This window comes from Acanthochromis polyacanthus, chromosome 23 (assembly GCF_021347895.1).
Source record: "Acanthochromis polyacanthus isolate Apoly-LR-REF ecotype Palm Island chromosome 23, KAUST_Apoly_ChrSc, whole genome shotgun sequence".
NCBI classification, from domain to species: domain Eukaryota; kingdom Metazoa; phylum Chordata; class Actinopteri; family Pomacentridae; genus Acanthochromis; species Acanthochromis polyacanthus.
The window spans coordinates 2,087,343-2,209,238 of NC_067135.1; the positions used below are offsets into that span (position 1 = coordinate 2,087,343).

Here is a 121,896-nt window from a genome sequence, read left to right on the forward strand (position 1 = left end):
CTCCTCATCCTCCAATGACTCCCTTCTTCATCCAGACCTTTCCTCCAACAGCTCTGACTTTACTTTAGACCTGTTTTGTATCATCACCAGACCAGGTTCCATCATCTTCACCTCATATTTCATCACCTACATCCTCCTCCTCCTCCCTCTCTTCATCTTCATCATCTACCATGGTCTCCAACAATGGAGACTAAATGTCTCCACCTCCTCAGCAGCAACCATGAGTCACTCTGACAGCTTCACCTACAACATGGTCACCATGGAGATGATTGGAGTCTTTGGGTCTGTCCTCTTGATCTGTGGTATCTACAGAGATGATTACAAGCTATTTATTGTGGGGTTTTTTCCTTTTTCTTTCACCTGGTACGGTGAGACTTTCTTCCACGTCCTGACCTGTGTGGAGCGCTACCTGGCTGTGGTTCATCCCATCACCTACCTGAGCCTGAGAAAAGAGAGAGGGATCAGAATCAGGAACATCAGCATCGCCTGTGTCTGGCTGCTTTGCTTTGTGTTGATGGGTTTGGGGATTCTGGGAAACTTACTCACCATTTTGAATCTCTGCCTGTTGGTATTTTCTTTATCCGTCGTCTCCTTCTGCAGCGTTTCTGTTCTCTGTGTTCTGATTGGTCCAGGTCCAGGGGAACAGGGTGGGGGCAGGAAGAGGGTTGACCAATCAAAGCTGAGGGCGTTCTACACTATTATGGTCATACTGGGAGTGCTGGTGTTCAGACTGACTGGTAATCTGGTTTGGACTGTGTTTGGCATGTTGGAAAGTGGTCCTGATTGTGTGTTACTGTCAGTTGGTGTCTGGTTTAATCTGCCCTGCAGTCTGGTGTTACCTCTGCTGTTTCTGCACAGAGCAGGAAAATTAGTGTGTTGGAAGAAAAACATCCAGTGATTGTGAGAGCAAATTTTTCAACATTAAAATCCCTGACTCCTTGAGAAAAGAAAAATAGAATTATTTGCATGATGAATAAGATGATTAAAATATTAAAGGCAAAGGCAAATTTATTTATATAACACATTTCAACAACGAGGCGATTCAAAGTGCTTTACAAAGACATTAAGACAGAAGATGACAACAATTATTAAAAGAAAAACTAAAGAAAACATGTATGAAATCATAAAAAATAGGTCAGAACAGTAAAAAGATCAACAACAGAAGTCAGAAAACAAGGGCTGTCATAAAATAAGAGTTAAGATAACTGTTAAAAGTAACTGTCATCAAATAAGATTTAAAATAACTCAAAATACTTTGATTAAAAGCAGCTGAGAGCAGGTATGTCTTCAGAATGGATTTAAATGTGCTGAGAGTTTCAGCTGATCTACAGTTTTCTGGGAGTTTGTTCCATATATATGGGACATAGAAGCTGAATGCAGCTTCTCCGTGTTTGGTTTTTACTATAGGAACTACTAGAAGACCTGATCCAGATGACCTGAGTGGTCATTTGCTTTGTAGACCAGCAGCAGGACTTTAAAATCTACCCTCTGAGTGACAGGAAGCCAGTGTAAGGACTTTAAAACTGGAGTGATATGATCTGTTTTCTTGGTTTTAGTGAGGACTCGGTCAGCAGAGTTTTGAATCTGCTGCAGTTGTTTGAGTGTTTTTTTAGGTAGACCTGTAAAGTTACTGTTACAGTAATCAAGCCGACTGAAAATAAATGCATGGACGAGCTTTTCCAGGTCCTGCTGAGACATCAGCCCTTTAATTCTTGAGATATTTTTAAGTGATAGTAAGCTGACTTTGTAACTACTTTAATGTGTTTTCCAAAACTGAGTTCTGAGTCCATCACCACACCCAGATTTCTGGCCTGGTCTGCAGTTTTTAACTGTAGAGACTGAAGCTCTAGGCTCACCTTTAATCGCCCTTCCTTGGCTCCAAAAACCATTACCTCAGTTTTGTCTTTATTTAACTGAAGAAAGTTTTGACACAGCCACTCATTTATCTGCTCAATACACTTTCCCAGCACCTGTATAGAGCCATGGTCTCCTGCGGACATTGTAATGTAGATCTGCGTGTCATCTGCATAGCTATGGTAATTTACATTATTGTTTTCAATAATCTGAGCCAGTGGGAGCATATAGATGTTAAACAGAAGAGGCCCCAGAATGGAACCTTGGGGAACTCCACATGTAATTACTGTCTGCTCAGACATAAAGTTACCTATAGACACAAAGTAATTCCTTTCCTTTAGGTAAGATTTGAACCAGTTGAGTACTGTGCTGGATAGTCCCACCCAGTTCTCCAGTCGGTTAAGTAGTATATCGTGGTCGACTGTGTCAAACGCAGCACTCAGATCCAGCAGGACTAGGACTGACATCCTGCCTCTGTCTGTATTTAAGCGGATGTTATTAATTACCTTAATAAGAGCCGTCTCAGTGCTGTGGCACTGTCGAAAACCTGACTGAAAAACACTGAAGCTGTTACTTTTTATTAGATAATTGTTTAGCTGTTGAAAAACTGCTTTTTCAATTATCTTACTTTAAAATGGGACATTAGAGATTGGTCTGTAGCTATTCATTTGCAACTTGTCGAGGTTGCTCTTTTTTAAAAGTGGCTTAATCACAGCAGTTTTAAATCCTGAGGAAAAACAGCTCACATAAGAGACAAGTTCACAATCCATAAAAGATCCACCAGCAGCACTTGGGAGACTTTTTTGAGAAATCTCAACAATTAATAGATAAATTCTACTTTGTTTGATTTTTCTCCTTGTTTAACCACTTGGAGGCAGAATGATTCAACCTGAACCATGCAACCAATGATCTGCAAAGACAAAATTAAGCTCAACAAGACTTAGAACTTGGACAGAGCTGACAGCGACAGTCCTGTCAATCATAAGGGAATCATTTTATTTCATGTTCTTATAGAATTGATCAGATTCACAACAAAACTTCATGCTTTGTGTCCACAACCAATCTTCAGTCTGGTTTGTTTGTTCATCTCCAACCCTCTGCTCCACACATGTACAATACAGTCTGATTGATCTCTTTATCTTTCTTTTTTACTGTTATGGTGGTGTAAAGTTCTATAAATCATAATTCAGAGGATAAAGAAATGATTCTGAAATGATTATTTACTCATGCTATTTTCTCTGTAATTTCATCTGTTTCATTAGACCGGTGTGCAGTGAAGGGATGAACATATCAGAAGGTGTTGAGGTAAATGTGATGATTCGGTTCAATTTAAGTCAGTTTTGAGTGCTGAAGTTGTCATTTAGTGGAATGAAGTTTCAGGATTTCTACCTTCCTACAGCCTGTGGAGAATGTGACTGACTGTGGAGTTCTAGCCACTCCTTATTTAAGATGACTTCTCTTTGTAACAAACCATTTATCTAATGAAGGTTGAAGCCTAAACATCATTGATAAATTTATTTTTTAAAGACGCTGCCTGGAAGTCTGTCTCAAACTGTATAAAGCTCTTATGTTGCTTCTGTTTCTCTGAATAATCCTGATTAAACATCTATGAAACCTGGTTTATTTTATTTCCATGAAGTTGAGTGTTTTATAGAAAACATTCGTCTGCACACGGCTCAACACAGCAGCAGAACTTTCCACTGCACTGCTTGTTTAATGAAGTTTGATCAGTTTAAATAGAGTTTGGGAGTTGCTGTCCAACAACAGGATGGAGCTCTACGTGGTGGATTGAGTGAACTGTGTTTTCAGCTCAACGCTATCAATCAGCATGATGGACATAAACAGTTAAAGAAAGACTTTACATGCAGATAAAGGAGAACAATCAAAGAATGAAACAGGGACACAAGAAAACAAGAAAACCATGACCTAGATGTGCTCATGTGATGTAACAGGTGTTGATTTGTGAAGCTATTCTTTGTTTGACAGTCACTTTGTCATTGTTGGTGTAAATCAAACATATTGAACTTAAAGAGACAGACAGAGGTGGAGTGTTGCTGTAATATACAGTCAGTACAGTAGATCTGGATCAGATACTCAGAGTCCACCAGGAGAGATACAGAGGGAGGAAGCTCAGAAACAAACACTCACAAGGTTGGTGTTCATTTCATGGATTTAGTCCTAAAAAGAGGCTGTGACTGGTGCAGTGCTTTCCTCTCCTCTGGGTCTGGGCTCTCTCTGCTTGGTGCTCGTTAGTGCAGACTGGCAGCAGCTGCTTCTCATCCAGTAATCAGCAGATCAAGTGCAGGTGGGTGTTGTCTGATCTGACACACAGATCCTCCGTTAAACCTGAGGCCAGTCTTCATCCTGTGCCGGTCCGTGCGGCATGGCTCAGTGGGTAGAGTGGCCGTCTTGTAACTGGAAGGTTGCCGGTTTGATCCTCGGCCCGTCGTGCTCATGTTGAGGTGTCCCTGAGCAAGACACCAAACCCCTAATTGCTCCTGATGGGGTGTGGTTAGCACCTTGCATGGCAGCTCCCGCCATCAGTGTGTGAATGGGTGAATGTGACATATCATCATGTAAAGCGCTTTGGATAAAAGCGCTATATAAATACAACCATTTATCTTTCGACTCGGCTTTGGCCACAGCCCTTAAAGATTTGAAGCTAAAATTCAACTTGAAAGATAAACAAAGGACGGCACTGAAGTGTTTCATTGAGAAGAAAGACGTATTTGGACTTATGCCGACGGGATATGGCAAATCCTTAATATACCAGTTGGCTCCGCTGGTTGGGAAGCTAATGGGACTTAGCCACAATCCGCCGACGCTCTAGGAACTACGTCAGCCTATTCGTTGCACTGATTGGTTGTATACCTACCCAATTGCTGCAGAGGGATTTGATAGACAACCTTTTAGCCCGCCTCCCTCCCTGTCGAGTGGCCCTAGACCCTTGTGTCTTCAGAAACATGGGTCTAGCGCGGCTAGGCTACAACACTGAATGACTGAAAGGAAAAACCTCAATGTTTGAACACCTACAGAGTTGATACTGTATTTTATAAACTCAGTCTCCTTCCAAAAATGTCCAACATTGTGTCTGTAAAACACTAAAAGTACCTCTTTAATTCTTTCTAGCCAGTTAATTTTGTCAGACAAGTTATGAAGAAATCAGACCTAAAGATGCATTAAATGATGAAGCAAAATACTGTAAACACAATATTCAGTAAATCACTTTTCTAAGATCTTCACACATTCACCAAATACCAGTAGTTCCACTCTACAACTCTGTTCTGGTCTTCACCACCTCCTGAGAAAACGTTTGGTCCTCTTGCTGCTAAATGTTGCACTGCTGTGTGTTATTTAAATCAGTCACTGGTTTTGACGTAAACACAGGCTTCTCCAGACTCTCATCAGTATTAGTTTTTGGATGCAGTCTCCACTGAAACATGTCCTAATGTCAGGAGACGATGGAATATTTATAGTTCACAAGAAAGTTTGATCACAGAATAAAACCTAGAACACAAGTGTGACCCTGGATCATCTGTTCAGGAGACTACAGATGTTACTGTAAAGATCTAATCCCTTTTGTCTTCTTCTCTCCCAGATGTCAGTAAACTACTAGATGAATGTATAGATAAATGTGGGTTTTGCAGGCTGGACAAGATTTATATATATATAGTCCAACCAGCTTCTCTTTTCACACAAACTTCTTGAACTGTCTCGACTCCAGCGCTGCCCAGTCTGCTGCTGCTGCATTCAACACACCACAGTCCTCCTCTTCATCCCTCTCTGCATCCTCATCCTCCATTTGAGACCCCAATGATGGATGGATTAGAACAGGTCGAGGCCTTTATTTGAATTATTTTTCAGCAGGGATGTTTGATGAGTGGCCAGAAAGAGGGATTTTTTTTAGACCTGAACTATGCTAAATTAAGAATATACAAGCAATAATTGTTTGTGTTAAGCATCATTAAATTGCAGTCACAGGTGTGATTAAAACAACACCCACAAAGCACACAGTAAATGATTTGAATACACAAACTTTGTCTGCATGTCATGAAGATTCATTCTCTCTGTGTGTTGGAGTCATAGTTTGTTTCTGCAGTTCTATATTATTTCAAGTTTGACACTCAGTCTGTCATTGTCACAGTGTTTTATTAATGCAAATGGAATATATTTGAATTAATCTGACAGAGAGGTGGAGTAGGACTTCAATATACAGTCAGTACAGCAGATCTGGATCAAACCTTCAGAGTCCACCGAGGAGAGACACAGAGGGAGGAAGCTCAGAAACAAACACTCACAAGGTTGGTGTTCTTTCAGTTACCTGATATCATTTCAAATCATCCATAGTGTGAGTGTTGTGCAGTTATTATTGATTATATACACTGTTGTTGGTAATAATCAGTCAACCCTGAACAGTTAGTTGTTCTGCATTTGCTGACATTTCACTTAAAACTTACTCTCTCATGCAAGTGAAACTCTTTTTCACAGATAAAGAATATTAGTTTGTAGTAAGAGCAAAATTCAGTGAGCAGGCAGGCTGGGTTTGCATCAATAAAACCACTTGATGTACAAGAAAGGTTGTTTTGTTAGAGGGAAAGCTGAAGAACCCAGGCACAGACGAATCAAGGAAAGGGTTTTATTTAACAAGATGAGAACTACAACATAAAAAGGGAAGCTGGATTGTGGGGGAAGCCAAGATCAAAGAAAATTAAGAACAAAACGGGAGGAAAAACTAAATCAAAACCTGCTTAGAACTAACTCAACAAGTCGATGGCTAAACAACCACTAAACCCAAAGGCGAACATTACAACAAAGTAAGGCATGCCAAACTAAGTGGGCTGGCTCAACGGGGCACTGACTAAACGGGGAGGCAGGCTTTGGGAATACAGAGTCCAAAAGTGACAAAGGCAGACAGGAAATAAAAAACAGGAACTGGAGGGAATCCAGGGGGAGAGCTGAGTCCATGAGGAACTGAAGGAGAATGGAGGTAAGGAGGGCTTGGTGGAAAAGCAGAATCCATGAAGAAATCAGAGTCTATGGTCCAGCAGGCAGTGAGTGAAAGAACCAGAGCTTAAATAGCTGGAGGTGATTTAGAGAACAGGTGAGTGGAATGAATTAATGACTGCAGCTGATGTACATCACTGCAATCAGCAAAGTGCAGGCAGGTGAATGAGACAAGAAGCAGAGGGAGAGACCATCCATCCATCCATCCATCCATCCATCCATCCTCTATACACCACTTTATCCTCACTAGGGTCATGGGGGGTGCTGGAGTCTATCCCAGCTGACTCGGGTGAAGGCAGGGGACACCCAGGACAGGTCACCAGTCTGTCACAGGGCTACATATACAGACACACAATCACACTCACATTCACACCTACGGACAATTTAGAGTAACCAATTAACCTCAGCATGTTTTTGGACTGTGGGAGGAAGCCGGAGTTCCCGGAGAAAACCCACGCATGCACAGGGAGAACATGCAAACTCCATGTAGAAAGACCGGGGATCTTCTTGCTGCAAGGCGAAAGTGCTAACCACTACTCCACTGTGCAGCCCAGGTAGAGACCAACAGATGCAAACAGAAGGACAGGACGAGAAAGATGCAAGAGAAACAGATGACAAAGACAAGAGGAAGAATCACGTAGGAAAGAGGAAGGAGAAGACTAGGGGCTGAAGCATGGATCATAACATGCTTTTGTTGTTTCAGAAAACCCCATCATCCCAGAAAACCTTGGTTCTACACTCACCCAACTCACTGTCTCAAAGATGATCAGGATATTTTTGTAATTGGGCTTTACAGACAATCCAAAACTAAAAAAAAAAAAAAGTTTACTGAATAAACACTCAGATAAATCAAAAGAACAGCTAAAAGAGCAGGTCCATTTTGTTCATGGAAACAAAGCTAAACGCATGTTGTTGATTTAAACCATTTGATTGTCCTGTCTTTTCCTCATCCAGATGTGTGTAAACTCTTCTTCATCCTCCAATGACTTCCTTCTTCATCCAAAACCTTCCTCCAACAACTACTTTTACTTTGACATGGAGTGTCTCGTCTCCAGACCAGGCTCCTTCATCTTCACCTCATACTTGATCACCAGCATCCTCCTCCTCCTCCCTCTCTGCATCTTCATCATCTACCATGGTCTCCAACAATGGAGACGAAATGGCTCCACCTCCTCAGCAGCAACCATGAGTCACTCTGACAGCTTCACCTACAACATGGTCACCATGGAGATGATTGGAGTCTTTGGATCTGTCCTCTGCTGTTGTGGTATCTACAGAGAGGATTTTAAGTTAATCAATGCGACGTACTTCCTGAGGTCTTTCAGTTGGTACGGTGAGACTTTCTTCCACGTCCTGACCTGTGTGGAGCGCTACCTGGCTGTGGTTCATCCCATCACCTACCTGAGCCTGAGAAAAGAGAGAGGGATCAGAATCAGGAACATCAGCATCGCCTGTGTCTGGCTGCTTTGTTTTGCAGGGACGAGTCTGTTGATGTTCATTGACGTCTTCATTGTTGTAAATTTCAACATCTTGATATTATCTTTATCAGTCGTCTCCTTCTGCAGCGTTTCTGTTCTCTGTGTTCTGATTGGTCCAGGTCCAGGGGAACAGGGTGGGGGCAGGAAGAGGGTTGACCAATCAAAGCTGAGGGCATTCTACACCATTACGATCATACTGGGAGTGCTGGTGTTGAGGTTTACTTGGAATCTGATTTGGGGTGTATTCTATGTATTGGGAAGAATTGAATGTGTGCTTAGAACGACTGGTTTCTGGTTTAATCTTCCCAGTGCTCTGGTGTTACCTCTGCTGTTTCTACACAGAACAGGAAAACTGGTCTGTTGGAAGAACAAGATTTAGTGAGGAAAAAGGCTGAATTTAAAACAATGACAGCAACCACAGATTGGGACTTTCCAAAAACTCAATAACAAGCTGACACAGACTCACATAATACTGTCATTTACAGATTTGAGAGTCTAGCAATAAAGTTTCCTTAAAAAAATATTTATTTAACCATCCTCATGTTGGTGTTCACCTTCTCAAAAAATTCAGTGTCTTTCAAAGCTAAATGCTGGACTTTCTTCACCAGCCTGTTGCTAAGTTTGTGTGTCAGCTGTCTGCTGAGGCTTCACATGAAGATGATTAGAGCTCTGAGGCTGAACCAAGCAGGAAATGAGCTGATCAGAAAAGGTAAACGAGGCTTTAAACACGGACAGAGACAATCATTTATCATTGCAGAGGGAGTGGTTTTATCCAGTGCTCATCTACAGCTGATCACATTTACAGATGGCAGCACAGTTCTACATCATCCGTAGGTCTGAATGTGAGTGTTCGTGGTTGGATGTGTCTCTGTATCCCTGTGATGGACTGTTACCTGTCCAGGTGAACTCTGCCTTCACCCTCAGTCAGCTAGGATAGACTTCAGCCCCACTGCGACTCCAGAGAGGATGAAGCGGTGTTTAGATGATGGATGGTTAGCTTTACAGAAGGACTTCCTGTGTTGTGTTCAGGTCCAACTCTCCACTCCACACATTCATCTGGAGACATAAAATACACTTTGATCCATGATGTTGCTTTGATTTCTCTGTTTTAAGAATTTAGAAACTTCAGATTTGATGGAAGTTAAATATTGACTCCAGTTTATACTAAATTCTTTATTGTGGTTGCTGTTGTCCTGAGTTTCCATGATTTTAGCTTCTGTTTAATTTATATTAATGAGAATCTGTCACATAGAAAATTTCTAAATGTTTGTTTATTCTGTGAAACTGAAATCATTGTGATTCTGCTGCTCTGAACTCATTTAATTCCACACTTCAGTCATATATCAAACAATGCTCCTTTATATTCATGTGGTTTTACTGTTTGCTTTTCATTAACATTTACACAGTTGATTCATATTTTTCTGTTTTACTGACACTCTGTAAACACATCAGCCTTCGGTTTTATCATTTTGTAATCCTTCTTATGTTTCATTGTAGTTTGGTAAAAGAGAAGTTGTTTCAGTGCTTTTTCTGTTTAAATAAAATAAATAATTCTAAATGAATAAGTGAAACAGTGAACGCTGTGAATTCTACACACAACCTCTTTCAGTCATCAGACTGCTGAACTGTTGTGATCCAACACTGTAGAAGTTGTTGCTCCGTCTTCATAAACATCATTCTTGATGTCTCTTTGAATCTGATGTAGAAATAATGCTCCTCAAGTCACATTCAGAGTTGTAATTTAAAGCACACTGGATGATAGGCGGCTGTGATCAGGTGGTGGAGTGGATCATCCAATGATCAAAGGGTCGGCGGTTCAATTCCCGCTCTTGCCTCGTCATGTGCTGTTGTGTCCTTGGGCAAGACGCTTAACCCTCCTTGCCTCCAGTGCTCTTCACTGGTGTATGAATGCGTGTGAATGTTGGTGGTGGTTGCGGATTGGCAGCCACGCTTCTGTCCGCCCCAGAGTGAGAATGTGTGAGCGTATGGGTGAATGGAAGCAATTGTTGTATAAGCGCTTTGAGTACTCTGATGAGTAGTAAAGTGCTATATAAGAGCAAGTCCATTCATGATAAAACGTGAAGCAAACAGAGAAAGAACAAACAGAACGTGGTGAAGCTCTGTTAAAGTCAGAGGCTGACGTTAATCACCATCAGCTTCAGTTTTCACAGAAACTCAGATTTTGAAACACTCGTCTATCTGTTTTTCAGAGTAGATTGTGCAATCAGTGCACTTTCCATGATGTTGTTTTAGGAGAGCAACCACTGTAACAGGAAGTAATGCTACTGCGGCTTGTTCTGTCAGCCCTCCTCCTCCTCCTCCTCCTCCTCCTCCTCTGCCCACCTGGCATCCCTCTCCCTTTTCCATCTCTCCCTCTCTCTCTCTCCCTCTCTCTCTCTCCCTCTCTCTCCCTCCCTCTGGAGCGGCTGTCTTCACTCGGCGATCAGTGTCTCCCCAGACTCCGGCCAGCTGTGCGTCATCTACTGAATACCACCTCCGCCATAAAGGACCGGTCGCTCCAGCCTTCCCCTGCCAGATCGTAAACTCTGCTCACACAGTCAGTTTTCCCTCTCGCCTCTTTGAACTCTTACAAGTATATTTAGTGTTACTAATCCCTGCCTGTCTTCTCATTGCCAAGTACAACCCAGCTGCCCAGACCCCCCCGCCTCGCCTGGTTCCCCCGTGCCTCACTCTGGATCCCCTCCTCAGTCCCCCACCTGAGACACCGAACCCTCCTGCCCCCTCGTTGTCCCCGAACCACCTGCGCCTGGCTTCCCCTCTTCTGGAACCGAGCCTCCCGCCCGCTCGCCGCCGCCGAACGTCCCCCCGCTCCCTGCAGCCACACTTCTGTCCTCCCGGGGCACCGACCGACCGCCGATCCCTGGCTCCGCCTCGCCTCCCGACCTCTTCTCACCTCCCCTTCCACCGCCCCCTGATCCCCCCCTTCGCTCCTCTCCTACCTCCCCTCATTAAACCGGTCACATCCTGCCTCTGCCTCAGCTGTGTGTTCTCTGCTCGGGTTCAACTAGACGGTCTCTAACATGTTCTACATCTTTGGATCACTGTCTCAGAGTCAGAAGTTTTTGTTCATGTTTTCTGGTCATTCTTTTCCATGTGAAGCCTGCAGACATGCAGATGGACTCAGAAAGTTCTGGTCTTCATAACTATGTTCACACAATCAGACTAATTAGAAATTAAAGGTAGAATTTAGTTCAGTTCCAGTGTTTAACTTTATTTGTTTACCACGTTTGATACAAATGAAATACAACAGAAAATGCTTCACAGAACAAAAGGAGTTAAAGGAAATTAAAACAATACCACAATGAAATATGATATAAATGAATGAGTCAAACAGGAAGTGAGTGCTACAGAAACTGTGCACACAATCAAGTTCTCTGTAAATTATAATTAATACAATCAAAGCAAAAGTAATAAACATATCATGTAAATACAGTAAATCACAGCATAATCTACATGTCTATATGTACTACTACTATACATTTATATTGACATTAACTGTGTGTGATGGTTTATATGTGGTGCTTGTGTATTTTATTACTCTATCACTATTCCATATATATGAATATCAGCTTCTTGCTTTGGTTTTAATGGAACTTTGTGATTGACTGACAGCTGGATGTGGTCACAGAGAGCTGGGTGAGTTCAGAGCAGAGGTTTTCTGGGATGATGCTGTTGAACCCTGAGCTGAGCTACAACAACAGCTTCATTGAATTTGTCCCTGTGGAGCCTGGAGGCAGCAACAGAAAAATGATCAGGTTTTTGGTGTCTGAAGTGGTTGAATTGGTGTAAATCCAGCCTGTATGATCACTGAATTCTGCTCTGACTACAAACTAACTTTCTTCCTCTGTGAAAGAGAATTTGACTTGGTTGGGTTTGTCAACTTGTTGTTGAGTTATTCTGCCTGTAGGTGGAGACAAACACAAAGAATGAAGTCAAATGAGGTTTCCTTAGCCTGGCTGCGCTAGACCCAGGTCTGAAGAAGCAAGGGTCTAGGAACTCTCGACAGGGAGTTCCTACTTCTTGAATTTTGGAATCATTCAGCGGAAATGAAAGGAAGTGCGTGAAAGGCTGCTTCTTCGACAAAGGTTGTCTTTCAAATCACTCTGCAGCAATTGGGTAGGTATACAACCAATCAGCGCAACAAATAGGCTGACATAGTTCCTAGAGTGCCGGAAATCAGAGGATGCGGTAGTTCGGTGAAGCCTTATTTATACAGTCAATGGGTGAAGCTCAAGTATATTACAGACATGTTAATAGAAAGATTATTCAGAGTCGGTGCTAATGGAGCTCAACGACTGTTATCAACCCTGGCAGAGAATTAAATTCGTTGCCGTGGGTTGTCTAGCACGGCTAGGCTAGTTGTTTCCGGTTGTTTCTGTCAGATTCGTCGCGCCTCTATCGTCACTTAGTTGCGTCCGCCTTCTGACTCGACACTTCATGGTGATTTGTCGGCCAGTTTTAGGAGCATCAAACCTCGAGGCTTACCGAAGGTAACTAGACCCACCCTGGCAGAGAATTTAATTCGTTGCCGTGGGTTGTCTAGCGCGGCTAGACTGAGGTTTCCTCCCACTTTGTCATCTATATTTTATTTCTCTTTTCTCTTTCCTCATGGAGGGAAATCTCTAATTTTGTCTCACCAAATGTTGTGTTATTAAATAATGTATTTTTTTTCTTTTGAAGTTTAACCTTTTTTCTCAATGAATGTTTCTCTTCCAACACACTGATTTTCCTGCTCTGAGTAAAAACAGCAGAGGTAACACCAGAGCACTGGGCAGATTCAGCCAGTAGCCAATATAAATTGTCACACAATCAGGACCTCCATCCAACACTATCAGTGCTGTCAACACCACATTCCATGAAAACCTCAACACCAGCACTCCCAGTATGACCATAATGGTGTAGAATGCCCTCAGCTTTGATTGGTCAACCCTCTTCCTGCCCCCACCCTGTTGCCCTGGACCTGGACCAATCAGAACACAGAGAACAGAAACGCTGCAGAAGGAGATGATGCCTAAAGACGATATCAAGAGACAGAAATTCACCATGAATAAAATGCTGCCGTTCACTTGCAAACCCATCATTACAACAGAAAGCAGCCAGACACAGGCGATGCTGATGTTTCTGATTCTGATCCCTCTCTCTTTTCTCAGGCTCAGGTAGGTGATGGGATGAACCACAGCCAGGTAGCGCTCCACACAGGTCAGGACGTGGAAGAAAGTCTCTCCAAAGAAGTTGAAAGACACAAGAAAGACTCCCACCACAAATATCTTTGTATTATGACTGCAGACACCACAAATCGCAACAACAGACCCAAAGACTCCAATCATCTCCATGGTGACCATGTTGTAGGTGAAGCTGTCAGAGTGACTCATGGTTGCTGCTGAGGAGGTGGAGCCATTTAGTCTCCATTGTTGGAGACCATGGTAGATGATGAAGATGCAGAGAGGGAGGAGGAGGAGGGTATAAGCGGTACGATATGCGACGTAGATGAAGGAGCTTGGTGTGGTGAAAATACAATTGATGTCATTGAGGATGTCTGAGTTGACAAATGACAGATTTCCATGAGGAAGGGAGTCATTGGAGGCTGAGGAGGAGTTTACCAACATGTCTGAAAGAGAAGAACATCACAGTCAATCAGATAAAATCTTTCTGTGAAAGAAGGGGATCCTCTGTGTTGCTGTTCTTGACTCAAACTATTGATTCCTGAGTTGACATTTTTGTTATTATTGTTTTTGCTTTGCTCTCAGATATTCAATTAAAGAAAAACAAACTAAAACCTTCATATATTTTTTAATGAAAGGTGATTTATGAACCAGACTGTGCATTCCAGCTTTCTTAAACTACCCAGTTTAGTACAAATCTACATCAAATGTGTTTGCAAACACTGAGGTTTTTCTGTGTATTTCAGCCGTCCACAATGCTGATCCTTAATGAATCATTATTAGTGTCAGTAATTTCCCTTTTCTTTAAAGACAGTCATTCTATATTATATATTTTCATTCTCATGTTCATTGACAATCATTTTTTCCTCTCATGGAATTCAACACAGTTTAAACAGACAACTTACTAACTAGCAATTCTAACATTTTACCAACATCTTTACCATACATCTGTCATGGCCCCTCCCTCTCCTGTCTGCACTTCTGGCCAGCATTCAGCCCCAGCTGATTACAAGCGGCTGAGGAGTAGCACAGCTGCTCCCAGTTAGTAATCAGCTGCAGATAAACCCTGGCTGTGTCCGAAATCGCATACTAACATACTACATTCTCAATGAGTATATACTGTATACTACGTACTATAAGTATGATTAGAATGCCGACCGTTCACACTGTAGTATACTACTCCGTTTCCCATAATGCATTTCAAACCTCCGACGACAAAAACCGGAAGTACGGCTATCAAATATCTCGGCTGAATGCCGGCTTCAGGTCGATTTTACGCAAACAAACAGTCGCATAATTAATGTGGCAATTTCAAGCCGGCACTCCTCATGCAGTTATTAGCCAGATTATGTGAATCATTTCAGTTGTAGCTGCAGGCTACTGGAGGTAGCTGCTACTTGTTCTGTATGCAAAGCGAGCTGCTGCAACTAGCTGCTAGCATTCAGTAGCACGTTGTGAGGCGTCTGACAAATTTAAAACGTTGGTCAGAAAACGCCTATTTCTCAAATCTGTGGGGTGATTAGGATGACTACTAACCACATAAAATAAAATAAAAATCGCCGCGGTCCGGCCACAGATCCCACGGAGGCTTCCATTTCGGTGGGTAGCTCGCAAAGCATTATGGGGCGGTTGAGTATGACTAGTGTGGTCACTGCGCATACTTAAAAATTTTCCGGATATAGTATACATCCGGGTATTTCTCGCGTACTCAATCTGTTCATACTATCCAGTGTGAACGCACTACATACTTATTTTGACGTCACATTTAGTATGAGTAGTACGTTAGTATGCGATTTCGGACACAGCCCCTGACTCTGCCAACGACTCGCTGCTGGGTCGTTGCCTGCGGTTCTTTACCAGGAAGACACACCAGTCTGCTCCGCTCCGCTCCGCCTTCTCTCTCATCCTGGAAACCCTCGCCTGCTTTGTCTTCCCCTCCGCTCTGCACTCCCCCCGGTCTGCTCTAGTTCTGCCCCTCCCTCCCTGCCACAGCTCCGCCAACGGCTCTCATCAGCTCCGTCCCCGCCTCGTCTCCCCACCCCCCTGGACTTAAGACGTGAGTCATCCCTTCCCGTTTAGTTTAGTCAGCCCCCACCACGGCCGTTTGGTCCGTCGCCCTCAGTTCAGTTAATCCCCCCTTTCTGTTCATTTCCCGTGCCTCCCATATGGAGAGCCCTCTGTTTATTTGACATATTAAAGTCCTTTGTTCAGTACCTGTCTGTCTGTTGTGCCTGCTTTGGGTTTTAACACCGCGCCCATAACAACATCACATTAGACACTGAATATTTTCTCATTTCATTGATCCAACAGCAAACAGAATTCTAATGGTGTCCTGACAAAGATTTGTGTATTCAGATCAAGCAGTCATTAACTCTGTGCTCTGTGAGTGTTTCTGTGTTCATGGTTGTGTTGTTTCAGTCACACCTGTGACTGTGGTTTGCTGAAATATGCTGCTTTACAGGAACTATCACACTATTAATAATAGCAGATTTAAACGAAGGAAAATCAAAGTTGTTGTGCAGAGAAATCTTCAAATCAAACCTTTCAAACTTGTTGCTGGTTTTAAAGTCCCTCTATGTAAACGTCTTATTTAGTGTATGGCTTCATGTAAATGGGTCACATCATGTCTGTTTGACAGAATAACCAGCATTGAATAGTGTTAGAAAGCAGACTGATTACATTTAAGAAAACAGAAAAAACCCATCCACACTGACTGCACTGCTTGTTCATTGAGCTTTCCAAATACTGGTCTGATGATGACATTAAAATATGAAAAGAACACCAACCTTGTGAGTGTTTGTTTGTGAGCTTCCTCCCTCTGGGTGTCTCCTCTGTGGATTGTGAGTGTTTGATCCAAAGCTACTGTACAGACTGTATATGACAGAACCACTCCACCTCTGTCTGTCTGCATAGGTCCAATTCAAATAGCTTTCATTTGCATTTGAAACTCATTGACTCGCTGACAAATGATTAGCAACTTGATGAATCACCACGCGTAACACGATATGAACACATGAAGACACGCACAGAACTTGTCAGGACATTCAGAACTCCTCCTCATCAATAATATTAGTGTCAGGTTAAACTATCACTTCTGACAACTATAACTCTAAGTTTTTCTATCAGGGAAGCATTGAAATGCGTCTTGTCACAAAAAGAAAACAATCATGTATCTTGGTTCTTTTATCAATTCATTATAATTCTTCTAGAAATAAGACAAAACCCACTGGGTCTAAAATCTACATACAGCCATTCTAACACTTGGTCATTAACATCCACGAGCTTCTAGTCGTATCTCTGACAGAACTGATACAGTTCAACTCGATTTGTCGTCTTTCTGACTCAGATTTGTTTCTTCATCACAGTCCACAGGTTCTTGATGGGGTCTAAGTCAGGACTTTGGACAGACCAGTCTTAAATCTTCATTACAGCCTGATTGGACCATTTCTTTACCATCATTCATGAGTGTTTTGGGTCATTGTCTTGTTGGAACACCAAACTGTTCAACACCCAACCTTCTAACTAAACATTTTAGTTCAGTCTTGAAGAATGTTGAGGCAAATTTTCTTCTTCATTTTTCCATTTCCTTGTCTAAAGCATCAGTTCCACTGGCACCAAACAGCCCAGAGCATGATGCTGCCACCACCATGCTGGATGGTAGGTTTGGTGTTCTTGGGGTCAAAGGCCTCACCTTCTCTCCTCCAAACATATTTCTGCTCAATGTAGCCACAAAGCTCAGTTATTGTTCCATCTCCATAGACCTTTCCTCCAGACGACCTTCTATTACTCTGCCCAAGAACGTGGTGGAATGAATTCATTCTGTCTGTCTGTGTGTCTGTCTGTCTGTCTGTTAGCAACATTAGTCAACAACGGAATAATGGATTTGGATTAACTTTTCAGGGAAGTTCAGAAATGACACAAGGACCAAGTGATTAGATTTTTGCAGTGATGCAGCTTTTAGTCTGGATCCACGGATTTGTTAAATATTTCTGTATTGTGAGATGGCAGCACAAAGTCACTGTAACCATGACAACCAGTGAACACTCCATCAGCTGTCTGCTGATGATCACATGACTGCTATTCTACTACAAATCCACCACTGAGGACTTATCAGGACTTATTGGTCTCAGATCATACAAGGAACAACTGATTAAACTGTGGGGGTGTTTCTGAGTCCCATCAGTTCCTGTCGCCTGCTACATATTTAGATCACATGATCCGGTATCCGTACATCACGTACACATGCAGAACACACCTGTACTCACTGCAAGGTCATTTTTATTCAGATTTCATCTATCTGAAATGATACAAAGACTGAGCAGCCTTGGTGGAGTTCTGTGCTCTCTGAGTGTTTTTCTTGTTGATCCATGTGATCAGCAGCAAACTGCAGTCGAGCTTTAAGATGCCATTTCTACAGCAAGAACGTTCTTCTTTCATGGGAGCCTCTTCATGTGTTTCAATGATTCCATCATACAGAGTCACTGGAAACTCAGTACTGCCATGATGGATGCTGTCTGTACAAGTGGATGTAAGCTTTTATTTGTCTGTTCATATAAAACTCATTCTTACTCATTATTAGTTTTTATCATCTCTGTTTCATAATTGTTCCAGATTATATGAAATCATGATCTGACTGAAGAAACTGAAATGATTCTAATTCTTTAATTACATGTGAAGTTAATTCACCATCTTTAGTATGATCTCTGCTGTTTATGATTATTTACATGACAGTCCAACAACATAACCAAACCACACGTCTTCTTTTCTCAGTCATCATTTATCTGCAGGCTCATATTTGAATGAAACAACAAGAACAGCCGCTGAGCTCAGTCATTTTATTTGTTTTGAATACACAGCAGTCTCTGATTATATAAAAGTCATTTGAATTCTGATAAATGTTCATTTTAATAAACAGATCATGAACCGCTGACGTATTGTTGAACAAGACTCTGAGCTCTGGTCCTGGACAAAACATGTAAACCCTCCATCTGTTACACAATCACACAAACTGATGTTGTAAAGTTGTGTAAATGTGGATCAGATGTCAGTTTCCAACAGTGTGTGACTCTGTAATGCAGCAGGAGGAAGGTCAGAAAGAAACACTGCTGACAAGGTGGGTGTCCTTTAAATCTGTCATCATGTTTACTTCATGTTGCTTGGAGCTGAAAATGAATGATTTTATTGATTAAAATGAGAAGATGTTTGTAAGAACATGTGACTGTCAGAGCTGTAAAATGTTTGGAACATTAGACATTTATTGCCATTTATTTCTCTGTCATTGTGTTTGGTGTATTTCCTTTTAAACAGCAGAGGTTCAGTCCTTCCTCCACATCAGTCATGGAGTAACTTGTGTGTAAAGAGTGTCAGTATTTCAGCTTCCTAGTGAGAAATCTGACAGATAACTGCAGAAAGAAAATAAACTGACAGAATGTAACTGGTTTATCAAAAGAAATAGTTTGTGTCATGAGCAAATGGTGGAAACTCAACTTTTACTTTAGTCCATGTCAGTGTTGGAAGAAGGATTTAGATCATTCACTGAACTAAAACTATCAATTAAACAGAGTGAAAATACTCAAGAACTCCTGCATTCAAAATCCTACAAGAGTACAAATTCATTATAATTTTAAAAAACTGAAGTCAAAGGACTCATTCATATAACTGCCCACTTCAAAATAAGACAAATTACTTCATTAGAATAATTGTCTCAACCAATTTCATTTACTTTGTTCTATTTTGCACTCAAGTCCAGTAGTTGAGTAAATTAGTTAAAATCCCATAAATAATGAAAAAGACGTTTGTTCACTGAACCCTAGTTTTTAGTATGTGCTGAGGCAGAACTGCAGGGAGTCTGTTAGGATCAGAATAAATCTTTTCAAATGAGAATAATTCAATAGCTGTAATTCTTTCTACTCATAATGATCATTATATGAAACAAAATCTATCTAAATTCTGTTTTTGATGCTGGATGGGGGGTGTGATGCTCTGAGTGACTCAGTCTGAACTAAAGTTACAGCTGATGTTAGGAAAATGTTCTCCTGGTTCTCTCCTTTTCCAGGGAGGTCAGAGCCTCATTCAACAATACGTCAGCGGTTAATGATGTGTTCATTAAGGTGAACATTTGTCATAATTAAAATGACTTTTATTTAACTAGTGACAGGTGTGTATTCAAATCAAATAAAGTGATTGAGTCCAGAGCGGCTGTTCTTGTTGTTTCATTCAAATATGAGCCTGCAGATAAATGATCACTGAGAAAAGAAGACGTGTGGTTTGGTTATGATGTCCGACTGTCATGTAAATAATCATTAACAGCAGAGGTAGTACATTGAGATGGCAGACGTGTTTTATTTCTGTTTGTATTTCTCTTTTATGTTCAATTGAACAAGTTCAATCATAAAATCTGGAAACACTTCACAACAACATTAAAGCTGCAAACAGGGTGACAGAGAGCAGCACAGAAACATAAATAAAGAGCAGAGGATGAGAGAACAATGTCACCTAGAAGAAAGAAAACATCCATGCAGGCAGAGAAAAGGAGGAAGGACAGATCCAGAGGTGATCCATGGTCAGACTGCAGTGGATAAACTGTCCATCATGGCAGCAGTTGTGTTTTAACGGAGCGTTCCTGCAGTTTATCATTTGCCAGTTTTGACAATCAGTTGGTCATTGTCCCAGTGTGTTTTTAGGGTTTTTTAGTTTTTAACACAAATGAAACATATTTGAATTGAACGTACGGATACAGAGAGGTGGAGTGGGGCTGATGAACAGTCAGTTCAGTAGATTTGGATCAAACAGAGTCAGACACAGAGGGAGGAAACTCAGAAACAAACACTCACAATGTTGGTGCTCTGATGAACTAATGATGGTTTTTATTTTGAACCCATTTGATTGTCATGTGTTTTCTCTTCCAGATGTCAGTGAACTTCTCCTCCTCCTCCAATGACTCCCTTCTTCATCCAAACATTTCCTCCAACAACCTCATCTCTCCATCGATGAGGTGTTACGTCACCACACCAGGCTCCTTCATCTACATCACATATCGTGTCACCTACATCCTCCTCCTCCTCCCTCTCTGCATCTTCATCATCTACCATGGTCTCCAACAATGGAGACTAAATGGCTCCACCTCCTCAGCAGCAACCATGAGTCACTCTGACAGCTTCACCTACAACATGGTCACCATGGAGATGATTGGTGTCTTTGGGTCTGTCCTCATGATTTCTGGTATCTACGGTGATCATGTAAAGAAGTTTCTGGTGGCGTACTTTCTTCTGTCTGTCACCTGGTTTGGTGAGATATTCTTCCACGTCCTGACCTGTGTGGAGCGCTACCTGGCTGTGGTTCATCCCATCACCTACCTGAGCCTGAGAAAAGAGAGAGGGATCAGAATCAGGAACATCAGCATCGCCTGTGTCTGGTTGCTGTGCTTTGTTCAGTCAAGTCTGTTGGTGATCGATGACGTCTTCATTGCTGTTAATTTCTTTTTCTTGATATTATCAGTCACAGTCGTCTCCTTCTGCAGCGTTTCTGTTCTCTGTGTTCTGATTGGTCCAGGTCCAGGGGAACAGGGTGGGGGCAGGAAGAGGGTTGACCAATCAAAGCAGAGGGCGTTCTACACCATTATGGTCATACTGGGAGTACTGGTGGTGAGGTTTATGTGGAATCTGGTTTGGGCTGTGCTGAATGTGGCAGAAAGAGTTACTGACTGTGTGATAATTACCAGTGGTGTCTGGTCTAATCTGCCCAGTGCTCTGGTGTTACCTCTGCTGTTTCTACTCAGAGCAGGAAAATTAATGTGTTGGAAGAAAAACATCCAGTGAGGGCAGGACGTAAGTAGGGAAACACAAACACTTTCTTCCACTGTAAAAGCAGTAGAACAGCTCTCTGTTTGTTTAAACTCAGTTCACAGTGATGAAAGAACAACATGTTAGTGTGAGCTTCCTAAATGATGATAAAGGACAGATTCCATGCAGCAGCTGGTTGTCTGAATTTTATAACAAATGCTCCAAGCATCACCTCTTTTCCAAACGTTTTGATCCCAAATTGTACAAGATCAACGTTGTCAAACAAGAATGTGATTATTTTAAAATCTCTTCAGACATTCTTCATTTCATGGGACTTTTCTTCCAGTAAAACTCTGAGATTATAATTTTACACCTAAAAAAATCAGCCTCATCAAATCAGTGTGAGGCTGATGCAGAGCAGACTGCATTAAATTGATTTCTTTTAATCCAACAAGAAACTAAAACTTAAACATTTGACTTAGAATTCCTCTGTTGTTCTCAGTCCACATGATTTTAGCTCGTGTTCAATTTATTTTACATGACAAAAACTTTCTAATCTGTCATTTGGAGAAAGTTAAAATGTTATTTATTCTTTGAAACTGAAATCACTGATTCTGCTCCTCTATACCTCAGTCATACATCAAACAATGCTCCTTTACATTCATGCCATTTTACTGTTTGTTTTTATTAACATTTAAATGATTGATTCATGTTTTTCTGTTTCTGACATTCTGTAGCACATCGGCCTGCAGTTTTAAGTTCATTATGTAATCCTTCGTGTTTCATTGTACTTTTTTAAAGTTATGTCATTGCTTTTGTTGCTTAAATAAAACAAATAGTTCTAAATGAATCACTGATATAATGAAGCTGCTGTCATCCTACAAATTCTACACAGAACCTCTTTCTGTTGTGATCACCGCTGTAGAGGTTGCTGCTCTGTCTTCATAAACAACATTCCTGAGGTCTCTTTCAATCTGATGGAAATATAATAAAAAAGAATCTTCATCAAGTCACAATAAAAGTTGTAATTTAATGCACAATGGATGATAAAATGTGGAGCAAACAGAATGTTAATGAACGGTGTTTGGTGAAGGTCTCTCCAGTTAAAGTTTCTCTGTCGTTGATCAGAGTTTCATTGGATCAGATTTTGTGGCTCCAAATCAGCGTCTCATGAGGATCAGCTGCACCTCTCCTCCCTCACTGGTCCAGAAATTAGTTTGGTGCAAGAAACCATCAAACAGGTGCAGAAAAAGAAAACAAAGCATTGTTCAAGAATGTTCCTTCTCTGCTTGAACCTTGGAAACAGACACAGAGTCTTCCAAAGACGGAGGGACAAACATTTTTCTAGGAGAGGAGTTTTGTTTTTTCCAACTTTGTGTGGTCCTTGAATGCATCCCAGCGTGTTTCTCTCATCTTCAGGCCTGTGAGGCCCAGACAAACACAACAAGGAGTGTTTGTTTCACCTCTTCAGCTGACCTGCTCCATCTTCACGAGAAACTTTCAAAGTCACTCCTAAAGGTCAGTAAAAGTCTGTGAATGAGTCCGTTTGCAGCCAGAGTCAGATGAAGGTCCGTGTGAATGCAGTCTGATGGCTGTCAGGTGTGCTGGACGTTGCTGAACTTGTTCATGGTGACATGTTGAAGTTCTCTGCTTCTGTCTGGAAACACAAATGTTTAATCATGGAGGCTCCTGTTTTTATTCCTGAAGGTTCCACAGAAATGAAGAGAGTAAAGTTGTAGTGTTTGTTCAGCTCAGGTGTCGCCTACACACTGTTAGCTCACAGTCAGACCTCATCTGCTGCTCTAAACATCATTTGAAAGGATTTCAACCAAACAAAGTACAAATGATGCTTTAAAATGATCCTGGAGTGCTCTCATGTCCAGCACGTGTTTTCTTTGCTGATATTTAGCCTCATTAATTCATTTTACATCAATGTTTGCAGTTTTTTCTAATGCTTCCATGTGACTCAGTGGTTTCATATCAATGCTGAATCCTTTTAGTGTCATGGATCAATAAGATGCACTTTTTATGTTCTATTTTCCACATGTTTCTGCTTTTCTAGGAATGTTTTGGATTTGTTCTCATCCTTTTTCTAATGCTTCATGTCATGCGATCCAGTGGTTTTCAATCAGTCTGAGTTGTTGTTTTAGTAGACTGAATACATCAGACAGTTTTTCCTGTTTTAGTGCTGCTTCTATTGGATCTGAATCTGTCTGTATCCAAACTGTTTTCTTTCCAACAGCCTTCATGTCCTGTGATCCAGTGACTCTAAATCATTCTCTTTATATTGTATATTAGAGCTCATTCTGTGACAGAAATCCAGACAACAGAGAGATCAAATAAGATGACTACACTTTGTGTTTGGAAGTGGTTGTTGTGATGATTTAGTTCCAACAGATCTCACTGTCATTGGAATGAAGCTCCACCTGTGACTATCAAACTTCACTCCAACTGACTCTGTTCTTTTCTGTTTTCCTGCAGGTAGATCTACCAACAGTAAGAACCATTTTTATTTCATTTCTCTTGGTTTTTCTCGGCTGCCGTGCCGATCTCTCTCCAATCATCTCCATCTGAATCTAACAGCCTGTTTTCTTCTTGTATTTTTACGTGTTTCTCTCCGCCTCCTTTATCTTTGTCTTTCCAACATGGCCGCCATGCCATGATTGTCTAATTCCATCTCTGATTGTGTTTAATCGTGTGTTGGGTTTTTGTTTGGCCGCCGTGCTGATCTCCATCCTCCCATTCATCACGGTCTGTCTCTGTCCCAGTGTTCAGTCTCTTCTTGTCTTTCCAACATGGCCGCCGTGCCATGACTCTCTTACTTTCCTTCTGACTTTCTGTTGAATCTTGTTGCTGATCCATCGTCACATCAGATCCATTTTGGTGCAGAAACGTGTTCATCTAAATGTGGTTCTATCAGTCTTTCTCTCCGTGCATCTTTCCAACATGAATGCCTGAATATCTCAAAGCGGTGTTGGTCTGTCTGTCAAACACAGCTGCTGCTCTGTTTCTGTTTTAATGTTCAAACGTTCATCTAAAGGTGAGAGCTTGTTCATTCTTCAGGTGTTTGGTTTTTGCTGCTGTGCTGATCGTTCTCTATCCAACATGGCTGCTCTGCTACGACGCTCGCCTTCTCTGTTTCTCTGTCTGCTCATATCCAGATTTCTCTTCCAGTCAGACTCTTGTATATTGAAGGTTCATTGTCTTTGTTACTGTAGCGATGAGGCCTGATGCAGAGGCTGCAGGATTTGGACCGAAGTGGTTCAGATCAAAACAATACAACCAAGAGTCAGAAAGAGATCATGTTTCAGTGGTTTTAATAGTTATTTCATCATCTAAACATTTTATTTCTGCTGTTAATGGTTATTTGCATGACAGTCCAACAAGCCCTGCCTGAAATAAAATCTGCAGGCTCATATTTGAGTGAAATAACAAAGACTTTCATTTCATTTGAATACTAACCAGTCACTGGTTATATAAAAGTCATTTGAATTCTGTAAAATGATCACCTCAATGGGCAGATCCTTAACTGCTGACGTATTGCTGAACGAGACTCTGATCTCCCTGGAAAAGGAGAGAACCAGGAGAACATTTACCTACAGAAACAAGACGACATGGTCATCAATATCCCCCGCCACATGTGATGTCTGAGTCTATATCCAAAATAGTGATCAAGGGCCATAACTCTGTTAAATATTGTCGCACGGGTCTCATTTTCGAACTTGATCAAGGTGTCCATGGTGTGAAGCTACGCACTAAATTTCATAATCCTAGCTGTAATAGTTTCTGAGAAAAGCTGTCCCCTTCATCTCGGATGGACGGACGCCAAACCTATATCCCCCTTTTCCACTTCATGGAGGCGGGGGATAATAAACCGTATAGAAATTATGATAAAGTGTGAATTGACTAAATATGCAGGAAAAAAGAAACACAGCCCTCCTTCCACCTATTACATAATCACACAAACTGATGTTGTAAAGTTGTGCAAATGTGGATCAGATGTCAGTTTCCAACAGTGTGTGACTCTGTAACGCAGCAGGAGGAAGGTCAGAAAGAAACACTGCTGACAAGGTGGGTGTCCTTTAAATCTGTCATCATGTTTACTTCATGTTGTTTGTTTGGAGCTGTTGTTTTGAGAACTATTAGAATCATTCTACAAGTCTGTGCCTGACGGGACCTTATTATATAGCTAGGTATTGACTTTATGTTAATGTGTTGACCTGTCAATATTACTGAACAAAAACTCACAAATTGATACTCTGACTGAAGAGTGTGGCCCTGTTCCACCCAGACTGAAACTACCCCAGATGGTCACTGATCCACCCCATGTTTTACTGTAGGGGCAGACAGTCTGCTTTGGAGCTTCTCCAGGCTTCCTCCTAACCAGTAAGTTGTCTGGAGTGGACATCAACTGAAAACTGGATCCATCCCTGAAGAGAACCTTAGTCCAGTCACCAACAGTCCAGTCTTTGTGATCAGAGCAAAGAGTAACCGGCTTTCCTCTGCCTTTCCTTGATGAAGGGCTTCTTCCTGCCCTGTAGGACTTCAGACCAGCTTCATCAAGTCACTTTCCAACTGTCCTTGTCCAGCAAGTCCCATTTCTCCACAGTGTCCACTCATTTTAAGGTTCCTGGAGGTCTGAGGACGATTCCTGAAGGAACAGACGAGTGACGGTCATCTGGTGGTAGAAAGACGTTTCCTGACCAGCTAGCAGTTTGGTAGAACCATGCTGGGTTTGGTTTTTCTTGGTGTAATGAACGTCTGTCTTGCAGATCTTCAGTGTTTTCTCTACCTGTCTCTCACTCATGATGGCTGTCTTTGTGGCTTCACATAATTCTTTAGTTTTAGGCGTTATGTGAGAAGCTTTAACACGTCAAATAGGACATAAAGTATTTTGGAATCGGCTGCATTTTATGTTGTGTTCGTTGTATTCTTCAGGTGATTTATTTTTAGTGGTACCAGGCATTAGAATGAACAAGAAACTGAAGAAAAGAAGGGTGGTCTGGTAATTGGCTTATGCGCACACATCGATCATTATGGCATGTATTAATACACTGTGTGGCTTTTAATGATGTAAACTGGTTATGTAACATGCAAACACACACACCACTGATATGAACACTGTGGAGGACACAGTTCAGTCCAGACACGCACGGAACAGAAGAGCAGAGAAAGTGAGTAATTTACTGACCCTACAGAAAGACAAATAGATTTTACATATGTTTACTATGTTAAGATTGCAATGTAATGTGCTGCTTACCCTTCATTCATTATTAACTGTCTTTTTTGTAGCTGCATTGTATAAAATGTGCAGGATTCATGTTGGCAGTGACGGATATGATTTACCTGTTAATAACAAAATGGTGTATTTAATCCCTGAAGTATTTTAAATGTAGAAAGAATTAGATTCTTCAAGTTTGAAGTACTAAAGATATAACAATCATATCAAAAGAAGTTTTCAACGACTCCCAGACTGTTTTCAGAACTCTGTGGCAGTAAGGTTGTTCAATGCTTCTTTTTTGTCTCACTAGGACAATTTAATTTACAAAAAAACCCAAAAATCTGAATGAACAAAATTACTGCACAATTACTTATTATACATGATTGTTTTTAATTTTGCAAACTTTGTAAAAGTATCTTCATTTGTGCATAGGAGTGTTTATGTAAATTCTTGTCAAGAAAATTCAATCATATTGACCATGATTTAGTGGCGAAAATCGGAATACAATAACTACCTTATTTTTATCTTATTTCGACCTTGCACTTGCCTGAGATCGAGTTACGTGGTGTATCTGACATGTTGTCGGTATTTTTTTCAGAAAATCAGGCCGTCTGTGACTGGTTTAAATATGTACCTATCTTTGTAATGTTGATTAATGTGAGCGCTAGCATGCTAAAGCACCACTGTGATGATTTGGCTGCTGAACGTCATGTTGGAGTTGTCACTGTTAGCATGCTAGCATTAGCATTTACCTGGACACATCACCTCATAGAAGAATATAGTGACCATTTGGCATAATTTAACCATTTCCACCTGTTCGTTTTGTCTTTTTCTCTCTGTCCCTTCCCTTGTCTACAGTTATGTCATTAAACTCTTACTCCTCCAATGCCTCTCTTCATCATCCTCCCCACTTTTCCTCATTCTTTAAGTTCCTGCAGCGCTGCATGAACTCAACAGTTGGTGTTTTCAACATCACCGCCTTAACCATCGTCTACATCCTCCTCCTTGTCCCTGTCTGCGTCTTCGTCCTCTACCTCGGTCACCAGCAATGGCGGCAGCAGCGTTCAGACACGACGACTCACTCTGACCTCTTCACCTACAACATGGCCGTCTTAGTGCTGCTGAGCGTCTTAGGGTGTGCTGTCTGCTGTTGTGGTGTCCACACCGATTTCGCAGACATGGTGATGATGGGTATCTGTCTTCTCTTCATCAGCTTCTGTGTACAGATGTTCTTTCACATCCTCACCTGTGTGGAGCGCTACCTGGCAGTCGTTCACCCCGTCACCTACCTGGACCTGAAGAAGGCAAACTGGATCAGATTCAGAAACGTCACCATGGTCTTTGTTTGGCTGCTGGGCCTTAACGCGATTGGTTTCATGTCTTCAGAAGAACAGAGATTCTTCACCATTGTCTGTTGTTTGGCACTCATCAACATAACTATCATTTGTTTCTGCAGCGTTTCTGTTCTCTGTGTTCTGATTCGTCCAGGTCCAGGGGAAGGGGGTGGAGACAGGAAGAGGGTTGACCTATCAAAGCTGAGGGCGTTCTACACCATCATGGCCATACTGGGCGTGCTGGTGTTCAGGTTTGGGTGGGATATTTTGATTATTATTTTGAATATTTCAACTCAGCTTGGGGAGGCTGAACAATGTGGTTTGATGATGGCTGATTTCTGGATTTCTCTGCCCAGCTGTCTGGTGTTGCCTTTGTTGTTTCTACGCAGAGCAGGAAAACTACCATGTTATAAGAACAGCAATACCACAGGTCAGTGACTGGATTAGATTCAGCCTCGGTTTCAGACTTTCTGGTGAATGTGACTTTTTCGGACAAAATGATGGTCGCTGTTGACTGTTTATCAGTTGTAGCTCGGTGAGAAAGGCCATATTGTTTTTAATAAAAAAAATGTAAAAGTGTGTGTGTGTGTGTGTGTGTGTGTGTGTCAGGATGTCCGGAAGAGTAAGAATCGATTAGATTTTGGAGGTGATCTGAATCACCGTCTGGATCCAGGAATTTTTTTGGCGGCCATATCTCAATTTTCCTTTGACCTTCAAAAAATTCCTGGATCCAGACGGTGATTCGGATCACCTCCAAAATCTAATCAATTCTTGCTCTTCCGGACATCCTGTAAAAATTGGGTGAAAATCCGTCCATGACTTTTTGAGTTATGCTACAGACGGACTCCGGTGATTACATAACCTCCTGGCGGAGGTAATAAAAAGCATTTGTTGTCGTATTGCAGTTTAAGTCTATAATCCTAATTTTACAAGTATGAACAATAGAAATGTCAAAGTCAGCATCCTGGATGGTGGAACAGCTCTCATTCTGGAACTTCTTGGAACCCTGGAACCATAATGGTGTTTGAGGTAGCCTGAGTAGAGTTGCTGCAGTGTAAAACATTCCCATAGCTGGAGCTGCTAGCACCTTAAACTCAGCATGGCTTCAACAAAGTCTGTAAATATTACGTATTAAATGTGCTACCATACTGAAGCTCAGACAAAAACACTGTTAAATCAGGTTTACACACCTTTTTCTTGTTTGGTTTTAAATTTCAAACAAACCAAGACACAACTGTACATATTAAAGTGTCACGTCTTCATGAAGCCTCATGCACAGCTGTCTGACAGGTGGAGGAATCCAAAGCTTGACAGATCCAGAGCAGATGTTCAGGGCTGAAAGACACTAACTGATCTGAATGCACAGCCAGGTTTGTTGACATGTCATTTAAAACTGCCTGACAAACGATCTCTTTAATGGTCAATTTAAAACGAGTGCTCTCTTTCTAAATATCTTCTCAACTTGTATGTGGTTCTTAGACTTCAGTGATGATTCATAGGACTGTTGATGTCAGAGTTGTATCACTGATAAATGTAGTAGATCCTGTTTATGCTGTTAAACCATGTTCTGTTGTAGAAAATCTTAACATAACTGTATATGTTTACATTTAACACTGTGTGATATTTGTATGCGAAATGTAATCTACCCTCTTAATAAATATCAAACATGGCTAGCCACATTCTGTTTCCTCTTTCATGCTGCTTTCTCCTGAGCCACTGTCGTAACACATGAGGATTTGTCAGATATTTATTTGAATCTGGAGCCCAAAATTGATTAATTGAAGACTTGGTTGATCAGATTAGAGCATGAGTGTCTCATATGGTGACTTTTAAAAAATATCATTCTCATGCTGAATATTCCACTTCTGCCATGCTTTTCCAGACTCGGAGTCGTCCTGTCAGTATTTTGGTACGTCCGCAGACATTCATGGTGACATCTGTAAATGTCATCACCTGAACACCTTTTGATCATTTTCATTCCCATCAAACAATGTGGCACTTTTCATTCCTAACACATTATCCAGTCCATATCAATGCTAATGTCCAGTTTGTTTTTTCCCCGTATTGAAATATGATGTGTTTTCAAAGTGTTCCTTTAATTTTTTGGAGCAGTGTACTTCCCCGTTGGGACTCTGGATTTATGACAGCTCTTGCCAGGTTCACCAAACATGCTGGACTCGATCTGAGCCACACAGATGTTTGTCTGACCAAAGAATGTGCCTCCAGCTGTCATAAGGCTTTGATTTTTCTTGTTTCTCGCTTTCCATTGAGCTGATTGGGTGAGTGCTGGACTGTACATGGCACCATTTCAGAACGACGACAAATGCAGCTCTGACTCGTGCTGTGACTGCAGATCCCCTGAATTTATAGTTGATCACAACTTTTTTTGAAACTTGCGTGTCAGTTATTATAGGTGTTTATTTTGTTGCATTCATTTTCTACTTTAGATCCTGTATTTTCAACACAGCTAGTATTGATTTTTGACTTTTCATTTAATAACGTATTCCTTTGGTAACACATGTGCTAAGTGTGAAGGACTTCCCATCTGGTTTTCAGAGCCAGATTGTGTCGGCAGAGTTCGGGTTAGCAGCTCTGATTACTGCCACTCTGTCTCGTTGTAAACCTCCTGATTACTGCTACGACTGTGTGTCCACTGAGATTTGAACTGATCAGTTGTTTTTTACTTGTGTGTCAGTTCTCACAGGTGTATTTATTTTTGTTGCAGTGCTTTCAATCTTCGACTTTAAATACAGTCTTTGACAAATGTTTGTTTCTGATTCTTCATATTCAAGAAACTATTTAGTTTAACTTGAAAGTAATGTAATTATTGTAGATGAAGAAAAGAACTGAAGTTGTGTTTGAGTGTTTCTGTGCTCATGGTTGTGTATTTTATTGACATCCCTGGCTGTGGTTTGATGGTTCTTTACAGTAACAGTCACTTTATTGTTGGTGTGCTTTATTCTGTTTTAAACACACTCATTCAAAGTTACATAAATAAAAACGGACATTTTTCATTGTTTAATCAGCATTATTAAAGCAGAATCAACATAACAGGTTTTGTGTCTTTCATACATTATACTGGTATTAATTTCAGACAAACCACACATTTAGATACCAGAGAGGACAAAACAAATTAACTGCCATATAATCACTGTGGCTTTTAAACAATTATGAAACTACAAAGCTAAAGAAAGGTTCTGATGATTGTCTTGGTGAAGATTTCCATGTTCCCTTTATGATCACGTTGTCCTGTTGGTGTCAGACTTTTGTGTGTTTTAAGTGAAGACCAAACCAGAGGATGTTCTAAATGGGAAAATTTCAGCAATTTTAATGTGTATGCCACATTTTAAAGATAAGATGTGATGGTCTGTTTGTTGTTCTGCACCCAAGTTTAAAAACAAAGAAGAGAAATCAAACCATGCAGCCTTGATTCTGTTTTTCAGTCATTCATTACCTGGTTGCATGTCATTAATGTGCATAAAGGGTGTATTTCAAACCAAACATGATATATTACGAAACTCAACAAAGAAGCTAAACTTATCAAGACAACATGTGAAAACCAAACTAAAATGATAAAAATAATTGAAGTAAGTGAAACATGAACTTCATTTTCATGAGAGAGCATTCTGGGATTTTCTCACTGGATGTTTTTCTTCCAACACACCAGTTTTCCTGCTCTGTGTAGAAACAGCAGAGGTAACACCAGAGCACTGGGAAGATTCACCCAAAAGCTGAACACCGTTACCATGCATTTACCAGGAATTATCGCTCCATCATTCCAAGCATAGAAGACAGACCACACCAAATCCATAGAAAACCTCAACACCAGCACTCCCAGTATGACCATAATGGTGTAGAATGCCCTCAGCTTTGATTGGTCAACCCTCTTCCTGCCCCCACCCTGTTCCCCTGGACCTGGACGAATCAGAACACAGAGAACAGAAACACTGCAGAAGGAGACGACTGCTAAAAATAATATGAAGAGGTTGACATTAACAATAACGTAGACGTCAGTGAACGTCAACAGACTTGACTGAACAAAGCAAAGCAGCCAGACACAGGCGATGCTGATGTTCCTGATTCTGATCCCTCTCTCTTTTCTCAGGCTCAGGTAGGTGATGGGATGAACCACAGCCAGGTAGCGCTCCACACAGGTCAGGACGTGGAAGAACATCTCACCGTACCAGGATAAATTTGACAGAAATAACCCGACTAATAATATGTTTAAATGATCACTGAAGATACCACAGATCATGAGGACAGACCCAAAGACTCCAATCATCTCCATGGTGACCATGTTGTAGGTGAAGCTGTCAGAGTGACTCATGGTTGCTGCTGAGGAGGTGGAGCCATTTAGTCTCCATTGTTGGAGACCATGGTAGATGATGAAGATGCAGAAAGGGAGGAGGAGGAGGATGTAGGTGATGAAGTATGAGATGAAGATGTAGGAGTTTGGTGTGGTGCTGAGACAGTGTATATACAAAGGGATGCTGTCATGAATGGAGGGAAAGTTTAAATGAAGAAGGGAGTCATTGGAGGATGAGGAGGAGTTTACTGACATCTGGAAGAGAAAAAGACATTCTTCATTATTATTTTTTGCTTATTTCATATATTTCGGACATGTCACAACATCATGAAGGCAACTGAGAAATATACAAAGCCAAACTTTAAACTGAACTCAAAAACAACCAAAACAATTTCAAAACATAACTCAGTGGACTAAATGCATCAATCACATCTGTCTGACTGATCCTTGTATCTGTGCAGGGTTCAACCTCATGAAAAGATTCTACATTGTCCCTATGTGCTCGTTTTCCTCTGTAGAGTGAATATGATAAAAAAATATTCTGTACAATAATAGAGTTTGTGATCACATCAGAACCAGATTTTTATTTCCTATCATGTTGAATTAAATGAACTTCATTCACCACAGAAAACATGAAACATCAGTGAATCCTGCAGAATATTGATCCAGATTAGCTGCAGTTGTGCATCAGAACCACTAGATGTCAGTAAACAACCACATTTCAGTCTGCATCAAAGTCATGGAGACACACCTTGGTCACATGACCTGAAGGTGTTATTGGAACATGAGCTGGAACTTTAATCCAGACTGAGTCCTCACTGAAAGGGATTTAATTCAATTGTATTTATTTACAATGACAACAAAATAAATTCCGTCAGAGCTCCTGCAGTTCATTCAACACAATGCTGCTCAGCTCCTTGTTCAGGTGGAGCAGGTCTGCTTCATTGGTAGGAGATGGAGATGGACACTAATGAATCAGTAATTAAAGTCCAATTAATAGTATATGTAATTCAGAAATGTGCTATTCTGTACAATGTGAATGAGAAAAGAGTATTTAGCAATGTAGGATTACTGCTTTTCCCTCAGTAATGCTTCTGCTACTGCTATGAACTAATTAATAGATTCATTTCCATCACTTCCAAAATATTATCACTGTATATTTTCTTTACTTTGTTTCACTGAAGGACAGATTATTGTTTCTGAGACACCAGCACTCCTCTCTCTGTTCACTATTGTTCACTCCTGGATTCGAGGCAGACTGAAGTCTGACAAATACTTCAGAATAATTCTTTAAATGATTGTTGAAGAATTCACTGTAAGACAGATTTATATTTAAATTATGTCTTTCCTCTGTCAGTAATAGGTCTTTAAATCATCACTAATCAAAAATAAAAACTAATTTCAGCTCCAAACAACATGAAGTAAACATGATGACAGATTTAAAGGACACCCACCTTGTCAGCAGTGTTTCTTTCTGACCTTCCTCCTGCTGCGTTACAGAGTCACACACTGTTGGAAACTGACATCTGATTCACATTTACACAACTTTACAACATCAGTTTGTGTGATTATGTAACAGGTGGAAGGAGGGCTGTGAGGGTTTTACATGTTTAGGTAATTCACACTTTATCATTATTTGATACGGTTCATTTCTTCAGGTAAATGTTCTCCTGGTTCTCTCCTTTTCCAGGGAGGTCAGAGGCTTGTTCAACAATACGTCAGCAGTTAATGATGACGTGTCGATGAAGGTGAACATTTATCAGAATTCAAATGACTTTTACATAATCAGAGACAGGTGTGTATTCAAATCAAATGAAGTGATTGAGTCCAGAGCGGCTGTCTTTGTTGTTTCATTCAAATATGAGCCTGCAGATAAATGATGACTGAGAAAAGAAGACGTGTGGTTTAGTTTTGTTGTTGGACTGTCATGTAAAAGAGGTAGTACATTTAGATGATGAATTAACTTTTAGCACCACTGAAACATATTTTGTTACAGAAAGTTGCAAGTTTTTGTTTGTTTAACAAGTTTAATTGTATCTGGTAACGTTTGAAGGCAACATTAAAGGAGTAAAGAGGAGGAGAAACAGCAGCACAGACAAATACACATGATGACAGCTGCAGATAATCTTTGTGGAGGCTTTCCAACAGAATCCCACCCATCACCACATAGATCTTTCCAGTAGGGTTTCTGCTCTAACCACAGAAACGGCTTCTTCTCTCCTCAGATGCCGGCAACTACAGGCTCATATTTAAATGAAACAACAAGAACAGCCGCTCTGGACTCAATCACTTTATTTGATTTGAATACACACCTGTCTCTGATTATGTAAAAGTCATTTGAATTCTGATAAATGTTCACCTTCATCGACACATCATCATTAAGCGCTGACGTATTGTTGAACAAGGCTCTGACCTCCCTGGAAAAGGAGAGAACCAGGAGAACATTTACCTACAGAAATGAACCGTATCAAATAATGACAAAGTGTGAATTAACTAAACATGTAAAACCCTCACAGCCCTCCTTCCACCTGTTACATAATCACACAAACTGATGTTGTAAAGTTGTGTAAATGTGGATCAGATGTCAGTTTCCAACAGTGTGTGACTCTGTAACGCAGCAGGAGGAAGGTCAGAAAGAAACACTGCTGACAAGGTGGGTGTCCTTTAAATCTGTCATCATGTTTTAGTTAAATCTGGTTGGAATGAACTAAAACAGTTTTGAACCATTCATTGAGACAATATTTTCTGGTTACATGAAATGCTGGTGTTTGAGCTTCAAGCCTCAAGTAGAAATAATCTGTTACAACTAAACTACATGTCCTCTTCTTGGGTTATGTGTATTAATTCATTAATGTGAGCATCATTTAAGTTAGTTATTTCTGTTTGGAGCTGAAAATAATTTAACTGTTGATTGATATCAGAAGAGTGTTCTGAGGAGCTGTGAGTGACAAAGTGGATCTATTACTATAATGTCAGCTAAATTTGTTTTGTATTAAATTCTTCACCAATCATCATTTACTAAATTATTTCTGTTTTAATGAAATGATTCAGTCCTGCATTTAAACCAGAGAACTGTGAGTGAAGAATACAGACAATAAAGAGGAGAGAGAAGAAACAGTGACAATCTGTAACTATATTTTTACTAAATGAAGGTGGATGTAATCTGTTGGTGGAAATTCAGACGTTAATTTGTCCATAACAGTGATAGAAGAAATGTTTGGAACCTTTATGGTCATCAAAGTATTTATATTACAGTTTAAAGTCCAGTTAAATGAAGTTAAACTGCTCATTTTGCTGAATGCTCCTTTTCAGAGTTGTGTGTGATTTACTTGTATTCTGTGTATTTTTCATGAATGTGTGCATCACTTAAATGACATTGCTGGATTAAATTAGTATCATTTCAAATCTGAGTTCCTTCAAGAAAAATCACAAAATAGAACGTATCAGTTAGTTTGTATGTTGAGCAGCTCCAGACTCAGCAGGTCTGTCTCTCATCTCCATCTCCTACCAATGAAGCAGACCTGCTCCACCTGAACAAGGAGCTGAGCAGCATTGTGTTGAATGAACTGCAGGAGCTCTGACGGAATTTATTTTGTTGTCATTGTAAATAAATACAATTGAATTAAATCCCTTTCAGTGAGGACTCAGTCTGGATTAAAGTTCCAGCTCATGTTCCAATAACACCTTCAGGTCATGTGACCAAGGTGTGTCTCCATGACTTTGATGCAGACTGAAATGTGGTTGTTTACTGACATCTAGTGGTTCTGATACACAACTGCAGCTAATCTGGATCAATATTCTGCAGGATTTACTGATGTTTCATGTTTTCTGTGGTGAATGAGGTTCATTTCAATCAACAACATGGTAGGAAGTAAAAATTTGGTTATGATGATTAAAATGGTTTTAAATTACAAGATACATTATTACATGCATCATTTATACTCCACAGTTTTGTCAGGGAGGAGTGTGGAAGTGGAGGAAGAGGTGAAGGATGGTGTAGAGACAACGCAGAATCTTTTCTTGAGTTTGAAACTTGTGGTGGCAACAAAATAGGGACCTTTCTTCTAAAACACAAAGACAGGTGTGACTGATACATTTAATTAATGACTGATTGATGTTACTGTCATGTCTTCTTCTCTTCCAGATGTCACTGAACTCCTCATCATCCTCCAATGACTCCCTTCTTTTTTCAAACATTTCCTCCAACGGCTTTGATGTCTTATTATACATGCATTGTATCGTCACCAGACCAGGCTCCTTCATCTTCATCTCATACTTCATCACCACCATCCTCCTCCTCCTCCCTCTCTACATCTTCATCATCTACCATGGTCTCCAACAATGGAGACTAAATGGCTCCACCTCCTCAGCAGCAACCATGAGTCACTCTGACAGCTTCACCTACAACATGGTCACCATAGAGATGATTGGTGTCTTTGGGTCTGTCCTCATGATTTGTGGTGTCTATAGTGATCATTTAAACATATTTTTGGTGGGATTCAGTTGTGGTTGTTTCACCTGGTTTGGACAGATCTTCTTCCACCTCCTGACCTGTGTGGAGCGCTACCTGGCTGTGGTTCATCCCATCACCTACCTGAGCCTGAGAAAAGAGAGAGGGATCAGAATCAGGAACATCAGCATCGCCTGTGTCTGGCTGCTTTGCATTGTACAGACAAGTCTGTTGACAACTGGTGTAATCTACGTTTCTATGAATTTCTGCCACTTAATATTGTCTTTTACAGTCGTCTCCTTCTGCAGCGTTTCTGTTCTCTGTGTTCTGATTCGTCCAGGTCCAGGGGAACAGGGTGGGGATAAGAAGAGGGTTGACCAATCAAAGCTGAGGGCATTCTACACCATTATGGTCATACTGGGAGTGCTGGTGTTGAGGTTGACTTTTAATCTGGTTTGGGCTGTACTCTACGTGATGAGAAACAGCACTGAGTGTGTGACAATAATAAGTGGTCTCTGGTTTAATCTTCCCAGCAGTCTGGTGTTACCTCTGCTGTTTCTACTCAGAGCAGGAAAATTAGTGTGTTGGAAGAAAAACATCCAGTGAGAATACGTAAAATTAAATCATTTGTTTTGCCACTTTTGCCACTTAGGTAAAGAAAAACAACAAAAATCTGACAGACGCAGAATTCACATTAAAATCTATTTCAAATTTATTCTAAGTAACAAAGTTAGCCAAAAATCACTTCTACATTCTCTTTTTCTGTGTCTTTAAATGCTAGATGTTGGTTTTTGTTTCCCACCTTGTTTGTGTGTCGGCTGTCTGCTGAGGCTTCAGATGAAGCTGATGAAGCTCTGAGGCTGAACCACATGATCTGTAAAGACAAAACAAAGTTAAACAAGACTTAAAACGTGGACGAAGCTGCAGAGTTCAGTCTGATTTGTTTGTTCACCTTCAGCTCTCTGCTCCACACAGACATCTGTACACATAAAATACAGTCTGAACCATCATTTGAGTTTGAATATTGTCTTTGTACTTTTGTTTGTGTCAGTTTCAGCTGCTGCAGGTTCATCTACAAATAGAACCTGACACATTTCACAGGTTTATATATCAGTGGATGCAGTTTGGCTCTTGGTGGGTTTAAACATTCTCTGTATCCTACTTTAACCTTTAATGTCAACAGTTTTGAGGTAAATTTATGATTCTAACTCTATGGAGTGCTTTGTTGTGTAGCTTCCTGTGTGTTCTTGTTGTTTTATAGCGTGTGGGGAATGTGACTGATTGTGGAGCTGTAGCCACTCCCTACTTAAGACCACTTCTCTTTGGAACAAACCATTTACCTGATGGAGATTTGCTTCTGTTTCACTGAATAATCCCGATTAAACTACTGTGAAACACGCTTTGAATGGTTTTATTCCCGTCACATTACATGATTCCATAGAAGACAAGCACACAAGTCAAAGCAGCAGCAGGAATTTCCACTGATTTTTCTGTTCAATGAAGTTTTCATCTATCACCATCTTATTCCAAGATGTTTGCAGCTTTTATTGTTGTGAAGTAATGTATGTTTTAACAGTGATCATGATCCCAATGAGAACATGATTATGTTTTCTGTAAATGGCATCAGTAAATAAATACAGTTAAACAGAAGGACTTGACATGCAGATAAAAGGCAACAAAAACAGCTCTTAAAGAATAAAACAGGCACATTTTCTCATGTCTCAAGTAGAGAGATTCAATGTCAAGAAAACCAAGAGATGGACCTCCAGAGCTGGATCCATGTGGTCCTCAGCCTCAGAGATAAAAATAACTAAGGGTTCTGGTCCACTGCTGTTTTTTAAACACAGTAGTTTTCTGAGGACTTCATAGTTCTGCTGGGAGGCTTCAACACTCACAAGGTCAATGATGGAGAAACCTTGATTGAGTCCAGAGCAGCTGTTCTTGTTGTTTCATTCAAATACGAGCCTGGAGATAAATGATCACTGAGAGAAGAAGACGTGTGGTTTGGTTTCATTTACTGTCATGTAAATACTCATTAACAGCAGAGTTACTATGTTTATTTGATGAATTAACTTTCAAAATCCCTAAAGCATCCTTTCTTTGTGGCAGTTGTTGGTATTTCTTTGTCCAACTTTCAAAGCAAAGACTCAACATCTGAAAGCAATCTGATCGAGCATGAAACAGAGAATAGCACAGGCTGGTAGGAGAGTGATTATAAAATCGGAGGACATACAGTTAGGGCTGGGCGATATGGCCAAAAAATAAAATCGCGATTTTTTTAGTCATCTTGGACAATTACGATTTTAATGGATTTTTGCTGTTTCTTTGCGGTCTGTTTGCTATGGCTAGTGCTAGCCATGCTGCACTCCTCCCATTCTTTAGGATGCCTCTGTCCGAGGTGCTGAAAGAGGTTAGTTGTGCTGCTACTCTTCGTTTTCACAGTACTTTTGCAAACCTTGCACATGACTGTAGTTTGCTCTGTGTCAGTCTTGTCAAAGCCGAACCACTTCCATATAATCGACGTAACATGAGGCCCTTTTCTCGCCACCAACTCTTCGGCTGCTGTTCTGTCCGCCATGACGGGGGTGTGAGTGTTTTGGTGGAAGGAGATGAGAGAAGAAAGAAGAAGGAGATGGAAGCAAATGCCGGTGCACAAGTTGTGAAAGGCAGAAGAAGAATCTGTATTGTTATATATTTAAGCTCGCCTCGATTGTACGATTTGGCAGATTTTCAAATTGTCAGGTTTTAAAAAGGTAAATTAATCGAATTAATTTGATTTATCGCCCAGCCCTACATACAGTCATGGAAAACATTACTAGGCCACCCTCGTTTTCTTCAATTCCTTGTTCATTTTAATGCCTGGTACCACTAAAGGTACATTTATTCGGACAAATATAACGATAACAACAAAAATAGCTCATTGGCGTTTAATTTCAGAGCTGATATCAGACATTTGCCATGATTGTCTTGATAAAAACCAAAATCATTTAACCTCTTACATCAACAGCTATGGTACTGTTCTTCCAAAAACAGCTTTTAGGATTCCATGTTTTCTTTTCTGTCTGTTTTAGTCCCATGATCCACACAGGAGTTTGTACTGATTCAGAACCATTGTTTCTGATGTCTCTTCATGCTCTACACCAGCTTCTGATCACAGCAGCTCATTCCTGTTGCACTCATTCTAACTGATCTGCTTTATTTTTGGGCTTGTGTTTCTCCGTTTAGCGTTTGATGATTTTCCACAGGTTTTCAGTTGGATTTAGATCTGGTGATTGAGCAGCCAAGGCATGGTTCAATGTTCTGGTTCTCCATCCAGGCTTTAACTGACCTGTTGGAAAATCCAGTCATTGGAGGCAGGAAAGAGTTTTCCAGCTGATGGAAGAAGACTGTTTTCTAGAGTCGCCCCAAACATGACCTGGTTCATTGTCCCTGTTCCACCCAGACTGAAACTACCCCAGATGGTCACTGATCCACCCCCATGTTTTCCTGTAGGGGCAGACAGTCTGCTTTGGAGCTTCTCCAGGTTTCCTCCTAACCAGTAAGTTGTCTGGAGTGGACATCAACTGAAAACTGGATTCATCCCTGACGAGAACCTTAGCCCAATTATCAACAGTCCAATCCTTGTGATCCCAGCAGAGAGTAACCGGCTTTCCTCTACCTTTCCTTGATGAAGGGCTTCTTCCTGCCCTGTAGGACTTCAGACCAGCTTCAACAAGTCACTTTCCAGCTGTCCTTGTCCAGCAAGTCCCATTTCTCCATGTCCACTCATTTTTAAGGTTCCTGGAGGTCTGAGGATGATTCCTGAAGGAACAGACGAGTGACGGTCATCTGGTGGTAGAAAGACGTTTCCTGACCAGCTAGCAGTTTGGTAGAACCCTGCTGGGTTTGGTTTTTTTGTTGCTGTAATGAACGTCTGTCTTGCAGATCTTCAGTGTTTTCTCTACCTGTCTCTCACTCATGATGGCTGCCTTTGTGGCTTCACATAATTCTTTAGTTTTAGGCGTTATGTGAGAGCTGACAGCTTCTGAGTTGTTCTGTGGCTTGAATGTCAGCAGGAAACCACTCTAGGTCTTTACATATGACAGTGCTGCTTTTGGTCTCTTATAGACCCTGGGAATACAATTAAGCTTAAGCATGTCGAATGGGACATGGAGTATTATGTTGTCAGCTGCATTTTTGTCGTGTTCATTGTATTCTTCAGGTAGTTTCCCTCGAGTGGCACCAGCCATTAAAATGAACGAGAAATGAAAGAAAACAAGGTTGGACAGCCGCTCTGAGCTTAATCACTTTTTTTTATTTGAATACACACCTGTCTCTCATTTTTTAAAAGTCATTTGAATTCTAACAAATGTTCATTTTAATAAATAGATCATTAACCGCTGAAAAGGGAGAGAACCAGGAGAACATTTGCCTGAAGAAATGAACCGTATAAAACAAATGATAAAGTGTGAATTGATGAAATATGTAAAACCCTCACAGCCCTCCTTCCACCTGCTACATAATCACACAAACTGATGTTGTAAAGTTGTGTAAATGTGGATCAGATGTCAGTTTCCAACAGTGTGTGACTCTGTAACGCAGCAGGAGGAAGGTCAGAAAGAAACACTGCTGACAAGGTGGGTGTCCTTTAAATCTGTCATCACAGGATTTAGTTCATATTGAGAGGATGATTTCAAGAACCTGTTACTGACAAAGGAAATGGATTATTAGAATAGCAGCTACATTTGTTTTAAAATTAAATTCTTTGCTGACAGGGAATCATAAAATATCTCTGTTTACATGAACCACTTCCAACCTCTAGATGTGAACTGTGAGTGCAGAGTGTCGGTGACTGTCAGTTTTCCAAAGACAGAAAGAAAGAGAGAGAAAAGAAAACCGTGAAAATGTCAGAAAATGTTCATTTATTTTGACAAGGAAAGGCAGATGTAGTCTGTGAGTGGTTGAATTTAATCTGTTTGTTAGTCCAAGACAGTGGTGGAAGCAGTATTCACAACCATTACTGAGGTAAAAGTAGTAAAACTACAAAGTAAAATACAATTTTCTCATCTTTATTATGCAGAGTGGCCCATCTCAGAGTCACATTTGTTAATTTAATGTGTTTTATTTCTAGATTTATGAATGTGTGGATCACTGAAAATGACATAACTGAAACAAAATGTGTTTAATTTCACATGGGCTGCTTTGCTTGATGTTAAACAGTACAGTAGAACGTATCAGTGAACAGACTCAGCAGGTCTGTCTCATCTCCATCTCCTACCAATGAAGCAGACCTGCTCCACCTGAACAAGGAGCTGAGCAGCATTGTGTTGAATGAACTGCAGGAGCTCTGACGGAATTTATTTTGTTGTCATTGTAAATAAATACAATTGAATTAAATCCCTTTCAGTGAGGACTCAGTCTGGATTAAAGTTCCAGCTCATGTTCCAATAACACCTTCAGGTCATGTGACCAAGGTGTGTCTCCATGACTTTGATGCAGACTGAAATGTGGTTGTTTACTGACATCTAGTGGTTCTGATGCACAACTGCAGCTAATCTGGATCAATATTCTGCAGGATTCACTGATGTTTCATGTTTTCTGTGGTGAATGAGGTTCATTTAATTCAACAACATGATAGGAGATAAAACTCTGGTTATGATGTGATTAAAATGGTTTTATATTATAGGATATTTGAAGGTTATAACACACATCATGTAAACTCTACAGAGTCAGGATTGTTGAAGGGATGCAATTTTGTCAGTTAGAAGTGTGGAAGTGGAGGATGTCTGTGTAGGTTCTCATTCATCCAGGTCATGGTATCCAAAGTAGTTTAAATCAATCCACTGGACTTTAAGAAAGTTCCTTGAAGACGTTTCACCTCTCATCCAAGAGGCTTCTTCAGTTCTGGTGGTGGTTGGTGTTGCCTCATCTTTTAAACCTCTGTGAGGTGTGTCCAGGGCTATTATTCCAATGACCGATACCAAAACTCATCTGACTACTCAACGATGGTGGTTGTGAGTATCGGTGGGGGTCGTTGAAATGCACAGATGTCACTGAGCCCCCTGTTTGCTGTCAACAGGTGAGTTGAAGGTTTCTGCAGATCTTTGTTATCAAATCAAACACAGATTCTCAGTTTAACATCTCCGTATTTTACTTTGCCAGAGATGTCGAGAATATTTTCACTTTCTGAATCTAAAGTTTGACATAAATTTAGATTTGAATTTGCCGTGGAGGAAACCGCTGTAAATGTGAACATTTCTGGGTTTCAGCATTTCTTAAATGGATTTTTTAGGTTTTTGATTTAGTACTTTTTCCTAGATTTAAGGTGAAAATATAACTCAGAGTTTAACTTTCACAACTTCTCAATCTTAGAAATGAAATCATGTCCAGTTGAAATCTGACATTTGTCCTTATTCCATTGGAACCATGAAGTAAAGACCTCATCTTCTATACTGTTCTCTCTTTGTGTTAAATACAACTTGTATGTCAACGCAGTTAAACAGCCAGCCAAACTCGTTTTTCATGAGCCAGGAAGCAAGCGCCTTGCTCCTTTATTAGCATCTCATGGATGACAGGTGAAAACTTATGAGTGAAACTGCAATGTACAAACAGAGAAGAGAAAAAATGCGTTTTTCGCTAAGTTTTAAAGTTGCCTGGTTAATATAAACTGCTAGCAAAGTGCTATGAACAGTCATTAAACATCAAACTACAGACTAAATGCTATGCTAACATGCTATGTAAATTTGCACACAAGCCTCTGATTTGCTGATGTACTCGTTCGCAAGCTAAAAGACGTGGTAACACAGTCAGAATGTCGACTTTGATTTGGCCACTCCAGAACCTTCATTTAGTTCTTTTTGAGCCACTCAGAGGTGGACTTCTTCTGTACTTTGGGGCTTTCCTTGCTACATCAACCATTTGTGTTGAACTTTAGGTCATGAATTGATGGTGGATGTTCTCCAGAAGGTTTTTCTGATAGAGAGCAGAGTTCATGGCTCCATTAATTATGACAAGTCGTCCAGGTCCTCCAACCATCACTCTACCGCCACCATGTTTCTCTGCTGGGATCATGTTCTTCTAGTGGAACACAGTTTTAGCTTTACACCAGATGGAACAGACCCATGTCTTCCAGAAAGTTCCACCTCTGACTCATCAGTCCACAGGATGTTATTCCAAACTCTTGGGGCTCACACAGATATTTTTAACAAATGCCGGACAAAACTTTGTTTTTTTAAGTCAGTAATGGTTTAATCCTCTCACATGATGCCATTTTCACAAATCTCATCCACACCTGGAGCTTTGAGGAGGAGCTTCTTTACTACCTCTGCAACCTCAACCGTGGATGAAGATTTCCCAGTCTTCAGGTTCAGAATACAGACTGTGACTGTTAACAAGATTATCAATATTGATACCAAATTATTTGGACACTAGTAGATCTGACTGTACCTACAGCTGTATATTCTCTTAAATCAACATGTTGTTGATCTGCATTCTACTGGTTTTAATTATTTTTGCTTTCATTGCTTCTAACTGATAAGTATCACATAGAAGCCTACAAGTCAGTGTGGACACCTTTAAATATGTTTCTCACAGAAATAACAAACTAGAACTCAAAACAAATAGGAGGTGTTTAAGGAAAAGCTGCATAATCTGCAGACCAAAAACTGCAGATCTGATGCTTTTATTTTGAAGGTCTCATCTTATCTAAATATTTTTTTGCGATTGAAACTCAGATGACGGACAGAAGAGCAGCGAGCTGACAGCTGACTGATCTGTGAAGCGACTGTTTGCTGTGAACAGGTGAACTTAAGGTTTCTGTAGTTTCATCATCAGACTTTTTTGCTTAAATTTAAAGTGAAAACATGATTGTGTTTGGAAAGACATCAGTGAGTTAAACAAGGCGTGACTTCATGATGCTCTGTGGAGGGAGGAGAGGACTGAACAGAAGTCCGTAATTGTTGTCTTTGTACATTTTTAACAAAACAAGCAGTGATCCTGTTAGTAAATTCACATTTTAAAGCTGCTTTACGTTATTTATATGCTGCTTTACAGGGGCGGATCTACTGGGGTGGCAACACCAGCTCTGAACGATCTCATTCAAAATATGAATATTTAAAGTTGTTTCGCGGCTGGAAACAGAGAAAGACGAGAGAGGACGAAAAACAAGTGAAACTCTAATGTCCATGTGTCTGTGAATGCACCATTACGGTAAAAAAGAGACGACCCGCCCTGAGGAGGGGCTGTTCTCCTCAGTCAACCTCATTTATTAGAAATGTTGACTGCAGACCCGGAGGCTGCACATCCAGAGCATTTTTAGAGACATCTGCAACCATAGATGACCGCTGAAGGACACAATTTACCATTTAAATGCACAACTTCCGGTTCTAAAGGACGATTTCACTCAAAATGTATTTAGAATTTAAAAGGTTTATTCAAAGAGTATTCCACTTTTATTATCGCACCAGTAAGTTTGTCTACAGAGCTGGAACCTGCACTTTCAGGACCACACCGACTATTCTACATGAAGTACTACTTCATATCCTACCTAAAATTTTAAAGCTTTAATTCATCCAAATAATACTTACTACAATATCATGACTTGGTTGTAAATACTTGCATTTGGACAAACTGTCTAATTATCAAATAAAATCATAATGGAATCATCTGGAATGGCCTTTGTGGTGTCTAGATCTCAAACAGGACCGTCTGATAGGTTGGAAAGAGACGAAGCACAAGGACAACTCTGGAGGCAGAGATAGATAGATAGATAGATAGATAGATAGATAGATAGATAGATAGATAGATAGATAGATAGATAGATAGATACTTTATATATCCCAAGAGAAATTCATGACTTTAGTCAGACTTCAGTTTCACATCAGTGACAAAAGAGATCTCTGTTAAAACAGGACCAGTGTTTGGGAAACAGATCTCAGTGGTCGACACTCCAGGAATCTGAGACAGCGAGGACAGTACAGAGGACATTAAGATCTACTGTCAGGATCTACTGAAGTCCAACAAACCATGTCTGTTCCTGGTGGTTCTCAGCATCTGGAGGTTCCCTCTGGAGGAGCAGAAGGCTGCAGACACAGCTCTGAAGGTGATGTTGGGGTTTAAAAAGAGTTTCCTGCTCTTCACAAATAGAGATCAACTAAAGGGTAGATCACTGACAGATTTCATCTTTGCAGAGAAAGAAGGCAAACTCCCAGATGTAGAGAAGATGTTTTCAGGGACATCTCACCTCTTCAACAATGAGGATGGAGATCAGGAACAAGTCCAGGATCTGCTGCTGAAGACCAGAAACCTTGGAGAGCATCAAGCACTGGACCCAGCAGGTAGACTGTGATGGAGCTCCTCAACACTGATCAGAAACCCCATGACTCTGGGTGACGTCAGCCAGTGACTGAGGCTGCTCATTATTTCTAAATCAGATGGTTGAAGAAACTTGTAAAAGTAAGATCAGGAGAGAGCAGGTTAGAAAGTCAGATTAAAACATGCTGCATTGAAACTAGCAGTGATAATAAACTACATAAAACCTTAAATTACTGTCTACTGACATTTCAGAACCTTAACCTGTTCATCAATGTGTTTTAATCTGCTCTGTCTTCCAGCTGGTTTGGAGGTTCAGAGGAGGATCGTTCCTCTTGGTCTACATGGAGTTGGGAAGAGTTCTTCAGGAAACACCATCCTGGGATGTGAGAAGTTTAAATCAGACTGTAACTTTAACTCAGTCAGTACAGAGTGTGTCTCTGAATCAGAATCAGTGGACGGTCGGCTGATCCAAGTGGTCGACACTCCAGGATTCACTGAGGAAGTTCTGAATCCTGAGCAGCTTTACGAGGAGATCATGAAGACGTTAGTGGAGACCAGTCCAGGACCACATGCCTTTGTTATTGTGGTCAGAATAGGAAACATCTCTGCCGCAGACCAGAGACTGTTAGAGTTAGTGCCCAAACTGTTTGGAGGAGATGCCTCTAAGTACACCATGGTGCTCTTCACTCATGGAGATGAAGTGAGAGGTCGCTCCATGGATGAGCTGATCCAGTCCGACAGCTGTGTGTCTGATCTGGTGTCCATGTGTGATGGGAGGTACTGTGTGTTTGACAACACTCAGAGAGGAAGGAGGCTGCAGGTCAGAGAGCTGCTGAATAAAATAGACCAGATGGTTACAGCTAACGGAGGAGAACACTGCACCTCTGATATGTTCAGGATGGCTGAGACCTTGATCAGAGAGGAAAAGAACCGAGCAGCTCAGTCAGCTGATGGTAACTGTCCAGGTCAGTCAGCTGATGGTAACCGTTCAGGTCAGTCAGGTGGAGTCAGAGGGAAACCAGATAAGAATCCACCGTGGGAAAGAATAATACCCTATGTAGTAGGTTTTGGGGTGGCAGGTGGGGTGGCAGGTTGGGCAGTAGGTGCATCCACAGACAACTTGATAGTTGGATTGTTAGTTGGTGTCCTAGTTGGGGTGGTAGGTGGGGTGGCAGGTGGGGTGATAGGTGGAGTGGTAGGTGGGGTGGCAGGTGGGGTGGCAGGTGGGGTGGCAGGAGTTATGACAGATGGAGTGGTGGTAGGTGGGGTGGTAGGTGGGATGGTAGGTGGGGTAGTGGGAGGGGTGGCAGGTGGAGTGGCAAGTAGGGTGGCAGGTCGGGTGACACGTGAGGTGGTTGGTGGAGTTACAGGTGGGGTGGCTGGTGGTGTGGCAGGTAGGTTGGCAGGTTGGTTTCCAGGTGTGGGGGAAATTTGGGTTAAAGATGGGATAACAGGTGGGGTAACAGGTGGGGTGGTAGGTGAGGTGGTAGGTGGAGTGATAGGTGGAATGGTAGGTGGGTTGGTACTTGTCGGTGAAAGTATAGTTCATGCATACATCACATCAGCTGACAGTAACCGTCCAGATCAGTCAGGTGGAGCCAGAGAGAAACCCGATAAGAATTCACCGTGGGAAAGAATAATACCTTATGTAATAGGTTTTGGGGTGGCAGGTGTGGCGGTAGGTGGGGGGGCCAATATATGGACAGACAACAAGGTAATTGGGATCCTAGTTGGGGCAGTAGTTGGGGTGGCAGTTGGGGTGATAGGTTGGGTGGCAGGTGGGGTGGTAGGTGGGCTAGTAGGTGGGCTGGTAGGTGGGGTTACAGGTGTGGTGGCAGGTTTGGTGGCAGGTTTGGTGGGATTGGGTTTGTTCAGTTTTGGGGTAGGTGGTGTGGTAGGTGGAGTGGTGGGTGGTCTGACAGGTTGGCTTCAAGGTAGGGTGGCAGGTAGGGTGGCACGTGAGGTGGTTGGTGGGATGGCAGGTGGGTTGTCAGGTGGGTGGATAGGTGCAGTGTTCAGTTTCTTGACATTTATGTTTAATTCCTTTGGTGGTGGGGTAAGAGATTATTTAAGACCTGGGGTAAGAGGTGCATTGATGGGTTTGGCTGTGGGTGCGGTGGTAGGTGCAGTGGTAAGTGGGTTGGTACTTGCAGGCGAATATGTTAATGCAGTTTGTAAGAGTAAGTCAAATAGACAGTCTAACATGAACAGCAGAGTTTCAGAAGATGAACAGTTGCCGTTACAGACACGAAGCAGAGAGGAAGGAGGAAGGGGACTTAGTGAGGAACCCTGACATGAACGTGATGTTTTACTGTGACTTTTGCTGGAGTCTGGATGGTCCCTATGACCAGCTCACTGTTCTATTGTCTGATCTTACAGCTGGTCTTCAATATCCTCTGAGTATTTTCCTCCTCACATTCTGCTGCTTTTCTCAATGATGTTTAACTTTCAATCATACTTTTTCATTTTTATTATTTCACTTTTTTCTTTGTGTGTTTGAACTGTATTGTTTAATGGCAGATTTAAATCAAAAGTGCCTTTCAGTTGAATGTGACACTTCAGTGATGATTAATAACTGTTGATGTCAGAATTTTAAATGATTCACTTCCTGTGAACTTGTGAAGTCAGTAACCTGTGAAGTTTCTTCTCATGATGAAAACAGAACTATCATTCCTCCAAATATATGCTGATAGTAAAAATAAAACTTTCTACTCTTTACTTGGGGCTGTTTTGTTGTTATTTCCCTGAATTGTGGTAAAGGTTTGTTGTGTTTGCTCCCCTCATGTGATGATCAGTAGTCTGTCTCTCGTGGAGTTTCATGCTAAACTCCGGTCAGTCAGACACAGAGTGAAGCAGATGAACTTATTTCTCAGATCATCCATTGACTCAGTTCTTCATCATTTTACCTTTTCTGTGTTGAGATGATCCTGTGTGGGGGTTTTCTATGTTCAGGGTTGTTGCAGCTCTTTTGTAGATCAGTTCACCTCACAGAAGATGGTTGGACATGAAGCAGTTCAGAAGAATGAAATCTGTCAGTTTAAATTATGAAATATTCAGATACCTGGTTGTAAAAGTTTAGAATCTTACTCAGTCTGATCTCGGTACATTAAAATTTTCACAGAAAAGTGGGCAGGGCACTCATTCAGACATGGAGTCACCAATGTTTAATATTATGGGATGTATCATTGTCTGAACAGTAAAACTGCAGCAGTTGAATTAAAATTGACTGAAATTTCCGGACATTTTTTTGTAATAAAGTTGAGTTGAGGTTCAGTGGTGAGTTAATAATAAAATCTAATCCTGACATCTAGTGGACACTTTTAATCACTACAAGTTTACACAAATTACAAACGGTCAAAAATGTGAATCAACAACACACAGTGACGATTTAAAGTGTGTTTGATCAGATCTCAGTTTACAGCAGAAATGTTTCTGAGCCTCATCACTTCATCAGAGTGAAATCTGGACCCTCCTCTGTGGACTTCAAGGACCTGGAACTCTGAAAATGTTCATATTAAATACCTTTACTGTAGATAAAGAACCAGCTGATTCTGAGGTCAGAGTGGAGGACTGACTGATTTTAATAGAAAGACCCTTGAAGGTTCCAAAAACTAGTTCAGTTCTTCAAGCTTTAGCTGTCTAGAAAAGACGTCTTCATCATGATTTATTTCTTTCACAACTTCTCAATCTTAGAAATGAAATCATGTCCAGTTGAAATCTGACATTTGTCCTTATTCCATTGGAACCATGAAGTAAAGACCTCATCTTCTATACTGTTCTCTCTTTGTGTTAAATACAACTTGTATGTCAACGCAGTTAAACAGCCAGCCAAACTCGTTTTTCATGAGCCAGGAAGCAAGCGCTTTGCTCCTTTATTAGCATCTCATGGATGACAGGTGAAAACTTATGAGTGAAACTGCAATGTACAAACAGAGAAGAGAAAAAATGCGTTTTTAGCTTAGTTTTAAAGTTGCCTGGTTAATATAAACTGCTAGCAAAGTGCTATGAACAGTCATTAAACATCAAACTACTGACTAAATGCTATGCTAACATGCTATGTAAATTTGCACACAAGCCTCTGATTTGCTGATGTACTCGTTCGCAAGCTAAAAGACGTGGTAACACAGTCAGAATTTCGACTTTGATTTGGCCACTCCAGAACCTTCATTTAGTTCTTTTTGAGCCACTCAGAGGTGGACTTCTTCTGTACTTTGGGGCTTTCCTTGCTACAGCAACCATTTGTGTTGAACTTTAGGTCATGAATTGATGGTGGATGTTCTCCAGAAGGTTTTTCTGATAGAGAGCAGAGTTCATGGCTCCAATAATTATGACAAGTCGTCCAGGTCCTCCAACCATCACTCTACCGCCACCATGTTTCTCTGCTGGGATCATGTTCTTCTAGTGGAACACAGTTTTAGCTTTACACCAGATGGAACAGACCCATGTCTTCCAGAAAGTTCCACCTCTGACTCATCAGTCCACAGGATGTTATTCCAAACTCTTGGGGCTCACACAGATATTTTTAACAAATGCCGGACAAAACTTTGTTTTTTTAAGTCAGTAATGGTTTAATCCTCTCACATGATGCCATTTTCACAAATCTCATCCACACCTGGAGCTTTGAGGAGGAGCTTCTTTACTACCTCTGCAACCTCAACCGTGGATGAAGATTTCCCAGTCTTCAGGTTCAGAATACAGACTGTGACTGTTAACAAGATTATCAATATTGATACCAAATTATTTGGACACTAGTAGATCTGATTGTACCTACAGCTGTATATTCTCTTAAATCAACATGTTGATGATCTGCATTCTACTGGTTTGAATTATTTTTGCTTTCATTGCTTCTAACTGATAAGTATCACATAGAAGCCTACAAGTCAGTGTGGACACCTTTAAATATGTTTCTCACAGAAATAACAAACTAGAACTCAAAACAAATAGGAGGTGTTTAAGGAAAAGCTGCATAATCTGCAGACCAAAAACTGCAGATCTGATGCTTTTATTTTGAAGGTCTCATCTTATCGAGATCGTGTTTTTTTGCGGTTGAAGCTCAGCCTGCGGACAGAAGAGCAGCGAGCTAACGGCTGACTGATCTGTGAAGCGACTGTTTGCTGTGAACAGGTGAGCTTAAGGTTTCTGTAGTTTTTATCATCAGACTTTTTTGCTTAAATTTAAAGTGAAAACATGGCTCTGTGGAGGGAGGAAGAAAACTGATCAGAAGTCTGTAATTGTTGTCTTTGTACATTTAGCCTATATAAAAACAAGCAGTGATCCTGTCAGTAAACTCACATTTTAAAGCTGCTTTACGTTATTAATATGCCGCTTTACAGGGGCGGATGTACTGGGGTGGCAACACCAGCTCTGAACGATCTCATTCAAAAATATGTATATTTGAATTTGTGGCAGGCAGAAAATAGAGAAAGACGAGAGAGGACGAAAAACAAGGGAAACTCTAATGTCCATGTGTCTGTGAATGCACCATGACGGTAAAAAAGAGGCGACCCGCCCTGAGGAGGGGCTGTTCTCCATAGATATATATCCATAGATATATACAAAAACGAGATGTCTCATGAGCGCTGTCAGCCTATGGGGAGCAACGTCGCCACATGGCGGCCATCTTGGGACAGGGCTGCTCGATCACTCATAACATTAAAGTCAATGGAGCATGGATTTTAAAATCACTGCAGATTGCTCAATTTCAACCGATTTTACAACAGCTTGGTTTGTTATAAACGTCAGAGATGTACTTGTTTTACTGCTTACATAAGAATAATTAAAACCATTGAATTCATATAAAAATTATATTAAGTAGATAGGTAATAAATAGCTATACACACACTGATATTATACTGTCAATCTTTAATATTTACAATATTTCAAATAGACAAAATAAATAAATGCTGATGAACAAATAACAAAAAAGTAATGCTAAAATGAAAAAATAATGACATTTGAACAAAAAAATAAATAATGCATGAAGAAAAATAATAACAAGGTTCCCCCTCTTTTCAATAAATCATTTTCCAGGATTTTTGCAGTGTCCCATAACCAGCTGAAGTTACAACAATGGAGTGGGCAATTTTTAAGTTAATCTCGCCTTCTTTAAAAAACAAGATTAAAGGTTGATGACCAATATCTCTAACGAGCTGCACAGTATCATGTTAAGCTTTTGAATTTATTTCTAAATCTCGGGCATGAAAATTGTCTGCCAGCTGTCTTTTTAGTCAAAGGTTATTTAGTGTCTTACTATTCTTAATTTATGGTTTATACTTATATTGTAATCTTCACAATTTTATCCTGCTGGTTTGAGGATTGCGGCGAGGACCTTCCACTTCTCTAAACTTCAGGCTGCCACTGCAAAAAAAATAAAAAATGAACACAGATATCATCTTTTTTCAGCATAAATGGATGTAAATGTAATTTTATTATTTAGCATTGCACTTCTTTATTACTATCAGCTTTCTAATGCACAGATAAAACAAAGCTCAACCAAAATCAATGCACAACAAACAGAGATGTTGTCTTTTCTTTTCATGAACCTGGTGCCTACATTACCCACAATGCATTTCGGCTGCAGGCTAACTAATCCAGGCATAGATGTATACAAACAATAAGTCTAAGGTCTCAATCAAAGTCTCTTAACAAGCAAATAAATACAACCACAACCACAAAGAATGTAATTTCGCCTAAAGATTAGGGTCTCAAAAAACGTTGGTCTCAGGAAAACCTAATAATTGAAAATCAGATTGTGAGTAACACCATCTTCAATGTGAGTAGCCAGGCAGAAAAGACACACAACTATGCCGCATTTTTCAAAACAAAAAGCTGCGATTTCGGAATTGAGCCTGAATCATAGCCACGTTAATAAGGCTTGTAATAAACTAAACCGTTTGTAAATCAATCAAGAATTGAGCGAGTTATCAGTGTTAAAGTGAGGGAATCATCCACCTTACCATTGACTACAGTACAGTGCTCCGGAGCAGTCCCCTGTCCTAAGATGGCCGCCAAGTAACGACTCCGTCTTGAGACATCTAGTGTTTGTATATATCTATGCTGTCCTCAGTCGACCTCATTCATTAGAAATGTTGACTGCAGACCCGGAGGCTGCACATCCAGAGCATTTTTAGAGACATCTGCAACCACAGATGACCGCTGAAGGGCACAATCTATGATTTAAATGCACAACTTACAGTTCTAAAGGACGATTTCACTCAAAATGTATTTAGAATTTAAAAGGTTTATTCAAAGAGTATTCCACTTTTATTATTGCCCCAGTAAGTTTGTCTACAGAGCTGGAACCTGCACTTTCAGGACCACACCGACTATTCTACATGAAGTACTACTTCATATCCTACCTAAAATTTTAAAGCTTTAATTCATCCAAATAATACTTACTACAATATCATGACTTGGTTGTAAATACTTGCATTTGGACAAACTGTCTAATTATCAAATAAAATCATAATGGAATCATCTGGAATGGCCTTTGTGGTGTCTAGATCTCAAACAGGACCGTCTGATAGGTTGGAAAGAGACGAAACATAAGGACAACTCTGGAGGCAGAGATAGATAGATAGATAGATAGATAGATAGATAGATAGATAGATAGATAGATAGATAGATAGATAGATAGATAGATAGATAGATAGATAGATAGATAGATAGATAGATAGATACTTTATATATCCCAAGAGAAATTCATGACTTTAGTCAGACTTCAGTTTCACATCAGTGACAAAAGAGATCTCTGTTAAAACAGGACCAGTGTTTGGGAAACAGATCTCAGTGGTCGACACTCCAGGAATCTGAGACAGCGAGGACAGTACAGAGGACATTAAGATCTACTGTCAGGATCTACTGAAGTCCAACAAACCATGTCTGTTCCTGGTGGTTCTCAGCATCTGGAGGTTCCCTCTGGAGGAGCAGAAGGCTGCAGACACAGCTCTGAAGGTGATGTTGGGGTTTAAAAAGAGTTTCCTGCTCTTCACAAATAGAGATCAACTAAAGGGTAGATCACTGACAGATTTCATCTTTGCAGAGAAAGAAGGAAAACTCCCAGATGTAGAGAAGATGTTTTCAGGGACGTCTCACCTCTTCAACAATGAGGATGGAGATCAGGAACAAGTCCAAGATCTGCTGCTGAAGACCAGAAACCTTGGAGAGCATCAAGCACTGGACCCAGCAGGTAGACTGTGATGGAGCTCCTCAACACTGATCAGAAACCCCATGACTCTGGGTGACGTCAGCCAGTGACTGAGGCTGCTCATTATTTCTAAATCAGATGGTTGAAGAAACTAATGTAGGATTTCTTCATATGTGTTTATAGGGTTTAAATTGTTTTCTCCACCAAATTATGAAATGTACGGTAAATGGGGTTAAGATTAATTTGTGCAGAATTATTAAATAGTCGAACTGGTTTCGGTCGGTGAAATGTCTAAGTTAGGCTAAACATAATAATGCAGCATCTGAAACATCTCTTGCTGCAGACAAGGAAAGTCTCATAAAATGATCAAGTGAATTATTTTAGCTCAATATGACGATGCATAGAGTTTTGGTAGCTGAGATCAATACAAGTTACAGACCAAAATAAACAAAATAAAACTGAACTTTGTTACAAAACATTTATTTCCTAATAGCAAACAAGACAACAACAACTAACTATGATTAATAGCCCCTATCAACTAAGAACACAACAATACACATATAACACAAGACACGAACACAAAACAAACAATGAGCGGAATGTGAATGACAGGGAAGCGAAGGAATAGACCGCAATATTACAGCGCAATATTGGGAGAATAGTACGTTGTAATATTGCGCTCCAGGAGGAAGGAATGTGGAGACCACACCTGAAAGCAGCCATGAAATTTCGGGAAATACCAATTTGAAAGTTTGCCAAATTAATGGTTTTAGGAATTTTGAGAATTGAGGAGAATGCACCAAGTATTCAGTGACTAGGAGGTACTTGCGTGCCCGTGATGATGATGAGGGCAAAGACGATGACGAAGGTGACGATGACGCATGCAGTCCAGTCGGCCTGTGGAAGCGGGTCAGAACAGCAATGGACAGAGTGGAGCCTCAGAGTGATGGATAGCAAGTCGACTTCAAAAGTCAGGAGAACTCAAAGTGGTGCTTTCAGGCATGGTCTTTTAAAACGGATTCTTGCATCTCATATTGGGAGTGGGTGCATCTCCACCAACCTCTGTAGGGGAGGGCTAAAGTCCAGATGTACTTCGCATAAATACATTGGCAGATAATTTTCTAGTGTCTGTAACTCCAAAAATATTATAAGATGAACATGGTTTACCTAATTGCATTATTGACAGACAGGGCATCAGAACAGTACCAGATATGGTTATGTAGATGGCAGACATGTTATGAATTATCATCTTAATACCAATCAAAAGAATTAAAGGTTAAAGTCAAGATGTAATGTAGATTGACCGTTAGGTTGTTAAAGAGTTCATTTGTTCTGTGAAATGAACATATAAAGTACATATAAAGGAACTGAGTCCAGATTTGTGGGATGATTGTCTTTGTTAGTTCTGATGTGAGTCCAGAGTTCCTTTGACAGTGAATGGAACGTCTTTGAAGTGGTTCTCCGGGTTCCTGACCTGATGCTCTGTTTTCCAGCTGGTTTGGAGGTTCAGAGGAGGATGGTTCTTCTTGGTCTACCTGGAGTTGGGAAGAGTTCTTCAGGAAACACCATCCTGGGATGTGAGAAGTTTAAATCAGACTGTAACTTTAACTCAGTCAGTACAGAGTGTGTCTCTGAATCAGAATCAGTGGACGGTCGGCTGATCCAAGTGGTCGACACTCCAGGATTGGCTGAAGAAGTCCTGAATCCTGAGCAGCTTTACGAGGAGATCATGAAGACATTAGTGGAGACCAGTCCAGGACCACATGCCTTTGTTATTGTGGTCAGAATAGGAAACATCTCTGCCGCAGACCAGAGACTGTTAGAGTTAGTGCCCAAACTGTTTGGAGGAGATGCCTCTAAGTACACCATGGTGCTCTTCACTCATGGAGATGAAGTGAGAGGTCGCTCCATGGATGAGCTGATCCAGTCCGACAGCTGTGTGTCTGATCTGGTGTCCATGTGTGATGGGAGGTACTGTGTGTTTGACAACACTCAGAGAGGAAGGAGGCTGCAGGTCAGAGAGCTGCTGAATAAAATAGACCAGATGGTTACAGCTAACGGAGGAGAACACTGCACCTCTGATATGTTCAGGATGGCTGAGACCTTGATCAGAGAGGAAAAGAACCGAGCAGCTCAGTCAGCTGATGGTAACCGAGCAGGTCAGTCAGGTGGAGCCAGAGGGAAACCAGATAAGAATCCACCGTGGGAAAGAATAATACCCTATGTAGTAGGTTTTGGGGTGGCAGGTGGAGTGGCAGGTTGGGCAGTAGGTGCATCCACAGACAACTTGATAGTTGGATTGTTAGTTGGTGTGGTAGTTGGGATGGTAGGTGGGGTGGCAGGTGGGGTGGCAGGTGGGGTGATAGGTGGAGTAATAGGTGGGCTGGTAGGTGGGGTGGCAGGTGGGGTGGCAGGGGTGATGACAGATGGAGTGGTGGTAGGTGGGGTGGTAGGTGGTGTGGCCGGTGGGGTAGTGGGAGGGGTGACAGGTGGAGTGGCAAGTCGGGTGGCAGGTAGGGTGACACGTGAGGTGGTTGGTGGGGTTACAGGTGGGGTGGCTGGTGGTGTGGCAGGTGGGTTGGCAGGTGGGGTGATAGGTGGAGTAATAGGTGGGCTGGTAGGTGGGGTGGCAGGTGGGGTGGCAGGGGTGATGACAGATGGAGTGGTGGTAGGTGGGGTGGTAGGTGGTGTGGCCGGTGGGGTAGTGGGAGGGGTGACAGGTGGAGTGGCAAGTCAGGTGGCAGGTAGGGTGACACGTGAGGTGGTTGGTGGGGTTACAGGTGGGGTGGCTGGTGGTGTGGCAGGTGGGTTGGCAGGTTACTTTACAGGTGTGGGGGAAATTTGGGTTAAAGATGGGATAACAGGTGGGGTAACAGGTGGGGTGGTAGGTGAGGTGGTAGGTGGAATGATAGGTGGAGTGGTAGGTGGGTTGGTACTTGCAGGTGAAAGTATAGTTCATGCATACATCACATCAGTTGATAGTAACCGTCCAGATCAGTCAGGTGGAGCCAGAGAGAAACCCGATAAGAATTCACCGTGGGAAAGAATAATACCTTATGTAATAGGTTTTGAGGTGGCAGGTGTGGCGGTAGGTGGGATGGTCGGTATATTGACAGACGACAAGGTAATTGGGATCCTAGTTGGGGCAGTAGTTGGGGTGGCAGTTGGGGTGCTAGGTCGGGTGGCAGGTGGGGTGATAAGTGGACTAGTAGGTGGGCTGGTAGCTGGGGTTACAGGTGTGGTGACAGCTTCGGTGGGATTAGGGTTGTTCGGTTTTGGGGTAGGTGGTGTGGTAGGTGGAGTGGCGGGTGGTCTGATAGGTTGGCTTCAAGGTAGGGTGGCAGGTAGGGTGGCACGTGAGGTGGTTGGTGGGATGGTAGGCGGGGTGGCAGGTGGGGTGGTAACTTTATACCTAAGTATCTATATCTTTCTGTCTATTTATTTTCTTGAAGGTGGGGTAACAGCTTATGTAGCAGCTGGGGTAGTAGGTGGATTGATTGGTTTGGTTGTGGGTGCGATGGTAGGTGGAGTGGTAAGTGGGTTATTTCTCGCAGGTGAACATGTCGTTTATGCAGTTTGTAAGAGTAAGTCAAATAGACAGTCTAACATGAACAGCAGAGTTTCAGAAGATGAACAGTTGCCGTTACAGACACGAAGCAGAGAGGAAGGAGGAAGGAGACTTAGTGAGGAACCCTGACATGAACGTGATGTTTTACTGTGACTTTTGCTGGAGTCTGGATGGTCTCTATGACCAGCTCACTGTTCTACTGTCTGATCTTACAGCTGGTCTTCAGTATCCTCTGAGTCTTGTCCTCCTTATATTCAGCTGCTTTCCTCAGTGATGTTAAACTTTGAGTCACGTTTTACATTTTTATTGTTGCGTTATTTTCTTTGTGTGTTTGAACAGTATTGTTTAATGGCAGATTTAAGTCAAAAGTCGGGGTGGGAATCTTCAGGCCCATCACGATTCGATTACGATTACGATTCAGGTGCTAGGATTCGATTCTGAAACGATTATCTCCCCCCCCCCAGCTATTACACATTTCTTTTTGTCTCAGTGTGAGACCAGTCACCACTTTGTGTTTTTAAAATAGTAATAATGAGAAACAATTAAATGAATTAATTTCCATTGTCTTTTATTAAATTAATGGAAATGTGTAAACTGAAAAGTTACAACTTCGTTGTAAAGAACAAAAGGTAGCAGCATCCTTGGCTTTTAACATATCTTGAATCACAATTTGTGAAATGTGAAAATATGTCCTTATTAAAAAATGTAAGAAAATATGAACAAAATCTTTAATTTATGTGCAATATAGCATTCAAACAAATAAAAACATTTTACTATGCCAAAACAAAAAACATAATTTTTTAGAAAACGAATAACAGAGAATTCTGTTTTGGTAACAACAAAAGTACTTTCAGACTTCAGAAAAAAAAGACCACGAAAAGGTCAAAAATTTCTAATTATGTACAAGCAGCAGAACAAATGTATTTCAAACTTTTGTAAACAAATAACAGCAGCCTTTAGTTATAAATAAGTCAGGCCTTGACTTCAAACTAAATCCAGAAAACAGAATTCCTTAGGGAAATATAAAAATCACCTTTAAAATAGTCCTCAATGGGCCACAGATACAGGGACTCAAGAAAAAAAAGAAACCTTAAAACAAATGGGCCCCAAAAAATCACATCAGTGCAGTGCAGGACAATGTGCTTAGTTAGGGAGTGTAGTGCAAATTTGCAAGTTCTTGTGCAGGAACAAGAGCTGATCTACATGTTCAGATGCGAGGGTACTGCGCTGGGCAGTGACAGTATCTCCTGCAGTAGAAAATACTCTTTCTGCAGCGATACTGGTACCTGGAATACACAGGTATCTCTTGGCTAGCTTGGAAATGAGAGGAAATGTTGCCTCATTCTTACTCCATCAGCTCAGAGGGTCCTCAGAGAGAGGAAGAGGTGGGGTGCTAGTGCTACAGTACTTGTTCACTTCCTCCTGAGCTCTGGCATAGACAGACATGGGTTGTTGCTGGGCATGAGTATCAGTGAAGCTTGGCCCCAGCAGATTCTCCCGCAGGGAAGACGACAAGGCAATTCTTTTGGGAGCCTTGCTTTGGTGTTCCTCTTCCTCCTCGGTGTTTAGGGGGGCCTCTTCCCTCACAGTATGCACAGGGTTTTCCTCCTCTTCCATCCTCACCACTCGCTGTAGGTAAACACAATGAGAAGGAAATGTAAACAAATAAGCTTCAAATGTTTAAGTCAAAATGACATCAGCTTTACTTCAAATCACATTTTGAACAAAATATTGAATTAAAAATCGTGGATTATCTTATATCTGTTTTACTTTGCCGATTGTGTAATTCAAATAATTAAATGTCTTAACAGCATTTCACAGACAGTAAAATAAGAGAATTACCTCTTGGGAAGCAGCCTCAGCAGTCACTCTGCCATAGGTCTCATCTCTCTCCTCTTCTGAAAGGAAAGGAAGGCTTTTAAACCGAGGATCAAGAGCAGCAGCTGTGCAAAGGGTGTTTCTCTCCTGCTCGCTGGTGTATCTTTTGCGGAGGTCCCCGTGGATGGCCTGCTTTATCTCCCTGATGAGTGATGACTCTCCAATACTGTCCTTTGTCTCATCAAGGAGTTTGGCATGCAAAGGAGCAACCAAAGAAATGGTGGGGTTCTTCTCCTCTGACATGACAGTGGTTGCATCCTTCATGGGCTTTAGGGCCTTGATAAAATCCTCTGCACTGGAGATGTCTGCTTCACTGAGAGTACAAATGTCTGACTCCACTCTTCTCACCTGTGGGGACAGCAGAGTGGCGCATGCAGCAGGCTGTTGCTCCAAAAACCTGCTAACCATCTCATAAGCGCTGTTCCACCTGGTGCTGCAGTCCGTTTTCATCTTGTGATTTGGAAGGCCAAGCAGCTTCTGGTTTTCTTCACGCTGGTGTCTGGCGATGGTGCTGCGGTGGAAAAATGCAGCAACCCGTCTCACTCTCCCCAGTAACCTTGCCACAATGGGCAACTTTAGAGCACGCTGAGAGGCAAGATTTAGAGTGTGGGCATAGCATTTCACATGGACGAAGTGGCCCAGCTGAGCAGCAACAACCATGTTAGAGGCATTGTCTGTTACCAAAACAATGTCTTTACATGTCATTTGCCATTCATCTGCAACACTGTTCAAAAGTTCAGCCATATTTGCACCCGCGTGGCTTTCATTCGTTGCTCTTGTTTGGAGCACATGCGACACTAACCTCCAGTCATCGCTTACAAAGTGCGCAGTTATAGTAACGTATGACTCGGTGGCAACAGATGTCCAAGCATCACATGTACACACGTGGACAAAATTGTTGGTACCCCTCAGTTAAAGAAGGAAAAACCCACAATTCTCACTGAAATCACTTGAAACTCACAAAAGTAACAATAAATAAAAATTTATTGAAAATTAAATAATCAAAAACAGCCATTACTTTTGAATTGTTGATTAACATAATTATTTAAAAAAACAAACTAATGAAACAGGCCTGGACAAAAATGATGGTACCTCTATAAAAGATTGAAAACTATTTGACCAGAGTGACATGATTAACTCAGGTGTGATTTAATTGACATCACAGGTGTTTCCAAACTCATAATCAGTCAGTCTGCCTATTTAAAGGGAGACAAGTAGTCACCCTGCTGTTTGGTGAAAAGGTGTGTACCACACTGAACATGGACAACAGAAAGCGAAGGAGAGAATTGTCCCAGGACATCCGAAAAAAATGATAGACAAACATCTTAAAGGTAAAGGCTATAAGACCATCTCTAAACAGCTTGAAGTTCCTGTGACAACAGTGGCTCATATTATTCAGAAGTTCAAGACCCACGGGACAGTAGCCAACCTCCCTGGACGTGGCCGCAAGAGGAAAATTGATGACAAATTGAAGAGACGGATCGTTGGAATTGTATCCAAAGAGCCCAGAGCAACCTCCAAAGAAATTAAAGGTGAACTCCAAGGCCAAGGTACATCAGTGTCAGATTGCACCATTCGTCGTTGTTTGAGCCAAAGTGGACTTCATGGGAGACGACCAAGGAGGACACCACTGCTGAAAAAAACTCATAAAAAAGCCAGACTGGAATTTGCAAAAATGCATGTTGACAAGCCACAAAGCTTCTGGGAGAATGTCCTTTGGACAGATGAGACCAAACTGGAGCTTTTTGGTAAGGCACATCAACTCTATGTTCATAGACTCAAAAACCAAGCATACGAAGAAAAGAACACTGTCCCTACGGTGAAACATGGAGGAGGCTCAGTAATGTTTTGGGGCTGCTTTGCTGCATCTGGCACAGGGTGTCTTGAAAGTGTGCAAGGTACGATGAAATCTGAAGACTATCAAGGCATTCTGGAGAGAAATGTGCTGCCTAGTGTCAGAAAGCTTGGTCTCAGTCGCAGGTCATGGGTCTTCCAACAGGACAACCATCCAAAACACACAGCCAAAAACACCCAAGAATGGCTGAGAGAAAAGCGTTGGACTATTCTAAAGTGGCCTTCTATGAGCCCAGATCTGAATCCCATTGAACATATGTGGAAGGAGCTGAAACATGCCATTTGGAGAAGACACCCATCAAACCTGAGACAACTGGAGCTGTTTGCTCATGAGGAGTGGGCCAAAATACCTGTTGACAGCTGCAGAACGCTCATTGACAAATACAGAAATCGTTTAATTGCAGTGATTGCCTCAAAAGGTTGTGCAACAAAATATTAAGTTATGGGTACCATCATTTTTGTCCAGCCCTATTTCATTAGTTTGTTTTTTTTAAATAATTATGTTAATCAACAATTCAAAAGTGATGGCTGATTTTGATTATTTAATTTTCAATAAATTTTTATTTATTGTTACTTTTGTGAGTTTCAAGTGATTTCAGTGAGAATTGTGGGTTTTTCCTTCTTTAACTGAGGGGTACCAACAATTTTGTCCACGTGTGTAACTGCTATCCTACCAGCTTTCCCCAGCGAGGACATGACTTCTGTTTTGGTCTCTTTGTAGAGTGTCGGGATGGCCGTGTCAGTGAAGTAGCGTCGGGATGGAAAGTTGTATCTCGGCTCCAACGTGTGCAGTAGTGCTCGGAAGCCCTGGTTCTCCACTACTGAATACGGACGTAAGTCCTTGGCAATAAACGTTGCGATGGACTTTGTGATTCGTTTCGCCTTTTCCGATGAGGGGGGAAGCTTTGTAATTACTTGTTCGATTGTTCTCTGTTTGGTGGAGGCAGAGGTAGCCTCAACAGCAGCCGGGCATCTTCCCTCCTCGTTCGGGTGAAAACGACTGATGTGGCTCCTCATGTTAGTGGTGTTACCAAAGTATTTTATCTTGATGTGACACAGTTTACATATAGCGTGGCTCTTGTCCAGTTCAAGTCCACCCTCAACTTTGTAGAAGCCAAAATTCTTCCACACATTCGCTTTTAATCCGGAAGGCGCAGGGTGGATCTGGCGTTAAGCCATCTTTGTTATGTGCTCCCCGTAAAGTGTACGCCGGGTGACAACGCGCAGCACTACTGAGTTCCGCCTTTTCGTTCCGCCAATGTCACGTTATTTAACATTTAAATAATCGGAATTTGGACGTTTGTGAATCGATTCAGAATTGTCCATGCCTGAATCGAGATGCATCTAAGAATCGATTTTCTCCCCCACCACTAATCAAAAGTGCCTCTCAGTTTAATGTGACACTTTAGTGATGATTAATAACTGTTGATGTCAGACTTTTAAATGTTTCACTTCCTGTGAACTCTGCTGAAGTTTCTTCTCATGATGAAAACAGAACTATCATTCCTCCAAATATATGCTGATGGTAAAAATAAAACTGTCTACTCTTTACTTGGGGCTGTTTTGTTGTTATTTCCCTGAATTGTGGTAAAGGTTTGTTGTGTTTGCTCCCCTCATGTGATGATCAGTAGTCTGTCTCTCGTGGAGTTTCATGGTAAACTCTGGTCAGTCAGACACAGAGTGAAGCAGATGAACTTATTTCTCAGATCATCCATTGACTCAGTTCTTCATCATTTTACCTTTTCTGTGTTGAGATGATCCTGTGTGGGGGTTTTCTATGTTCAGGGTTGTTGCAGCTCTTTTGTAGATCAGTTCATCTCACAGAAGATGGTTGGACATGAAGCAGTTCAGAAGAATGAAATCTGTCAGTTTAAATTATGAAATATTAAGATGCATGGTTGTAAAAGGTTAGAATCTTACTCAGTCCCATCTAGTTAGATTAAGACTTTCACAAACATGGAGCCACCAGTGTTCAGTATTATGGGATGGATCATAGTTTGACCAGTAAAACTGCAGCAGTTTAATTGAAATTTATTGAAATTTCCTGACATATTTATTCGTAATAAAGTTGAGTTGAGGTTCAGTCAGTGGAGAGTTTTGATCACTACAAGTTACACAAACGAAAATCCATCCATCCATCCATTTTCCTCCGCTTATCCGGGGCCGGGTCGCGGAGGCAGCAGGCAAAGCAGGTCGTTCCAGACTTCCCCCCGCCCAGCAACGCTTTCCAGCTCTTCCTGGGGGATCCCGAGGCGTTCCCAGGCCAGATGAGATATGTGGCAGCATCATGATGTGAAGCATGGTGGTGGCAGCATCATGATGTGAAGCACGGTGGTGGCAGCATCATGATGTGATGCATGGTGGTGGCAGCATCATGATGTGAAGCATGGTGGTGGCAGCATCATGATGAAGCACGGTGGTGGCAGCATCATGATGTGAAGCACGGTGGTGGCAGCATCATGATGTGAAGCACGGTGGAGGCAGCATCATGATGTGAAACACGGTGGAGGCAGCATCATGATGTGAAGCACGGTGGTGGTATCATCATGATGTGAAGCACGGTGGAGGCAGCATCATGATGTGAAACACGGTGGAGGCAGCATCATGATGTGAAGCACGGTGGAGGCAGCATCATGATGTGAAGCACGGTGGTGGTATCATCATGATGTGAAGCACGGTGGAGGCAGCATCATGATGTGAAGCACGGTGGTGGCAGCATCATGATGTGAAGCACGGTGGTGGCAGCATCATGATGTGAAGCACGGTGGAGGCAGCATCATGATGTGAAACACGGTGGAGGCAGCATCATGATGTGAAGCACGGTGGTGGTATCATCATGATGTGAAGCACGGTGGAGGCAGCATCATGATGTGAAACACGGTGGAGGCAGCATCATGATGTGAAGCACGGTGGAGGCAGCATCATGATGTGAAGCACGGTGGTGGTATCATCATGATGTGAAGCACGGTGGAGGCAGCATCATGATGTGAAACACGGTGGAGGCAGCATCATGATGTGAAGCACGGTGGAGGCAGCATCATGATGTGAAGCACGGTGGTGGTATCATCATGATGTGAAGCACGGTGGAGGCAGCATCATGATGTGAAGCACGGTGGAGGCAGCATCATGATGTGAAGCACGGTGGAGGCAACATCATGATGTGAAGCACGGTGGAGGCAGCATCATGATGTGAAGCACGGTGGTGGTATCATCATGATGTGAAGCACGGTGGAGGCAACATCATGATGTGAAGCACGGTGGAGGCAACATCATGATGTGAAGCACGGTGGAGGCAGCATCATGATGTGAAGCACGGTGGAGGCAACATCATGATGTGAAGCACGGTGGAGGCAGCATCATGATGTGAAGCATGGTGGAGGCAGCATCATGATGTGAAGCACGGTGGAGGCAACATCATGATGTGAAGCATGGTGGAGGCAACATCATGATGTGAAGCATGGTGGAGGCAGCATCATGATGTGAAGCACGGTGGAGGCAACATCATGATGTGAAGCACGGTGGTGGTATCATCATGATGTGAAGCAAGGTGGAGGCAACATCATGATGTGAAGCACGGTGGAGGCAACATCATGATGTGAAGCACGGTGGAGGCAGCATCATGATGTGAAGCACGGTGGAGGCAACATCATGATGTGAAGCACGGTGGAGGCAGCATCATGATGTGAAGCATGGTGGAGGCAGCATCATGATGTGAAGCACGGTGGAGGCAACATCATGATGTGAAGCATGGTGGAGGCAACATCATGATGTGAAGCACGGTGGAGGCAACATCATGATGTGAAGCACGGTGGAGGCAACATCATGATGTGAAGCACAGTGGAGGCAGCATCATGATGTGAAGCACGGTGGAGGCAACATCATGATGTGAAGCACGGTGGAGGCAACATCATGATGTGAAGCACAGTGGAGGCAGCATCATGATGTGAAGCACGGTGGAGGCAGCAGGAGGTGAATACTGCCATCACTTATTTTGTATTTTAGATTTCTAATGAATTGACATTAATTTGTAGAATTAGTTCATTTTGTGTGAAAGCATATTTGTAAAAACTCATATATACATAATCAAAAAAAGCCAAATTAAACTGACCACGATTCAACGTTGAAAAGCAACAAAGGAGGAAAACTTCCAGACGTTGTGGGTGTGGTTCAGGTGACTGGTGAAGCCAGTGACTGATTTAACCACCAACACACAGCAGTGCAGCATAATGGCTGAAAGGAACTGCTAATATCTTTATTCTCCAGAGTTTGTGTGGACAGTAACAGAGTTATGGACTGCTCGACTGACGGTCCTTCAGTGGACAGAAAACATGTCCAGATCAACGGGCTGCTCATACATTTGGAACAAAACTCCGAGTGTTAAGATCAATGGCATTAACGATAAACTAAAGAGCTACCTGACTGATTTACTATTACACATCTATGTACAATATTCAATAGGCAAGAGCCCAAACGTTAAGTTTTTCTGTGCATTTCCATATGGGGATGTTAGAAAACAAAAAGAGCACTAACCTTCCCCCGTCTGTGGATTCTATAAGACCGTCTCTGTGCTGCAGCTCGGCTCCAGCGCACTGAAGTCAAATAAGATCCATTTGCATTAAATAGACAGGGATTTTAAAATGAAGAATTGCTTCATAAATCAACACAGACGCTGTGAACACTCCTCTACATCCACAGAATCAATGAGCTCCTGCATTTAGTCCTTTATTCTAATACAGTGTCAGTAAATCACTGCAGTATTAATTACAGTTTTTCACAAGAGCTATTTCCTGATGTTGACATTATTTACAATTTTGGCCTGTTTTTGAAATTAATTAATTAAACATATGCATTTTAAAAGTATTATTATTTGACTAGATATTATCTGTAATGAACAAAACATCAAGCATGTGGAAAACAGCAGCTACAAAATGATTTGTAATTTTTCAATCTTTAACTTCGATCATTTTCATTTAAAGTAAAAGCAAATATATGTCAAATAAGATATTTAGAATTTTAATTTTACTTTCAAACATTGGAAAATAACTTACTATTTATTTTAAAAATGCAGATTTCTGATGAGATTTTTTTAAAAATTCAGGTTTTTTACAAATAACATGTAAATTAATACTTTTTTCTCAGATTCTACTGAACATCTTTAATTAATAAAACAGTAAAATTCTATAAAATAGCAATTAAAATGAAATTTATAAAATAATCCTATATATAATTATTTCATTTCATTTTTATTTTAAGAAGCAGCAAATAAAATTTTCAGAAAATATATTTTTAGCTGAGTAATTTTCGCTCAAACTTTGGTTTTACTGTAATAACTGATCTATTTCCAGGGCTGCACATAAGTGGTCTGCCTGCCCACTTGCGCACTGACCGTGGACGAATGCGCTGGGCTTCGAAGGCATTCATACGCTTTTGCGTACTGACGGCTCTGACGCCACCGAAAAAAAGAGCTTTTGCCAAAAGCTCTTTTTTTCGGTGGCTCCGGTGACGACTCTGTCGGATTTTTTTGTGAAAGGGGTGGAGGAACACGAAAATAATTACTTAGCGGGGCCTGCCTCTTTGACATTTTGAGAAGTGCTTTTTCTCTTTTCCTCGTGGTCAGAGCCGTCGGTACGCAAAAAGCGTATGAAAGCCTTTGAAGCCCAACGCATTCGTCTACGTTCAGTGAGTAAGCGCGCATGCGGACCACTTAAGTCATTTAATTTGTGTAAACTTGTAGTGATTAAAACTGTCCACTAGATGTCAGCATTAGACTTTAACATGAACTCACCACTGACTGAAGCTCAACTCAACCTTATTACCAATAAATGTCAGTCTTTTTTTTTTAACTTTATTTACAAAACTGAACAATAACAGTTCACAATTTCATCAGGAACATTGTACGCTCGAGGTAGTATGCATCTCATAGTATAAAACAGACATAAAGAAAGCATAGAAATACATAATACAGTTCACAAAATTAAGAAATAAATAAAGAATATATAAGAGGAATGGAGATCAAATGAAATCAAATTCAACACAAAGCGTTCTTGTCTTCACAGCTTTGGAGTTACTGCAAAGTTTTAAAGTGTCAAGGTAGAATTTTAAATATGCAAGGAAGACAGTCAGGTTGGGTTTTTGTTTTGAAAATTTGCTGGTGTGAACATGGAATTTTGCTAAAAGTACAATAAAGTTGATGACATATGTTTTTTTAATAGGCAAAGTATCATCAAAGCAGCCAAATAAAATAAATTCAATTTTAAATTTGAGTTGAGTATTCATTTTTCTGTTCAACAACAAGTTAAGGTCCTGCCAAAATCCCTGACTAAGGGTACAATCCCAAAACAAATGATTTATAGTTTCCTCTGTGTGGTGACAAAAAGAACAAAGAGGGTCAATGTTGAGTCTGTATTTTGCAATAACAGAGTTAACAGGATAACACCTGTGGAGTATTTTCAGAGAAACTTCCCGCACCTTATTTGAAATACAAAATTTCCTATGTAATAACCATGTTTTTTTGCCAGTCAATATCAACATACAGATTATTCCAGTAAAAAACTGAAGTAGGCTTAGAGATTGTATTTCTTAAAATTAAATCTCTTATACATTTATTGTTTGTTTTACTATTCAGGAAAGGATCTGAGTTCCCTATATATAAATTAGATAGGGTGGTTTCAATGGAGACATCAGAGGTTGAAGAGGATAATAACATTTTAAGACCTGATGGAATAGCATCAAAGATGATTGCAAATTCTCTAGGTGGTATAGGAAAATTATATTCAGATAAGAACTCTTCATAAGAGAACATGTGACCCTTTTATAAATGTCAGTCAGTTTTTCCTGACAGAAAAGTTTTTGTCTCAGAGTTTTGTTCTGTAATGCATCATGGGAAATGAAGGACGTGCCAACTCTGAGCATGATTATTATGGGATGTATCACATTTTCCCTCAACATTATTAGAAAGTTTTTTCACCACAGAGTGAATCATGTCTATCAGATGATCCTGGTGTCTTCTGTGTGTAAAAATGCTCCTTTCATTGTCTAGAACTTGTTCTGACCAACCACCTGATATGAGCCTTAAAGTTTACCCAGAATGCACTGCCTAAAAAGACTAAAACTTCTCCAAAGTGACTGAAGATTTGTCCAAATTGACCCAAAACCTGTCCAAGCTGACTAAACTTTAGTCCAAATTTGTCCAGAAGTATTCAGTTCTTGTCCAAAATAATCTCTAAAATGACTGAAAATGTGTCCAAAATGACTAAAATTTTATCCAAAATGATCAAAAAGTTCTATAAAATGGCTCAAGTGTAGAGGAGTCTTCAATAATATGTACGTATTGGAAAATCATTTTAAGTTTTCCCTCAACCAAATGTGTCCAAAATGACCCAATTCTTGTCTAAAAAGACAAAAGCTTCCCCAAAGTGATTCAAAAATTGTCCAAAATGATACATTTTTAGTATTTTTTGAGAAGCTTCTGTTATGTTTGACAAATTTTGTGTAAATTTTGGACAAATTTGGACTAAAATGTAGTCAGTTTGGACAAATTTGGACTAAAATGTAGTCAGTTTGGACAGGTTTTGGATCATTTTGACACATTTAGTTGAGGGAAAACTTAAAATAATTTTCCAACATGCACATTTTCTTGAAGACTCCTCTTCACTTGAGTCATTTTGTAGAACTTCTTGATCATTTTGGACACATTTTTAGTGATTTTGGACAAGAGCTGAGTCATTGTGGACAAATTTGAGTCATTTCTTGAGAAGTTTTGTCATGTTAGACATTCTTTGAATAATTGTGGACAAATTTGGACTAAAGTTTAGTCAGCTTGGACAGGTTTTGGGTCAATTTGGACAAATCTTCAGTCACTTTGGAGAAGCTTAAGTCTTTTTAGACAGTGCGTTCTGGGTAAACTTTAAGGCTCATGTATTATTTTCCTGTTACATCCCATGAAATGATGCTCAAGGTTAGTTATAGAGAAAATGAACAAAAACCAGATTCAGCATTGAGACTGGGACACCTGGAATGGATGTAGAACTGATCTGGATGCAGTTTTTATCAGAACTCAGATTGAAGATGTCACACTGGAAAAAAAATGCTCCTCTCAAAACAAGGGAAAAAAATTATTTCAAAGAGCTTTTACCTTGAAATAAGTGAAAAAAAATCTGCCAATAGAACAAGTGAAAAATGTCTTGGTAAGATTTCTAGAAATAAGATCTGATATTTAGAATATTGAGATCTTAGCATTAGCTTGGAAAATTTATTTTAAGCTTTATTTTACCAGGATTGTCAAGCTTAGGTGTCTAAACCCTCCTGTTGTCTTCATTTACGGCACCACAAAATAATAGTGTTGCCTTGTCTGAAAAAAATCCAAAAATTCAGCAAAAAAAATCCCCAAATTTATAAACATTTGCAAAATCTTCAGGAAGAAAATTCCTCAAAAATTTTATTCAAAAAAAATCCTCAAATTTGGCAAAAAATAAAATTTTAAAAATCCTAAAAAATATCTGAAGTGACTGCATAGTTATCAGTAAAAGTTCTAATATTTTCTTTAAGAACATTCAGATAAAAATCAACCAAAATCCAGTGACTTTCGCTGGATTTTGGTTGATTTTTATCTGAATGTTCTTAAAGAAACCTTTTTTTTAGCATTTCTTTTATTTCTCAAAAAAATGTTCAGAAATTTCCCAAAAATTTTTGAAAATGTGGAAGTTCTCACTGGGAAAATATGTATTTTTTTCCCACATTTTTAAACTTTAAAACAGGTCAATTTGACCCGCAGGACGACACGAGGGTTAAAACAAGATAGTTTCAAGATTGTTTGACTGAACAAGATATTTAAGATGCGTTGTCTTAAAACAAGTCCTCCATCTACTGAAATGTCTCCTGTTAAGTGAATTTATCTTAAATCAAGTGGGATGAGACATTTAGACTAAAAATAAGACAAACAGACTTGGTAAGATTTGGAGTTTTTGCAGTGGAGGGTCTGTAAGTGTGAAAATATTCACGTTATGGAGGTAAAGCTGCTGCTTGTAGCTTCAGTCTGTTGGGATCATTATTGTCGCTACGAGGCCTTTAAGATTTGCTCTTTTTTTTTTTCTCCACGGTTTCCAGAGAACAGAGCATGAGAATATCCACAGGGGGAGTTTCCTGTTCAGCCCAGCGGTGGGAGGAGTGAGGAGGGAAGGAATGTCCAGGGCTTTGTGCTGCTTATCTCCAGCCTCAGAGAGAGGAGTGACTGCCGGGAAGCAGGAGGAGGTGTGACTCCTCCACGGAATCACCGGATCGATTCACGCATCACAACGCTTGATTGGTCGAGTCTGGGGGATCCTGATTGGAGGATTACCTGTCCCGCAGCTGATCGATTGATCGATTGATTGTGAGGATGAGTGCGGCGGGGGACGTGGTGTGTGAGGGCTGGCTCAGAAAGTCACCTCCAGAGAAGAAGCTGAGGCGATACGTGAGTGTTGTACCGTAAATAAGTCAGAAAGTCAGAATTACAAAGCAGCAAAACCATAAAACGCAGCAATAAAGCAGCAGTTTGACACCTTCTGAGGACCTTTTGTAGGTCACAGGAGTCTTTCATTCAAAGATTTGTTAATTCACTGCAAATCCTGAACTCAAAGTGAAGAAAAATGAAGTTGTCATGTCACGAGTTTCGCTTAAAGTCAGCTAATGGGGAGATTTCAGTTTAAATCACACAAAATATTAAGTCAGTTTCAACACAACTCATTGAAACCGTGTTTGTGTTGGAAAAAAGGTCCTTGTGTAAAATCAAGTTTGAGCTCAACAGAAAGAGTTTGCATCAATTTTTTAGAGTTCAGACAAATTCTAGAAATTCTGTCTGAAAAAAAAAGAACCACATTAAGTTAGTGAATGAATAAAAATCAAAGGGGTTTTAGTTATTTAATGTTTGGCAGCAGAAACACACGTTTTTATGTTGGTTATTTAAAAATATCAGGTTTTTCACGTGATTTAAAAGGAATTAATGTGTCATTTACTTCATGAATGATAAATGCAGGCTTTTAATTTGACATTTTCTATTTTAAATTGTGTATTTGAACTCACAAAATTTAAATCTTAGAAACAAAACCTGCAAATTTCTGTTTAAATCGCACAAAATATGAAGTTAATGCAACATTATGATGTCAACAATTCATGAAAAATAATGTTTAACTTAAAAGCTCTCAGTCAGTAGATGAGATGTTTTCAGTCTTTCAGGTGGGGACTGATCAAACTGAGCTATAGTTTCATTTCTATGTTCATTTCTGCATTTCCTGAGTCAGTCGTTGTGTTTTGTTGCTGATGGGAGGAACACAGTGGGTGCTTTGCTGACCTTCTCACAGACAGAACCCTGAAACCTGCTGCAGTGGAAACTTGGACCCGTCTGCAGTTGTTTTTTGATAAAGTGTGCAGCGGATCGGAGCTCTAAATCCACCCGGAGCTGCTGGGTTTGCAGTGACGAAGCAGCTAAAACACACACAGAGCACATATCTGGGATTCCTGGCTGCTGACTGGAGCTAATCTCATCTCTGCCTCCACACTTTCCTTTTCTTTCCTTCGCCACAGACGACTTTGTTTGTCTCTTTCATTCATGCTCTCCTTCCTCCTCCTCCTCCTCTGTTGTCGTTTTCTGTCCTTTTCCAGAGGAGAAATGTGTTTCTGAGAGTGAAAGTAAAGAGAATAGCTGGGTCAGAACAAACAGAGGAACCACATCTGACAGAAACACTGGAAATGAACAGACTGAAGGTTTTAATTTGCAGGACTTCATTACCCACAATCCCTCTGGACTCCAGGTCCTCCCAGCAGGGAACGTTTCTAAGATGGAACCAAGATAATCTGCTTTTGTTCTTTATTCCTCAGTTAGAAATAAAGTAGGCAAAAGTGCACCGTAAAAAATCATCATTTTCTGTTTTGTTGATTCATAGATAACCAATAAAACAAAGCAAATATCATGTACAAGTCAAAAATCTGTATTTTTGCATAAATGGTAGTTTGTTTTTTAATGTTTATTTGTGAAATACATAATTTTTTAACTGACTTTTTAAATATTTTCTTTTACAGAATATGTTTTTACAGAATCTTTTTTAAAAGTCTTTTTTGCAGAATGTTTTTACAAAATATTTTTTACAAAATATTTTTGCAGAATATTTTTATGGAATGTTTTTTGCAGAAAATCCTTTACAGAATATTTTTAAACAATGTTCTTTGTCGAATGTGTTCATAGAATATTATATTATATTATATATTATATGTATTGTATAAAATATATTATATTATATTATATTATATTATATTATATTATATTATATTATATTATATTATATGCAGAATAGGTTTTATAGAATTTTTTTGTCCAATATTTTTTTGCAAAAAAACTTTTACTGAATATTTTTATAGAATATTTTTCACATAGTGTTTTTGTCCAGTATTTTTTACAGGAAATCTTTAACAGATTTTTTTTTCTGGAGCATTTTTTACAGAATATTTTTCATAGAATATTTTTTGTAGAATGTTTCTCACATAATATTTTTGTAGAATATTTTTATTGAGTATATTTGCAGAATATCTTATCACATAATGTTTTTTACATAGTATTTTTTGTAGAATATTTTATTGCAGAATATTTTTTGCATAGTGTTTATATGTGGATTTTTTCACAGAATATTTATAGAGGATGTTTTTTACTGAACATTTTTATCAAAATACTTTACACAGAATTTTTTTACATAGTGTTTTTTGTAGAATTTTTTTTTACATAGTGTTTTTTGTAGAATATTTTGTTCCACAATGTTTTTTCATGATGTTTTTTAGTCTGCAGTAAAAGAGCTGAAGCTGCCAGTGAGGCTCTTATTGCTGAGACTCTGTGATGGTACACACAACCCAGTGTGTACACAGACACACACTGCTGCACAGCTGTGTGTCCACTGTCAACACAGTGAGGGGTAAACACACACACACACACACACACACACACACACACACAGGGTGTGTTCATGTTTCTGCTGAGCGTTGGGAGAACGTTCCTCCTCCAACATTCCCTGCTCTGCTGAAAGCTGCTGTTATGCAACAAACTAATGAGTGTCAGCTGCTGCTGCTCAGAGGAGAAGAAGGAGAAACAAGAGGAGGAGGAGATGGAGGAGAAAGAAGAAGAGAAGGAGGAGGAGATAGAGGAGGACATGAAGAAGGAGGAGATGGTGATAAAGCAGAAGTTGAAGTAGGAGATGGCGGAAGAAATGAGGACATTAAAGAGGAGATAGAAGTGGAGAAGATTAAGGAGATAGAGGAGATGATGGAAGAGAAGGAGATGAGAAAAAGGATGAGATGGAGGAGGAGATGATGAAGGAGAAGGAGATGGTGGGCGAGATGAAGTAAGAGATAGGGGAGGATGAGATGGAGGGGATGATGGAGAAGATGATGGAGGAGATAAAGGAGGAGATGGAGACAATCATGGAGGAGAAAGAGAAGGATAAGATGGAGGAGATGAAGGAGGAGATAAAGGAGGAGATGGAGACAATCATGGAGGAGAAAGAAGAAAAAGATGGAGGAGATGAAGGAGGAGATAAAGGAGGAGATGGAGACAATCATGGAGGAGAAAGAGAAGGATAAGATGGAGGAGATGAAGAAGGAGGAGCTGATGGCGGAGAAGACGATGAAGGAGATGAAGTAAGAGAGAGATATGAAGTCGGAGATGCAGGAGATGAAGTAAAGTCTACAGTAAAATGCTCATCGCTACCAAAACCTTTCTGATTTCTACAGTATTAATTTAAACGGTTAATTACACACGTGGACAAAATTGTTGGTACCCCTCAGTTAAAGAAGGAAAAACCCACAATTCTCACTGAAATCACTTGAAACTCACAAAAATAACAATAAATAAAAATTTATTGAAAATTAAATAATCAAAATCAGCCATCACTTTTGAATTGTTGATTAACATAATTATTTAAAAAAACAAACTAATGAAATAGGGCTGGACAAAAATGATGGTACCCATAACTTAATATTTTGTTGCACAACCTTTTGAGGCAATCACTGCAATTAAACGATTTCTGTATTTGTCAATGAGCGTTCTGCAGCCGTCAACAGGTATTTTGGCCCACTCCTCATGAGCAAACAGCTCCAGTTGTCTCAGGTTTGATGGGTGTCTTCTCCAAATGGCATGTTTCAGCTCCTTCCACATATGTTCAATGGGATTCAGATCTGGGCTCATAGAAGGCCACTTTAGAATAGTCCAACGCTTTTCTCTCAGCCATTCTTGGGTGTTTTTGGCTGTGTGTTTTGGATCGTCGTCCTGTTGGAAGACCCATGACCTGCGACTGAGACCAAGCTTTCTGACACAAGGCAGCACATTTCTCTCCAGAATGCCTTGATAGTCTTCAGATTTCATCGTACCTTGCACACTTTCAAGACACCCTGTGCCAGATGCAGCAAAGCAGCCCCAAAACATTACTGAGCCTCCTCCATGTTTCACCGTAGGGACAGTGTTCTTTTCTTCGTATGCTTGGTTTTTGAGTCTATGAACATAGAGTTGATGTGCCTTACCAAAAAGCTCCAGTTTGGTCTCATCTGTCCAAAGGACATTCTCCCAGAAGCTTTGTGGCTTGTCAACATGCATTTTTGCAAATTCCAGTCTGGCTTTTTTATGAGTTTTTTTCAGCAGTGGTGTCCTCCTTGGTCGTCTCCCATGAAGTCCACTTTGGCTCAAACAACGACGAATGGTGCGATCTGACACTGATGTACCTTGGCCTTGGAGTTCACCTTTAATTTCTTTGGAGGTTGCTCTGGGCTCTTTGGATACAATTCCAACGATCCGTCTCTTCAATTTGTCATCAATTTTCCTCTTGCGGCCACGTCCAGGGAGGTTGGCTACTGTCCCGTGGGTCTTGAACTTCTGAATAATATGAGCCACTGTTGTCACAGGAACTTCAAGCTGTTTAGAGATGGTCTTACAGCCTTTACCTTAAAGATGTTTGTCTATAATTTTTTTTCGGATGTCCTGGGACAATTCTCTCCTTCGCTTTCTGTTGTCCATGTTCAGTGTGGTACACACCTTTTCACCAAACAGCAGGGTGACTACTTGTCTCCCTTTAAATAGGCAGACTGACTGATTATGAGTTTGGAAACACCTGTGATGTCAATTAAATGACACACCTGAGTTAATCATGTCACTCTGGTCAAATAGTTTTCAATCTTTTATAGAGGTACCATCATTTTTGTCCAGCCCTATTTCATTAGTTTGTTTTTTTAAATAATTATGTTAATCAACAATTCAAAAGTGATGGCTGTTTTTGATTATTTAATTTTCAATAAAATTTTATTTATTGTTACTTTTGTGAGTTTCAAGTGATTTCAGTGAGAATTGTGGGTTTTTCCTTCTTTAACTGAGGGGTACCAACAATTTTGTCCACGTGTGTATTATGATCAGTTTATTTGCATTCAGCTGTAGAACTCACAGAAAGCTAAGAGTTCTCACCACAACACAAGTTTTGCGGGTGACAATAAACCAGAAATACATCTCCATATAATTTAATATAAAGTCTCGCTTCTGTCTAATGGATATGTACGAGTAAATACACCGTTTGTTTCTACAGTGAATGTGTTTTAAGGTCGTGTGTCTGCAGTCTGAAGCACAAGATGCCACGAGAAGATGAGGGAAAGCAGAAGAGCAGCTGAGGAACAGCAGGAAGGTGGTTGTTGTTCAGGTCTGCTGGTAGGAAACCCTATTTTAGATCCATTGTGGCTCCGTCCTGCCGAGGTCAGAGGTCAAGGAGGAAACAACGGCGGGAGAGAAGCATGAAAACAGGTTGTCTTTAGTACTGCTGGGCTGCTCGGAGAGGAAAAGACACAAAATGAGCATTTACTGTGGAAACATCAGAGCAGCTAAACGTGGTGGAATGAACTTAGTTTGTCTTCAGATGTTTAATGTCCCACAGAGGAAATGAGGCGACATAAAAACTAGAGGAAAGGCAATAAAACCGCCGAGGACATAATAAACACAACACAGGACAATGAAGAACCCATGTAATAATGTTACTGTGGCAGGAAAACACTATTAATAAAGAGTGTAGTGTTTAATTAGAACATCAAAACTGTATGAAATAACTGAATTGTAGCTAACAGTGTGACAGCTCCACTTGCTAATTAGCTAGCTACACCGCAAAAACTCCAAATCTCTCAAGCCTATTTGTCTTATTTTTAGTCAAAATGTCTCATCCCACTTGATTTAAGATAAATTCACTGAACAGGTGACATTTCAGAAAGATGGAGGGTCTTGTTTAAACCTTCCTGTCGTCCTGCTGGTCATGTTAACCCGTTTTAAAGTTTAAAAATGTGGGGGAAAATATTTTCACAGTGAAGACTTCCACATTTTCTAAAATCTTTGGGGACATTTTTTAACATTTTTTGGTGGAAATTAATCAATATTTTAGAAAAATGTTTCTTTAAGAACATTCAGAAAAAAATCAACCAAAATCCAGCGAATTTCGCTGGATTTTGGTTGATTTTTTTCTGAATGTTCTTAAAGAAAATATTAGACGTTTTACTGATATATATGTAATCACTTTAGATTTTTTTGGATGATTTTTATTCATTTTTTGGAAATATTTACAATTTTTATATTTTTTAATTTTTTTTATTTCTTGTCAAATTTGGGGATTTTTGTAAAAAAAAATTTTTTTAGGGGAAAATTCTTACTGAAGATTTTGCAATTTTTTAAATGAATTTGGGGATTTTTAAAAAAAAAATTCAGACAAGGAAACAATACTTTTTGGTGCCGTAAATGAGGACAGCTGGAGGGATAAGACACCTAAGCGTGACAATCCTGATAAAAATACAGCTCAAAATAAGTTTTCCCAGCTAATTTTAAGATCTCAAGATCATATCTTACTTCAAGAAATCTTACCAAGCCATTTTTCACTTGTTCTACTGGCAGATTTTTTCACTTATTTCAAGGCAAAAGTTCCTTGAAATAAGTTCTTTTTTTCTTGTTTTGAGAGGGGCGTTTTTTCCAGTGTAACTGAGGAACATTTGCCTGCTAACATACAATCTGCTTAGAGTGAAGAGCAAAAGTAAAATGATTGCATTTGACACTTGATCAAAACGTTTAATGAGCCGTTCAACATTTAGAAATGAATCCTATCCAGACTAGCCAAACTAGCTGAGTATATAGCGTAAAACATATGATAAACACGTATTTATTACCTCAAATTAAGAATGTCAAATGTCACATTTAGGGTTTTCTTACTGATTTTACTCTTGTAATCTGCACAACAGGTTATGTCTGCATTTATAAAAGGCTTGACAGATCATTTTTATGTATTGTTCAGTTTAGTTCAGACAGGAATTGTGTTAAAAATCTTCTTCTGTGACCTTTTCTTTCCCCTTTGGATTGCGCTGACTACTAAGATTCCTTGTGTTTAAATGTTTCATGCAGAGGAAGGACCTTGGTGGATTATAAATAGCTGGTGAAACTGTTCCTTTAATTAGAAGGCGCAGAGAAATATGTTCTCTGCTGCGTTGGTCCGGCAGCAGTCTGAAGACGACAGAACAAACATCTCAGAGTGGCATTTCCTGAGCAGCTCCTTCCTCGTCCTGTCTGAGTTTGGAGGGAAGGGAAACGGATTTTAATCTCTCCGATCACGACATGCAGAGGTTCTGTTCAGCTGGGACCAGAGCAGATGAATGTCAGAGTGCTGCAAACGCAGTCACAGATTAATGTAGTTATGCACCGCAAAACTCCAAATGTTACCAAGTCTGTTTGTCTTATTTTTAGTCAGAATGTCTCATCCCACTCCATTTAAGATAAATTCACCTAACAAGTGACATTTCAGCAACATAGAGGGACCTGTTTGAAGACCAATTATTTTGTTTTGAGTTGAAGTTTACAAAAAAAATACATATTTTCACAGTGAAACTTCTGATGTCCACATTTTCAACATTTTTGGGAAATTTCTGAACATTTTTTGGTGGAAAACAAAATGTTAAAAATGTTTCTGAACATTCACATAAAAAATTTTTTTTATGTGAATGTTCTTAAAGAAAATATCAGAAGTTTCACTGATAAATATGGAATCACTTTAGATATTTTTTAGATTTTTTTAGAAGATTTTTACTCATTTTAAAAAAATATATATATTTGCAAGAATTTTCTTCCCAAATTTGGGGGATTTTTAAAAATAAAACTTAAGGGAAACTTTTAAAGAATTATTGGAATTTTCTTCCTGAAGTTTTTGCAAATTTTCAGAAATTCGGGGAATTTTTTGCTGATTTTTTGGGGGGATTTTTTCAGACAAACTATTTTTTGGTGCAGGAGGGTTAATACATCTCAAATTAGGAGGTTACATGAAAGCAAAAATCTATTTTTGAGTAAAAAACTATTCTCTTCAGCATGTCTGTCTTATTTTAAAACACCTAAGCCTGACACTCGTGATGAAATACATCTAAAAAATAAGTTTTCCAGCTAATTTTGAGATCTGAAGATTCTAAATGTCACATCTTATTTCTAGAAATCATTCCAAGCCATTTTTTCTCTTGTTCTATTGGCAGATTTTTTTCACTTATTTTAAGGTAAATGTTCCTTGAAATAAGCTTTTTTTCTTGTTGTGAGAGGAGCATTTTTTCCAGTGTGGTGGAAAACTGTCCTTTAAACCGACAGATCCTCAAACAGTTTACTGGTATGAAAGTAGAAGCTGCTTCTTCACACCTTCAGATGATCATGACGTGTCCCTCACACACTCGACCTACACGCTGACAGCACTCACACACGGTGAGTCATGTCTGAGGTATGAGGTGTCCTCGTGGATCGTGGATATTTACCCAGAATGCTCGGCGCAGGATGCTGCAGAACGCTGTCAAACATTCAGCACTTGGCTGCTTGTGTGTCTTTTAACATTCCTGCTCACTGGACTGTAAAACTGAGGACATGAGACAGAAACATCACATGAACAGTAACCCATGTACCCCCCCAGCAGGAAGGCTAAAGTCCACAGCAGCAGCGAAATGGTTTAAACGGCTGAGAGCTGCTCTGTAACGTCTGTCTTCTTAAATGAGTCTGTAACCCCTAAAGTTCTTCTCGTCTCTGTCTCAGGCCTGGAAGAGGCGTTGGTTCGTGCTGCGAAGCGGTCGGCTCAGCGGAGAACCGGACGTCCTGCAGTACTACAAGAACCAGCAGTCCAGGCGGCCAATCAGAACCATCAACCTGAACCTGTGTGAACAGGTGAACCTGCACACAGCTGACTGTCAGACAGCCTCATGGTGTCAGGACTTCATGTTGTCATTTAGCCCTCATGTCGACCTGTTTTAAAGTTTGAAAATGTGGAGAAAAATGTCTATTTTCACAGTTTCTCCCGTTGTTTGCTCCTCTTAAGTAGTTTTGTTCCTAAAGATTTCAGTTATGTCTGTAAATTTATGGAAAACTAATGATATTCTCTGATAAATCTGACCTATTCCACTGATATATGGTGCGGGCTGTTAGACAGGATTGTCCTCATGTTGTCTGTAGATGTGTCTGTAGGAGACTAGATGAAGTCTGATGAACTCCTTCAGGTGGACGCTGGTCTGTCCTTCACCAAGAAGGAGCTGGAGAGCAGCTTTGTGTTCGACCTGAGGACGGAGGAGAGGACCTGGTACCTGGTGGCCGAGTCCGAGGAGGACATGAACCGCTGGGTGACGTCCATCTGCCTGCTCTGTGGCTTCAACCCCACCGACGACGGAACCAGTAGGAACATCTAATCTTCTACCGAGTCTCTGTCTGATTTCAAAGTACATGTTGGAATTCATTTTTCTTCACTGTGGCTCATTTTTCTTCACTATGTCCTCATTTTTCTTCACTGTGGCTCATTTTTCTTCACTATGTCCTCATTTTTCTTCACTGTCGGCTCATTTTTCTTCACTTTGAGCTCATTTTTCTTCACTGTGGCTCATTTTTCTTCACTATGTCCTCATTTTTCTTCACTATGTCCTCATTTTTCTTCATTGTGAGCTCATTTTTCTTCACTGTGGCTCATTTTTCTTCACTATGTCCTCATTTTTCTTCACTATGTCATCATTTTTCTTCACTGTGAGCTCATTTTTCTTCACTATGGCTCGTTTTTCTACACTATGTCCTCATTTTTCTTCACTATGTCCTCATTTTTCTTCACTGTGAGCTCATTTTTCTTCACTGTGGCTCATTTTTCTTCACTATGTCCTCATTTTTCTTCACTGTGGCTCATTTTTCTTCACTATGTCCTCATTTTTCTTCACTGTGGGCTCATTTTTCTTCACTGTGGCTCATTTTTCTTCACTATGTCCTCATTTTTCTTCACTATGTCCTCATTTTTCTTCACTGTGGGCTCATTTTTCTTCACTGTGGCTCATTTTTCTTCACTATGTCCTCATTTTTCTTCACTGTGGCTCATTTTTCTTCACTGTGGCTCATTTTTCTTCACTGTGGCTCATTTTTCTTCACTATGTCCTCATTTTTCTTCACTGTGGCTCATTTTTCTTCACTATGTCCTCATTTTTCTTCACTGTGGCTCATTTTTCTTCAATGTGGCTCATTTTTCTTCAATGTGGCTCATTTTTCTTCACTGTGGCTCATTTTTCTTCACTGTGGCTCATTTTTCTTCACTATGTCCTCATTTTTCTTCACTGTGGCTCATTTTTCTTCAATGTGGCTCATTTTTCTTCACTGTGGCTCATTTTTCTTCACTGTGGCTCATTTTTCTTCAATGTGGCTCATTTTTCTTCACTGTGGCTCATTTTTCTTCAATGTGGCTCATTTTTCTTCAATGTGGCTCATTTTTCTTCACTGTGGCTCATTTCTACGGTAATATAAAGTCCTAGCCACTTATAAATAAAAAAAACTTATACTTAAATCCAAAGTCAGAACAACCATGAAGAAGGAGAGAGAAATCAGAAATGTCTTCTGTCAGTATAACAAGAATGACACAAATCATAAATAACATAAATCAAATGTTAAATATCTGTATAAAGAATGTCTCAACCTGTATAGCCCACAGCTGTTACCAGCACTGGAAAAGATCTCCACATTTTATGCATATTTAAATCTTTACGTGTTTATTTGGTTTCCACTCCGCTCTGTGGAAACACTGCCTGCAGTTCAACCCGAAAACTCTCTGAATTTTCCTCACCTGACTGTTGGTCACATCCGAGTCACTAATAGCTTCATGGTTCTGTCTTTTAGAGCAGAATTTTTAGTTTTTCACAGAATTTGGGTAAAGTTAACGATATATTTTTTAGTGAATTTTTAAATAAGACAAGCGGAAAAACAGATTTTGATGAAATGTTGCAGTTTTGAGTGAAGAATCCTAACATTTCTGGCTGATAAATGATGTCTATTCTGACTGAAGGCCATCTGTCTGAACAGAATTAGAGATTATAAATGATCTTAAACATCAGGAAATGATCAGAATTGAGGAAATTGTGTTTTTCAGGGAGGGATGATGATGGAAGTTCTAATGCAGCAGGACAAACAAACAAGAAGCAAATTAAGTCGGTTAAAGCTCACACTGCTCCTCACAGTATTCAGGTTCATGTTTGTGATTCTGGTTTGGAGGAGGTCGGTCTGTGTTTCGGTTTCGATGCATCATGTTGTGCATTAAATCAGGGAGATGTGTGGGTGAAGCTGAGTCAGTGTGAAATCTGGTAGGAGGAGAGAAGACGGACAGAGACGCTGAAACATTTCATAAAATATCAGTAAATATCCAAACCAGCTTCATCGTCATTTCAACTCTTTTTCCCATCACTTCACAGATGTTTTAAGCTTCCATCATGTGAAAAATATAAGTGATGGATTTCTGTGTTGATGGTAGAAATAAGTGGCCTGATGCACGTTTACTGACATGTTTTTATATTTAGAGTGAATTAAACACACCTGGGGACCATATTTCAGCCTTTATTATAAGATGTGTTTGGGTTTAAATAATTTAAATATGTTAAAAAGCTTAACCGTAAATTCTGCAGTTTGAAGAATATTCAACACTAACTGGACATTTCTGGCTTCATAAATGTAAAATTAGTGGCATAACTACCGTATTAAAATGCTTTAAAATGTGTTAGTGTTGCTAATAAAATGACTTATGTTTAAATAATATCAGAACAATGAAGAGAAGTTGTTTTTTTGTCTTTAAATGGTTCCAGCATTCGTCTGTCTCATCAAAGCCTACATTACCCACAATGCACCTCGTCCTGACTTTACACCCACAGATTTTTATGTAGTTTTAAGCTTGAAGTCTTCACGTCTGGCAGGCTTCATGGAGCTCAGCCTGGAGACCAAACATCATCTTTAAAACGACTTTTTCTGCTTTTCTTCATTTTTAATGATCTAAACGTAAAACACTCGACCAATGAACGCACTTTTCAGTTCCAGACAGACCTCCCACCTCCACCTCCGTCCCGTCCACGACCCCGACCGGTGGCACCGCCTCCATCGCCACGGTAACGGGCTCGGTCCCGCCGCCGTACGACCCGGTGAGCGTGCGACACCTGGAGAACGACGGCAGCTCGGAGGACGATTACCTGTGGTTGTCTCACTGCCAGAGTCACATCAGGTGAACACAGACACACTCACAGATACACACTTTAATCTGAATTTAGATGATTTCACAGACATGAAATGTGGTGAAGACACAGACTGAATAGTTTCCAGCAGATCAGAAGGATTTAATGGATCCAGCAGAGGACACATTTGGGATTGTTCGTTATTGGAAGTGGGAAAAAAAGAGAAAGAAATCCAGCTTTGGTGGTATAGTGTCCCCAGAAAGTTCCTCTAAATGTCTCTATATATATGGATGGATCCATATTTCTGCTAAAATCCAGTCTTTGGTCGATATTTCACCAACTTTTGAGGCTCTAACATCAGTAGAATCTGATGTGTGGAAAGTATGATTCCCATTTTTTGATATTTTGACCAAAAACATGTCCAAAATGACTCGAAATTTGTCTAAAATGACTTGAAACTTGTCCAAAATGAGAACAATGATTAATTGTTGGCTCTTAAAATGGAAAAAAAAGTGCAAAATGTATAACCGAGGTTGGTATTGTTCCCAGAAAGTTCCTGTAAGTCTATAAAAATGGATGGATCCATATTTCTGCTAAAATCCAGTCTTTGGTCGACATTTCACCAACTTTTGAGGCTCTAACATGTGAGGCTGACTTTCCTTAAATGTTTCCACATTAACACAAGCTTGTGGCCGGTGGAGAAAATTGATCGTTAAAGTGACACAAACTGAACAAAAAATCCAAAATTTCTTCTCTGTGCGTGGAGGAAAGTTTGGTCTAAAGCAGCTCTTAATGAAACAATAAGCTCCTGCTGCCTTTCCTGCTCCAGTTTATTCACACTTCGAGTCACAAGTTGCACCCGAAACCTCCTGGACTGATGAGGTCTTTGCAGCAGAGGAGGTTCTATTGTGTTCTGCAGCGTCCCATGAAGTTTTGCAAAGTCAACCCTTGTGGAACCGTGTGGGTGTGATCCCAGATAAAGCAGTAATCCTGCTGCTTCCATCCAGCACGTCTGAACCTGCAGCTAGTTCAGCTCCGAAGCTTTACTTTGGCCTCAACCAGGGTGGAAGAGATGAGTTTACCAGGTTTATACTGTTAACATCTGAAATAACCTGAAAATCTAAACCACACTCAGTGATTTACTGTTCAGTTTGTGGAGTTTTAGAGGCAGATTTCAACATTCTGGAGTCACAAAAAATGCTGTTTGACATAACTTCAGCTTAAACTGTAACTTTAAGAAGTACGACTGAGATTCTGCCTTTTATCTTTTTCTTTGCTGAATTAATGATTGCTGCAAAAACACTTTGGTGTAACTAAGACATGATTTAGATATGGACACCTTCAAACTGACCAAATTATATGTATGAAGACAGCGATAAAACATTTCACTGACTGAGTGTTCTTTTAAGCAAACAGCGTTCCAGTGAAGAATTTTCTTCACTCTCTAAACTCTGCATCCCTCTGTCTGTCCATCCATCCGTCTGTCCATCCATCCGTCTGTCCATCCATCTGTCCGTCCATCTGTCTGTCCATCCATCTGTCTGTTCATCCGTCCATCTGTCCATCTATCCATCCATCCATCTGTCCGTCCATCTATCCATCCGTCCATCTATCCATCCATCCGTCTGTCCATCCATCTGTCTGTTCATCCGTCCATCTGCCATCTATCCATCCATCCATCTATCCATCCATCCATCCATCTATCCATCCATCCATCTGTCCATCCATCCATCTGTCCGTCCATCTGTCCGTCCATCTATCCATCCATCCATCCATCCATCTGTCCATCCGTCCATCTGTCCATCCATCCATCTGTCCATCCATCTGTCCATCCATCCATCTGTCCATCCATCCGTCCATGCTCAGGCCTCCTTTAGGTTCGTCCACGTCTCTGGAGACAGACTACAGCGATGGTCTCTACCCTCCTGCTGCCTCCTCCTCCTCCTCCTCTTCCTCCTCCCCACTCCTCCCCAACAGCCTCCCGCCTCCTCCCCCCTCTGGCTTCAGGACCGCCACCTGGACGGCTGCCGTGGCGACGAGCCCCTTCAGCCAATCCCTGGACGCCGGCATGACGTCCGAGCCCCAGCGACGGGCCAGGCTTCGCTGCCACCCCTCTCCCCACCCCAGGAAGCACTCTCTGGACTTCCACCTGCGACCCGTGGCCATCCCCCTGGGAGACGACGCCACACCTCACCCCTCCCTCACCCCCAGCGGGTACCAGATCCCCCGCCCGGCCTCCACCCCTCAGCCGCCGCCCCCTCGCCGCCCATCTTCCACCCCCAGCGTGGATTCTCTGAGCCCGGCGGAGCTCCACGCCTCCACCCCGGCTCCTCCTCCTCGCCCGCCCAAGCCGCCCGCCATGGCGGCCCAGGGGGAGGGCTCCTCGGCGGGCACGAGGCCGACCACGCTGCCCCGGACCAGCTCGGAGCCGGAGAGGAGGGAGGAGGAGGGCGGAGGATACCTGCCGAGGAGCAACACCATCACCACACCTGGACGCCTGCAGACAGGTGAGCTCAGAGCAGGAAATACAGCCAGTTTAAAAACAGTCACACCCTCCCACCTGACATTACCATAAATAACCTTCTTACATTCAATGAAGCAAAGTTTTACCTTCATACTGTGAATGTTTTCAGAGTTTCAGGTCCTTCAAATACATGGAGGGTCCAGATACACCCTGATGGATTTTTAATGGACTTTTTCCATCATTTCTGAGCCTCAGAACTTCATCAGTGCAGCAGATAGAACCAGGGCATTTAGGAGGAGAAACATCTGAGTTCTGGTAAAAACTGAAACCAGATCAGTTTCAGCTTCAGCATTTTCTCTGGTTTTGGGTCATGTTGGATCATTTTTGAGTTGCTGTAAAGAAGTTTTTGTCTTTTTAGTCAAAAATTGGGTCATTTTTGACAAATTTATTTGAGGGAAAACTGAAATAATTTTCCAAGATGTGCATTTTCTTGAAGACTCCTCTTTACTTGAGTCATTTTAAAGAACTTTTTAATCGTTTTGTATAATTTTTAGTCATGTTAGAGATGTTTTTTGTCATTCTGGACAAGAACTAATTTGTTTTGGATGAAGTTGGAGTCATTTTTTTTAAAACATTTTGTCATGTTAGAGTAATTCTGGAGAATAGATTAGTCAGTTTGAACAGGTTTTGGGTCATTTTGGACAAATTTATTTAGGGAAAACTTCAAATAATTTTCCAATATGTACATTTTGTTGAAGGCTCCTCTTCACTTGAGATTTGATTCATTTTGTAAGTAATGATCCCCAGCAGATGTTGGTGGAGGAAACATCCACCTTCATGTTCCCTGAGCAGCTGACTAATGAACAAACATCAGAAAACGGTTTATTTCTGACCAACCAGAGTGGGATCAGGAGCTGAAGGAACTCTTTGTGCTGCTGGGGGTCAAAGTTCTGGTTTTATTAATGAACTAAAGCCAATCAAAGTGTGGTGGAACCAGGCACAACCTGACCCTGCTGTGGCCACATAATCCCAAAATAAAGCTCCTTAACTGCAGATCTGATCCGAAGTTTCAAACTCTGACAGATTCACTGCATCTGATCTGTTTCCGTTCATTTACTGAGCGCACACAGCTGCACTGGAAAAAACGCCCCTCTCAAAACAAGGGAAAAAAAACTTATTTCAAGGTACTTTTATCTTGAAATAAGTGGAAAAATCTGCTAATAGAACAAGTGAAAAATGGCTTGGTAAAATTTCTAGAAATAAGATGTGATATTTAGAATATTGAGAGCTTAAAATTAGCTGGAAAACTTATTTGAAGCGAAATTTTACCAGGATTGTCAACCTTAGGTGTCTTAAAATAAGCCAGACATGCTAAAAAAAAGTTCACTCAAAAACAGATTTTTGCTTTCATGTAACCTCCTAATTTGAGATGTTTTAACCCTCCTGTTGTCTTCATTTACAGGCACCAAAAAATATTGTTTCCCTGTCTGAAAAAATGAAAAACAAATCCCTCAAATTTCTGAAAATTTGCAAAACCTTCAGGAAAAAAATTCCAATAATTCCTAAAAATTTTATTTAAAAAAAAAAAGTCTCCCAAATTTGGCAAGAAAATTCTTGTCAATATTTTCAAAAAAATGAGTAAAAATCTTCGAAATAATCCTAAAAAATATCTAAGGTGATGACATATATATCAGCAAAACTTCTAAAAGTTTTAAAAAATGTTTCTTTAAGACCATTCACAAAAAAATCAACCAAAATCCAGCGACTTTCGCTGGATTTTGGTTGATTTTTTTTTTTGTGAATGGTCTTAAAGAAACATTTTTTAAAACTTTTCCTTATTTACACCAAAAAATGTTCAAAAATGTATCTCTTTTTTGTTTTTTTGTGTCATTCGTCTGATTTTTGTCATTTTGTGTCTGATTTTTGTTGTTTTTTTGTCTGACTTCTGTCTCGTGTTTTTGTTGTTTCGTTTTCCAGAAATGTTAAAAATGTGGACATCAGAAGTTTCACTGTGAACATAGATTGTTTTTTCACGTTTTCAAACTTTAAGACGGGTCAGTTTGACCCTCAGGAAAGTTTTCTTGTAAAATTCAACTCAAAACAAGATAGAAATGACCGTTTTTAGGTGAATTTATCTGAAATCAAGCGGGATGAGACATTTTGACTAAAAATAAGACGACTGGACTTGGTAGGATTTTGGGTTTTTGCGGTGCGGCAGCAGTTTCACCCTTCAGCTGAGACCACGAACACCCCATTAGTGTCTGCAGACTGATGGTGTTTTGTGTTCCAGGCGGTGATTCCTCCTCTGTTCCTCGCTCTCTGTCCGACAGAGCCAGCATGTTTGAGTTCAGCGAGAGCTTCAGCAGCTACTTTGTGAGTTCACACTCTTAAACGTGAAGAGTAACAAACACAGCATGCTGTTCTGCTTCATCTCTCCGTCATTTCCGGCCCTCAGATCAATAAAGGTATGGTGCCTCTGGGCAGCGTCTGCTCTGAAGACGACGACGTGGACGAAAACTACGTCCCCATGAGCGCCGCCACCACCGAGCCGCCGGTCGCTGCCAGGTCAGGAAAAGTTCTGTTTTCATTGCAGCTGATACTCAGATGGCATTACAGACGTTTAAGATGTGACAACAAACCCAAACAGCATTATAGAAGGGATTTTATTACTGCTGGTATTTATGGGGGGGGGCTGCACAGTGGTCAGTGGTTAGTACTGTCGCCTCACAGCCAGAAGATCAGACAAATCACTTATTTCAAAGAACTTTTACCTTGAAATAAGTGAAAAAATCTGACAATAGAACAAGTGAAAAATGGCTTGGTAAGATTTCTGGAAATAAGATGTGACATTTAGAACATTGAGATCCTAAAATTAGCTGGAAAACTTATTTTAAGCTCTGTTTTACCAGGAGTGTCAAGCTCAGGTGTCTTAAAATAAGCCAGACATGCTAAAAAAAAATGTTTTTCACTCAAGAATAGATTTTTGCTTTCATGTAACCTCCTAATTTGAGACGTATTAACCCTCCTGTTGTCTTCATTTACGGGCACAAAAAATATTGTTTCCTTGTCTGAAAATTTTTTTTAAAAATCAGCCAAAAAAAAATCCCCAGATTTCTGAAAATTTGCAAAAACTTCAGGAAGAAAATCCCAATAATTCCTTAAAAGTTTCCCTTCAAAATTTTATTTTTAAAAAAATCCACCAAATTTGGCATGAAAATTCTTGTAAACATTTTCAAAAAATTAGTGAAAACCTTCCAAAAATGCTAAAAATATCTAAAGTGATTCCATATTTATCAGTAAAACTTCTAATATTTTCTTTAAGAACAATCACATAAAAATCAACCAAAATCCGGTGAAATTCGCTGGATTTTGGTTGATTTTTATGTGAATGTTCTTAAAGAAACATTTTTAACATTTCTTTTTTCCACCATAAAATGTTCAAAAATTTCCCCAAAATGTGGAAAATGTGGACATCAGAAGTTTCACTGTGAAAATACATTTTTTTCTCACATTTTCAAACTTTAAAACGGGTCAATTTGACCCACAGGACAACACGAGGGTTAAACTTATTTGGTGTTTTCGTCCCTCTATGTTGCTTAAATGTCACTCATTATGTGAATTTATCTTAAACCAGTTGGGATGAGACATTTTGACTAAAAATAAGATGATTAGACTTGTTCAGATTTTGAGTTCTTGCAGTGCATACACCTGGAGAATGGAAACAAAGCCGTCTGATAGCGCCGCGTGACGACGTATTCATCCGCTCTGCTCATCAAATAGTTCCACGTAACCAGTTCTGACACAACGATGAAGCGCCGTACGTCTTAACCAGGGGATCCGCTGTAATTATTTCTAGTTAATTCTCGTGATTCTTCGTCTGTTTACTTCAGGTTGCCTCCAGCTCCTCCCTCTGACTCCGCCCACCTCCATGACGGGAACTACGTCCCCATGACGCCCCTCACCCCTCACCTGCCCTCCGCTGCAGGTGACCCGGCCTCTCTGGGCCGACAGGTGCCTCCACCCGCCCACATGGGCTTCAGAAACCCCCCGCTGACCCCTCCACTCCGTAGGAACACCGTGACGGACGCCACGCCGCCGCCGATCCTCCGCAACCTGAAGCCCCAGCGCAGAGGTCGTTATCAGAGAAGCTTTAGGAAGCAGCTCAGAGTCTGTCTAAACTGACCTCTTTCATCAGCAGTCAGTGATTAAATGAGGATTTTTATCCACAGAGGTCATCAATCAGCTTCATGTGTTCAGTTGTTGGGTTTTTTTGTGTCTGCAGGAGTTTGTGTGAACCAGACGGTGGAACGAAGCGACTTTCAGACGACAGCAGAGCCCAAAACAAGAGGTACAGACTGACACCACACAGCACACAGTTTTAGTCTTTTCTAGATCATGGTTGGACACAGTAATCTGTAAAAATAAAAGCAGACCTTCAGTTACATTATTTTAGCCAAATATGTCAGATTATTCACATTAAGCAGCTTTAAAGTCTGTCAGCAGGAGTGGAAGAAAGAGCAGTTTGGGTGAAAATATTTCATCACAAAGTAAAATCCCTCCATCTCTGAGCCAAACAGACGCAGGTTTAGTTATTTTTTTTGACTTTACGTTCACATTTAGGAAGCTGACAAGTAGAAATATTCATTTTAGAAAGAAAACGACACCTGGAAGCATGTCTGATCTGGTTTCTGCAGCATCAGTCCTACTTTGTAAGAAAGGAGGGATTAGTATTTTATTATTAAAATATGGAACAGTTAAATCACATTTAATCTATAAGTTTGTTATAAGGTGAGGACACCATATTTCAGCTGATATGTTCTAAATATACAGTCACTGAAATAAAAACACAAATTTGAGATTTTTTTATTAGTGAGAAAACATCATCTTTCACATATTTATATCAAAAACCTGAATTTACAGGTTATATGTGGAAAAACAGTAGAAGTTCAATGAAATACAGACTTCAGTAGATGGTGATGGTGGAATCCAATCATAAATCACAACAACACGTTTCTGAAGATGCTCCTCAGTGCAGTCAATAATCACAGCAAGAAAACCACCTCCACAGTGAAACCAGAGTAAATCCACGTACCTGCAGGTTTCTGTTCCTCAAATAGTTCCTTCTTCTCCATCCAGGTTCCTGTTAGGTTGAATTATTTATCTGTTCCAGCTGACAGCAGCTTATAGGTGCAATAAATATCAATAAAACATGAAAAATGTTCAACGCTCAGATTTTACTTCCACTGAAGAGCTTTTAGTTTCACACAAAATCAGCCTCACCAGTTTGTTTTCCACCGTGTGTGTCTGTTCTCATAAAACAAGAAACAAGAGCTGAAGTCACATCTGAAGTCTTTTAAGGACATTTTAACTCCATCTGTACCTAAAGCAGTCCTAAAAAATCTGTTAAAAGCTCCCCCTGACCTCCTCACAATCACATGACTTTATCTACAGCTACTTCTTTTAATGAAGCAAAGTTCTACCTTCAGATTATTATTAGTTTTAGAGTTTTATACCCTTAAAGTCCGTAGAGGTGGGTCCAGATTTATCACTGATGAAGGGATGATTTCTACTCAAAATTTGTCCAAAATGACAAAAATATCTCTAAAATGACTAAAAGAATTGTCTGAAATTTCTAAAATACATCTAAAATTATCAAAAAGTTCTATAAAATGACTCAAGAGAAGAGGAGTCTTCAAGAAAATGTACATTTTGGAAAATTATTTTAAGGTTTCATTCAACCAAATTTGTCCAAAACGACCCAACTCTGGTCTAGAAAGACCAAAAACATCTCTGAAGTTACTCAAAAAAGATTAATTAATAATCTGTTCTGCAGCTCAACATAACCTGACAGTAAATGAACTGAAAAAAACCTGATTATTTGGTAAACTCGCTTCATGAAACATTAAAATATCAGAACAAGGTGTGTCTGCTGTTCTTCAAAATACTTCAGAATACTTCAATCCTTCACCCTGAAGACTCACAGATTTAGTTTCTAGATTTTAGGCCCTAAAATGTGAAAAACAAGCAGCTCTTCTGCTTCTTCTTCCCTTTGAACCTTTCTGGACTCTCTGTGGAGGTGATCATGAGAGTAAATGTGTGTTTTCTCCCAGTGAAACCAGCTCCTCTGGACATCAGCCCCGTCACTCAGGACTGGCAGGAAGTCCCGCCCCCTGTTCGCTCACCTGTCACTCGAACCTTCACACGAGAGTAAGTCTGTGGGCATGTTGAGCTTTAACACACAAATGTTCAGGATTTAATGTTTAAACACCGCTGGAGGAGGAAGCAGGAAGAGAAGGAGCTGTTCTGCTGCCACCTGGTGGTCATGGAGGAGAACTGCAGCTCCTAATTCTTATTTATATAAAACATCACTCCTTAACTTTTATTGTCGCTCTGTAAGGAGAAAAAATGTCAGCTTTTTACGTTTTATTCTTCTGGTGGAGATAAACAAGCATTGGATGCCAAAATTTAGCATGATTTGAGTTTGTTTTTGTTCATTTCTGATGCAAAAAGTCCAATTTAAGCTCCTGTTTTTTTCAAAAATGTCACTTTTTCAAGGTTTCAATCCTGTAGTTTAAAGTTTGTAACAATCAAGAAGCTTTAGATGATAGTAATACATAAGTTTAGCTTCATTTTAAATCATTTTTATTCATTTCTGTGCAAAAGTTTCAATTCAGAGCAGCAATTTTCCTCATTTAGGGAACAAAAATGTCACTTTAAGGTTTTAATCTCATAATGTGAAGCTATAAAATCTGAAATATGCACATATTAAGAACATATCTGCACTGTTCTGCTCTTTTATTTGAGTTTTTACTGTGCAGAAAGGCCAATAAAAGGTCAGCAGTAAAGACAAACAAGCTTTAGATGCTAAAGTTTAATCTGATTTTAGATAATTTTTATCAGTTTTTATGCAAATAATGTGATTTATAGAAGCTGTACTTTACAATATTCCTCTTTTAGAGAATAAAAATGTCACTAAGGTTTTAATCTTGTAGTTAGAAGCCTTAGAAATGATCAAATATTAGATTGATTGTTTTTTAGTATTATTGATTTGAGTTTGAGAATTAGACTTTACTATTTGTCATTTAGAAGAACTAAAAACTTCCCAGTATGAAGAGAAAAACTGCCAAAAGACGGCTGTGAAAAGTTCAAAAAGTGACTTAAATCATTGAATTAATCTTCCATGGGTTGATTAACTGATAATCACTGATTTATTGATCGATCGTCTGATCAGGTTCAGAACGTTTGAAGGTTTTACTTGAAGAATAAACGATTTATTCTGATTTATTTGTCCGTCAGTCCGTCCAGCCGTCGGTCGGTCCGTCCCACCTCGGCTCAGAGCTCCTCCCCTTCCTCTGACTCTGACGACCCTGACGACAGCTACGTCGCCATGACGACCTCCAACCTCAGCTTCAGCGCCGGCGAGTCGGTAAAACAACACGCCTTCATTTACCTGCTTCACCTTCATCCACAATTTCTATTCCTTTAATCCTGTCCTTTATTTATGTTTTATTTCTGTTGTTTTCTTTCAGAACAGAATTAGTTCAGCTCAATTTTAGTTTGTTTTCTTTGAGTTTTCACTGGTTTCTGAGCCAAAAAATGCAAATTCTTGCAACTTTATACAGTAATATCTCTTTATAGAGAGAAAAAATGTCATTTTTTCAAGGTTTTAATCTTGTAGTTTAAAGCTATAACAATGAATGAGCTTCATTTGTCAAAGTTTAATAAGATTTTAGTTCATTCTTATTGATTTTAATGCAAAAAATGCAATTTATAGCAGCTTTACACAACAATATCTCATTTTAAAGAGCAAAAATGGCATTTTTAAAAAGTTTTTATCTTGTAGTTTGGATCTATAACAACAAACGAGCTTCATTTATCAAAGTTTATTAAGATTTTAGTTCATTCTTATTGATTTTAATGCAAAAAAAATCAGATTTTCTGGAAGCAAAAATGTCACTTAAAGGTTTTAGTCTTTATTTGAGTCTATTACAATTAGGAATGAATGAATTAGATGTTATAATAATGCTTTAATAATGTTTTAGAACTTTAAAAACACACAAAAACAAACATTTCACCAAAAAAGACAGTTGTGAGGAATAACGTCCTGGAGCCATTTTCATTTTTGTTTGGTAAATATTCATGTAATATCTGTGCAACATTTCTGTCACTGAAATAAGAAATGCTCTTTTATGATGCATTTTTGCTTTGCTTTTTTTTAAAAAAAAAATCTGTTTTGATCCCCAAATTTCTTTCCCTGTGGACCAGAGCATCAAAAGTTTAGAAGATATTAAAGTTCAGCTTTAGTTTACTTTGATTTTTGATGCAAACAAACAATAATAGTCTCAATAATCTTCTAGTTTAAAGCTTTAATAATGATCTAAGCAGTGAATAATCAAGTTAGAATCACATTTAGAGTTTAAGTATTCGATATTTGATTGAATTCAGTTCATTTTCTTTCACCTCTGATGAAAAACGCAGACTGTTGCAGCTTTCTGTTGGAATAATTAATTCTGGGGAGGAACGACGAGGAAACACTTGATGTTGATGTTGTTGATTTGTGATCCGTGAACGATTTTTAATCTTCTCTCCATCTGAACCCTCCAGTCTCTGAGGCTGATGCTGCACCGGGCCTCAGAGGGCGGAGTCAGCAGCCCGTTGCTACGGCGAGCCAGAGGAGACAAACAGGTGGAGTACCTGGACCTGGACCTGCACACGGGCCGCTCAGCACCCAGCAGACAGGTAGCAGCCCAGAACCACAGAGCAGCCCAGAACCACGTTTTACACACTTCTGGAGCTCCAACAATCACCAATATGACAATGATTGGCCACCAGAGGGCGCTATTTTACAAGTTTTATCCACAAACTTGCACAAAATGACGTTAATCATATGAAAAATGATTCAAGCTTGGTAAGAATGACTAAAACCTGTCACAAATGACACAAAAATATCTGAAAATTTACTTCAAATGTGACCTTAATGAGTCAAAATTTGCCCAGAATGATTAAAACCTGTTCAAAATGACACAAAACATGCTGAAATTAATAATAATTGCTCAAAAATTACTCAAAATCTGTTTAAAATGATGTAAAAAACATTCAAAATGACTCCAGACCTCCCAAATTCAACAGACTTCCTCAAAGTTATTCAAATCTGTTCAAAATTACTTGAAATTTGTCCTGAATGACTCAAAGGTAGTACAGTAGTAATAGCAGGAGTAATAATATGAATTCAGAAGTGTGAGGATTCTTTCTGCTTTTCCAGATAAAAACAGTAATTTGTGCTTCTTTTTTTTCCATTTAAATGTTTTCCAGTAGGTTGTTTGTGAGTTCTGAGTGTAAAAACTTGTTTCCCTGTGAGCAGAAACGCTGCACGGCTGAAGGAGGAGTCGGCGGCAGCGACTCCTCTGGAGCCGGCGAGGAGCGTGCACGAGGCGAGCGTGCACGTGTGGACTATGTGGTGGTGGATCCCAAACGGACCAAAGCTCTGAGGAACACCAGGGAGGCCTGGCATGACGGGAGGATGTCCACAGAGAAGGACAAGAGCTAGCACACAGGAAGTAATAGATTACTGCAGACATTACTTCAGACACAGAGTAAGGACACAGGAAGTAATAGATTACTGCTGACATTACTACAGACAGAGCTAGCACACAGGAAGTAATAGATTACTGCTGACATTACTACAGACACAGAGCAAGGACACAGGAAGTAATAGATTACTGCTGATATTACTTCAGACGCAGAGCAAGGACACAGGAAGTAATAGATTACTGCTGACATTACTACAGACAGAGCTAGCACACAGGAAGTAATAGATTACTGCTGATATTACTTCAGACGCAGAGCTAGGACACAGAAAGTAATAGATTACTGCTGACATTACTACAGACACAGAGCAAGGACACAGGAAGTAATAGATTACTGCTGACATTACTACAGACAGAGCAAGGACACAGGAAGTAATAGATTACTGCTGACATTACTACAGACACAGAGCAAGCACACAGGAAGTAATAGATTACTGCTGACATTACTACAGACACAGAGCAAGCACACAGGAAGTAATAGATTACTGCTGACATTACTACAGACACAGAGTAAGGACACAGGAAGTAATAGATTACTGCTGACATTACTACAGACACAGAGCAAGCACACAGGAAGTAATAGATTACTGCTGACATTACTACAGACACAGAGCAAGGACACAGGAAGTAATAGATTACTGCTGACATTACTACAGACACAGAGTAAGGACACAGGAAGTAATAGATTACTGCTGACATTACTACAGACAGAGCAAGGACACAGGAAGTAATAGATTACTGCTGATATTACTACAGACACAGAGTAAGGACACAGGAAGTAATAGATTACTGCTGACATTACTACAGACACAGAGCAAGGACACAGGAAGTAATAGATTACTGCTGACATTACTACAGACACAGAGCAAGGACACAGGAAGTAATAGATTACTGCTGACATTACTACAGACACAGAGCAAGGACACAGGAAGTAATAGATTACTGCTGACATTACTACAGACACAGAGCAAGCACACAGGAAGTAATAGATTACTGCTGACATTACTACAGACACAGAGCAAGGACACAGGAAGTAATAGATTACTGCTGACATTACTACAGACACAGAGCAAGGACACAGGAAGTAATAGATTACTGCTGACATTACTACAGACACAGAGCAAGGACACAGGAAGTAATAGATTACTGCTGACATTACTACAGACACAGAGCAAGCACACAGGAAGTAATAGATTACTGCTGACATTACTACAGACACAGAGTAAGGATACAGGAAGTAATAGATTACTGCTGACATTACTACAGACACAGAGCAAGCACACAGGAAGTAATAGATTACTGCTGACATTACTACAGACACAGAGTAAGGACACAGGAAGTAATAGATTACTGCTGACATTACTACAGACACAGAGTAAGGACACAGGAAGTAATAGATTACTGCTGACATTACTACAGACACAGAGTAAGGATACAGGAAGTAATAGATTACTGCTGACATTACTACAGACAGAGCAAGGACACAGGAAGTAATAGATTACTGCTGACATTACTACAGACAGAGCAAGGACACAGGAAGTAATAGATTACTGCTGACATTACTACAGACACAGAGTAAGGACACAGGAAGTAATAGATTACTGCTGACATTACTACAGACACAGAGCAAGGACACAGGAAGTAATAGATTACTGCTGACATTACTACAGACACAGAGTAAGGATACAGGAAGTAATAGATTACTGCTGACATTACTACAGACACAGAGCAAGGATACAGGAAGTAATAGATTACTGCTGACATTACTACAGACACAGAGCAAGGACACAGGAAGTAATAGATTACTGCTGACATTACTACAGACACAGAGCAAGGACACAGGAAGTAATAGATTACTGCTGACATTACTACAGACACAGAGTAAGGATACAGGAAGTAATAGATTACTGCTGACATTACTACAGACAGAACTAGAATGACGGGTTTCTGAGCTGCTACTGATTTAAAATATTCAATAAAAACATTTTCATTTAGAAAGATAAATATTAAACAAATATAATGATATTTTCTGTTTATGTTCCATGGAAATATTGAGTTAAAGTCATTTAATTATCATAAATATTGAGTTAAAATTATTAAATTAACATAAACATTGAATTAAATTCACAGATATTTAGTTAAAGGTTGATGCTACAGATACGGACCCGTTAAGGTCACTGAAGAGCTGGCGCCGGTTAACTACTATTTGCTGCACATTACAGGCAGTTTATATGAATGACGTTGACGGCGAACATTGTATAATTTAACCAAAAATACACCGTCTCCTCTCACACTTTATTACCAAGCCGGCTCATTAATATTTATGTCAGTCGGATTACCAGCCAATCACAAAGCGCGTTCATCAGCCGACTCATTAATATTCATGTACGTCTCATTAATATTTATGATAAGGGAAAGTGCCGTATCCGTAGGCCACAGGCTACGGGTACGGGTCCGTATCTGTAGACACTACCTTAGTTAAAGTCAGTAAATTCATAAAAGTATTCACTTAAAATAAAAAAATTCACATAAATATTGAGTTAAAGTAATTTAATTATCATAAATATTGAGTTAAAATTATTAAATTAACATAAACATTGAATTAAATTCACAGATATTTAGTTAAAGTCAGTAAATTCATAAAAGTATTCACTTAAAATAAAAAAATTCACATAAATATTGAGTTAAAACAATTAAATTCATAGAGATGTTGAGGTAAATTAATTCAGTTCAAAAGAAATATTCACTTAAAGTAATTACATTTACGGAAATGTTGAGTTAAATTCACAGAACTACTGAGTTAAATCAGTTAAATTCCCACAAATGTTAACTAACTTATTCAAAAATGACACAGATATCAGGTTGAAATAGTTAAATTCACAGGAAATACGGTAAAAACTATCAAAATCATTGATTCTAAGCTTCCCACAAATTTAAAAAACATCCCTTTGAAGTTGTTAAACTGGCATTGTTCTGACAGTTCATTGTTGATCTATTGTTGATTTATTGTTGATTTATTGATCCATTGATCAGTAGCAGCTTCTAAACCCTTCACTTAAACGTGTTGCTGCTGATTTAAACTCAGAGTCTGATGATAAAATCAGACAGAAAAGACTCTCAGATTAAAATAAACATTTATTGTCTTCATTGCGCTGCACAGAAAGAATCAGTCCATGCAGGAAGGATTCGTATGTTTGGAAAACACGTAGAAGTCTAGTTTGACCTCAAGGTTGTGATTCCTGCTGAAACAGAGAAAAGAATCAGGATGAATCTAATCATCAATAAATCACAGAATCATAAGAATTCTCCACACAAATCAGATCTATCCACAGGATGGACGAAATCTGTTCAGTAATGTGATGAAATAAAATAAACAACAAAATAAACACGACACTTCAATCTGATCTCTGCTACTGGGTTTTCATTCTCCCATGAAATAAGAGCAAAGGCGAGACAAAAACGGTGCAAAGAAGAGATGAAAACGGTGCAAAGAAGAGATGAAAACGGTGCAAAGAAGAGACGAAAACGGTGCAAAGACGAGACGGAAACGGTGCAAAGACGAGACGAAAACGGTGCAAAGACGAGACGGAAACGGTGCAAAGACGAGACGGAAACGGTGCAAAGACGAGGTAAAAGTGGTGCAAAGACGAGATGGAAACGGTGCAAAGACGAGATGGAAACGGTGCAAAGACGAGATGGAAACGGTGCAAAGACGAGATGGAAACGGTGCAAAGACGAGATGGAAACGGTGCAAAGACGAGATGAAAACGGTGCAAAGACGAGATGGAAACGGTGCAAAGACGAGATGAAAATGGTGCAAAGATAAGATTAAAAAACGGTGCAAAGATTCCCTCCTCCCTGCATGTTTTCATGCGTCCTCACACCGTCTCACCTGTAGATGCTGTTGTCATGGCGACCAGCTCCAAACAACAACATGCAGTGAAGGTAAACAGAAGAATCATTAAATAAAACCGTTTATTGAGAAGGTGTGTCCAACCGTTGGACCGCTGCTGTAATTACTGAGGTTAAAATTCTTCAGAAGCATGAATGAATGTGACTTTGTTGTGGTGAAGTTCATTCTGGCAGACGACTGATTTCCATCCCTGCAGTCAGAGGAACACACCTGAGCAGTTGTTCCTGCATGTGAGACGTCCATCCTCTGCAGCTGATCTGCTGTCTGACTCACTGATGGCTCCTGAGTGTCCCCCAGTGTTTTTGTTGTTGTTGTTTAGTCACCATGGCAACCAGGTGTGAGGCGGTTCTTATAAATTGACCTGCTTCTCTGAAACTGAACCAATGTGAGGACGACTCTGGAGGAAAGGGCTTCAGTTTGGAGGCTGGTTGGTGAGTTTTACACAGCTTCTGCAGACAGATGTTCAGATTTAAATCCGTCACACACAGACTCATTAACGCTCGATCAGATCCTCCAAACCGCAGAATAAGCAGAGAAATGAACACAAACCAGACCGGCTGGATTCTGTAGTTTTCCTCTTGGCAGGTGATGCGACTGTTTTTCCCCTGAGTGAATCTTCTGCTGCTGGAAACTGAAAGTACCTGCGAAGCTGGAAATTTACATCCTTCGACAGCCGCCTTGTTTCCTCATTCACATGTGAGATCGAAGGCGATAAGGCGAAGCAAACGTCAGAGAGAGATAAGAATCACTGAGCTGTGACGTTAAACACTTGACCCGGAATCATCGGAGCACTGAAAGGTAAAAAGAAATGACACAAAAATGATTAAAAATGTACCTGAAAGGTGTTCAAAGTGAATCAAATGTGTCCTAAATGAGTCAAAATTTGCCCAGAATGATTAAAACTTGTACAAAATGGCACAAAGCAATGTTGAAATGAGGAATAATTTGTCAAAAATTACTCAAAATCTGTCCAGAATGACTCAAAAATGATTGAAAATGGCTAAAATCTGTGCAAAATAGCATCATTAATATTAAAAATTATTTGTGAATTATTCAAATCTGTTCAAAATTACTGGAAATTTGTCCAGAATGACTCAAAAATAGTAAGAAAAACATTATATTTTTAACAGAATTTGCTGAGTATAAATGATTGATTTTGGTAAATTTTAATTCTGACGTGTAAAATAAGTAATCAAACATGAAAAGAAAAATGATTTTAGTTGATATTTCACAGCTGACTGAGCAGAAAAACTCAAATATTGGTAGAAAATACAACAGAGTTCTCCAAGTATGACTAAGAATATATAAATTCTTAAATATTGGCGTTTTTTTTCTTAATTTCAAGCAACAAAAATGGTCTGAATGTAGATAGAAAGCATCTAAAATATCTATGAAAATGAAGTTTTTCCACAAATCCTCATGAATTACTTTTAAATGTTGTGTTTATGATCATGGTTATGCATGTGGGGCGGACTGAGTGAAACACGTGTTCTGTTGCTAGGAAACACATAGCGATGACATCATCTGACAAACCGGTTTCCCGATGAGAGTCGGTGAGAAATCAAACACGACAACTCAAAGAATTAAGACGTCTGAGGGACTCGCTTTGACAGAACGCTGCCGTGAGTTCAACAGGTGGATCAGAGCTCACCTGGACTCCTAACAGCCAATCAGAGGCTCCGACATAAACAGCAGAGCAGCACTTGGTACTTTCCATTGTTGTTTCTCTGACAGCGAGGAGATGATCTGCAGGATTCTGCTGCTGCTCAGCTTCAGCTCCAGCGTCTCTGGTCAGTTTGTTCCTTCATATTTACCAACATTTTCTCCATTCAGCCTAAAATAGACTGTTAGAAACGTGTCTTCATTGTCTGTTTTTATCTTTACTGATGCAGCAACTTTAGTTTATTTCACCTCCTGCTGTCTCGTCTGAAAAAAAGTCCAAAAATTCAGCAAAAAATATTCCCCAAATTTCAGAAAATTTGCAAAATCTTCAGGAAGAAAATTCCGACAATTCCATAAAAGTTTCCCTTCAAAAATTTATTTTAAAAATCCCCCAAATTTGCCATGAACATTCTTGTAAATATTTTCAAATAATGAATAAAAATCTTCCAAAAAATCCTAAAAAAAATAAAAGTGATTCCATATAGATCACTAAAACTTTTAATATTTTCTTTAAGAACATTCACATAAAAATCAACCAAAATCCAGCGAAATTCGCTGGATTTTGGTTGATTTTTATGTGAATGTTCTTAAAGAAACATTTTTAACACCAAAAAATGTTCCAAAATCTCCCAAAACTGTTGAAAATGTGGACAATAGAAGCTTCACTGTGAAAATATTTTTTTTTCCACATTTTCAAACTTTAAAACGGGTTCTACCTTCATACTGTGAATGTTTTCAGAGCTGCAGACCCTTGAAGTGCTTAGAGGTGGGTCCAGATTTAGATGAATTCAACATTTCATGTCTTTTTTTCTGCCTTTTTAAAAAGTAAAAGCACTCTTCAAAGTTCCCTCCAGTGACAAACATTTCAAGCTAGCTAGCTGATGCTACACTTAATATAGCACAACACTGTTAGCGTAGCATTAAATCAGCTAGTTAGCGTGGTAGATTCAGATTCAGGAAACTTTGTTTGTCCCCAGGGGGCAATTAAAAAGGCACGTAAAGCAGTCAGTGCAACAATGACATAATAAGAAACAGGGATAAATATGGTATATTGCTGAAAACCGTTTACAGCTTTCCCAGGGTAAAATAGTACTAAAACAGTTATTAGCTTTTATAAAGTTGACTGTCATTTCTACTGCTGCTTACCTGTCATGGTATTGCATTTGACTGTATAATTTATTGTGACATGTTCCAACCATTGATGACTCAGTGAACCGTCCAGCTGCTAAACATCAGTTAGCATGTTAGCATGAAAGCGGCTGTATGTGATCAGAGCGCTGGGAGGGTCTGATTTTACTGATAAATGTCAGCTCATGGGAACACGAGGCTTCTGGAATGTGATGCTTAAATATGAGTCACGCTGAGTTAACTGTGTTCATGACTCGCTGTGGCAATAAAAAGCTCTCAGGGCAGCGTTTCCTCAACCGTTCTTCATTCATACTTTAACCAGGATTATTAGACGGCTGGAAGTGCGACTGCAGCACGTCCTCCTCATGCTTTTGCAGAATCTGAACATGCATCCTCCTCAGAGAAAAGTTGTGACGTCCAGCGATAGAAACAAATGTTTATTTCACTGTTTGCTGCATTGTGACATCCAGAGCTTCAGTAGCGTGTCCCTCTGTCCTCCCAGGAGTCCTGTCCTTTAACAAGTCCTTACAGTATGAGGCTGAGGAGAGCAGCAACGTCACCGTGGAGTGGAGCTTCACCTCCACAGCCGGCCTCAGCATCTCCTCCCTGAAGATCCACTGTGTGCTGCTCCCTGACCTGCAGGTGTTTTATCACCTGGACAACAGCACTGAGGAGCCTCAGAACCAGCGGTTTGCTGGACGGGTCCAATGTGACAGAGAGGCTCTGACTGCAGGACGAGTCCGGCTGCTTCTGTCCAGGACCAGGACCGACGACTCGGGTCGGTACCTGTGCAGGATGGTCACCGGGTTAGGCAAGGAGGTCAGAGAGTTCTGGCTCAACGTCACCGGTACGTTCACAGTCTGACACAAAACAACCACAAAGAGACACAAAACTACCACAAAGAGGCACAAAACAAACACAAAAAAAACATAAATTTTAACCACAAAGACACAAAACAACCACAAAGAGGCACAAAACCACAACAAAGAGACACAGAAAGACACAAAATAACAAAAAATGACAAAAACAGACACAAAACAACCACAAAACACATAAATTAATCACAAATAGACACAAAACAACCACAAAATGACACAAAACAACCACAAAAAGACACAAACAGACAAAAAACAACCACAAAACAAACACAAAAGACACAAAACAACCACAAAAAGACACAAAACAAACACAAAGCAAACATAAATTTTAACCACAAAGAGACAAAACAACCACAAAGAAACACAAAACAACTACAAAATGACACGAGAAACAAAACAACCACAAAACACATAAACTAATCACGAATAGACACAAAACAACCACAAAAAACACAAAGAGACAAAAAATGATGACAAAAGCATGGAGACACAAACATTTTAATCTCTAAACTTCCACATTAGAAAAGCTTCAGTAAATTTCCAAGCACAGCTGGGAGTTTTTTTTTGATCTGATGTGACGTCAGGGCTCAGAGTCAGGAAGTGAAAGTTGGACTGAAGGTTCTCAGGGTCAAACGTGACAATCAGCATTTCAGAAAGGATGCTAGGAGCTTCAGCTGTGAGCAAACACTTCCTGCTCAGGTAAATGACTCACCTGTGTGCTCCACAGCTGCTCCTGTCAGAACCACACCTTCTACGGAGACGCCAGAACCTGGCAGGGCGGTCAGACCCTTGCTGCTGGTTGCCGTGGCAGCAGGGATGGTGGTTCTGTTGACCCCCTGCTGCCTGGTCCTCCACAGGCATCCCACCTGAGTCTAACGAGGATCTGGCGCCCCCTAGCTGCTCCAAAGGGAACCTGCAGGTGAGCTCACACCTGGCTCTGCTGCAGAAGCTTCAGCGCAGAGTTCTGGTTCTGGACCGACCCGGTTCCGTGGTGGCAGGACCTCGGCGTTCTGGTTTACCCGCCTGGAGGAGCTGTTGAAGCTCAGGTGATCACAGATGTTGTCGCTGATGTTTCAAAGTGGACTTTAAATGTGACTGTTTTCACTAAATCTGTTCCTGATTCTCTTCGGTTTACGTTTTCCAGATGTGGGTTTTCATGTGCTGCTGACATGAACGCTGCAGGAACCGTTCTGTGGTCTTCATGTCAGTGGATCATAGGCTGTAAATACATAAAGTCTTCACCTGAATAATCAGCGCTGACTTTATGTTTTGAAATATTTATACTGTCTGTTGATAAATGTACTTTTTTATTTTAAATATTAAATAAATGCTTTTATTGTGAGTAGTGCTTTTATTTTCAGGCTTTTATTCTCTTTTAACACTGCAGTAAGAAGACCAAGCAGATTTACAGGAGGATTTGTTTTGATAGTTGTCTTTTGTTGGTGCATAAATAAAAAACAGAGTTGGTTTTTGGAGTGTGTCACCTGCAGTGGATGTGAAACTTTTAACCAGAACTCACATGTGTCTGCCTCCTCTTCACTCCAGTCATTTTTGATGCATTTTAACACAACTTTATTTGTCATTTTAGAGATTTTTAAGTCATTTTGGACAAGAACTGAACAATTTTTGAGAAGTTTTTGTTATGTTAGACAAATTTTGAGTAATTTTACAAGATTTTTTCACAGAATATGAAGAGTTCATTTGCAAAAACAGAAAACAACATTTTGATAAATTTTCAGAAAACGTTTTTATTGTTTACTTGAGGTAATATCAATCAAACTGAAGTTGAGTGGATTTTACTCAGTAGAAAAATGCATGAGAAAACAGAGAAAAAATAAATTATTAGTGTTATTATTATTATCGCAAGTAAACAATAAAAAAATGAGTTTTCTGAAAACGGAGTTACCTGTTTTTGCAAATGAACTCTTCATATGTTTTTTTGTCTTTTCATAAACCAGAGAGATCATGGGGGGAAAAAACAACTTTCAAACCATTCATTCTTCATTTAAAGCAGATGGTTAACTGTGAGGAACAATTTCATTTTCATACACGAATATTTAATTGTTTTGTTGTTACTAAACTCTGAGTATCATTTGAGTCTTGCTGTCGGGACGAACGTCCAGGTTTTGGTGATCAAAATATGGCCATCCTAGTTTCAGTTCAGCTTCTGTTTCAGGAAGTGGTTGAGCTTCCGTCAGCTCAGAGTCACATCAGGTCAAACGAGAATCTGTCAGCAGGAATTAACAGTTTCACTTTTGTTTGAAGTCACACCTAAAAGCACAAAAATCTCATAAATACAATGTTACTTATTGGCCAACTCTGTTTAAATGAGATTCTGTGCAGCAAAGAAAATGCAAATAAACTCTAAAGTGAGCAGAACTGAGAGGACTGAGGAGTGGAAATGAGCTGAACCTGCTGGGAGGACGGTGAAATGAGGATAAAGGTGAGGAATCTTTTTAGAGAAGTGATGAACTGCTGAGCGTGACGTCGTTTGTCATGCTATCTGTTAGTTTACCGCTTCATTCTGGATCTTTGTAGTCCAGCAGACATTTGTATCATCGGGACACAAACAAGGAAATCTGCTGCTTCACACGGTAACATTTTACATTTTTTAACTGTAATTTTTAAACAATTCATTGGTTTTTTACTGATTGTCCCTGTTTGGTTAAACTACAGAAAATAACCAGTAAAATCACAGGGAAAAAATATTTTTTCTTGATAGTTGCTGTAAAAAAAGAAAAGAAAAAAGAGCATAAAAAACTGTAAAAATCTGGCAATAATATCTGAAAAAAATCAGAATTAAAAATGAACTCGCACACAAATGATAAAATGTGAAAAAACAAACGATTCTTTATGAAAAATACTGATTTTAATGTTGACATTATCTACAGTTTTGGATTGTTTTTTTCCCTTATTTTTTTATTTTATTTTACTGGATATTATCAGTGAAATCTGTCAAAGAGGAGTTTTTAAAAGATGTTTACCATTTTTAATTCTGTTAGATCTTATTTTTCTTTCAAATAACAGCAAATATTTGTAAAATAATGACATTTTCTATTTCAGTTTTGTTTTTAGTAGCTTTAAATACTGTAAAAACTCATTTTATGGTCACACATAGTAAAGAATAACAGATTTTTTTTATTTACATTTTTACATCAACAAGTAAATTAATATTTTTTCTGTGGTTTTACTAAATGTCAATAATTAACCCAAAGAGGAAAAACATAGAAAATAACAAACTGAATTTTTTAATTTATTTCCTACTCATTTTACTCTCATTGTTTACCAGATGTGTGCTTATGTTTTCATTTTTTCCTCATTTTTTTCCTCCAGTCTGCTGAAGAAGGGAGGAACTTGTGGTTTCCGTGCCACCTTCAGTCTTGAATAACAACCAGGAAGGTAGCACTGAAACGCTACTCAGCACTTCAGAGCTCGTTTCCCTGAGCTGAGCTGAGCTAATCAAGCATTTATCGTCTGCTGATCGACCTTATTGATCTCCTGCAGGAACAGTAAAGGACTGAGAAAAGGGAAGTGAATTCCTCCTGCAACGCTCCACAGCGACCTGCAGGTTTGTTCTTCTAACACTGACTTTTTGCTCATTTTCTGCATCACTTTTATGTTCAAAATGTCTTTATGTGAAGTAAAGTAGAAAATCTTTGCAATCATTTTCAGGAAAATTGGGCATAATTCATTTTTAAGCTGATGTTTTACAGATTTTTCCTGCTTTTGGTAAATGATTGGTGATTAAATTGATTTTGCACATGTGATTGTTGAAGTTTCACACTTAGTCCTTGGAGTTTTTCTGTAGTGGGATGGTTATTGGTATTCTGGCTTACACCCTGTGCCAAATTATTAGGCAAGTAGGTTTTTTGTCCAAAACACAGTCTTAAAAATAAGTCTGGGCCTTCCCACTTTTAAATAGTCTTCTCCTAAACTAACTTTGTATTTGTCAGACATCATTTCAAATTATATTACATTTAAAGCAAGAAAATCACCACGTGTCAAAAGTGCATGTGCCAAATTATTAGGTCAGTTTTAGCTTTCATCTAAATGGGACAAAAAAAAACGGACTTTACGGCTACAGAAAAGAGCCAAATAGTTCAGTTGCTGTCAGAGAAATTTACTCCCAATACTCCTGCTTCTCGCTTAATTCTTCTCAGATCCTTTGATGGTAACATTCTTCTTTTCTTTTCAACTTGCCTTTTCTGCCATCTTGACTGTTTTTGATATACTTTTTGATGGTCCTAGTATCTCTTCCCAATTTCTTGGCAATTTTATTGGGCCCACCCTGGGATTCAAACCAGGGATCTTCTTGCTGCAAGGCAAAAGTGCTAACCACTACGCCGCTGAGCAGCCCCTAATGTTAGTCATATTAGTATTAAACATATTCCACTGGAAGCTCCGTTCCTCAGATGTTGGCAGTGTATGAAGACTAAGCAGCCTAAAGTTTCCACCATATCTGAATGTCCTTCAGTGCTACGGTTAAAGCTAATGCTAATGTTAGCCAAATTAGCCACACAATGCGCTAACACGATGGATTTTCCATGAATAAGAACTCCTGGTTAGATTCAAGTTCAGTTTTATAAATGTATCATATAATTGTGGACACTTTCAGTTGTTTACAGATGTTTTTATGTCCAACAGCTGCTGATCAGCCTCAACTAGTAAACCCAGACAGTGGAAGCTGGACCAGTTTACCAATTGGACTGTCAGTAATTGCATTAGTTTTACTGATTCTGTTTGGTGTCTGGATGCAAAAAAATAGATCAAATCTGATGTCGAGATGCTTGCAAAGTCTAAACAACAGAACCTACGGGACTCAGTCTGAAGAAACTGGACTTCAGACCTTTATGGTGACCTCAGCAGCCTCCAGTCCATCCTCAAGGACTTCAGGGGTTTAAGTTTACAGTGTTGGAGAGCGTCACTTTATGCTAATATATACTAAGCTTTAATGTGAATGTTAATCTCGTTACTAACCTGTTATCTATCTATCTATCTATCTATCTGTCTGTCTGTCTGTCTGTCTAATCTATCTTCAAAACTGTGAAAATAATAGCAGATATGTGTAAAACCCTCATTTTTTGCTGATTTAAATACAGTAAAACTGTACTTTTTGGTCACACATTGTAGAAGAACAATTACTGTTTGTAAAAAAACAAGATTTTTGATTTAATAGATATTATTTGTAATTTAACAACAGGTCAAATCTTCAATAAGCTAGTTAAAAACTGTTAAAAATAATAGACTTTCTGACCATTTTACTCATGAACTTTATACTTCCAGTTGAATAAACTATTCTGTCCTCAACGTGTCTGTGGAGTTTTATTTCTGAACATACTGAAGCTTGAAAATGTCTTCACAGGTTTTTTTGAGGCTGAAACTAGAAAACTTTCCAGGTATGATGATGGATATTAATCCCAAAATTCAGTTAAAATATTTGAGTGAACTGAGTTTTGGGCTCTGTGTGACTCAGAGTGCAGGATTAGAAACTGTGATGGTTTTCTAGAAAAGTCTATTTTAGGGGGAACTCCAGACTTATTTGGTGTTTTAAAAATATCTTGAATCATTCTTTCCTCCTAGTTTTCATAAATTTCCACAACAACTGCATGTTTTAGTGTTTTCTACATGGATTATTTGAATTTTCATGGGTGGGTGTAAAATGTCCTGTTCTGGAATCACCCTCATCAACTACCACGTGTGTTTCTGTGTGACTGTGACAAACCAGAAGTTCAAGCCTTCAGTGATCCTCCACAGCAGCAGGGGGCGCTGTGACTCCATGAAGACTGTGGAGGAGCAGCTTCCACCTGCTGAAGGAGACTCACCTGGAAGCTGGAAGGAACCAACCAGCTTCAACTGTCTGTTGGAGAGGAACCACCATGAGCTGGATGAAGGTTCTGGTCCAGACTGATCTGGTCCAGACCAGTTTGTGGTTCAGATAAGTCTGATTTATTTCTTTTCAAACTTCCAAACTGAGACTCTGCTGAGTTTTTCCTCCAGAACACGACCCAGCAGCTGATCTCAGACCAGAGTTCTTGTTTCCATGTTTAACCGTATCGAACAAAACAGTTAAAAACTCTAAAGTGACACTAATTTGTTCATTTTTTACCCTGAAGACCAGCTTCTGTTTCTTGTTAAATGCATGTTTAGAGTATCAGTCGTCTGCATAAATGAACACATTTAGAGGGTAAATCAGTCGTAACAGACCACTTTGTTCTTGTGAAATATGATTTTTTTTCTGCCGTCTGCTTTCTTCAGTCATTATGAAAAATTGTTAGTTCATTTTGGGCTTAATTTGAGCTACATTTAGAGTCACTTTGGACAAATTTCGATTTTTTTTGATCATTCTTAGTCCATTTTGGGCATGTTTTAAGCTATTTTGCACATTTAGAGTCATTTTAGACTATTTTTAACTTGTTATGAGTCAATTTTAATTCATTTTGATCAATTTTATCTTGTTTTGAAAATATTTGAAGTCATTTTGATTTGGTTTTCAGTAATTTTGAGTTACTGTTGACACATTTTGACCAATTTAAGACAATTTTTAACTTGTTTTGTACATATTTAGAGAAATTTAACACAAATTAGTTATTTTGGACAGTTATTGAGTCATTTCAGACTCATTTAACTTGTTTTACAGAGTTATTGAGTCATGATGGACAGCCTGACAAGCCTGTTCTGTTCGAAGCATCTTTAGCGCCACCTAGTGGAGGAAATCTACATATTCTGACCACTGCAGCTTCATCAGGAAACCAGACGGGATTTAAAGAAACACAGTCAGACTGCGTGGAAACAGATTCCAGGTGTGAAAACTCAGCCAGATCTATTATTTCTGATGTTAATTAGAGGATTATAATGTTTCTAATAATGAGAGAAACGTACAAATACAAGAATTAGCAAAGTTTAGTTTTATTTTTTCACCAAATTCACATTTATCACAACACAAAAATGCAAACCACAGAGAAAACACTTTAATGTCAGCCATTTAACACTGAACCAGCAGCTCATTATTATTATTATTATTATTATTATTATTATCATTATTATTATTGTATCAGTCTGTCAGTTTGATGTTTTCTAAATGAAGTCAGATGCTGCATTAAAATGTTCATTTTTGTAATTCTAGTCAGTTTGATTGTTTTTTTATCAAAAAGAAAAATAAAAGTCGACACATTTCATCTTCTAACACACAGAAACATCCAGCATCACAAACAGAATTTAACAGAATGTCAAACAGTATTTACAGAAACTAACTGCAGTTTGAGAAACCAGCGGTGAATCTACTCTAACACATGACAGTAATCAGATTACTACTAACACTCAGCTGTTGATCTTAGACAAACATTTTAGATGACGTTCCACAGCGATGTACTGACTGTTGCTGGACACGGTTTGGGTAAAATGTCGTGTTTTGACGTGAAAACTGGAACAGAAGAAGATCCTTGGATCAAAGCGACCTCCTGATCTGAACGTTTAGTTTGACTTGAAGACAGATGTGAGTTTGGCCTCCGGTGAGACGCTAAGAGGAGGAAGAGGAGAAGGAGAAAGGAGAGAACGGGAGGACGGACGACGGAGCTTCAGGGGAGGTGAGCAGCTGATCACACCAGGCCGGTTCATCCAGATTTATCTCCACGAACGGCTCGTTGGAACAAACCGCTGGACAGCACAGACAGAGAAAGGACATGTTAGGTTCACATCGGCCAAAACGTCACTGAAATGCACCACTCTCTTCTATCATAGGCTGTTTTGAGCCGTTTCACACATTTAAAGCCCTTTTTGGACAATATTTAGGTTTTTTGAGTGAATTTTAAGTCATTTTAGAACAACAGTAATTAACACTAATTCGTAATTTTGGACAGTTATGAGGTCATTTTGGACAAATATTGAATAATTTTGGACCAGTGTTGAGTCATTTTGGACCAGTGAGTAATGTACTAATTTTGATTGGGTTTCCAGTAATTTTGAGTTAGTTTGGACACATTTAAAGTTATTGTGCACAATTTTGACTAAATTATGACAAATTTAACCTGTTTTTGGGGTAAATTTTAACCTCTTTTGAAAATATATTGAGAAATTTAACACTAATTATTCATTTTGGACAGTAATGAGGTCATTTTGGACAAACTTTGAATCATTTTGGACAATTCCTAGTTCATTTTGGGCATATTTTGAAGTATTGTGCACATTTAGAGTCCTTTTTGGACATTTTTTAGCTTGTTATGAATTAATATGAATTTATTTTTATAAATGTATTTTTACATAATAGAAATATTAATACATTTTGATCAGGTTTCCAGTAATTTTGAGTTACAGTGAAACAGAAAGTAATAAAATGAATGCTCATGAATGCACAGATTATGTTGTTAGACAGCCTAAGGTCCTGTTTTGCCTCAAAATAATAAAAAGCAGTGACGAAAGTTAGTTTTTGTTGCTAATATGCCCAAAACTAAATCATTAAACGTTAGCATGCATGCTAGTAGCTGTGTACTGTACTGACATCCTCAAAACGCTAAATTACCCTTCACATTACTGCAGTTAGCTTAGCATAAACTAATCCCTTCTCTTATTACTACAGGTAGCTTAGCATAAACTAATCCCTGCTCTCATTATTACAGTTAGCTTAGCATAAGCTAATCCCTGCTCATATTACTACAATTATCTTAGGATAAGCTAATCCCTGCTCTTATTACTACAGTTAGCTTAGCATAAGCTAATCCCTGCTCTTATTACTACAATTAGCTTAGCATAAGCTAATCCCTGCTCATATTACTACAGTTAGCTTAGGATAAGCTAATCCCTGCTCATATTACTACAGTTAGCTTAGCATAAGCTAATCCCTGCTCATATTACTACAGTTAGCTTAGCATAAACTAATCCCTACTCTTATAACTACAGTTAGCTTAGCATAAGCTAATCCCTGCTCATATTACTACAGTTAGCTTAGGATAAGCTAATCCCTGCTTATATTACTACAGTTAGCTTAGCATAAGCTAATCCCTGCTCATATTACTACAGTTAGCTTAGCATAAGCTAATCCCTGCTCATATTACTACAGTTAGCTTAGCATAAGCTAATCCCTGCTCATATTACTACAGTTAGCTTAGCATAAGCTAATCCCTGCTCTTACAGGGATTGTTGTTGTTCTCGTTCTGCTGCTCTTCGGCGAACATCAGACTGGGACCGTCCAGGGGCTCCACCGGGTCACCGTCCGACGACACGCTGGTGTTACTGGGGTTACTGGTGGGTGACGTCTCCAAACCATTTACGTCCAGATGTTCCTGAGCATCTGCACACAGCAAGAGAACACATTTAAAGTGATATATCATTTCATTTGTCTGTGGTTTTACAACATTTCAGTTATTCTGAGGCCATGTTTGACTGTTTTATTCTAATGTTTAATTCTTATGGTGTCTGCACCTATAAAAAATCCAAAACCTGATTTATTCCGGCCTAAACTGACCTGAAGTTTCACCGAAAGGATGTCAAAATGCGTCTGAAATGATCATAGTAAATTCTCCGAAATTACTCAGAATTGTCCAGTCTCCTTAAGACTCGCTCAAAGTGAAAAAAAGATCCAAAATGACCTGAAACCTTTCCAAAATTACTTTAAATTTGTCCTAAATAGCTTAAAATTTGTCCAAAATTACTTAAAACGTGTCCAAAATGACAAAAGACTTTTACAAACTTCTATAAAATGATCCCAAATTGGTGAAACATAACTAAATTTGTCCAGGAACTCAATATTTGTCTAAAGTGACTTAAATTTCTTCAGAATTCCTCAAACTTTGTGCAAAATTGCTTGAAATGTGTCCAAACTCATTCAATATTTGTGCAAATTGACTCAGAATTTGTACAAATTTACTCAAAAATGATCCCAAATAACAAAAATCTTTCTACAGATTGACCTGAAGCTTCACCAAAAGGACCTAAAACGTGTCCAGAATGACTCCTGTTAAACATGATGGGAACATGTGGAACCAGGTCAGGTAAGCAGTCAGTTCTCCTACCGTTGTGTCCACCCGAGGACTTCTCGTCCGTCAGATTGGTTCCGTTGGCAGCCGGAGGAGCTTCGTCTGTCGTCGTGGTTTCTTTAGGAGTCGGTCGCTCTGAGATAAAACACACAGAAACACATGAGGAAGGAATCGGACCACTTTACTGTAGCTGGAGTCCAGTTCCATCCACAGAAACACACCCAGGTCGTCCAGGTAAACCGGCTCAAAGGTGCCGATGGGCAGGTTCAGGTGATCCACCGGACTGGGACGGTGCAGGTCGAAGGAATACGTCTGGACGGACAAACGAGAACAGTTCAGGAGTCTGAATTTAACACACTGAGTCGTTATTGTGGTTCAGTTTCTCACCCTGGAGGCTCTGCGGAGGAAGTAGAGGATGACACACAGAACGATGATGACCAGGATGATGATGACCAGGAAGACATACGCTGGAAACACGCATTTAACACAACGTTTGGAAACGCACTGGTAGAGTATAGAATAGCGTAGTACATAGCAGAATAGTATAGTATGACTTAAAATAAACAGAAAGGTTCTCACCCCAGGAGGATGGACCATTTCCATATCCCCCCTCAGCAGTTGTTACTGAAACAAACAGCAGATTCACTCATTCAGATTAAACTTATACAAGATAAGTTTTAGGACACGTTTTCATTCAAATAAAGTAGAACCTGTCCTACAACTTGTGACAGGGGGTGTATCTACCACATTTGGTACACATATGCAGCACATCAGGCTGAACAAAAAGTCAGTGACAGCCACATTCCAAACCCAACAGGAAGTGAGCTATTTTGCGTTGAATGTCAGATTTTGCCCATTTCTCATTTTTTTCTAGAGTGAACTCCTCCTAGGGGGAAACTCCAATTCACCTCAAATTGGGCCAGTACATACAGGAGGCCTTAATGATCCAAAGTTATTAAAATCTTTTTCCAAAGTCAAAGGGCGTGTCCGTGGCGGCCTCTGGAATTTTGATCCTTCGCCATGAAATTCCAAATGCTGTGTAAATGCCCTGAACATGCTCCAATCTGCCTGAAACTTTACATGTATGATCAGAGTCCTGCCCTGATCACATCCATATGATGAAATACACCCCCTGTCAGAAGTTGTAGGACAGGTTCTACTTTATTAGAATGAGACAGTGTCCTACAACTTTTGACAGGTGTATATGTAATACATAACATTAATTTTAATAAATATGGTTATATTATATAATAATCTGTGATGTAATATCATAATAATATGTGTATTAATAATAATACAGACAGCTGAGTCTAATATGGACAATTTATAATTAATATAATAATATAATAAGGAATATTCCGGCAGCTACGACACAAAAAACACAGAGAACTCACTGAAAACACATAAATTACAGTCATTTTTGATATTTCAAATACATTTGTTTTCCCGATTTTAACGTGCAAAACGTCTTATGCATAATATAATTTAATAATCTTTTATATTCAGCATTCAATAATCTAAAAAATAATAATGAAACATGTAAATACTTGATTGAATGATTCCCAGTTCAACAACAGACTGTTCATTTTGGATCACATTAAATGTGATGTATAATTTTATATAAAAAGCACTGATATTTATTATTATTATTCCTACTACTACTAACAATAATAATAATTATTGTTATTGACAGTTATTATAGGCTTATTGTATAATAACAGTGATAGTAAATATAATGTAATAAATCTAATGTAATGTAATCAGATGTTGAACTGGTGGTTTCTCGATGCTCTCTTCCTAAAAACGGATCCATTTCCACTGTTTAACATGTGACTGACTGATGAGTGCTGCTGTTAGTTTGTTGTTTCAGGCTAAATGTTGCAGACGGTGTGTGTTGTGGTTCTCTTTGTGTCTCGGTGAAGCTCCAGTCGAGTGTTTGTCAGCTGACGTTTATAGAACATCGTAGTCACGGCTGTGGTTTGACACGCAGGAAGACGAGCTGTGAGTTGGAGGCGGTAACCTAGGTAACCTACTGTCGCTGGGTACGATGGGTGGTGTACCCGTCGTCATAGAAACCGTTGTCTCGCGATCGGAGGTTGGAGGCTGTGGCGTCGAGCCTTCAGTTGTCGTTTCATTACTTGTCGTTTCTGCTACAGGCTGTAAAAGAGAAAAATTACAACAAAACAACAAAGTGTCAGAAAATAAACATTAAATAAGAACACAATAATTTAACATTTAAATACTGGAAAAATATGAGCAAAATCATGTTTTTAGCTGATTTAAATACAGTTAAAGTGTGGTTTTATGGTCGCACATTGTAAAAGATCAAATTGCTCATGTCATGTCAACGTGTAAATTAGTAATTTTATGATTCATTTTATAATTAAATTATCTTTATTTTAACAAAACTGGGTTTTAAAACATGTTTAATGAACATAATTTTTAAAAACAGGATCATATCGCTCTGAAATGATATTTTTCTGCCTGTTTTCTTACATTTAACGTAAATTTACACTTTTTTCGGTGATTTTTAATAGTTATGATAGATTTATTGACACTTTAAATTACAGACAAGTAAAGAAAAATCTTTTAATGTTCTACCATTTTTTACATCATATTTTTTAGTATCTCTCCTGACAGATTTCCACATTTTTAAAAAAAATGTATTTCTTATTTTTTCATGTATTTATTTTTTGTAGCATGTGTGAATGTAATTAAGCGAGTTTCTTAATAACTAAAATATTTAACCGACAACAGCTGCTCTTTAAACGGCCCAGTAGCATGTTAGCATGTTAGCTCGTTAGCATGTTAGCATGTAAGCACGTTAGTTTTTCCAGCTTCTTTTGACACACAGTCCAATCTCTTCATAATTCAAAGTGCTTTCAATGTGCTCCACATGAGTTCCGTTAGAATGGTGACTGATATGAACGAGAATCATTGGCTTAGTGACTGTTTTAACCGCTGCAGGTACCGAGGAACTATGAGATAGTGGACCGTGTTACCGTGGAAACCGTCCCCATTGGTACTAGGCTCTGATTGGTTGCTCTGGAGCTGTTAGTGTCATTTCTGGTGTCATCCTGAGGCTGTGGAACCGTAGGAATGGGGGAATCTGAAGACACAAAACAGAATGAGACTGATGAGTTTCAGGACAGGAAGTTAGAAAACACAGAAAAGGAACAGGAAATAAGAACGAATGACCGACGGGTGGAGAGTATAGCTTCGATCCCCAGAGTGTATCAGTATTTTCCATTTTAAATGTCAGTAAAATCTTTTTTTGTTTTTTTTTACTTGTACACACATTTATCTGTAAAATCAGCATGAATAGAGTGAGTTAAATGAACAGATGATGAACAGATGGGTTTTGTAGAGGTTCTGATTCCACCGTACCTTCATTCTCCACTTTCTCGGCAGCTGTTGGAGGAACTGCAGTTTGGTTTACTTCTCCTCTCGACACCGAAGAAATCACCAGAACTGAGACACAAAGAGAGAAAAACTGAAGTTCACACTGAGAGTCCAAACTGTTAGCAGAGAAACACGATGACTGAACACACAGAAACATCTGTAAACATCTGAGCTACCAGCAGGTTGAAGGTATCCATAAAAAAAATCACCAAATTAACCCATTTATCAGAGAGAGAAGATGTGAAATATTCTGCAGATTTTCAGCTTCATGATGGTCAAAAATGTTCTGACCTCCTCAGAATCAGCTGTCCTTTTAAATCTACAGTAACTTTATATAAGAAAGCAAAGTTTTACCTTCAAACTGTGAATATTTTCAGAGTTTTAGGTCCTTGAAGTTCATAGAAGCAGGTCCAGATTTATCACTGATGAAGTGATGAGGCTCAGAAATGATGCAAACATTAAGATTCCTGCTTTGATTTGATTTGAGAAGCTGATGGACTTTTTTTTTTACTGTTTTCTCTAACTCTGAGCATCAGTATTATGGGATGTATCGTAGTTTTACAGTAAAACTGCAGCAGTTTAATAACAGAGTCCCAGAAACAATCATTGGTTCCCTGCATGTGTTTCTGTTTCTGATAATCCATCAGAGAAAGCTTTACAAAGTGCATTCTGGGTAAATTTTAAGGCTCATATCGGCATGTGTGATAAGTGGTTGGTCAGAACAAGTTGTAGACATTAAAAGGATCATTTTTAGTGATGCGTTGGTCATGAAGGAACCGTCTCTAAAAGCAGCAGACCAGAGGAAACACAGGAAAAGATGTTCTCTGACCATCCATGGAGAGAAAATCCATAGAATTAAATAAAACAGTGTTCTGACAGAAACCGCCCTTCTTGACCCAAGATTGAAAAAGCTGGCCTGCATGACAGTAGAGCTTTTGATGAAGCTCTTCAGACAGAAGATCAACCGGTCAGCTCCTCTACAGCAGAGCGCCATAAGAGGACCACAAGCATCTGCTGTTTGGAGGTTCTCTGAAGAATGACCGACTTGTGGCACTACAAGAAGAACCCATCAGCAGATGTAACGCTGGAAGTGAGATCATATCTGGAGGAGTGCTGACCCACTGAGCTGGTGGAAGTCCAAGTGTTCACAGAGCAGATCAGAACAGAGGAGAAACAGGACCAACCCCTCAGAGTTCAGCCACTTGGTTTTTTCAATGCCGGTCTTCACGAAAGATCAACAGTTAGCTGGATGCTGCTTTTTCTTTTAGTTTCACGTTTTATAGTTTATGTTTTGTTGTTGTTGTTTGACTGTAAATAGTTAGAAAACCTATTTACCATCATCACTATTTGATTCCAGGATCATCTTCTGGACACTCTGTGGAACAACTGTTCTCTAATCCAGTCATATTTTTACTCTGGTACATGAGCTTCTTGCTTCTAGCTGAACACTCATTCAGGTCTACAGTAAAAGGCGCCTGATCCAACCACACAGCTGGGTGTTAGGTCGATGTCTGGACTCTTCTAGTCTGTGGTGGAACGAGTTACCAAACTCTCTTCAATCTGCAGAATCCCTCTAAGAAAACACTGAAGACCTTTGAACTTCACAGACAACACAAAGTGTTTTGTGGTGAATTATCAGAAAACAGAAACACATCCAGGGAACTCTGTGACACTAAACTGCTGCAGTTTTACTGTTCAAACTGCGATACATCCCATAATACTGATACTCAAAGTTAGAGAAAACAATGGGGAAAAAAAGTCCGTCACATTTTTTCAGATCAAACCAAAGCTGTCATCTTGGAACATGTTGTTCTGCCCGATGAAGAACTCAAAAATACTAAAAATTGTCTAAAGTGACTCTAAACGTTTTAAAAACTGCACAAAAAAAATGTCCAAAATGGCAAAATGTTGTTGCAAAAGTTGTCCCAGTGAGTCAAAACTGGTCTAAAAAGACTTAAAATCCATTTTTTGTGGACTTTTCCATCATTTCTGAGCCTCATCACTTCATCAGACCCTCCTCTATGGACCTGGAACCTGAAAATATTCACAGTATGAAGGTAAAACTTAAATAAAAGCTGCTGCAGATCCAGAAGCAGGAGGATCTGAGGAGGTTGTTGGTGTTTAGTCGGTCTGAACTCACCCAGGAAACAGAGTCGACTCTTCAGCCTCATGGTCGTCTCAAACCGGCTCCTCTCTGATTTACCTTCTCGGTTTTTAGATCCTCTTTGAGCTGCAGAGTTTCTCTTTTATTTTCTGGATTTTGTTCCTCTTTTGTTATTTTTTTAGATCTTCCTCCTCGGCGCTCTCGCTTCTGATCGCCTCTCAGTTCTTCTTCTTCCTCGTCTTCCTGCTCGACCTTCAGCTCTTTCCTCTTCCTCGTTGCGCTGCGATGACTTTGGTTTAAACATTCGAGTCGTTCATGAATCATTTCAATCTCCAGACGTTATGCAGAAATGAAAGAAAAACAAACTCAGAGTTCAGGATTCAAACACTAAACATCCTGGAAGACACTGCAGACAAAATGGATTTTACTGGCATATTAAATACAACAAATCAGCGTTTTAATGTCTTCAAACACTGTTACAGGGTTTACTCTGTCTTGTTTTAGCAGTTTTGTGTCTCGTTTGTATTCACTTTTGTCTCCTAATTGTTGTGTTATGCATTGTTTGTATTATTTCTTGTCTTATTTGTGCTGTTTTGCATCTTGTTTTAGCTGTTTTGTGTCTTATTTTTGTCATTTTGTCTTTTGTTTGTGTCATTTTTGCCTCATTTGTTTTATTCTGTTTCTCATTTCTGTCATTGTGTGTCTTATGTGTGTAAAATTGTTTCTTGTTTGTTGTTTTGTTGACTTGTTCTTGTGATTTTGTCTCATTTGTGTTGATTTGTGTCATGTTTAATTTTGCATCTCATTTTTGTTGTTTTGTGTCTTGTTGTGATTTTCTCTTTCATTTCTGTCATTTTGGCTCATTCGTGTTGTTTAGCGTCTCATTTGTATTAATTTTTGTCTGATTTGTGGTGTTTTTGGTCTTATTTTTGTAATGTTGTGCCTTTTTTGTTCCATTTTGTGTCTTGTTTTAGTTGTTTTGTGTCTCATTTGTGTCATTTTGGCTCATTTGTGTTGTTTAGCGTCTCATTTTGTGTCGTCTGCTTCCTAATTTACGTGGTGACTGAAAACAAATGGACTAAAACTCTGAATGTCGCATCAAAAATCAGTTTTTCCAAGGTTTTACCGTTAATGAGTGTGAAAATATATCCCGTGAAAATAACAGGAAGTACGTGTAAAATGAGATATTTTTAGCAGACTTTAAATCTGTCAGATCAGTTTTCAGGAACTGACCCTGATTTTCCCCTAAAGGACGTAGAATATCTGTTTACACCCCCTGTCAAAAGTTTTAGGACGCTTTCTCATTCATTTGAATGAGAAAGCGTCCTAAAACTTTTGATAGGGGATGTATCTATTTCCAGTTTGCCCTGGTTTATTAATATAAATTGATCTTTTGTGGTTTTACTCGATATTTTCTATTTTTTTTAGCAGTGACAGAATTAGTCAGCGATTTTCATTCAAATAGCTACAAATATGTGAAAATAATCTTTTTTTGCTTGATTTAGCTTCAGTAAAGTAGTTTAAGTGTGCAGTCGAACATAAAGAACGAATTAATAACAGGATGTTTCTAGAGTTAACATGTAAATTAATTCATTTTTTCTGTGATTTTACTGAATATGATCTGTAATGTGACAACAAACAGTAAAATAGCAGTAAGTTGTTGGACTAGTTAAAGTTAAAGCTGTAAACTAACGTAGGTTTTCTCTCAGTCTAACTCATGACCGTGACTTTTCTCACCTCCGTCTAGCTGCTCTCGGCTTCAGCGTCTCATCTTGTAAAAGTTTCAGGAAGCGAGTCATCGACCACAGAACTCGACAGGAAGCTGCTTCACTTTCTGTCCTCCCAAACAGAAGCTTTAAAACTTCAGTACCTGCTTTTAAAACCACACAACAAAACCGTTCTGCTTTCTGTTGGCGCCAAAAAAATTAAACGCACAATGACAAAAACTGAGACGGAGTGGACACAAAATTATGCAAATGATGCACAAAATGACACAGACGTGACACAGAATTACTAAAGAACAAGACAAAGAGACTCAAATAAAGACACAAAATGACAAAGCTGTTGGATGAAACCACACAACTGCATACAGGAACTAAAACAGACACAAATGGACAAAAAGTCTGGCAGAAAATAACACAAATGAGACACAAAACCACACAGCTGAGATAGGAAAGAGAAATTAGACACAAATGGACAAAGAATTACACACAAAATGACACAAGCAAGACAAAAAAATGAGACAGAAAACAACACAAATCAAGACGCCAACAAAAGAGAGTCACACTAAACAACCTAAACAAGACACAAAACGACAACAAACGGAAAAATCTTCCAAAAACACACAAACGGAGCAGTTCTAGTCCATTTGTTTTCAGTCACCATGTAAATTAGGAACCAAACGACACAAACAAGACACAAAATGGGCACACATAAGACACAAAACTACTAAAACAAGACAAAACAACAATTAGGAGGCACAAGTAAGATACAAATAAGAAACAATGGCACAACATTACAACACAACATTACAAAACCAAGACAAAACGACAGGAACAAGACACAAAACAACAGAAATGAGACACAAATCAACACAAATAAGACACAAAATGACAAAAAATACAACAGAAAGTGAGACGAATAACGACACATATAACGCAAACGACATAAAGCTACAAAAAAATGTTTAAAAAAAGGACACAAAACCACACAAACGAGAAACAAAATGACACAAAGATGACACCAAATTACAAAAGCAACAAAAATCAGGACACAAAACCACACAACTGAGATACAAAAGAAAAAATGGACACAAAACAACATTTATGGAACAAAACTGGTAAAACTGCTTATAAATGAAGATTATTATTAGAAAATCTTTCTGCTGAACTTTAATGAATTTTAATTAGAAATGACTGAAATAAACAGAAGGCTCCAGCACCCCCCCGTGACCCTAGTGAGGATAAAGCGGTGTATAGAGAATGGATGGATAGATGGATGAAATAAACAGAGAAAGGTCAGTTTACTGTTCAGGTAAACAGTTTATGAGAGAATTAGAGACATAAAAGAACATCGTCTGCAAACGGACGGACACTGAAGTCATTCAGCTGGACAACATTAAACTCTGTTTAACAACATAATAAAATATGATAAAATAACAAAACCACACGATGTTGGACTGTCATATGATGAATAAGACCAGCAGAACAGCGGACAGGCAGAGGTTTGCTGCTTCCTTCGGGAAAATGTTCATCGCAGCTGCGAGTAAAGAAACAGAAGAAGAAGAAACCATTAAAAATATAACAGCATGTTCATAAAACATCACAACATTTCTTCACAAAGACCTCAAGATAAATGCAAACGTTCATTTTAGTATTTTGACAAAAATAAAAAAATAAAACTAAGGGAAAATGGGTTTGCATCACATTTGAATAGTTGTTAATAAAACTGTCCGTGCATCAAAAAGACGTTGCGTTTTTATTGCCAACAATGTATTCATTTACAGTAGGTGAGGTGTAAACTTCCCTGTTTTTTGTTGCTGCTATTTCATGGATTTATTAAACTTTATTTATTTTTTAGTGGGTGTAAGTAAAGAATCAGGCTGAGGTTGAAGTCCACACTGGTCAGTTAAAAATCACCTCGATCAACCTTCACTACCTCAAACATCGAAGATCCAAGTTTGCGCAACAGAATCTTTGATAAATTAAAATCAAAATTTTCAAAGATAGCTCAGACAAAAACTCTGAAAACCCCAGATTACACTCAACCATTTTCCATCCGGTGTTACATTTGTGCTCAGCTGTTTTATTATTTTATATTTTCGTCTTGGAAAGCAAAGAACATGTCAGACTGTAATAACAGCAGTTTATGGCATCTGATGGAGCAGATATCTGGAAAACTGTCATACAAGCACTAAATTTGAAACAACTTATACGGTAGACAGCGTT

General features: G+C 39.7%; 3 protein-coding genes across 4 annotated transcripts; 2 read left to right on the forward strand and 1 right to left on the reverse strand.

Annotated features, from left to right (window-relative positions):
• Positions 1-44,316: 44,316 nt before the first annotated feature.
• Positions 44,317-59,374, forward strand: LOC127532285 (uncharacterized). The gene is made up of 5 exons (XM_051943643.1): positions 44,317-44,390; positions 45,500-45,690; positions 45,779-45,925; positions 55,542-56,554; positions 56,786-59,374. Exons 2-5 carry the CDS (start codon positions 45,615-45,617, stop codon positions 57,743-57,745), a joined length of 2,196 nt encoding a protein of 731 aa, XP_051799603.1. The 5' UTR covers positions 44,317-44,390; positions 45,500-45,614; the 3' UTR covers positions 57,746-59,374.
• On the forward strand, positions 53,969-98,298 carry LOC110968242 (GRB2-associated-binding protein 1-like). Of its 2 annotated transcripts, XM_051943641.1 has the most exons (14): positions 53,969-54,090; positions 70,454-70,799; positions 79,428-79,556; positions 79,886-80,057; positions 82,707-82,893; positions 84,710-85,350; positions 87,598-87,680; positions 87,763-87,872; positions 89,198-89,439; positions 89,590-89,655; positions 91,418-91,514; positions 92,604-92,733; positions 93,912-94,046; positions 94,669-98,298. In XM_051943641.1, exons 2-14 carry the CDS (start codon positions 70,725-70,727, stop codon positions 94,852-94,854), a joined length of 2,253 nt encoding a protein of 750 aa, XP_051799601.1. In that variant the 5' UTR covers positions 53,969-54,090; positions 70,454-70,724; the 3' UTR covers positions 94,855-98,298. The 2 variants fall into 2 exon arrangements, with proteins under 2 accessions (XP_051799601.1, XP_051799602.1); XM_051943642.1 differs by lacking the exons at positions 53,969-54,090; positions 70,454-70,799 and having other exon boundaries at positions 78,371-79,556; positions 79,842-80,057.
• Positions 98,299-109,363: 11,065 nt separating this feature from the next.
• On the reverse strand, positions 109,364-118,502 carry LOC110968243 (uncharacterized). Its single transcript, XM_022218082.2, has 10 exons — positions 117,986-118,502; positions 115,831-115,914; positions 115,446-115,552; positions 114,477-114,600; positions 113,023-113,067; positions 112,831-112,910; positions 112,665-112,755; positions 112,480-112,578; positions 111,600-111,758; positions 109,364-110,128 (listed from the first exon to the last, which is right to left on the reverse strand). Exons 1-10 carry the CDS (start codon positions 118,014-118,016, stop codon positions 109,992-109,994), a joined length of 957 nt encoding a protein of 318 aa, XP_022073774.2. The 5' UTR covers positions 118,017-118,502; the 3' UTR covers positions 109,364-109,991.
• Between the last annotated feature and the right edge of the window lie 3,394 nt (positions 118,503-121,896).

Bases quoted from the DNA above. Each gene is read 5' to 3' on its own strand.
- LOC127532285 (XM_051943643.1), top strand. From the start codon at position 45,615: ATGTCTGTTCCTGGTGGTTCTCAGCATCTGGAGGTTCCCTCTGGAGGA. The intron at 45,926-55,541 runs GTAGACTGTGAT...TCTGTTTTCCAG, and splicing joins TCAAGCACTGGACCCAGCAG to CTGGTTTGGAGGTTCAGAGG. The intron at 56,555-56,785 runs GTGGCAGGTAGG...GTGGCAAGTCAG, and splicing joins CAGGTGGAGTGGCAAGTCGG to GTGGCAGGTAGGGTGACACG.
- LOC110968242 (XM_051943641.1), top strand. From the start codon at position 70,725: ATGAGTGCGGCGGGGGACGTGGTGTGTGAGGGCTGGCTCAGAAAGTCA. The intron at 79,557-79,885 runs GTGAACCTGCAC...GAACTCCTTCAG, and splicing joins ACCTGAACCTGTGTGAACAG to GTGGACGCTGGTCTGTCCTT. The intron at 92,734-93,911 runs GTAAAACAACAC...TGAACCCTCCAG, and splicing joins GCTTCAGCGCCGGCGAGTCG to TCTCTGAGGCTGATGCTGCA.
- LOC110968243 (XM_022218082.2), bottom strand. From the start codon at position 118,016: ATGAGGCTGAAGAGTCGACTCTGTTTCCTGG. The intron at 115,915-117,985 runs GTGAGTTCAGAC...TTTGTGTCTCAG, and splicing joins GAGTCGACTCTGTTTCCTGG to TTCTGGTGATTTCTTCGGTG. The intron at 110,129-111,599 runs GTAAGAGCAGGG...TGTGCTGTCCAG, and splicing joins CGAGAACAACAACAATCCCT to CGGTTTGTTCCAACGAGCCG.